The following is a 144,179-nucleotide window of genomic DNA, read 5'->3' on the forward strand; positions in this document are numbered from 1 at the left end:
GTAGTTGATATCCCTCTCCAAGCGACTCGTACCCTACGTAGGCCAAGAGCAATTACGAAACTCTCCATTCAGGTTAGTTTACTTTATTCGCAACCGTCTGTCACAATGTTATGTGCGGATTAGTCAAACGTAAGATTATAATGACATCTGTTGTTCTATGATGCTTACGCTCGCTCCGCTTATGAAATGAAATGTCGCTGTTCGAAAACTGGCCACATTCTCCCTCGACATTCGCAAGCGTAAGAAAAAGTTTTCTCTTCATTTACGTCCAAGCGGCTGCATCAATTTTAGCGCAACGTCATCACAGTCAACTGAAACTAATAACATCTGACCTTAAATTCAGCTGAAGGACCCGGCATTGATGAAAAGGCACTGAACCAATGAGTCAGCATGGTCGACCTTGGCATAAAGGAATTCATACGTATGAAACTGAAAGAATAATCACCGAGGAAAAGAAAAAACATGGAGGAAAACAATGTATTTCCCTCCCCACTGGGGTGAGAGGCGAGGGGCGGGGGGAAAAAAATGACAGGAACGGGTCTGGCGTGTGTGGTATGTGGTAATAGACACACGGAACTTGTCGAGGAACATTGTGGTGCGGAGTGAGGCGCAGGACGGGTGGTGCAATGGTGCCAGGAGGACAGTTAAAGGGGGTCGTATCGTGGACAGGTATGGCAGGAGGTCGTATGTCAGCGGGGTCTGCCCAGTGACAATGTTGCCATGGTGGTCGTATGTCAGACGGGTCTATACAGTGGCAGTGTTGCCATGCTGGTCGTATGTCAAAGGGGTCTGCACAGTGAGAGTGTTCTCATACTGGGAAAATGAATTCGGTAGGCGTGTGGGTAGTGTGGTGGAGCTATGTCTTATGGTGGATCGACCAGCCAGCCATCTTGTGGTGGATCGTCCACTGGTGGAGCAAACTTGTGGTGGATCGTCCACTGTTGTAAGAGTGGTGGCTGTTTGGGGGTATCGTAAGGTGTGTGTGTGTGTGTGTGTGTGTGTGTGTGTGTGTGTGTGTGTGTTATACGATAGGACTCCTCGATAGGTGGGTGGCTGACTTGCTGGTTACGGTGTTATAGCAAGGTCGTCCAGTCAGGTTTAAAGGAGGGGCAGGAGGGGAGGAGGGGCGTAGTGAATATCTTTCAGCTGTGGGACGCGCAGTGAGGGTCGTCTATCAGGAGAGAGAGAGAGAGAGAGAGAGAGAGAGAGAGAGAGAGAGAGAGAGAGAGAGAGAGAGAGAGAGAGAGAGTTGGTTACCTAAAGAAAGGGAGGTACTGTGAGGGTCGTTCACCTTCATGAGGGTATTGCAAAGGTCGTTCACCCAGGTGCGGCACTGTAAGGGTCGTTCACCCTGGTGAGGCATTGTGAGGGTCGTTCACCCCGGGGAGGCATTGTGAGGGTCGTTCACCCCGGGGAGGCACTCTAATTGTCGTTCACCCTAGGGAGGCACTGTGAAGATAGTTCACCTTGAAGTCACACTGCGAGGGGTCGTTCACCCTCAGGTGGTACTGTGAGGGTCGTTCAACACGCGAAAGCACTGTGAGGGGCCATTCAACTAGCGGAGGCATTGCAAGAGTCGTTCACCTTGAGGAGGCTCTGTAGGGGGTCGTTCACCCTAAGGTGGCGCTGCGATGGTCGTTCATCCTAGGGGAGACAATGTGGGGGGGTCGTTCATCGATGGGTTCCACTGAGGGTATGGCGTATTGAGAGGGTCGTCCACTAAAGGGGATGGCGTACTGTAAGAATCGTTCACTTAAAAAGGTAATAGTGCTAGTAGGTGACCCCCAGGTGACGACCCCTGGGTAACATATGGAGGGGGAGTCATTAAGGACGACTGAAAGAGAGGGGAAGAGTCGTCCACCGGAAGATGGGAAAGGAAGGTGAAATAACATTTACTCTGTAGGAAGGTCGTTAGTGCTGTGAGGGTCGTCTAATACAGGGACAATCTGCTAGGGTTGTTCACCTGCGGGAGTCAGACTTATGCGGGTCGTACAGTGGGGAATGGAGTACAAGGGTCGTATATCGGTGACGGACAGTGAGGGTCGTTTTGTAGGGGGGGGGAACGAACTGTTATAGAGTCGTACGGTGGGGAAAACGGACTGGACGCGTCGTGCAGAGGAAAGGACTGTTGGGGTTGGTCGTTCAGTGCGAAGACATATTAGGAGGGTCATTCAGTGGGGAGGGAGGGGGGGGGGGGGGAAAGCATACTATGATGGGTCGTTCAGTCAAGTGACATATAGTAAGAGTCGTTTAGCATAATCACAAACTTCAAGGGTCGTCCCACATCGGGAGGACCAAGTGTGGGAGTCGTCTAAAGGGGGGAGGGAGGAGACTACGAGGGGTCGTCCACTGTGAGAACAGATTACGACGTCAGAATCATATCGACGACGGTACGACCCTTGAGAACGACCATTGGGTATCATGGAGTGACCTTCGACCTGACCATAAGGGCCAGGTTAAAGGCCAGGCATGATATACAAAAGGCCGTAACGTCTTGAACTTAGGGTAGTGCTGTCGTGCGCGATGGACGACTGACCATGGCACGACACCAACTGACCAACCAAACCACTGTAATCAACATATATAAATTTTCCGATCATATCGAACAACATTTCGAAAAATAAAGTAAAAAAAAACAAGTTGATTTCATTCACAAATCGTCTCCAAGTCCGTATCCAATCCTAGCACTCTAATGCCCACAGCTTTTCAAAACATCGATAGGTCTTTCAATTCTTTCCCGAAGCAGACATTAAAGACAGGAGTGCAGTCAGCCGGGTTTAGGCTGACACATTCCAACATCTCAGACCACTCACTCACGCTGCCACTCACTCGCACACAAGCACTACTCTCGGTACAAAGACTTTCAAAAGATTTCGACTTTTCTTTCCATCCCTGTGCACCATAGGGTGTCAAAACTATCCCACAGTTCTTTGCAATTATCTTCATCTTATGCGCCTTCTGAATCCGTAAATGATGCTTACATTTTCCCCTTATTCTCTATTACTTCCCCCATGACTTACATATGAGGAACAAGACCTGTTCCATATGCCTTCTCCTCATCCGATACTCACCCTGTTCTTCGCCTTCAGAGGGGTTCATGAATTCCATCAACACGATCACTGATAGAGCTACCCACATCAACCAAAGTGTCCCATTTGACGAAGTCTTCTGTACTTCTTACGGGCCATTCCAGCTGCCTTTACTTTCACACACCGGAACAGTATCACTGGCTTCGTTCCAGTCATCAAGCACCCGATCACTTTCCCATGTTTTCTCCGACACACTCCAGATACTATTTATGAACCGCTTCACTTCCATTCTTCATCTCACCGAACACTCCCGCGGGTTCCCCTAGAATTTATCCACTCCTCCGTTGCCTTTTATCGCTTGGTCTCACCTCCTTCTTTATCATGTCTTATTCTCCCCCCGTGCGAACCTTAACTCTCCTGACCTCCAGATGGCATTGCGCCACTGTCCACATCTTTGATTTCACCTAAGAAAATGATCTTCAACAACAAACCACAAACATGAAGCAACATCATTGTTTTCTGCTAATTGTACAAACTTGTCATTTGCAACAGTTGTAGACGATGATCTAACAAATCAGTATATATATATATATATATATATATATATATATATATATATATATATATATATATATATATATATATGCTTTGGCATTTATCATTATTTTTTTTATAGGAGGGGCGGGGGGGGTGTCACTGTGCCAAATCAGCACACCAAGAACTTTGAAAGAACAAGAAAAATGCTGGAAAAGTTATCATATTATCATATGTTCCTTCCCTGCTCGGTGCTCGACATCATAACCTGATAATAGCTTTTCACGAGCAAGTAAGACCAACTTATATATATATATATATATATATATATATATATATATATATATATATATATATATATATATATATATATACATACACAAGAGCTAGGAAATTCTGAAGCCTTAGTATTGTTGAACATCGAGATAAATCCTGTCTCAGTGTTTTAAAAATTCAACCAAAAATGAGGAAAACCAACCAAACCCTATTATTGTAAAATCAATTATTATCCTTAAAAGAAAGACAAAATAGGGTAAAAGAACGACTGAAAAGATCAGGCAACAAAGAAAACCAAGCAAGCCATGATAGGAACGTGAGCAAATTCTCTATCTTCATTTTTCTAATAAGTCTTAAAATGTGAAAAAGAAAAAGGGAAGAAGTGAAGCGGAGAGAAAAAAAAATTATCTGTAGAGTGTAAATTAGTAAGGTGTAGATTTATCGGTGTGTAAATGTGTAAGGTGTAAAATTCACAGGTGTGTGTAAATGAGTGGTTTACTGGTTTACTTCATCAGCCTCCCTCCTGCAGGTGCAACACTCGGGAGCACGCCCCCAGGTAATACTGGAGAGAGAAAAAAAAGAAATAACTCGGACACACCGTGGTGTTTATACTACTCTCTCGACGATTGTAATTCCTGCTTCGTCATGAGGCGCGTCAGGCCCGAGCACTCTAACACGTGTGACTCCGTGTGTGAGTCAGTGTGTATGTGTGTGTGTGTGTGAGTCAGTGTGTGTGTGTGTGTGTGTGTGTGTGTGTGTGTGTGTGTGTGTGTGTGTATCTGTCTGTAGTTATCTTTTAGTACAGTTACTCTTGTACAATACGAGTACCTCTTAATAGCTTTCAATCTTTTCTAACTAGTTTAGTTTTTTGTATTGGCCTTTGGTTGTTCTGTCTTGACATCCCACGAAAACTGTTCATTGTCATCACCGTCAAACTGGTTGTGTGATCAGGTCCCCCCCCCCTCGCCAGACTCTTTTCCATGGAAGGCAAATCCATGACCTCTAACCTCTCACTTGAACTCACCTCTCGTATTCCAGATGTCAACTTTCTTGCTTTCCTTTGGACTTTCTCTATTAGTTCTTTGTTCATCTTTAAGCGTCGTATAGCCAAACCCAAGAAGTGAATTCTGGATGCTGTGAATTAATTCTTATGCTGTGAATTATCTAGTGAACGTCTCTTGATCCACATACTTCAACAAAGTTTGAATATTTTCCATCGGAGTTTGTCTCGTTTACAGTTTCTCCTTAGGTGTTGCCCTGGTGACAGGTTAAGAAAATATCGACCTCCAAGTTCCTCTTACGCACGTAATCCTGTCACTTACTTCATGCTAGACTGTATTCACAGTAAAGCCCCCCCTTTTTTTTTGCTGAATAAGAACATAACAGAACAACTTTAGAGCTTGTCTAAGTTCCTTTATAAATAAAAGCATTCCTCATTATTTTCTAATAATTTCACGACCTAGGCATCACCTGCAAACATTCAGGTACGAGTCCCGTCCCTCATTTACGAAGATTAAGAACGGGAAAGGTTCCATGAGCGAGCCTTGGGGCACGACACTGGTGATCCCAACCCATGTCGAGAAAGCCGCTTCTCTTCTTACCTGCCTCCTCTACTCCTTTCCCTAATGATGAATTTCTCTCCATCGAAAACAAGAGTCTTCCCCTTACATGCAAGGCTGAAACCTCAGCTTCTTTACTGGCCCTTGATGTGGTTTCAGTGTTTAACATCTTCTGACGGTCTAGGATCATACGATCCACTCTTCCATCTCTTTCGTCTCTATAACGGTACTCGCTTTCTTCGTAGAGATCTGTTCCGCTTGATCTTCTCTCCCTGAACCTTTATTGTCTCTCACTAGGGCAGTTTCTCCTTTGCAAGTGATCATTTACTAACTTTCTCATATCATCTTTTCCAGAGAGTATGTTTGCACTTGTCAGTTGGACTGATCCATAGTTCAGTCTCATGACCAATCGCGTGTCTCAAAAAAAAGTGAGCGATATTTGCTCTTTACCACTCCCGTTACACCACACTCTCTTCTAACGATATCCTAAAACACTTTTCAAGCCACTTGTCAATTATTTCTGCACGCTTCTTTAGCACATAAGAAAAAATGGACCATTTGCCTTGTATGGATGAAGCCCTTTTAGAAGTCTAATTGTTTTTTTTCCCTGTGTCAATACTTTTCGAGTCATCTTCCTCATCCCACCTTTGTTGGTATTGAGGCTATAGTGTCCCACGTAGCGTACAGACTTCTGAACTTGTCATTCCGTTCCTTGTATATTTTCGCCTTACGTTGTGGTATTGATTCCTCGCTCTCGTGTATATGCCATACGCTAGCTAGCTGGAGTGTCTTTTATATCTCCTCCACAGCACGTCCCTGGGCTTCTTCGCTTTATCACATTTCCCGCTGAACTATATATATATTTCTCTCTCGGACACAGACACACACACACACACACACACACTTTCTCAAGCAAGATCATAGCCAGGCCACTCTCATGGTCACATCCAAGGACTAGTTCGAAGAGAGGCACTTAAGAAAGACAGACTTTCACACAAACAGTAAGATAGATAGATAGATGAGAGAGAGAAAGAGAGAGAGAGAGAGAGAGAGAGAGAGAGAGAGAGAGAGAGAGAGAGAGAGAGAGAGAGAGAGAGAGAGAGAGAGAGAGAGAGGGAGAAGAAGAAGAAGAAAAAGAAGAAGAAGAAGAAGAAGAAGAAGAAGAAGAAGAAGAAGAAGAAGAAGAAGAAGAAGAAGAAGAAGATGATGATGAAGCAGAAGAAGAAACAGACAGCCAAAAATACATCCCTCAATCCTTCTCGACCAAGGCCCCTCTCGAGGCACCGTAACAGGCCGACAGGTGACGCCTAACAACCTCGTTATACTTCCCCACCACTCCCAGCACCAACAACTTAACCCCCCCTCCCACCTCCCCTTATCCCAAGGTGTCCAAGACCTTATACCGCCTTGGACGATGACTGGTGTCCGGGAGGCGAAGCGGATCACCGTGGTGACGGTCAGCGATGAAAGGACGATGGTGTGAGGCTGGAGGGACGGAGAGGGTATGGCTAGGGCTAGGTGTGGGGGGAGATAGATAGATAGATAGATAGATAGATAGATAGATATAGATAGAGAGAGAGAGAGAGAGAGAGAGAGAGAGAGAGAGAGAGAGAGAGAGAGAGAGAGAGAGAGAGAGAGAATGACAGGTGGAGGACTAATGCAAGACTAGGGGCAGCTGGATGATCTGAAAGGATGGTAGGACAGATGAATGGATGATCTACGAAGTGGATAATAGGAAAAAGAAAGGGTTATGGCGAGTGAATGATAATGGATAGATTGATGTAAGAATAGATGGATAGATGAAAAGAAAATGATAAGACGAGTGGAAAATAGTGGACAGATTAAGGAACAGATCGATAGATAAAAATCATTGACTGGAACAAAAAGGGAAATACAGAGAATTATGAAGTGTGTGTAAGAAAAAAAAAGAATAAATGAAGGAAGAGAAGAAGTCAAGAAGGAAAGAGGTAATCAAAGAGAAAGAGAATAACGAAAGACAGAAGAGAATGAAAACTCATCTCCAATCCTAATCATGCGACAAGATGATCTTCCAATCTCGGCACACCAGGGAGTAATGTGGTTAGCATTATCTCCAATCACTGCCTTGGACTTCACCAATCATATTGAGTCGGTACCCACCTGACTTATGTCTCATCGGTGTCCTCCCAGCTCATGCTATGTTGGTGCCCTCCCAACTCATGCTATGTTGGTGCTCTCCTAACTCATGCTATGTTGGTGCCTCTCCAACTCATGCTATGTTGGTGCTCTCCTAACTCATGCTATGTTGGTGCTCTCCCAACTCATGCTATGTTGGTGCTCTCCTAGCTCATGCTATGTTGGTGCCCTCCCAACTCATGCTATGTTGGTGCCTTCCCAACTCATGCTATGTTGGTGCCCCTCCCAACTCATGCTATGTTGGTGCCTTCTCAACTCATGCTATGTTGGTGCCCTTCCAACTCATGCTAAGTCGGTGCCCAGCGAACGTATGCTATGTCGATGTCCATTCTCGGTTGAGAAGTGGAGGGTTAGGATTGGGTTAGGAAGGAGATTACATGATAAATCTCAGTAGGTGGGTTCGAACCGGGAACCACACAACTCGACCGCCACCGCCAGCAACTCCCCCATGTACAAGAGAGGGTGATGTAGAGACAATGAGTTGCTGACGAGTATACGGGATGGAAAGGGGTGGCAGCTGTGTAAACACACCTCAGCAGGGAATCTGCAACATTGTGATGCCTCCAGAGAATCACGAGACATTCACAGACACAAAGACAGAGAGTACAAAGAAATCCAAACACCAACAGACCAAATTGGTCCCTTTGAGGCTGTGTGTGTGGTAGTGGACGAGATATGAACACCATAAATCAATGTGGCAAGAGGAGAAATGCGGACATATTAAAGACACAAAAATATCACCAACTTGTCATGTAGCTCAGGAGGCGCAAATAATGTTAGTCGTAAAGCTACAGCGAAATAGAACGTCCACTTCTGCACGTACCAGCAGCTGTAAATAGATTTTTAGTACGGATAAGCGTAAAGTCTGCGCATCGACAGTGAAAAGAAAAAAAAGAATACACGACGAACTTTGTTAAGCTACGTAAAGTAACTAAGGAAAAGGACTCGGATGTGATAATAAGAGATGACGGAAAGCCAAACAGAAACAGTAAAAAAGACGAATTTGGGGGACATTCGAGTTAGAGTCTAAGAAACTAATCCCCATCCTGTACAATTCACTGATGCGCCCTAACCTCAGATACTGTGTTTGGCTTGTGTTGCTCAGCTTGAGCACATGCGACACAGAGCAGACCGAGGGTATACAGGCACAGCGATAACCTGCCTGGTCTGAAAAGCAAATCCTGTGAAAGGCGTCAAGACAACTGTCGTCTGTCTACCTTATTAAAGAGCCATTTGAGAGGTGATTTAACACAGGCAGTCAAAATTATCAGAGAGTTCTACACTGTTGACCTAAGCAGTTGCTGTATCCAAGATTAGGTCAGTGTGATTTCCCTCGCAGTAATGGATGCAAACTCGAATGAGTCTTAGATACTTATATCTTCAGTTAAAAGCAACGTCACAACTATGATCCATGATAAGAACACTTCGCTTCAGGCCTACGACTGACGTTATCCGCATCTTCGTAGTATGTAAAGAAAAAGTTTACAGACGTTTCTCCTTAAGTCATCTATTTTTGCTTTTCTACGATCCCTAGACTAGGCTCTGTCTCTCTCATCTCTTATGCAATCGCGAACACAGTCTCGAACGGATCCAGTATTCTGTTGCTGCTTACATTCCTGTGTTTACGTAAGTGATATGTGTGAGGTACTCCGTGTACAGATAAATAACATTCATGTCTGTAACTGAGGTATCAGCACGTGCATGATGTAATACACACACACACACACACACACATACACACACACACACACACACACACACACACACACACACACTCAGCAACACCTCTGACCGACAGAGGCCACGGCACGCAACGCAAATTACCAACTTTCACACCAACAAACATGCAGCAGCCAAGTTGCTCACGATTACACGGGATGGGAAGGATGGCAGGTGTGTGTGCACACGTGTAAACACACACCCCAGGCAGGGAATCTGCAAGAGTGTAGTGCCTCTAAAGAGATGGTTACCAGATAGATCCTCTGGGCAAGTCCTGTTCACACATCAGAGCCAAAGACTTCATACGTCGAGATGTTCTTTAAGCACCACAATGACATCAGTCCAGAGCCAAAGACTTCATACGTCGAGATGTTCTTTAAGCATCACAATGACATCAGTTGACGAGTCACAAGACTTCATACGTCGAGATGTTCTTTAAGCACCAAAATGACATCAGTCCAGAGCCAAAGATTTCATACGTCGAGATGTTCTTTAAGCACCACAATGACATCAGTTGACGAGTTACAAGACTTCATACGTCGAGATGTTCTTTAAGCACCACAACATCAGTTGAAGAGTTACAAACCGAAAAAATGAAAAAGACTTTGGCTTTAAGAGAAAGATATGTTGGCTATTAACAGGGAAAAGTGCTGCTCATTACTAAGAAAAGGTACCAGACCAATACCACGGAAAATATATTGGCCATTGACATTAAAAGAGAGTTGATTAACGCAAAGAAAAATGTATTGACCATTACCTAGGGTAATACGCTGGTCCCTGCCGAAAAAAAAAGAAAGTATTGGTAGTAATGGAAAACGTGAATCAAACTGCAACCAAGAAAACTGTCTTGATCAGTGGCAAGTAATATGCATAGTGGCCATTAGAAAGAATGCATATATAAATACATATCAAACAATTTCAGGTGGGACTTATCGGCCAGTTCCGTGGCAATAATACTAAGCTAACATCAACTAGAATTAATAATATATTGCACGATTAAAGACGAGCAAAACAAATCTATCAACCATTTCCCCCTCCCCAGAAAAAAGTCATATGCCAGCAATGAAATATCATATTGTATTACCAAGTAACAAAGGCAACACATACGAGAACATGTATGATGAACGGCACTGAACGACGGACTGGCAGAAACCAACAAAAGCATATCTATTGATCAGAAGCAAAAGACAAATACACTCGTAAATAACGCATGCGTAGTGGCCACGATCTAAGAAAATATTCCGCCATTTACTACAAGCTAACTGTAACTCGCTGGTACGAAAAAAAAAAAAAACCACGAAAAATCCGCCCAATCAATATACACTGGCCAGGTCTAAGGTGTTAGCAGTTGAACATCAAGGTTACTATACAATCTAACATGTAAGAAACAATATATACAGACCCAAAGGAAGAAAATGTATTACTTAGTTTTAAGGGTAAACTCTACTGGTCACATTCAAGAGCAGAAAAATGTATTTCACCTATATCAAGGAGTATATGGGTTAGTAAAGGGAAGAAATAATTGTAGTTACCAGGGCAAAAATCAAAGAGAAAAAAGAAATTGCTATGGTCAGATAACGTATTGGTGAATAGCTACAAATATATATCAGATTGTACCGAGAAAGAACGTATTGGTTGGAAGTGATGTAAAACAGTCAAAATGCACACACACAGAGGGTGTAGAATAGCTCAACGTCTGTCACATGCTTGTCACACTACTATGGAATTAGGAGCCGTTACCGTAACACAGTAACGACTCATATACCAGCAGGCAGAAGAAAGAGGAATAATCACATAAAGACGTGGCAAGTAATATGCAAATGAACATAAGATTCTTATTACTCTGGACCCCTACTGTCATGATGACCCTTCCTGCAGAGGCTGAGACGAAGACACTTTGATTTTTTTTTATCTTTCTATATTAGATAGAGAGAGAGAGAGAGAGAGAGAGAGAGAGAGAGAGAGAGAGAGAGAGAGAGAGAGAGAGAGAGAGAGAGAGAGAGAGAGAGAGAGATTCTTCAACCACTTCATGGGGGGGTCAAAGGTCAGGTCCGTCATACCTACGAGTCATCCCGTCGCGTCCAACGGTCGTAACCTCTTGCTCAAGGGTCGTAACCTCTTGCTCAAGGGTCGTACTATCGCGCTCAAGGGTCGTACCCTCTTGCTCATGGCTCGTACCGTATTGCTCAAGACAATTAACCTCCATATGACAACTTACCGTGGTATCCTGATAACGTCAGAGTTCCAGCTTTCGTAAAATGGTTCGTATTTTGTGCAATGCAGCCGAAGACTCCACACTAGCGTGTGTGTGTCAAGTGTTTATACACAGATCTGAGTAACGAAGGTGTAGACCCACGTCACTGCTTGGTGTAAGGTACTATAATCTCTTCCTACACTGAAAACGATTACTGTGTGGCCGTCAGCAACTCAAGGGTGGGGCCGTTTTGATAACTGTTTCTTTCCCTACCCGTCAACGCTTTGGAACTCGCTACCTTCTCATGTTTTTCCCAGTAACTATGACGTGGCACGTTTCAAAAGACATTTTTTTCACTTTCTCAACAATTCGTAAATACTTACCCTTGCCTGTTCTTTTTCCGTCTAGTACGTCTCTCCATATTTCAATTAAGGCCCGGCCTTGACGTCGAATTTTGTCTGTGACAAGAGCCTTCAACATAAAAAGAGCTCCAGAAGCACTTAAAAAGAGGTCCCCCTAAGCCCACTCGAGAGTCGCGGGTCCTCGAAGTGTGTATGTGTGAACAATAGTGACAACGTGTGGATCCCTCCAACACCACCTAACCCACAACCCCAGCTCATCTCTCGGCCCACTTGTGTGACTGATGTGCTTGATTCCACAATCACTCCTATCGAACCCTGGGATACGTTGGTAGTCTTGGTCCCACGGGGCTGTCTTCTCCACGCTGGTAGAACCTAAAGGCCCTATTTTTACTCCTTAACTATGGCATATGTGAGACGTAGAAGCCACGGTGAATGGAACTTGATCCTGTCAGATAGATGGTTCTGCTGAATGGTGTCGTCCACAAATAACGTCAGCTTTTTATGATTACATCCTATCTTGTCACCTTACACACACACACACACACACACACACACATATATATATATATATATATATATATATATATTTTCTTTTCTTTCAAACTATTTGCCATTTCCCGCATTAGCGAGGTAGCGTTAAGAACAGAGGACTGGGCCTTTGAGGGAACACCCTCACCTGGCCCAATTCTCTGTTCCTTCTTTTGGAAAATTAAAAAAAAAAAAAAAAACGAGAGGGGAGGATTTCCAGCCCCCCCGCTCCCTCCCCTTTTAGTCGCCTTCTACGACACGCAGGGAATACGTGGGAAGTATTCTTTCTCCCCTATCCCCAGGGAAAATATATATATATATATATATATATATATATATATATATATATATATATATATATATATATATATGTGTGTGTGTGTGTGTGTGTGTGTGTGTGTGTGTGTGTGTGTGCGTGTGTGTGTGTGTGTGTGTGTGTGTGTGTGTGTGTGTGTGTGAACTGAAGCTGCATACGGACCTCAGGTACTTTGAAATAGACACCCAGTGACAGGAGCTTAGATCCTATACAATGAAAAGGCCTCTTGAAGCAATGGTGCAATTACAGTGCTCGGCTGTATCGCAGCGGGAGTCAGACATCAGTTGATTAGTACACTGAGGAATACAAGGGAATTCAAACAGCAACAGGCCAATGCGTTCCTTTGAGGCTATTTGCGACAGTAGAAGCGATCAAACACTCACAAATTAGTGTGGTAAAAGTTGGATACTAAATAAATCCTTGAGCACGACGGCATAACCCAATGATCACAACGATACGATGCTGAAGCAGGACGGCACGAGCCTTTAAGCAAGATGGTACGAGCCTTGAGCACGAAGGTACGATCCTTGGGTACGCTTTAGGGTCTGTCAGGTAAGAGGTCACGGCACTGAACTTAAGAGTCGTACTATCGTGGTCAGGAGTCGTACTGCCGTACCCGGTGGCCTAAGACGACCGAAGACACTCAACAGATATAGCCATCAATCCGCTGTTGTTACCCATCGTTCCACAGATCCTTATCTGTGCAACATCTGAACTTTATTCCCTTCTGTATGACGGTACGTGACGCTACGACCCTTAGGTGTGACGGAACGACCCATGCGCATGACGGTACGACCCTTCAGCAGGATATGAAGACTATTGAATATATCGTCTAGGCTTCCGATCTAATCACTAAGGGTCGTTCCCTCTTGCTGCTGGTAGGGTCGTCCTACGCACCACGGACGGACGGACGGACGGACGGACGTGCTGGCACGCTGCTGCTCACGTCAGCCACGACCCGCATGGATGGCCGGCCTGCCTACACCACCACCATCACCACCAATCACCCCTGAAGGACCACTCACGACCGTTCATAATCCAGATGAGGGGCAGTGGCTGCTGAGCCATGTAACTGCCTCGCTACCTCATAGGGGCTGCACCACAATGACCTCTAGAACACCTCTGGGACACCTCTGGGACACCTCTGGGACTGTCTGAATTATCTTGACGAATCACTGTAGCTTGTTGAGGTGGGGTGAGTGACTGGCTACAGGGACAGGGTCTTTTGCCCAGGTGAGAGCATCCATACAGGGCGTTGGCTCTGTGTCATCAGTACCTTCAGTGTGATGACCCTCTGCATATCTCAGCCCAGCAGGCATGTGCCATACGAGGCCTCACGTTAGAGATGGCATTGACAGCATGATCTCCCTGCTCTGAGAAGGAGACATCAATTTGTATAGATGTATATATATTAGTAACCCATAGCCTAGGGCAGGTACCAAAATTATCAACCAACCTCCAGGTGAAGATGAAGACCTGGGTTGACTCTGGATCGACTGCCGCGATTTAGGATTCGAACCTAAGCGGGTTCGACCCCAATGATAAACTCTTTCGCAATCTAATCAATCCGTTTTGATATATTTACCTACTTTCATTACTTCCATAAGTTCTCCATATTGGCTCAAATCATTTTAACTTTGTTTCGTTTTTAATCTTTTCCCCGTTCTTTTTCCTTTGTCATTTCCCGTGTGTCTCGCTGTATCTGTAAGCACCATCAGTTCAACTATATCTACTCATTCACTACCTTTCTTCAACGAACCTAAACCCTGCTTCCTGTATTCTTACGCACCATAGGTCTCTCTCTCTCTCTCTCTCTCTCTCTCTCTCTCTCTCTCTCTCTCTCTCTCTCTCTCTCTGCCTGGCTCTGTTTTTGCCCTGTGAGGCCGATGCAGGGAGGTCGTGTGTGTGTGTGTGTGTGTGTGTGTGTGTGTGTGTGTGTGTGTGTGTGTGTGTGTGTGGCAACATGTGGTGGATGTGGCCAGGGTCAGCTAACACTACCTTACTACATTTATAATACACATAATACGTTACTGACTGAAAATCTATGTAGTTCAGGGTCTGAAGAGCAATATGGTACCGAGAATAATCACCTCGAAGAAAAACTTATCTTTTTAAAAGTCTCGTCTTGTGGACGGATCCGACTTACATAACTTCATCGTCCCTCTTCGGTTATACTCACCCTCCTTAGAGAAACTACGAGAAAACAGAACAGAAGGCCTTACATCAGCGCTAAACTACTAATATCACTCCAGGTCTAAGAAATAACACTTATAGAAAGCCGTGTCGATGAAGTTAAACTTAGAAAAGATAAGGTTAAGAGGGCAATATGATAAAGGTATTGGGAAATCAAATAAGGCTTCGATAACCTCCATCTAAGCAGCGACTTGAGACCAGATCAGTCAGATTTCACTCGTAGTAATGGACGCAAACCCTCGCCGGTCACAGCGTCTTTTTACTTCGGATGACGCAAAATGTTTCACCAACATTACGGTCGTCGAGAGCAACACTATGAATGCATTTAAAAATAGACTACACGAATACCTACTTGGCTTCAAGTCCATGACTGGCGTTATTTGTGCCTCTGTAAAGTTTAAAGGCTTCTCTATTCATCTACATTCTTTTTTTTTTTTCAACTGCACACCAAGCTTCATACTTTCTCCCTCAGAGTGACCCAGTGGTCTGTTGCTATTCGCATTGCTTTGTATGCGTGAAGCTCTTATTGCCATACAGCTCCATATTCGTGTTCTGATAAACAACACAACTAAACACAGTAATCAACGTTTCTGTTGTAAACATGAGCTGTTTACTTGGAGGCCGGATAAACATTCCTCGAATTGTCTTGCTAATTATGTCGTCTTGTCTGTGTGTGTGTGTGTGTGTGTGTGTGTGTGTGTGTGTGTGTGTGTGTGTGTGTGTGTCAGCAGACAGTTTGTCTCCACTGGCGATAGGATTAGGGACGACATAAACTCCGAAGACCCAATCACAACATAGATTCCTTGACCAGATTTCCATTTTGATAGAATACATATATTGAATCCTTCTTCTTCTTTCTCTGTATCCTATTCTCATTCCTCTACATTTACCTGGGTTGAGTTTCAACAACAGTGCATCACTGTAATTAGTTAACTGGTAGTTATCATGGCCTTTAGTTCTGTAATATCTGTAATACCTCATCTGTGTAATTTCAGCCAAACGACTGCCTACATCAGATAAACCGTTATCTATTTATCTATCTTTTATCTAATTATATAAGACAGCTTGGGGCCATAACGAGAGGAATCAAGAGGCTTGACAGACGAAATGTACGGAAGTATTTCTTTAGAGAGGAGTGGAGTGGATGGACGGAATAAACTGACTTATGAGAGAGTAGATGTGTGGAACGGCATACATGAGTTCACAAAGCTGTATGATAGTAGAGAAAGTTGACGAGATGTTGGGGCCGCCCCCACGACTGTAGAACTCCCTCCCAGTACGGTGGCAATAGGTAATTGCAAATAGGTCATGATAGGACTGAGAGACCAACAAGGGAACTGGGGGCAAAATGAGGACATAGAGGGACATGGACCCGATGGAAGACAAGACGGACCAACTCTTATGATGGCATTTGATAACATTATCAGAAACCTTATGGTAAGCAATGGTAGGGAGGCTAGTGACATACACACAGTGGTAAGGATAAGTTATCTAAAAAAAGAAAAGAGAGGTGTAGCTGCGGGAAAGGTTTGCGGAACATGATCATGAGGACGGATGTTACTGGTTGACACTGAGCTTGCCAGGAGAAAATGCCTCTCACAGTGTCAGGAAAGAAGAAGAAAAAATAAACAAGGAAGGAAGTCTAAATGTCCCTATAAAAGATTAAGATTACAGGATATGATTATACTCAGAGACACACAATTTACATCAGAAGAAAAAAATATGTAACCTAGAAAGTATTCATAATTGTTCCATTAGCATATAATCGCCTACGAAATGTCTAACGAACCTAAAAGGGTCTTTAACGAGAATAATGAGGGTAATAATTAAAACACTCGGGGAAAGTTCGAGATGAGCCATGAAGGTGATAGAAAAAGTTTTATCACCGGGACTTAAAAGCTTCAGACTTGGGAAGCTGTGGTCCGCATGATGGCAAAGGTTAGTGTGACACAAGCTCCTACTGTGTGTGTGTGTGTGTGTGTGTGTGTGTGTGTGTGTGTGTGTGTGTGTGTGTGTGTGTGTGTGTGTGTGTGCGCAAGACAACTTAACCCATGAGGGCGAGGGTACGACCCTTGGGTATGATGAACCTGGCACGAACAGGGCCATTAGGGAGGTCAGGTCAATGCTAGGTCATTATACCCAAGGGTCGTACCTTCGCGCACAAGGAGCTAACGAACCAATATATCATTTGATATGCATTCGTGTTTAGCCTCCGCCTGCTCTTCTCCTACTTGAAATTACTTCTGTTGGCGCCTACACTCGTAGGGCAACGATACTACAGACTGCGAAAGGGATCGAGCCGTGGTCCTTATTTCCAGATCCCATCACCAGAGACTCACATCAGAGAGGGATGACGAGATAAGGTTGATTTGTGCCGGTAATCCCGACAAGTTTAGTGTGCACCCCCTGCTCATCCTGTGAACTGTAGCGCAAAAGGATTACAGGGGTCACAAATGGTCTTAGTCAAACCCCAGTGGGTTGATATTACAGAGGATGTTACAGTTCATATTTCAGTACACACACACACAGCCTACCATATATCACGGTCAGCGTCTTAACCGCCTTCAGGTAAGACGACAAAGAAATAACCTTATAGTCCTCCCCCACACCCCTCACATCTTACAACACACCAAGACCGTTGTTTATGCTTGAGACATTCATTCTCATAACGCATGTTCCTCCTACCACTGCCCCAGAGGTGAGGGAGCCAAGTCATCCACCAATGTCCTTTGTCAGACTACTACACTGTAGCTGAAGCACTATACTGCCTACGAAAGATCCCGAGGACACGATTCACAAGGGAACTAAAGAACTAGACATGGATGACATTACTCATAATACATCTTAACCCAGTTGTAAGACACGCACAGAGTCGAGTGCACCTCCTTGAAAACAGATCCTGGCAAATGCACTCACACAAACAGCAAAGTCTGCAGGTCATCTCTGAACAAAGACACCTAACATGAAACCTTTCTCCAGTAGCTGGCGACCCTAATTGCTGTGAAAGTTGAGTTACAGATCCGCTGAGATTCACGGTCAACAGAGAACAATGGCAGGCAAGTGCCCGTGTTATGATGAGAGCCTCAAGCACATTTTTCGCCGTGTTTGCCGTGAACTTTTAGCGCGGAACACATCCTTAAGGGCATTAACACTCACTATCTGCCGCAGGTACGGGCGTGTGTGTGTGTGTATGTGTACTTTCAGTATACATACAACACAGACGAAGCTGAGACGCTAACATAAACAATGCCACGTCCTGGTTTGGGGTTAAGTGTCGCAGTAGTTAGGATACATTGTTGTAGTTCCGGTAGGCCATAGCCTAGCACGGGCCATTGAATTTGGACAACCTCCCCATACACACACACACACACACACACACACACACCGTCGCAACTAGGACTCGAACTTACACGCTCGACCCTGAATGCGTCACGGTCAGGAACGCTAATCGCTACACCACGGGTGTCCATATCCATAGTCAGGGCGGCAAGTATACAGGACGGTTTACAGAGTAAATACCATAGTTTGGACATTATGCACTAAGTGATCATCAGTTCAATATCAAGTGTGTGTGTGTGTGTGTGTGTGTGTGTGTGTGTGTGTGTGTGTGCGGAAGAACATCAGAATAAATCATATACGTGGTTAACCCGTTTGCTTGCAGCACGAAGCCATTTCCCACTTCCCTCTCTTGTGGTTGTACGAACACATCCTCAAATACGCTTTGACTCGTTATCAATACGACCTGAACTCATCTAGACTGATATGGTAGGTAATCCATAAAGGTAGAAGTTAGTACGAAAATAACACACACAAAAAAAGAGAAAATACTAAACTTGTTTTCAGTAACGGGAGGTCCAGGGAGGTACGTGGGTCCGACGAGTGACTGGTGAAGGAGGGGTGACCCCAGAGCGATGAGGTCACTGCTACCGTTCAGGTGGGCTGGAGGATGAAGGGTGGATGGGTCATGCCTCACTCCTGTGGCTGGCTGGGGTCGAGTCAAGCTCCTCCTTCTGGGAACTCTATGCCACGCACCCTAACCCAACCCTGGGGGAGGATAGAAGTGGGAGGTGTTGAGGATAAGGATGGGGAGGGGTCGTACGGGATGACCTGGGATGGGGAAGGTGGTGATAGGAGGAGGATAGAAGAGGAGAGGAAGAAGAGGAAGCATAGGGGAAAAAAAGAGGGGGAGGGGGAGGAGGAGGGAAGAGGAAGACACTGTGCGGAAGGGGAGAACGCGGAAGGGGAAGAAGAGACATCGAGAAAGGAAGCAAGACACAGCATGAGGCATGAACGTTCCTGGTGAGGGAGGAGGAGATCACAACAAGCGCCAGCCGTACGTGCGACCGTGCCAACACAGGATAGTGACTTGCTGCACAAACTACTTCATGCCATCCACGTTAACTCGGAGCAAGAGAGGAGGCGTTATGATTTAGGTTACATATCTGATTATACATATATCTAGGGTTGTGAGGGTGGTGTGAAGCATTTAAGTTTACATATGTGTTGCACGTTAACCCAGGGTAATGAGGGCGACGTCATTGTTTAGTTTACATTCATACTTAAGGGTTAACACAGGACAATGAGGGAGACGTCATCATCAAGTTTACATTTCATACTTAACATCAGTATTATTTAGTTTACATATATACTTACAAATTAACACAGGATAACGAAGGTAAAGTGTTAGCTTTGGTGTACAACGACTTTGTTTACACGTTCGGACAATCCGTTCTTTCCCTCCTGTGACACACACACACACGCACACACACTCACACACACACACACACACACACGATAATCACCCAGCCCATAATGCATGCCACAGGAAGAGAAGTCTTCCGTAGAAAACCCGTCCGCCAGGGAGGGAGGGAGGGAGGTTTTCCACCTGTTTTTCTGACCCTTTGTTCTACCTTCACGAGGCTCCCTCGCTGCCCTCCTTTACCTCCCGCAGGTCACCACCACAACCGAGCACTGCCTGTACATGGCACGGAAGTGACGGTAGGTGGCGAAACATGCGTGTGATTATATACCTGTAAGTACCTATTTGCTCAGCACGGGTGAGGGAGATTTACACCCGTGGCGTCCCATCTCTTGAACCTTGTTTACTGTCGTGTAACCCTTTTAAACTTCCCTTATTTAAATTTCTATATGCTGTCCACATTTATCATCTCATGACTAAGTTTATTCTCGGTGTCCACATTCATATAAGTTTATTCTTGGTGTCCATTTATTCTTGGTGTCCACATTTATCATCTCATGACTAAGTTTATCCTTGCTGTCCACATTTATCATCTGATGACTAAGTTTATTCTTGGTGTCCACATTTATCATCTCATGACTAAGTTTAACTCCATTAATTCATTCCTCTTATATCATACAAAGGGGTTTCATTACATCCCTTCGAACAAAATTCTCTTTTAATCTCATATCATGATCTGTTGTTGTTCGATCCCTGCATCTTTCTAAGAACTGTTCTCCGTTAGATCAGATCACCCCTAGCTCTTCTCTCTTCCATAGAGGGCAAATCTAAGGACCCTTGCCTTTTCCTGCAATTCAGCACTATCAGTTGTTCTCTGTTGCCCTCCTCTGGACCTTCTCTATCAAATTTTTTTGCTTCTTGAAGTGCGGTGACCAAACCCGAGAAGGATATTCTAGTTTTGGCCTAATGTAGGATTTGAACAGCTTGGTGAATGTTTCCTTATCCATATACTTGAATGCTGTGTGTGTGTGTGTGTGTGTGTGTGTGTGTGTGTGTGTGTGTGTGTGTGTGTGTGTGTGTGTGTGTGTGTGTGTCTGTGTACGATTACTATCTGTGTGGTGTGTTACGGGAAGACCTACACTCGTCTTGCTCCGTCTCATAACCTTGTACATCAGTACCATGTCTTTACGCTTTTATGTGTGTGTACACACACAAACACATCCCAGCATAAGCCAGCTGCTACCCATTCATTTACCATTCCCGAGTGGAAGATGAACACCTGGGTCGGGTGTAGGCCTTCTACCGCGCACAGGATTCAGATCCATGCGGGCTCTTCCCACGGCGCTCCCTTGGTGATTCGTAATCACTAACACTAACCATTGCACCGCTGAGTGGCGTGTGTGTGTGTGTGTGTGTGTGTGTGTGTGTGTGTGTGTGTTGAAACAGACAACATGGAAACAAAGGGACAATTAATCTTCTAACGCCCCTCTGTCCTCACCATTGCTACGGCCTTTTTTTTTTTTAATCAAGTGGTCGATGTTATTTTCCTGGTAATCTAATGGTTTGTTCTACCTCTCGTGTAACATTCTCAAAGATATTAATAATGAAACTCAGGTGCTGAAGTAGAATACACTGAGCGAGAGTTCAGTTTAAGAAGAAAAATCGTTAATGTCTTCAGTAACCCCATGAGTACGACTGAAACGATCGTTAAGGATGACGGAACGAGCCTCGGATACGATGGGCTGGTGTCAAGTCAAAGATCATGCCATTCTTTAGCAAAGTTTCGCCGCGCCGTGACCAAAGCGTCGGGCCTTCGTTCGCAAGGGGTTTGAGGAGCTCACCTAAATTCAGGAAAACTAGTCAGCAATGATTTTTCCAGCGAACACACTAAATATCGGCGTTCCTGTGTCAGCGTTGAGGATTAGAGGCACACACCTGGCCTACTGACCGTATCACATGACTGAAGTCATCACACGACTCAAGTCATCACACGACTTAAGCCATCACACGACTCAAGTCATCACACGACTTAAGTCATTATATGACTCTCAAGTTGCTCATAGTACAGTATGTCAGGATGCAACAATTCGTGATTAGCATCCGTTAATTCATCTATCATGTTCAACGTAGACTGTGAAATAGTGAGGGAAATATGATGTACACTAACATTGGAATGTTAGTGTGTTGTCTGTGGGGGTGGGGTAGATATCGGACGGCTGCAGGAAGACTTAAAACACTGACACTGACAGTGTAATCCTGGCACTTACGATCTTCACATACTGACACCATCCTCTTCCCAACACCCAGTACTACCCTGCCTTCTACACTGTCCATATATACTGACATCACCCCTCCCAGTACCAAGTACTCCCCGAATCTTTCCACTTCGACTCTGACAGTCTCCTCCCTAACCAGTACCACCCTATCCTCCACACTGCTTACACACTGACCCTATCCTAGCCTGTACACTGCTCGACTAACATCATCCCGCCATCTAGTGCTACCCTGCTCTCTATACTCCACACTCACGCCCGTATGACCCTCTACCTCTATATAGATACAATGGGGCCATCCTTCATCCAGCCAGTAATAGCCTGACTGCTACACTGACACCATCCCTCCGCCCGGTACAATTCTGACCTGTACACTGTTACGTGAAAGCTCAGAGCGCTAGCCTCTCCTCCTCCCCTAGCTAACTGCAGGATATGAACCATTACCACAGTGACCCCCCCCCCCAACACTACCGTAATACTAAGGGGATCACGGTGGTACTATAGGGGATCGAGTAGTGTTTCTTCTCGTATTATCCTTGACCTTCTCACCTCTATAATATAGCCCCCAGCTCCCTCATCACATTAAAGGCTGATCATTAACAATATGCTAGCCTCTACATGATCACCTCCAGGTACGCTCTGACACTCTACTTCCACCAAGACCTCCAAGTATGTTCCAGCAAAGCCCCTACACAGCTATAAGAGAAGTAGCCTGCAATATTCTTCATGTCTGGCTCTCGCGGTGCTACAAGCTCGCCCTCAGCCAGGTGTAGTGGGGCATGGAAGAGAGAGAGAGGGAGGGAGGTCAGTTCGACAGAGGGGAGTGATCCGTCTACCGAAGGTGAATACCATGAACCCACCTACCAAGACATTACCCGTCACCATCACACTGGCTGGACTCACTGTTAGTATTTCATCACAGTGATTTCCTGTATGTGACTTATGCAGGGTTAAATCACCTGTGATTCACCGCTGACCAGTGACTTGCTGTATCTGAACTATGCACGGGAACGGATGTATCATTCATTGCTCATCTATGTGACATATGTACAGTAACACACGCCGCCATTCGCGGTTGACGCCATACTGATAATCTGTTTTTCACAGATGGAACGTTGGATGTCATAGGCCACTTGAGCACGACGGTACGACCCTCTAGCACGACCACGAAACCCTTGGGTATGATGGCCATAAAGGTCAGGTCAATCCCAAGCCATCATACCCGAGAAAGAGTCGTTCAAAAGGGGTCGTAACGTCGTACTCATAGGTCGCCTGATCATGAATGAAACAAATTAGAAAAATTAAAAAAAGAAATATCGTTCTTGATGCTACGTGATGTTCCAGTGCACTCGAGACGTGTTGCCTGGACGGGATGTTCCTTCCTGCTTTTGAAAGGAGCTTATGTCATTCGCATTTCCCTTAACTGACACTGCTACATTCCCAGGACTTTGTCCTACGTGAATTCATTGACTGTTCGCATCCCTAGTGATTCCATATTGGTTACGTACGGCTTGGTCTGTCATCCAACGATTCATTTAATCAGCTCTCTGTAGGCGTACCCTGCTTTTTGTTCACTTCCCAATACGTCTGTTTTCCTCCTCACTGGTGATTAAACGCCGTAACGGTCGTTTAATCTGAACCTTGCGTGGTAAACTGTCCATGACTTTATAATCTAGTTCACTCTCACACTGGTCGTGAGGGGGAGAGGCGCGAGTGAGAAAGTTGCTCAGCTCCGATCGAGTCAGTACCTGGGTGTTGACCTGATTAAGTCTCCCCTGCAACGGAACCTTACCCATCTTCGTGACTGTGTCGTTTTCTTCTTCCTCCACTCCATTCTTTTCATTCTTCGGGCGTTAAACTCTTGAGCACGACCATACAACCCTTGTGCACGACGGTACGACCCTTCAGCACGATGGTACGACCCTTCAGCATGACAGTACGACCCTTCAGCACGAAGCTACGACCCTTCAGCACAATGGTACGACCCTTCAGTACGACGGTACGACCCTTTAGTACGACGGTACGACCCTTCAGTACGACGGTTCGACCCTTCAGTACGATGGTACGACCTTTCAGCACGGTGTGACCCTTTAGTACGACGGTACGACCCTTCAGTACGACGGTACGACCCTTCAGCACGATGGTACGACCCTGCAGCTACGATGGTACGACCCTTCAGTACGGCCCTTCAGTACAACGGTACGACCCTTCAGCACGACGGTACGACCCTTCAGTACGATGGTACAACCTTTCAGCACGACGGTACGACCCTTCAGTACGATGGTACGACCCTTCAGTACGACGGTACGACCCTTCAGTACGATGGTACGACCCTTCAGCACGACGGTAAGACCCTTGAGCATGACAGTATACCCAAGGGTCATCTACCTTGGACAGCGAGGATGTGTTTACACCAAACGCGTTGGGTCGACTCATTATACAACCTAGAAAATACCAGTAATTTATCTATTTTACCTCATCAAATTCTAGTTATTATCTCTGTAATTACCCACTAATACCGTACGGGGAGGGAGTTTTACACTCGTGGGGGCCTTCATCTCCTGAACATTCTCAATCATACATCTTACATCCATGTATGCTGTCAGTGTGTGTGTGTGTGTGTGTGTGTGTGTGTGTGTGTGTGTGTGTGTGTGTGGCAAGGTGAGGACATTGAGAAAGAGCGTGTGTAGCGGAATGACTGCAACCACAGGTTGTGTGTGGAATACTGGTACAAGGGGCGTAAGCGCGACCTTCAGTCTCCTCCCCCCCTCACACACACACACACACACACACACACACACACACACACACACACACACACACACACACACACACACACACACACACACTTAGTGAGACGCATCTCTTGTGTTTCTAAATGAATAGTGATAATAACAAATTTTCGAAAGACGCTTAAAAAAAACTACTCGAGTCTGTGATATAATAATAATGATAATAATAATAATAATAATGATAATAATAATAATAATAATAATAATAATAATCATAATAATAATAATAACAATAATAATAATAAAGATAACAATGATCATAACAATTATGATAATCATAATAATAATAATGATAATAATAATGATGATAAATATAATAATGATAATAATAATAATAATAATAATAATAATAATAATAATAATGATAATAATAATAATGATAATAATAATAATAATAATAATAATAATAATAATAATAATAATAATAATAATAATAATAATACCCCTAACCCTTAATCGATAAGTTCTAGATAACACAAATGCAGTTCCATCACACAGTGCATTATAGTGCCAAGGAATCTCCACAAGATCTGCTGTGGCCAGAGTACAACACACCCTCACTGGCTTACTCCCCTGCAGCTGCTGACGGAGTCAAGGGTACGGCCGGAGGTTCCCTGTCAAGATTCCCTACATGAGCACCACCCTGCGAAGCCCTACCTGGCTCCCGGCCGCTGCCAGGGTTACCGTAGTATCAGCTGACTGGTCCAATGAGGAGGGGAAAGGTCATTGTCTCCCATTACATTTGTGGATGGTTTTTGATGTATCGCAAGGGAGGAGGTGCCCTCCCGTGCATCATCTAATGACAGTGAGTTCCTCTTGTCACCTTACACACCGTGTACAACTTGAACCACCTCACTCAGACCTAACCTTGACCTAACCACATGAACGAGACCTCACCACGTAACTACTCCCTTCACGATACCGCAAAAAAAAAAGAGCCAGCCTCGGCCCTTCGAAGTTTATCACTGAATCCGACTCATTATCAAGATGTATAACAATATACTTCTTTATATATCTTGGGTGGAATGTACGTATTAAAACCAAAGAGGGCGTTGCCATCTCTACTTACTTGGGCGATGACGAACCGTATGAGTGAGAAGGGTATGACCCTACATCACGACGGCATAACCTTACCAGAGCACGAAGGTTACGATTCCAAGGTATGGATGGATGACCTAACCTTCCATACCCAAAGTGTCGTACCGTCGTGCTTAAGGCTCCACGTACCGTACCGCCCTGCGCAAGATGTTATCAGATGCTTGAAATATACTGTAACCTTGACGCCACAAAGAAAAATCCCCATGTAACTGTCTTGGGGAAGATCTGGACAATTGGCAATCATGTGCTTGTCCATCACCATCACATGCACGATGAAGAAAGAAGGGACGCCCCTGACCTGTCCACTTTGGGAATATTAAAGAGGAGATATGATATCTAAATATGAACTCCTAGGCAGCCATGACGACGTGAACGTAGAACAGTTCCTAGAGGGTATAACAGAATCCAGAACAAAGGGTAGAACTAGATGGGGCAATAAAAGTGTAAGGAAGGGACTGCAAGAAGCATGTCTACAGCAACATAATTGTGGACACATGAAACACACGACTAGGCTTTGAAGTAGTAGATACACTAGGCTTTGAGGCAGTAGATACACTAGGCTTTGGGCTAGTAGATTCACTAGGGACTGCAAGAAGCATGTCCTCAGCAACAGAATTGTGGACACATGAAACACAGGACTAGGCTTTGAGGCAGTAGATACACTAGGCTCTGAGGCAGTAGATACACTAGGCTTTGAGGCAGTAGATACACTAGGCTTTGAGGCAGTAGAAACACTAGGCTTTGAGGCAGTAGAAACACTAGGCTTTGAGGCAATAGATACCAGTGGTGTTTGAGAAATAGAAAACCTATATGATATGTCAATGCAAGACTGAGAGATTACGGACCAACGAGTGTCTCCCTCTCCGTATGATACACTCAGGTGAAGATAACATGAGGTAAAAACCACGTGAAACTACGTCGTCAGATCCTATCCACAGTTAACCTTCACACGGATTTTACTGAACCGCATGCGACAATCAGAGAAGAGTTTGTGCGTCAGAATGACCTGGATGAAATGGACTGATACTGTCCACTTTCATGCATGATGTCACTGTTGTGCAAAATATTACCGTCGGATTTTCCATCTACCTTGTTAGGGTCTCCGGGATTGGTTAGATGGAAGCCTCAGCTGTCTCTCTCCCCCTCACTCACAAGTGAAACATCATCCCAGGGGATTTTTAGCCAATGGAGCACGTTAAGATAACCCATCAGAGCCAAGGGTCGTAACATCGTCCTCAAGGGTCGTGCTCAGGGGTCGCAACTTCCTGTAGTCTCCGACTGTTTCGTAAAGCCTGAAAGCTGTCAGGAGTTCATTTCTCCCCTGTCGTTCATCGTCCTCTTCCCTTGAAAAGTCTGGTGACGGAGGATATATCACGCAAGCCATTTCCCCCATGAGTCTCGTCATGATAAACGTCTGTGTTAACTTCTCCTTCATTGGACAAGTGCTTGCTTGTGGTGTCGTACGCCTCCTACCCACTACCAACCTGGCCACTTCAGGTATCACTGATTTACACCCACTAAAAAGCTAACCCATTTTCGTCATCTTGAGTATCCACTCTAAAAATTTTGGCTGCTTTAGGCGTCTATCATTCCTACAAATACTTACCTTTATGTTGATTTATACGTGCCTTTAACTGCTCTCTTATTTCACCATCATAAACTTTATTACAACCTTTACATGGGATATTATACATGATACCAGTCACACCCTTAAGACTTTGTTGGATGCAATCACATGTAAACGTACTGGTATAGATAAAAGCCCTCAAAAAAGTTTTAGTATCAAGTTACTAAGCTTCCACATACACGTAACACAATTAAAGGCGGTCTGATCGAACATAATCCTCAGGAAGTAACTGGAAAAGTATTCAGCATCTCTCGCAAAGGTGTTGAGCAGACTGGTTCAAAGAAACACGTATTTATCAACATAAATACAGAGTCAGAAGTGGCCAACATAATGGCGTTTTACTCTAATATGACACTTCTTGTGGTCACCATACAGTTTCTTATACTTGATCACCGCTTCCCTCGTTAGCGCGGTAGCGCAAAGGTCAGACTTCTGTTCGATTTTTCAGAAATTGAAATACAAGAAGGGGGAGGGGGGGGTTCCAGCCCCTCCCCTTCATCTCGCCTTCTACACACACAGGAAATACGGAGTAGAATTCTTTTTCCCCTATCCCAGGGACGACCTTTTGCAATATATATATATATATATATATATATATATATAATCCCATACCGTATGCGATCGATCCTGGAACTCATGACAAGACTAGTAACTGACACCACACAAGGCGTATTATCCCAGCTGCTCACGTCGCTATCTGAACGGAACTAACTGCTCGTGTGGTTGCTTTGAATACGGGAGGTGTAGGACACAGCTAGAGCTGCCACAGCGATGACGAACGACGCATGTTTTTTCTTAAACATAGAGAAAACGGGTCACATAACATGATATGCTCAAGGGAAAGAAAAGAAGATATTGATTAATGAAAGAAATTATAAAGGGGGCATGAAAGATAGGAGTGAATGAAACGAAAATGAATGAAAATGAGACAATAGTGAAAACTGGGAAAAGAACGTTTGTGCACGGCACGCACAAAGAAAGGTTTAAGACCTGTTATGTAAACGGGATTAAAAATCATGAAAATCGTCCAGGTGAAACGATGCAAAGACAGAGAGAAAAAACAGGCGACGGACAGACAGACAGACAGACAGACACACACACACACACACACACACACACACACACAGTACACTACAAACGTACTGACGACAAACACAAGATTCTTACAGATATTCAAAGGAAGCAAACAAAAGTGACTATAAAGTAGGTAAGTGACTAACAAACGGAAGATATTCAGGTGATATAGAAAGATAGCTACGTCATAAACGAAAAATATTCTGGTGATATAGAAAGATAGCTACGATTAAAAACGAGAGATATTCAAGTGATATAGAAAGATAGCTACGTCAAAAACGAAAGATTTTCTGGTTATAGCAAGATAGCTAAGATAAAAAACAAAAGATATTCAGGTGATGTAGAGAGATAGCTACGTTAAACACGAAAGATATTCTGAAGATATAGAAAGATAGCTAAGATAAAAAAACGAGATATTCACGTGATATAGAAAGATAAGTACGATAACAAAAAAAAAAAAAAAATGCAAAGATCGAGGAGAAATATAATCAAAGTATAACTTAAATCTCACTAGGAACCTATACACAGGAGGTCCAAAAAGTGTTCTAGTGCAGGTCAGTAACGTGGAGGGAGGTGAAGGGAGCCATCACCCTACAGATCAGCCAAGCCTCGTCAAACGACAATACTCCCAAGCGAACAAGACAGCCTGAGCGCTCCATGGACGCATCAAACTCACACATCTGTGTGACTGTCTCCGTATCCACAAATTGTATGTAGTACATTTATGTGTGTGAGTGTTATCCAAGAGTATCTTCATGCCCTGAATAAATTCTATGAATACTCATTATTCAATCTTACTTCAGGAAGGATATATATATATATATATATATATATATATATATATATATATATATATATATATATATATATATAGTCACATTTGTCAACTGAACTTGACAGACGCTACTTACCTACGCTGCTATTTGACGCCGTATTACTCACACTTACGCCATCACCTAACGCATTGCTTTCCCAGAGCGCATACTTGAAAGTTCCCCTCCCGCCCCACAAACCAATTCACCCCACCTTACGAACTGCTACGCCCAACCACCATCACCAGATGAATGGCCTTTAGACAATAGCTTTGCTACAGTCATGTAACATGTACTGATAGTTTTAAGACAAAATACAAAAAATCAGTCCATTAGCTACTGTAAGATAACACTGCTACAAAATATAACAAGTTTGTTAAGAATGTTACACTCAAACACTGTAAAGAAAATGGTTATAAAATTCGTCAGAAGCAATATTTTTTTTTTTTTAACAAAGAAAACATGGAACAATAGAAAAGAGAGCACAATAAGACCGTAAAAAAAAGAAATAAATATATTGCATTGTATATCACAGCTTTTGGTCAAGCCTCAATATCAAAGAGGTCACCCCATCAGGTTATGACGATGTCGGCTGTCCCCATGAGTTCGAAGCCTCCACACTCTTCAACGAGCCACCGCACTATGTGACAAATTCATCTGACGTCTCCTGTTACCAATTACCAAAGAGATCCAAATCTAAGGTCAAGAAGGGGTCACGGGCTCCACCATCATGACCTCGAGACTCACCCCAAAACCCCAAAATTTGTACATACAAAAACACCCTCCTCCTCCTCCCGCGCGCCCGCCATGAATCACGACGTGTCATAATAACTTTCCATTTTCTTTTTGATTCGGAAGAAAACAATCGTTCAGTTAGGTCAGTCTATCCTCCAGCTGTGTCGTCGTTCACAACATAAACCTCACCGAGCTGTACAATAGGCTCAAGGTGTGTAAATCGTTGTTTTCATGCAAATCAAAATGTGGTTTTTGTAATCAATGAGCTAATCTTAATTTGTTGGTCATTTTTTCTAATGGGAAAAGGCAGCTTTTGGTGTTAGTGGTATACCTTTATCATTACGCACTGCTCATCAAGGTAGTCATTAGTGTATTTATATATAATTTCACCTGCATACGTAAAGTGAATGGTAATAGTGACTATAGCCTGCTGTGGAACGAAGAGTGATGATGAGAAATTCTTACCCGCCATATGAAGAAGTCATAAATCCCCAGGTCGTACATACACAAGAGATCATAAATCCCCAGGTGGTACATACATAAGAGATCATAAATCCCTACGTAGTACAGAAACAAGAGACCATACGTCCTAACGTGGTACAGAGACAAGAGATCATAAATCCTCAAGTGGTACAGAAACAAGAGACCATAATTCCTCAAGTGGTACAGAAACAAGAGACCATAAATCCTCACTTTTGTTACAGCAACAAAAGATCATAAGACCTCATGTGGTACAGAAATAAATCCTCACGTGGTACAGAAATGAGCTCATAAATCCTCACATGGTACAGATGCAAGAGAGCATAACTCCACGCATTTGGTACAGCAACAAAAGATCCTAAATCCTCGCGTTTTGCGGGAGTCCATGGTAACTGTAGAAAACAGGAGGCCTGATAGTAGCAATAAAAACAAGAGTTTAGCAAATCAGGAGGCACCTCCTCAACCACCTCTCCCTCTGGCTAAACAACCAACAGGAAAAAGAAAAAAAAAGTTGCATCATATTGTGAAGATACGGCCATGGATGTTCTATAGGAAAGTGTGAATTGGAAGAAGTTTGCGATCAGTCTGACAATCAGTTTGATTCGGAATCAAGATACTGCCATGGATGTTCTATAGGAAAGTGTGAATTGGAAGAAGTTTGCTATCACTTTGACAATCAATTTGATTCGGAATCAAACAAAAATGGTAATCTGTTTTTCCTACTGATTACTGACGTCAGCGAAGTCTCTGTCTAGCTTCTGTCTGGTGGTATTTATAATCTCTGCACGAGATGTGATAAACAAAAGGTATTCCCATGGCAGAGAAAGAGAGGAGGAAGGGAAGAAATGAGGGAGGGAGGGGAAACAGTGACACTTACACTGGCACAATTGTACGACCTACCGGATGCCTGGCCATAGGAACTTCAGCTCTAAAATGTAATCCAGTCAGGCACGTTACTGGGAGAAGAGCGCTTGTGATGTAATCCTGCCAGAGAACTTGTAATGTAATTATGTCAGGCATGTTACGAGGAGAGGAGTGATTGTAATGTAATTATGCCAGGCACATTACTAGGAGAGAAGAACTTGTGAAGTAATTTTGCCAGGCACGTTACTGGAGGAGGAGTACTTATGATGTAATTATGCCAGGCACGTTGATAGGAGAGAAGTATTTGTTATGTAATCACGCCGGGCATGTTACATACGAAAGGAGTATTTGTAATGTCAGTGTTTGTAGACCTGACTCATAAAGGAAGAAAGGTTAGATGAAGAGGGGAAGACAGAAGAAGGAAGAACATTTCATGGCTTAGCTGTTCTAGGAAAGAAGGAGGCATCATAACAGACAGTCCTCGAGTGGCCGGATTCAACACAGAAACAGTGGGAAGCAGCTGCCAAACGCGTGACACGGGTCCCCAAACCTTGGACGTCATGACAGACGCAGACATCTCACGAGAACAGTGGCCAAAATGATGTCTACAGAACAGAGAGCATCAACATCGAGGCGTGCTGATATGGAAGGTTGAAGAGACGTGATGCCAGGAGAATCTATGAGACGGAAGGCCTTCGATTCCACCCCAGTTAACACAGAGAGGTGAAGGGAGAATGAGCCAACCACAGATGTGTATGAAGTAAATCGGGTCAAAGGGTCGAGGCATCACCCCCACATCAAAAACATACGATCAATACTCTTTAATGACTAAGATTTCCTACGACTTTCCACCTTCGAACTGCGCGATTCATTAGATGAAGAAAAAAGAATAAAAATCGTACTCAGAGACCACTAGGGTCTAGATACTGGGTGTTATATATACAATTACATCTATATTTTCTGAGGAAGTCGTACGGTGGAATAAATTGGGTCTATTTTCCCAGTGGCTGATTAGAAGGGAGGAGAGTAATCTAAATACGTGTCGGACACACAGGGAGGAAGGTACAACCGAGGAGTGATTGTCACCAGCAGAACTACGGGAAGCGCGCGATGAGTTTGGGAGGAAACTGTTTACTCAGTGAGGCATGGGTGGTGGGAGGAGTTGCTACGTGGGGGGTGGGGGGGGTTAGGATGGGTGATGGTGGTGGTAGTGGTATGCTGTGGGGTGACTACCAACCACAACGTCCACCGCCTGACACACTTCCCTGCAGGACACCGGGGGCCAGCCAGTCAGCCTTCCTGCCTGCCTCTCTGGCTGGTGTTGGTGGCGTGTGGACGGACCCACACACCCAGCATGTGGACGGACCCATACATCCAGAATGTGGACGGACCCATACACCCAGCATGAGGAAGGCTCCATACACCCAGCATGTGGACGGACCCATACATCCAGAATGTGGACGGACCCATACACCCAGCATGTGGAAGGCTCCATACACCCAGCATGTGGACGGACCCATACATCCAGAATGTGGACGGACCCATACACCCAGCATGTGGACGGACCCATACATCCAGCGTGTGGACGGACCCATACACCCAGCATGTGGACGGGCCCATACACCCAGCATGTGGACGGAACCATACATTCAGCGTGTGGACGGACCCATAGACCCAGCGTGGGTACGGACCCATACACCCAACGTGTTGAAATGTTGACGATTTCTTATCTGCTGTAAACACACTGTCCCACATTTTGCCACTATCTCTACTGATTGTTTTAAATCACTCACAAAGTCTCATGACCTGATAACATTGTCCCTATCAACCTCGCAACTAAGTTTTGTAATCAGTCATGGGATCATTTTGACATTATTGAGTCCTTATCGTGCGTTGACATGCATGTTACACCAATTAATATACTCATAGTCGTTTCGCTTGTTCCTGGGACATTCCATGATACATTCAGAGCAGCCAGCCCCGTACGTAGCCCTCATATCATTCTGATAAGTGTCAAGACCAGGCAGATAGCTGGGGGAAAAATGCATTGCCCCTAAACCAGTCAGATGGCACAGCGAAGCAGACACGTATCTGTACGACAACATATGTGACCAAAGAATCATTCAGACAGTTTCTACGATGATCTAGTAACCTCCTAAACCATCCGTTTTGCTTCGGAACCTGCTGATTGGCTCCAACGGCGCCAGCCTAATAGTTTGAGGACCAATCACTGAGCTCTGCCATTTAAAAGTACGACAAATAGATAAATAGAAATCTTTTATATTTTGGGAAATGCTGTACAGATGATGTACGTCTGACCCCCAGCTACTGCTACAGTGGCAGTAGAACTAGTGCAAGGACAGACTGCCTCCATATCATCGCTACAGAAGGTTACAGAATTAGAGATAATGAGGTTAAGCTGCCTCTACCTTGTCCGGAACACAAATGGCGTAGAGAGGATGATCTCACCTGCAACGTCTTACAGAGCAATGTGGAATCATCTGGTAACTGTATCAATCAGTCATTTGTTATATCTGAAAACAAATGAGTGTAAATACAGATGAATTCAAACAACAGACCAGTGGGTCCTAACGAGGTTATTGTGTGTTTATTACACCAATACATTCACAAATTCGTGTACGAACTGCTTAAAAATTGGTTCTCTTAAAAAGAAAATCTGACTGCTAAACTGATGCAATATACGAACTGACAATCACCAACAAATTTTACAAGAGCAGGTTATGTAATGGTGACCGAAGGTATTTAGCTGGGTAGGATGACATTAAAAGTTAAGATGCCATGTAATCCAGCAGTCTCTCTGGCAGCACTGATCAGCAACCAAAAATGAATGCTGCCAACTTGACTCACGAATATGATGCTTAAATTGGTAATTAGCCATAGTTTTGAAGATACGGGATGGGTCCCAATATGTACGATTTGCACTGGTTAAGGCAACATCTGGCAACCCCGAGCGCGGGAAGTGGATGTTGCAATCAGCACCAGGTATTGCATCACCCTACTTGCCGGTTATCATTTCTACCAGTAAGTCGCCCAGTGCACACGTGTCGTACTCGTTTCCTAAAGTATTTTTTTTTTTCGTGCCCTGACGTTTCTATTCGTGCTGTTTAATGTCATGCAGTTGTTTCGTATCCCTAAGTCTGTATTCGAGTCGGAGCTGCCTTAAATATTTCAATCAAAGTACAACCCAATTTATTTTTCATAAATACGATAAAATATTTGCTGATTCTTGCAGTACCGTCTGCAGATTTTCTGTCATTCTGCTACAAGTGGCTGACTGAGGAGTAATTTTTTAGCCGTATGTCAACAAAGATACCTCATAAGTGCGTGCGGATTGCAGATAACTTTCCTTTTGTTTGTCGGAAGGTAACTTTTGCATCACGGAAGCGTGCCATAACCCCGATCATAAGAGAGACCTACATTCTTTACTTTTGTTGGGGACCTGGACAAGAGTTGAGCCCCACACATATGCAGCACGACTGTTCACCAAAAAAAAACCCTTCTTGGCTGGTTGAATCGCATAAGGCGATTGACGCCTTTTGCCGTGTTCATGATGTGGAGGGAGCCAACAGATCACGTCAGTGACGGTTACTTCTGAATGGTGGCTCCAGTTCGGCAAGGTGATTCGAAAAAAAGAAAATGAAAAAGTGGACCTTGAGTTCAATGAATATACCAAATGCTATGCGCCCGGTACCCTACGGTGAAGGACTTCCCTTTCTGGAAACCCCAGCCAGACTCATCTTCCCTGGAATCCGAGGACGAACAGGATGAAGAACCTCATGAAACATGTAAGCCATCAACATCACGAGATTCTGATTTCGTACCTAACAAAACATCGGCGGAAGCAAACAAGAGAGATGAAGATCAAGGAGGGCGGGTTCTTCAGAGACGGGCAGTTGAACCACATCCTCAATGGTGACAAGAAGTCAGCATGCAACGCTTTCCGGCTAGTGGCAACCAACTTTTTCGAGGCTAACAACTAAAAGGAAATTACGGGAAGCCTGTATTTATCCTATCAGAAAATGGGCCGCAATACGCCCTCAAAGATACATTTTCTCCACACTCATCTGGGCTTTTTACCAGCTAACTGCGGCACTGAGCGATAAGCATGACGAACATTTCCATCAAAACATCTCGACAGAGATACGGTAGCAGGGTAAATGGAGTTCAGCTACGTTAGCAAACTGTTGCTGGATGGCAACAAGAGATGCTCAGGACTCGTATGTAAGCGACAGACGAAGAGACATCGCCTAATCATGGTAAGCCAGTGACTGTATGTACCCTGTGTTACCAATATAGTGTGTAATACATGTACAACGTAAGATAGAGAATTGTTCTTGGACATCGTAACCAATCGAGCGTTTTTATGATCATTTGCGTGTTCAGCGTCCCAAAATCCTCAAAGGGAAACACACATTTCATCTCCGAAACATAAAATTTGTCAAAATTTGTTGATCAGTGTAGTCGTCTTTCTTGATCAGGTTGACATACCACATCTAAAAGTAAAAACACTAAAAGAATTGCATTCATACGTGAAAGAGAAAGTATATCCAGTACAATATTCGATTCTTTTATGAGAGTGCCACAGAAACGTTGTATCGCAAACTGAAGACGAAACATGAACGCCTTTACAAAAAAAAAAAAAAGAAAGATCACTCCAGTGCGAACTACTATTGCCTCGAGTGAAGGAAACCGCTAACACCAAGGGCGCTTTCTCCATTCACAATCCAGTGTCGTTCAAGTTCTTACCACCGCTGAGGTAGGCCACCGTAAGTCTCAGCAGCAGAGTCCAACAGTCTGACTATAAGTGTCAAGATAACCAGACGAGATAACCGGTATGATTACCTTTTGGGACATCTTGCGAACTTTGTCACGTTAAGATGGGTTAACTTAGGTTAGGTTAGGTTAAAATAGGTTAGGTTTGTTTGGTTTAGATTGTTTTTCCGATGGTTCCAGTGTCTTTTGCACGAATCTGACCTTCATTTCTGTCGTAAATCACTATTTTGTGATTTCCCCACCCAACACCCTGGTTACCACTGGGGTTCCCTCATTATCGTTGGATAACGGGGTAATATCTCAAAAGATAGTGATTTGCGGTAGAAATGAAGGTCACAATCGTGCAAAACACGTCATAAACCATCGGAAAAACTTGACTTCAACTTCTAAACAGTTGGATGTCCGAAACGGTAAGTTTATCAGGTAACCAAATTCACTCATGACAACACGGAGGTCCATTATCGATAAATGTTAGCAAATGGACATGGTGGTGGATAGAAAACGGCCGAAAGGCTTTACGGGGTACTTCAAGGAAAAGTTTTTCTATAGTCTCGTTCACAACGCTGGAGTAAGGGAGAAACCATCACAGAACATCCAGACGGATTGAACGCTAACAATGTACCCATCTTAGCCACGGACCCCCTTGTGAGTCACCGGCAACAAATCATACAACGCAAACAAAATTATGAAACTCTGGCTGACAGCATATCGATCAAGTAAAAATATCACACACAGGATCAAGGAAGACTGTAAATGGCGTAGGACCCAATAACGTCCCTTGAAGGACATCAAGGCAGGAACAGTCAGACATCGAAGTTTTCTAACAATAAGATTTCAAGAAGTTGATAAATGAACCATTATTTGCCAATGACATGACTTATACCTTCCTTGAGTAGACATTATAAAGCTACTGTTCAGTGCTGGACAACATCAAATGCCTCTGAGGCCTCAATAAGTCATAAAGAAAGACCGAAGGAATAAATGATAGGTTCCTATGACAGAGAAGGATCACAGCAGTGTTACAGTAGAAGCCACAGTTTAACGTCAAGTGACAAGCATGCGTTTTTATTTCACCCGAGAGGAAGTCAGCTAATGTGTAAGTCATCAATCATCAGCTTATCTAATAAAGAACTGAGTGCTGCTGCTCTATAACTGTCAGGTGATAGGATGAACTCTCATAGTTCATTAGCCAGCCAGGTACAAGCATGACGAAACTAGTAATATCATGATCAGTCGATTAATCCGAGAATGAGCTATTATTAGCACTGGCCAGGCAACCTAAGGACCAACCAGATGGTCCAGGATAAGCAAGATAGCCCTAGAAGCGATCAAGAAGTTCCTATCAGTAACTTAAATAGCTTCAAGGACCTTTCCGCAGGTCGAAGACGAGCTAGGCATTTGAACTGGTCCAAGACCAGGACCAATCAGGTGGGCTCTGGAGCTGCCGTTTATCTCTCCCTGGATCACACAAATGACCCCAAAAAATAATATAGGTAAATAATGTACATATTCAACATGTGACTCACCCAGAAATGGTCCTTGAAGGAGGGCAAAATGATGGAGCTCATGGTGGTGTGTTATGGCTTCGTCGTTGGGACTCAAAAGGCGGAAAACAAGATCACTCACTCCGCCGCCTCAAGCACAGATCATCATCTTCCCTTCGATTAAAATTACCACACGAAGTTCTATTCACCAAAAAAAATCCTGTCACTGTCTGAAGTTATTTTTGTTATTTATATTTCCACGTTTTATGCAGATTCATTGACACCTAATTACCATGCAGAAGTTCAAATGCTTCACCGAGTGACAGCGCAGCGCGTACTCCAACGACACCTACACACAGACAGACACACACACGTCCGGACGGCAAAACGCTCGTACCAACACTGAGTAACGAGAGCTTTGCTGCTGCTGCTGCTGCTGCGTCCAGTCACGCCCAGCGGAGCGCTCGGGGTTGGAGGCCACTTGGAGGAGGGGTAGGGAGGGCGGGGAGTCGGGGGAAAGCCTGGGCGAGTGGGTGGGAGGTGAGAAGGATGAGAGAGCGGGGGACGAGGAGGTCGGTGGAAGTGGAGGTAATGTTGACAAGTGGAGGTAATGATACAGCGAGGCAAATGAGACGTCGTCAGATAAAAAAAGAGAATAAGTGGAAGAAAACGGGGTAATTGCAATTGAGGGGTGTGTCGCGTCGTTTGTATGGTTACGCGTGTATGAGTTTCCAGGTCTAGCCACAAGGGCGGAGGGAGAATTCAGAATACCACATGAAGGGAACATTAACCTGGAAACCTATGTCCATGAAGGATTGGACTTGGGCATTAAGATATAAAGGCTGGGGACGAAGGACGTGGGGCGTTATGGATAATTCCGGAGTACGAAGACTATTCATTCCAGACTTAATCATTCAAGATAAAAGTAATTTGGATATACAAAAAAAGAAAAAAAACTGCATGTAATGTCTTATAGGAGATACAAGAGATGGCCACAGAAATCTCTCCTAATTGGTGATGGGCTGGAAAGGTTTTGGAAACTGGAGTGCGGTGAGGAGGAAGAGAAAGCTGGAACAAGGAACTGGGAAGGGTAACAGGTCTTGGGGCTCAAAATGTTTGTGATTAGAATATTTGTCCGGTGGGCAAAATGGAATGTAATTTAACCTGAAAGATCAAAATGAGAAACAGATAACAAAATAGAAAGTAGAGGGGCTGTCCAGCCGACGAAGATATTAATCCATTTTCCATTTTTGTCAGATTCAAACGTAACGCTGAAAAACAGCAATTCTGAGACAAAAAAGAGTTAAGAAAACAGTGTCTTGAAAGATTATGTGAACTAATAATGTAAAGAAGACGAAAAAGAAAGCTACTCTAATTTTAAAAGTAATAAAATTGAACAGATTACAAGGTCAATGAACAGAAACTATGGAGGATTACTGGTAATTGGTGTCGGCTAAGATAAAAATTCAGATTTCAAAAATTATTCTCAAGGGTTAAGGATCTCCTCCCACAATAAGGTGAGGTGCCAACATTGTCGGCTCAGAGCGACATGCGCCAAAGCAGAAAGGTACAGGCAATAACCAAGGTACTTACTGTGTGTAGAGAGAGGGAGAAGCGGGTGGGCAGCTGAATGGTAAGCCCCGCTCCTAGCCCTCTTGCCAGGAAAATCATTCGCTCATTAACTATACTAAAATTTCCTTCCTTATCACTTCTAACGCTCCCTTCTTTTCTTCCTTCTGATCAGCGGAAGTAACTTGTGTATAATGACAATAGCAACAGCAATGATCGGAAGGGCACGAGGGATTGACACTACTATTGATGAAGTTGAATGTGGAAGTGCTAAGTCTACGTTGACAGCAGTAGCAACAGGCTGGTTATGACAGCTGGTAAATGGAGGACACGGGGACCTTGAGGCTAGCCTGCGTCTGGTGAAGTTGGTCATAGCGAAACGTTCGCTACCTCACCACTTGTAAACAGACTGCATCAGGTAGTATTGTGACTGCCTTTGATAACTAAATTGAGGCTGAAAATGTATCTTCGTTTGAAATGCATGTCATCGGACATAAAAAGGAAGAGGAATACACTGTGTAGCATACCTTTTGTTTGACAATTACGCTTCTCTATGATGTGGCTACAGGTAGCCATACTGACTTAAAAAGCGGACGATCACTGTTGTTAAATGATTGGTGCTGGTGTTATCAGCTTGTCCACGGCACAGGACTATTGTTTTTTTTGTCACTTCATGAGACAGTGTATAATGTAGAGGAAGTTATGTAATCATTAAAGCATAGTTATCTACTACAACAAAAGTGCTATGTGGTGACATCGACTGACCATGTAATGCTTGTTATACCAAGTCTGACGACGAGGTTCCAATGCCATACAAAGCAAGAGTTTCTGTTATAGAATCGCAGATAATGCCATCGCATGGTTACCATGACACACACGGGGTTTCTTCCTCATTCTGCCTGTACTTATGATTCCACTTTCTGGCAGTGAATATAAAAAGGCTCTACGGTAATACACTATTTGTTCACTTCAGTCAACAATTTATTGTTCCAACTGTTGATATTGTATCTATATTGTTGGATGTAATTATTATCAACAACTTTTTATCACTAACCTAGGAACTGTAACATACGTCAAACATATGATGATGTTGAATTATTTTAATCATTATCATGATTAAAATCACAGCAAACATGCATAAACATCTTGAAATGTAACGTGAACTTTTTCAAAATTATCCACACCAATACATAAGAAAAATAAGCCTGTCAGCATTTAGAGTAAATGGGTAAACCTGTTTGAAAATAACTGACAATTGATTAATAGGTACTGAGCGTCTCTAGCCTAGGATGGTCTACATACAGTCCTGCAGCGGGGGGGAACCGAAGTCACTTTCGTACAATATGATATGTAAAGCTGGACTTCTTCACTTATGTGGGCCACACGAAATTGCTGAGGGTGAAAGAGATGATTATGATGATGATATCAAAAAACAAGAAAAGCAGTTCAAACCCTTTGACTAGGAAATTTACTTTCGCGGTCTGATCTCACAATTTGTTTATGATTAAACAATCATCACCCTTTATAGAGTAATGGTCTACGTTAAATAAACAGGGCCTGCATACTTAAGCTTCATTAGAAAGTCTCCAAGACATGATTACTGACAGTAAGGCTAGCATCATCTCCGCTTTCTTGGTTGTGTAATTACGTATTTCTAATGTACGTTCGTGGGGCCCAAGCCCTTGTATGCGCGTTGTGCGTGATTACTATTTATGTGATATGGGAAGAAAGTTTTAAGCTCGTGTTGTTCAGTCTCTTAACTTTGCATATACCTATCGTGTATTTCCTCCTAGGTACACACACAGACACACATACACTAGCGTAAGCCAGGTACCTATTCATCGACCAGCCTTGAGGGGAGGACATACAACTGTGTTTTTGTGTGGGCCGACAGCCTCGCTAAGGGTTCGAACCCCATGGGAAAATGAGATTCGGAGGAAGGAAACTTTTTCAAAGCCTGATATATTTGATCCCTTGTGTGAATGGCCTCAGAACAAGAAAGGTTGAGCCATGGATGAGGAAATATATGCTTTCAGTCTCGTCACAATAACCTCTGCTAAGCGTTTGACGGAGATCCACTACAGGAGAGACAGTAATCTATCCAAGGAAAGTCAAATATTTTTTTCAAGTTATTCCAGTTAACGTTACTGAGGTTCCAAGAGATGTCTGCTAAAGGAGGAGGTGCCGTTACAATAGACACATTTATGGGTGGTTGGTCAGAAGAAACAATTAGAGGCAAGATTGAGTGTGTGTGTGTGTGTGTGTGTGTGTGTGTGATTTTTATGGGATTTTATCAGTACAGCGTGTGCAATCACTATTTGTATGTTACAGGGAAAGAGCTATACACTCATGTATGTATGTGTGTGTGTGTGTGTGTGTGTGTGTGTGTGTCTTTACTTGTTTGTACATAGGGAAAGTAGCAATTTATGCGGAAGAACTTATACACACAAAGTAGATCATGTTCCAGAGACGGGGCCCTACAAAACTCCCTTGCCATACAGTAAAGATAGCTAATGCAAATAGGCTATGACATTAGATCTTTAAGATCTGATTCATCGATAACGTAAATGTGATTCCTTCAGACCTGATAAGACTTCCAGTTTTAGATGACAAAGGAATACCGCAGTCATATCTGACCTGGTGAGATAACACCACAGCCAACCAGAACCTTGAGATTTATTTAGCTTCATTCGTATCTTTGCCATTGATGTAGTGATAAGTGCCATTGGCTTATATCCATTTTCGTTACATTTACATTCGTTGTATATAAGGAAGTTTTAACATTCCTTATAATCTTAATTCATCATCTAATTAAGTAAACATGTGCATAATATTTGGACGAGTCCCCGGACAAAGTAACACCTCCCCTGATGCACAGGGAGCGGACACTTCCTGCCTTATGTCCTAGGCTTCCCTGTCATGGGTGACGCCCGGATATGACCATTGTTCCTGCATGACAGTGTATCCTCCCCCTCACCCACCCAATTGTCACGTCGTCCCTCACCTCTCCTGTTAGACAAGTCGTCCCTTACCTGCCCCCATTGGACATGTCGTCCCTCACCTAAACCCATAAGATCAGTCATCCCTTACCTTCCCCATTAGACACATCGCTCCTTAACTGCCCTACAAGACACGTCGTACCTCACCTGCCCCACGAGACGTCGTCCCTCGCCTGCCCCACTAGACACGTCGCCCCTTTAACTGCCCCACTAGACACGTCGCCCCTTTAACTGCCCCACTAGACACGTCGCCCTTTTAACTGCCCCACGAGACACGTCGCCCTTCACCTACCCGTCCCTCAACTGCCCCACCAAACACGTTTCCTCTTACCTACCCCACAAGACATTTCGCATCTCACCTACTCCACGAGACACGTCACTCTTCACCTAACCCACCAGATATGTCGCCCCCAACAGGTGTGTCACCTTTCACATACCCTATTAATGGTATGTTTGTCAAAATCTCCAGCAAATTGCTTTTTTTTTCATAAAAACTTTGTTTATTTTGGCATTGTTTTCAGGGTCTGTATTCTGCTATCATCATCAATCTGGTTGTCGTAATATTGTCTTAGTCTTATTCATGTATTTGTAATAGAGAATATTATTTGAACAGACATCAGTTTTATGTAACCTGGTTACATTCTTTCTATGTTAGCTGGGCATAGGCAACTATATTGCTATTTGAGGCCATCTCATTAAGGCTTTGGAAGTTTGAATCGTACTCATGCAGTATTTGGGGACTGTCACCCCACCACAAACTACATTGGACATGCAACCTGCACCCTGAGCTGCCGCCTCTCGCTGACTGTCACCCCACCACAAACTACACTGGACATACAACCTGCATCCTGACTGCCGCCTCTCGCTCCACTTACAAAGTGGAATAAAACATCATGAACAAAAGCATGGAACAAGACAAACGAGGGAGATTATAGTGAATAACACCAAAATCATTACTAGTTGCAGTGATTGGAAAAGACTACAGATATTAGAAGCCATTTACATTAGAGAAAAAGCACCTGTTAACATCCAGACAAATATGACCACTGCCGTACAGCTCTCATTGGGCTTGCCAATATGACGTAGACATAATGCCGTTTGAGGACAGATGGGACAAGTCACCGGCCTGCCACAAGTTACCGAGTGCGCCATTACTGGACGGGAGGAACGCGTCACTGACCAACCTGGTCCTGGGTTACTTAGTTTGAGAGAATCAGATGAACCCAACCTGACCTCTACTCCACATTCAGGCAGTAGCGGTTCTCGCTTTGCCCAAAACAGTGTGTTTAATGATGGGCATTCTATATTCTTACCTCGATTAATATTGTTCTTCTATGTTTCCTAAATTATTTCTGATGATGCCTCAGTAAAGAAAAAGCTTGATTGAAATAAAATGGATAACTTTAGACAATTGGTGTTTGAGCACCCACCTAATGGTAGAATAATACCAAAGTCAGAGAAAATGACAAATATCAATAACTATAAATATACTCTTATTCAATTCTATGTGCATTAGAGAAAACCTGCTCCCAGCTTACAACCTTTCTGTGGCTATCTTTAAGCTTCCTAATGAGAGCACTATTCTTTTTATGGTGGAGGTTCCAGTCACTGACATAAGTCTAAATCACGGCCATCACTTCATTGAAATATGTAGAGAGGTTAGTGAAAGGGAGAAAGAAGAGACAAGGGAAAGTATTTATGAACTCCAGAGGGTGTGAAATGCATGTCTTTTCAAAAATGTCACATCACAGTTATTGGGAAACACATGAAACGGTAGAAAGTTCCAAGGTTTTGAGGCGTTAGGAAAGAAACTTATCAAAATGGCTCACCCTTAGGTTATCAATGATCACTAAGCTATCATGTAATGCAGCTGCATGCTGAGTATTGCATGGTCTAGCTAGTGGTAGGATCACACATGCAGCTAGCTCTCAGGAGCAAAAGCCAAAGTAGTACCTATAAAAGAGAGAAAGTGTACCAACATCGTGGCATATGGCAAGCGGGTTGAGTTTTGAAGTTAGCATGGGTAAGCCGAGAAGTCAAAGTGCTTTTGAGTCAACTCTGTCAAGTAAGGTTGCAGAGCTAGAATCACCCTAGATATGAGACCAGTACTCCATGCAAAGATGGATAAATTCTTTGTATAAAGAGAGCAACTTCGGAAAAAAAGAAGTTTTTACGTCTAAACAGGACTCCTCAGTTTCTTAGCAGCAGACTTAGCTATTTCAGCAAGTGGGATTTCCATGAAAGACTGAATGTTACAGTAATACCAAGTATGTTCATTGAGTTAAGAGATGGAATTATAGAACCATTAACAGAGTGGGTTAAGTTGCGAGGAAGTTTTGATAGAGAGATGGGCAGAAACTGGATCTTGGAGGCATTAAACTTAACCAGATTTCATCAGCCCTACTGAGATATCTTGTCCAAGTCTTGAGTTTACTGAGGAAGTTGCATTGATGTAGGATACAGATTGAAAGAAAGTAAAAATAAAAGAGCAGAATTGAGGAATGTGGAGGAATGCAGTGTTGAATCGGCAACAAATGACTGCATTTGGTTATTTGTGGAAGAAAGGAAATCATTGATAAAGAGGCAAAAAAGTGTAGAAGATAGGACAGAACCTTGAGGAACACCACTGTTGATGAATAAAGGGGGATAGGTTGATCCATCAAAAACCACAGAGACAGCTCGGCCAGAGAGGAATCTAGATATGTGGGAGAAAAGTGAGGAAGACAAAAGAGGGGAGCTGAGAGATGAGGCCCTGATGCCACACCCTGTCAAAGGCTTTGAGTATATCAAGGGCAACTACAGAGGATTCCATAAAATTTTTTAGGGATGATGACCAGACATTGTAAAATAGGAAAGAATATCACTGATGGATCACTCCTCACAAAAGCTGTATGTGATCATAGAGAAGACTGTAAAATTTAAGATGTCTCAGGATATGGGAGTTTAGGAGGAATTCATAAATGCTTAATGGGAGTCAGAGGAAGGAGTTTTTCCAAGCCCAATGTGCCTGATCTTTGCATCAGTTGCCTCAGAACAGGAATGGTTGAATCGTGAATTGAAAGAAGAGGTTGTCAAGAAGGAAGAGAGGATAAATGCTTCCATTCCCACAACAATAATCTCTTTGGCAGAGACAAAAGCATCACCACATAAGAGACTATAATTCAACCAAGGAAGGTAAAAAAAGAATTTTTGTGTTATTCCAGTCAACTCTGTTAAGGTGCCAATATCTATGTTTAGAAGGTGCTGCTAAAGGGGTAGGCACCATTAAAATAGAAACAAGTATGAGAGAAATCATATGAACCAATTGGGGGGAAAGATTGTGTATCTTCAGCATGAAGGATTAGAGATGAAAAACGGATCCAGAATATTAAGAGAGTGGTCACAAAGGTCAGGAAAATGGGTGGGGGATAATATAGTCTAGATCATTAAGAATGGAGAATGTGAGGGCTTCAATCACCCCACTATCCATATGGAAGGAATTCAACAATTCCCTAGGGTAAATATTGAAATCCCCTAGGTAAAGCATCTTGGCTTGCAGGTGGGAGGATACCACAGCCTCAAAGCAGGAGTTTAGGTAGTAGAAGAATACAAAATTTGTAGAATTAGGGGAGGAGTATGTGAAACAAAGGAAAACGGTGATAGTAGGGAGACAAACTTTGAGATGCACAATATCAAATTTGGGGGCCTTAAGATCCTTGAGGCATGTAACAGGGATGTTGATGCTGGAGTAGGCACAGACATCACCTTGGAATTGGAATCAAGAGTGGATATTATAGTTGGATATGAAAAAGGGGCTAGCAAGAACATTAGACAAATGAGTCTTGGAGAGAAATAAGATATTAGGAGAAATACTTGACAGATGGTGTTCAACAAAAGAGTGGTTACTAAAGACCACCAATGTTGGTATATTGAACAGAAAAAAAGGTAGGTCTGTCAGAAAGGGAAAGGTCATGGGAGGGGCTTGTACTACTACTGTCCGAGCCCTCCCTCTCATTGGCAGTAGAGTCAAGTGGAAACCCGAGGATTCTTAGCACTCCCTGATAATGAAGACTTGAGGTCATAGGTTTGTTGGATTGTAACATGATTACCTTTAAAAACAACTAAGCAGCCATAAAATGGCAGGAGAATTTATGCAAAGAAAATGTGTGAAGTTTGAGTGGGTGTATAGTGCATATATGGAGAAGATGACAGGACTAGTTCAGTTGTCCTGTTTTGAGGAACAGAAAGCAAGACCAGCAATCCTAACATGGAGGGTGTAAAATGGTTCTGGGCACTATTTTAATGCTCCCAAGTCCAGATAATAGTACCACCCTAGGTAGCTACTGTCAGCATACTGTCACCTAAGGGATTGCTGCAAGGGTAGGGGATGGGATATTCCTTGAGTTAGCTTGGGTACTGGGAGGGGTTAGTACACTACCAACTGAGCCCCCATCTCCTGGCAGCAGAGTCACACAACAAAGTATGGCCATAGGAGTATAACTGGAACCTACTGTTAGTCACTTCCAGTAATATCTTTGTTGTTTGCTGGTAGGACTTTTCTAGAAGATTTATGGTTCTTTTCAAGTTGTGTGACTAAACTAGTGATAAATACTTTAAATCTGATCTAACATCCAATGTAAACATTCACCTGAAACCTTCTTATTCATTTGATTTTAGGTAATTGTGTAAAAAACAAACAAAAACAGCAAAATTTCTACCTCTTTTACTATTTCAGTGGGGTATTTGAGTAACTGGCTGGATTCTTTGTCAGTTCCAAATCTCTTTCACATGTACAGTCACAAACATATCTGAAGTCCTGATATGCTCACTGTAATAATGGAAGTAGACAGTTACAAAATTGGTGAGAGTCATCTATGAGCCAGTCTTAACACTCTTGAACAGGAAACTTTCAATCCAATCTGTAATAGAAATGCTCAAGGTATGATGATTAAAGACCCTCTAGGATATCAAAGCTTAACACAGGATAATGAAACTAAGACATACTTCACAGAGTCAGAGTTTTAAAGATAAAAACTCTTTATTGTATGTATAACTTTAACAGCACAATATATGAAAACATCATAGAAGTATTTCAAATTGGTTGACAGCCATGCTACAAATGCATAACACATTAGTTCTTACAGCACTGTTACTTCCAAAGTAACTGATTTCAAGTAATCACTTGCAGTTACAACTAACTGAAGTTTAAATAAGTATCATAAATATCTTACAAAGAATGAGGTCAACACTTAAGAATAAATCTCAGAGTTGTTAATTAATTCCTACATTCAGTCACATTTCATCACAGATTTTGTCAAAATGCAACATAAAAAAATTTGGGTTTTACAAGTCAATACATGATAAATAATAAGAGAAGATGGATAACCAGTTCATGCATAGAGACTAATATGAATGAGACTAATTTATCGTGCATGTCTCATTGCATTAGCTCTGTTGTACATATGGTAAAATTTTTGTTACATACATGCTTGCATTTTCTTGCCTTGGCAAGGTAGCATCAGGAACAGATAACTTAGCCTTTGAGGAAAAAATCCTCACTTACCTCCCTCTGTTCCCCCTTTTAGAAAGGTAACAAAGGGGGTAGGACCTCCAACCCCCTGCTAAGACATAGAGATATAAGGGCAATATTTTTCTCCCCTGTTTCCAGAGAAAATTGATATAACAACAATGGATAAATCTATGTAACTGCATTAAAGGCAATTTCTTACTATTTACTGTATGCATGCAATACCATGTTTTCCACGGCCAATAAACAATCCTATAACCAAATCATCTACACATGCACATCTATGCTTCGTTAATTCCATCACTACAGTTCTTTTTGGATTTAATCTAATACAGAGTAAAAGGGTGTCTATATGGTTTATTACTGCAGTAAAGTCATATAATAACGGATGTCAAAATTTCCTCCCATCACATTAATATAGCAATATAGAGAATGCATAGCAGAGATTATTCTTGCAGGAATGGAAGCATGTAGGCAAGGGATCAGTAGTAATGAGCTTGGAAAAACTCTCCTCCCTCTGACTCCCATTCAGCTTTTATCACTGCCTGTAATCATTACAATTATGTTATCCATGACGCAAAGCATTGCTTTATTCAAAGGAATTGTGATAACCTCTCCTTGTCATCCAATGATAAGTTTTTCTGGTCGTTAGCTTAGGCCATTGCTAACATTGGAGTCTCATCTCTAAGCTCCCCTTCCTTTCCTTCCCCATCCTGTATGCTTGATCTATGTCTGTCATGATTGATGGATCAGCCTCCCCTCTTTCTCCACCTACAGTGGAGTCCCTCAAGGTTCTGTCCTGTCCCCTTTCAATCTTTTTTTATTTTATCAACGATTTCCTCTCTTCCACAAATAACCAAGTGCACTCATATGCTAACAACTTCAATTCTGTTCCTTCTTCTCACTTGGTCTGCATCTCATTTCAACACAACTTCCTCAAGCGACTCAGACTTGGACAGGGTATCTCAAAGAGGTAGATGAAATCTAATTAAGTTTAATGCCTCCAAGGCCCAGTTGCTACCCATCTCTTTATCAAAATTCCTCACAACTCTCGTCTCTTCTTTCATCTTTCTGTAATTCCACCTTTTGACTCAATGACCATAATTGGTATCTCTGTCATATCCACTCTTTCTAGGAAACACCATATTACAGAAACAGCTATATCTACCTCTAAAGAAACAAGAAGTCCTATTTAGATGCTGAAATTTCTTTTCCTCTGAACAGTTGTCCAGTTTATACAAAGGACTGATTCATTCTTGAAGGGGGTACTGTTCTCACATCTAGGGTGGTTCTAGCTTTACATCCTTACTTAACAGAGCCGAGTTGAAAGTGGTCCAACTCACAAACTCTCCCAGGCAAAATTCAAAACTTGACCCACTTGCCCTGTGCCACAATGTTGGTTCACACTCCCTCTTCTCAAGGAGTATTTGGTGTTTGCTCCCAAAAGCTGGCTACCTTTATGCTACCACCACGAGCTCGACCATGCAATACTTGGCAGGCTGGTGCATCATATGATTACTGTGTGGCTATTGGCAACTCAAGGGTAAGTCATTTTGATAATTGCTTCTTTCCCTATACCATGAAGCTTTGGAACTCTTTTCCTTCTTATGTCTCGTCCAGAAAATATGACCTTGCACATTATAGACATTTTCCACTTCCTCCAAAATTCCTAAATACTTTCCCTTATCTCTTTTTTTTCCCTTTTTTTAATCCTCTCTATAATTCAATCAAGGCCCGGCCTTGATGTGGATTCTTGTACGTGACTGGAACCTTCAACGTAAAAAAAAAAGACAAAGAAAAAACTCTTCCAATTGTTAAAATCTACTATAAACCAATTTCTTATGAATAAAAAAAAATCTTTAAAACAGGTTTTTTGATGCAGAAGAAACCTGATTCATATGCTACTTTAGATGAAACCTCTTGCAAAGACTGCCATTTGAAGCCTTCTGAAAACCTTAAGCCTGAACTTAATGTGGATGCTTGCAAAAACTGAGAGCTAAGATTAATTTGCATGTCATGGAGGGGCACAGACAAAGTCTGTTGAACACAAATATTAAACAGATAGCAAATTGTGACTTTCCACTTTGTGGGTTTGACGAAATAGATAAATCACATTTTATTGTTATTTCACACAACAACCATTACAGAAGTGAGGAAAAAAATGTGTGTTCATATACTGCAGATGTGGATAAAGGCACATTTCAAATCAGATAGAGAAGAGAATTGGGGAGAAATAACTAAAAGGATTAGTCAGTCTAACTGACTTTGTCTGGCTTATACACAGATGTATGAATAATGCAGTTGATTGATTCTGGTTTCTGTGCCAAAATACTGTCAACTGCAACAAACAAGAGTGAATAGTGAAGCAAAGCATTATGTAGTAAAAAATCCTACCAGAAAAGGAATAATAAATAAATTCTTTTGTCTCTTTCCTTGCGCTACCTCACTAATGCGGGAGACAGCGACAAAGTAAAACAATAAAAAAAAAGTTCCTTTACCTGATTTTCAAATAAAAAACAGGACCAAACAGTTAGCGACTGTTATGACAATCTTTCTGAAAGGGGGAACCAGTAGGTGACCTGAACGCCATGCTCAGTGTCATGCCAGACCATAGAGTTACTTTCTATAGTCTATCAACAATACCTGTATTATGAAAATATATCTATATATAAATACGTGTATATAAAATCTAACTCCATAACAAGCTCTATAATTTAAAACATGATGCAAAGTGATCAAGATCAGTCCTATAAAGCATAGCTGATTACAAAGCACTTACAAAGTTTGCAAATTTATTCATAAAGATGGCAAATAATTGAACCACATAATTTCTAACTGAAAAATTTCCTGATTATTCATAAAACTTGTGGCATGATTATATTGACTGGCAACTTCATTCTGGCAACTATGCATCAGCAACATTATAATCTACTGACGTAAATAAAATAAAGCAAATTTTCATATTCAATCATCTAAAACAGAATCAAGCCAATCTTCCAAGTCTTCAGCTTCTGTTTTACTTATTAGTAAAACAGGTTTACTTTGCTGCACTGGTGCATCTAAATCTATAGTTGGGCCATCTGGTATTTCCTCAGTTTTTTCTGGTGCTTTCAGAGGATTTACAATGTCTATATCGTCTTTCATATTCTTAATTTGGCTAGCTTTAAGGTTTGCTGAAACATCTACTTTAGGAAGACCAAAGTTGAATTCCTTTGGAGGGTTACTGTCAATACCAACCTTCTTTGGAAGTCCAAAATCTAAACTTGCAGGACTTTTTTCTTTTGATTTTTCTCTGGGAGCTTTTGGTTTTTCTTCAGGCACTGGGGTAGGTTGCTTAATTTCTTTAGCATTGACACCTGCTTGATGTTTTCTTTTATTTCTTTCTCTTTGACCTTTTGATTTCCCTTGAGGCACTGTATCAGGTTCTTTAACTTCCTTAACATCTGTAGCTTTAACAAGTTCATCTGGCACTTCTTTACCAGGATTAGGCTCAATAACAGGAGTGGGCTCCCTAACTGGTTTGGGTTGCCTGACAGGACTGGGCTCCCTAACTGGTTCGGGCTGCCTAACAGGACTAGGCTCCCTAACAGGTTTAGGCTGCCTAACAGGACTAGGCTCCCTAATTGGTTTGGGCTGCCTAACAGGACTGGGCTCCCTAACTGGTTTGGGCTGCCTAACAGGACTGGGCTCCCTAATTGGTTTAGGCTCCCTAACTGGTTTGGGCTCCCTAACTGGTTTAGGCTCCCTAACTGGTTTGGGCTCCCTAACTGGTTTGGGCTCCCTGACTGGTTTGGGCTCTCTAACTGGTTTGGGCTGCCTAACAGGACTGGGCTCTCTAACTGGTGTGGGCTGCCTAACAGGACTGGGCTCCCTAACTGGTGTGGGCTGCCTAACAGGACTGGGCTCCCTAACTGGTGTGGGCTGCTTAACAGGACTGGGTTCCCTGAAAGGTGTGGGCTGCTTAAAGGGACTGGGCTCCCTAAATGGTGTGGGCTGACTTACAAGACTGGGCTCCCAAACTGGCGTGGGTTGCTTCACAGGACTGGGTATCCTTACCGGACTGGGCTGCTTTACTGGACTAGGTTGCCTAATAGGGCTGGGCTCGCGTATAAGTGTATCAAGGTCAACATCCTCAGGCTCTGGAGCAAAGGCACTACTTAGAGATAAGGCAACATCCACAGCATTCTTTGTGCTTAGATTGGTCTCTGGTTCTTCACTAGCTAGGTCTAAGGGCTCACTGTCATCACTGATTTTCAGACTCTGGATGATCTTTTCATTAACATCAAGACATTCATTGCTGCAATTACTGGGTTGGTACAACTTCCTGTTATCTTCAGCCAACTGTGTGTAAAACTCAATCACTGATGCCTGAAAGGGAAAATATTAACAGGCTTTCTTAAATGAACTATATAAATATCTACTACTTTGTTAAAAACCTGGCAACTATAAATTACTTCAGCCTCTTCAGAATCATAGTCATATCTACTACTTTGTTAAAAACCTGGCAACTATGAATTATTTCAGCCTTTACAGAATCATAGTCAGACTTAAAAAACCTTGAGGGTATGTTGTCTAAAACATAATCACTGTATTTGAAGAAATTTTGTAAGGTAGCACCCAGACTTTCTTAAAACCTGGACTTTCTTAAATTCTGATCTGTTCTGACCTACAAATCAAGATCTTGGAGTGAATTTTGGGAAATCAGCAAGGAAACAATAAAAATACCTATAGCCTGCTCAGATGAAGCAAAATGGTTGCAAAATTAAGACAGTTATTTAGAAAATCCAACAATATTCTATATACAATATTGGTATGAGACTCTTACCTTTCCATTTTATGACTTCTTGTTTGGACACTGAAAAGTCTAGTTTACTATGCTAAAATGAAATCTGATCCTATAACTTATTTGGATTCTAAAAGACTGGTCAGCACCTAGGGCTAAAACATCAGTATTCAAAAATCTTTATTCAAATCTTATTCAGAAAAAGCAATGCATGAAAAATTTCATACAACACTGATTATAGTAGCTCCATTACATTTAATGGCCAAATGAAATATAAGTGGAGCTCTCCCATGTTTTCGAAGCCAATCAATAAATGCTATCTATTTCAGGCATGCTGCCCAGTGCCCAATAAGTGATACAGAGCATTTGCCCAAGAAAAACTGAAGTAACTGATGGCTGAAAATGTAAGTTTGTCATGCACTTCATGTAATCCTTGTAATAGACTCTCAATATAAATACCAATTCTTTGGGCTTAATAGCAAGCCAAATATACTCGTGTTCATCATGAAAAGAGAATTATGGTAATACTTACCGGAAGGGATTCTTCTGGAATATTAAGTTGTGTGTAGAGTGGAACAGTATTGATGGCAGCTACTAAGTCTGCCACACGCAATGCTCCTAGGCCATGAGTGGTCAGAATTCCAATCTCTGCTTCATCCCAAAGAGACTCTCCCTTTAATCGCAAGTGTCCTCCTCCACAATGGGCTAAAGAAGATATGGTTAATTTACACAAAATTTTTCTTCATAAAAATAATCAAACCTATAATGATGCACCAATATATAAAATGAAAAATATTGTCTGTGCTTTTCCTTAATGGACTTCTACTGAAAGTCTTCTTCAGTTTTATGTATAATGCTTCACATGAAGTTCTCTTTCCAAACACTCCTATTATCTGGTACTTTGAATACTTTTTTCTGTCAGTTCATTTTCTCTCAGCTTCCTTTTGCGCATGTTGAGATTCATCTCAAACGACTTTCTTCTGTTTATGTTGAGAGAGTAAAAAAGGATGTGTTGAAATGGTTTGGACATATGGAGAGAAAGAGTGAGAAATGGTTGACAAAGAGGATATATATGTCAGAGGTGGAGGTAATAAGGAGAAACGGGAAACCCAACTGGAGGGGGAAGGATGGAGTGAAAAAGATTTTGAGCGATCAAGGCCTGAACATACAAGAGGGTGAGAGGTGTGCAAGGAATAGAGTAAATTGAAACGATGTGGTATACTAGGGTTGGCATGCTGTCAATGGACTGAACCAGGGCATGTGAACTGTCTGGGGTAAACCATGGAAAGGTCTGTGGGGTGTGGATGTGGATAGGGAGCTGTGGTTCGGTGTATTACACATGACAGCTAGAGACTGAGTGTGAATGAACAGGATCTTTTTTGTCTGTTTTCCTGGTGCTACCTAACTGAAGCAGGGGGTAGTGATGCTGGTTCCTATGGGGTGGGATGGTGCCAGGAATGGATGAAGGCAAGCAAGTACGAATATGTACATGGATATATGTGTATATATTTTTTTCATACTATTCGCCATTTCCCGTATTAGCGAGGTAGTGTTAAGAACAGAGGACTGAGCCTTTGAGGGAATATCCTCACTAAGCCCCTTCTCTGTTCCTTCTTTTGGAAAATTAAAAACGAGAGGGGGGGGTTGCAGCCCCCCGCTCCCTCCCCTTTTAGTCGCCTTCTACGACATGCAGGAAATACATGGGAAGTATTCTTTCTCCCCTATCCCCAGGGAGAAGTGGGAGACCAAATTGGAGGTGGAAAGATGGAGTGAAAAAGATTTTGAGCGATCGGGGCCTGAACATGCTGGAGGGTGAAAGGCGTGCAAGGAATAGAGTGAATTGGAACGATGTGGTATACCGGGGTCGAAATGCTGTCAATGGATTGAACCAGGGCATGTGAAGTGTCTGGGGTAAACCATGGAAAGTTTTGTGGGGCCTGGATGTGGAAAGGGAGCTGTGGTTTCGGTGCATTATACATGACAGCTAGAGACTGAGTGTGAACGAATGCGGCCTTTGTTGTCTTTTCCTAGCGCTACCTCGCGCACATGCAGGGGGAGGAGGTTGTCATTTCATGTGTGGCGGGGTGGCGATAGGAATGAATAAGGGCAGACAGAATGAATTATGTATGTGTGTATATATGTATATGTCTGTGTGTGTATATATATGTATACGTTGAGATGTATAGGTATGTACATGTACATGTGTGGACGTGTGTGTATATACATGTGTATGTGGGTGGGTTGGGCCATTCTTTCATCTGTTTCCTTGCGCTATCTTGCTAACGCAGGAGACAGCGACAAAGTATAATAAATATAAATAATATATATATCATACATATATACATTCCTGTTGCCAACCCACCACACATGAAATAGCAACCCCCCCAATCCATCGAGGTAGCGCCAGGAAATGACTAAAAAGGCCAAATTCATTCACACTCAGTCTCTAGGGAGATAGTGCATTGTAGCACCATCAAATTATACAAAGTTACTGCTTCTCCATTCTGAAATGCTACAAAGGTCTGAAATGATCAATAAGAGAGATAGAATGAAGAGTAAATGGAGGACTTGAGGAAAAATGAGATGATTTACATAAAGTGGAATCATCAGCATAAGAATGAATAAGGTTAGAAGTAGAAGCAAGATCTTTTAATGCAAGGACAAAGACAGCAGGCAATAGAACAGAATCCTGAAGAACAACATCGTTGATAGGACAGGAGATGGAAGTCACTCCACCAACACTCCACTGACAACCTAGTGAACACCCGGATAGGAAGCTATGTCAAACACTTTGGACATGTTGGTGGCTATGAAAAAAATTTCACTAAAATACCTGAGAGAAAAAGACCAAAGACAAATCATATAGGACTGCAGATCACCAGCAGACCTAGCTCTGCAAAATCCATACAGTTGATCTGAAAAAAGACAGCAAGATTCTAAGTGTCTGATAAAGTTTAGAAGAAAATTAAAGGCTTTGAAGATAACAAAAGTGAGAAGTACGAGGTGAATGTAGGAGCAGAAGGGAAAGTCCGAGTTTTTACATGGGTAAAATAGGCCAGAAAGGATTGGCTCTAGCTCTGGAGTACACTCCCTTAGAGCCTTTAGAAGTATGCCAACTGAGCCAGACACCTTTTCCGCCTGCAGCTGGGAGACTATCTGGAAGACCTTCTGTAAGGATAATACAGGAGATGGCATAAGTTCAGTTGGAGGAGATCGGGGCAGAGGATTAGGAACTGAGTTAGAAGAAAACATGGTACAAAAGAGAGTGGCTTTATCAGTTGCAGAGCTAGCAAAAGGTTCATCGGGTTGAAAAGCATAGGAAAGGTTGAATCACAAAAGTTGTTGGGGCTGCTTTTGGTTAAGGACTAGAGAGATTTGTCATGTCAGCACAAGTCTTTATATGAAAATATGTTTGGCTCTTTGAACTGCTTTGTAATAATTCCAAGCAGAATGAATGTACAATGGATTTCAGGGAAAAGGAAGCGTTTCAAAGTCTGGTATGCACGATCCCTGATGCAACAGGCATCATAGCAAGAGCAATTAAACCATGATGGAGAGAAAAAGATTATGTTTATTGATACTTGACTCTGCTCCAATTCAATCGATTCAGTGCATACCTTTCACCCTCCTGCATGTTCATGCCACAAGCACTCAAAATCTTTTTAATTCTATCCTTTCCTCTCGAATTTGGTCTCCCCTTTCTCCTTATCCCCTCCTCTCCTGACAAAGGTATCTTTTTTTGTCAACCTCTCCTCACTCATCATTATTAACATTCTGAAATTATGTACTCATTATCTCATTTTAACAGAAAAAACACTTTGCTGAAAATGCAGATAAATAAAAATGAAAGACAGCAATATACACAAGTAAATAAAAAGTCAGGCTGTTCAACATGACAAAATTGGCATACTCACAAATATAACCACAAAAGATGAAAATCAACATTTCAATAAACATATTAGATAAAAGTCATCATCCTCACTCTGCTGTTCCAAGATTTGGGAGAAGTCATCACCAATGAGGTAGTCTTCCCCTTCTTCAGGTTCATCTGGTCTTTCCTCGTATCGAGACCAATTACTCAAGACTTCTCGCCGTTGATATTTTTGAGGTTCAGCCACTTCCTTGTCTGGCATGATTGTTACTGTAAAAAAGCAGGCAATGTTTCAAAATCTTTAACAAGCTCATGTCTGTCAATTCTTTTTACGAATGATGTTGGGAATACTTTAGCTGAGAAAATTAATCTCATTAATTACAAACTTTTTCCTGAAAATATTAATTTGGTTTAGCTACTAATATCATATCTACAGCAGTCTTTTCTAACTTATCATATCAACAATACTACAAAAAATAGAGGAAAGTCATATATGTGGATGGTGGAGGCCATCATTCATCCTCACATAAGTTACTGATTCTTTGAGAAATTACAAAACAACTAAAAAGTATAAAGGGTACCAAACATATAGATTTTATTAATACAAAACCCATAATAATTGACAAGGGTATGACACAAAAGCTGAGGACTTACAAATATGTTCCAGCCACTCTAATGTTAAAATGGCTTTGTTTGTACAAGCCAAAATATGTCACAAATATGTCACAAAATGGATGTGATCATACACATTTTGATCAAAATCAACATCAAAAGATCCATCAAGATATGAAAATTTTAGAATCATAGCTACAGACAAAATACTTTCCAAAATCCTAAAATACATCATACATGGGTTGAGTGTATTTTCAACAGGATGAATCATCAGTTCCATTTGCCTGTAGCACATCAACTTTTAAAATATGTGAGGTTGCTGATTCTACATGATTCTTGGATACAGAGACAGATTTTATTTGATTACTAGGAAACTGTCCAGCTGGGCAAGGCAGATCTACGATCCAAAGTGTTTCCATAATCTTCATACCCTAGCAAAGAGGAAGTAAAAGGAGAAATTATAAGTGCTGAAAGCTCAGAAAAATCAATGACAGCAGCAGCTTGAAGCTATTCCAGCTATGCAACAAGGATCAGAAAGGGCTTTACTTGTATTTCCTGCTGAAAAACAGCCAGGCCCACTAAAACATGTCTAGCAACTCAAGCTAAAGGATAGGTAGGCAGAGGATTTCTGCTACAGCCTGTGCCAATACTGATAGGTTTCACTGCTTCATGCTCATTGCTGTGAGTAAAAGCAAGATACCTCAAATCCTCAAGGATCTCACCCTCCATCTACCTATGCTACCCTATGACATATTCTCAGACTGATAAAACAATTTTGTTCCTGCTGTAAGGACCATCAGGAGTCTGTCATCAAAAAGCAGCTTCATATGAAGTGAGAACCCTGCTTCTACTTTACAATGTTCCAGTTCACCCAAGATCCAGTGAATTGTCCTGTCTTCCAAAATCAACCCCTAATCCAGCCTATGGATCAGGGAATCATCATATCTGCTAAGAGTTTCAACAAGAGGCAGCATCTGGATCAGTGTTATGTGGTTAATGTTGGCCTTGACCAGGAAAAAGGCAGAATCAAATAGAACCTGCAAAACCTGAAATAAAAAAAAATAGCACCAAGGATACAGTTTTCAACTGGGCTAATGGATGGGATTCTGTTCTTGTGGATAATCTTCGATATGACTCGAACAAGGTGATGTCGAAAATTGAAGAGAAGCCAGACTTTGCTCGAGTCCTCAATTGTGCTGAGGAGTTGAAGAAGTCATGCAGTGGTTGAGGGATGATGCTGACCTGCCTGGATACTACCATTTCATCTAAGAAGTGTCCTGATTTCTCTGATCAGTTAGAGGAAGAGCTGGAAGAGGATGATGTTTCTAAAACCATCAGAAGGAAAGTTCATTGACAATAAAAACACAAAAACACCAGGGCAGTCAATACTTGTCATGAATCTCTGACGAGGATTAGGTTCACTCTGGTTACAATGTAGTAAGACTTGCTGAAGCAGCCAAGGAAGACACTTTCAAGCCTCAGCAACCTGCCATGAAGATAAGAAGTGAACACTCGAAACTGCAGCTTCTACTTCCAATGAAGACTCCCCATCCAACTTCAGGATCACCATCAGGGAGGGATTTAGCTAACTCTAGATCTACTTCCAAAGCTATTTCCTTCAGAACTGTAGTAGTCACTCTATCTTCAGGGGAGTGATCTACAAAACATCATGGCATCACTGAACAAAGTTAAGCTTACAATACACACATTAAACTGAGAATTCATAGAGTCCCAAGAAAAAACTCAAGATGCCATGAAATTTGGCTTCCATAGGATTGCCTTTTCCTGTAATCAGTTCAATATAATGGGGTTTCACAGTGTATGTATGTATTTTTTTCATACATTTTCATCCTTTCCCAGATGATTAAGGTAGTGCCAGGAACAGATGAAAAAATGGCCTCATTACTCACATCCACACTGTAGCTGTCATGCACTGAAACTAAAGCCCTCTACCCACAACCAGGCACCAAGGACCTTTCTTTGGCTTTCCCCAATCACTTCATATGTCCTAGTTCAGTCCAATGACGGCACATTTTACCCTGTGCACCAGATAGCATGTTCAGCCCCAATCCATCAAAGCATCTTCCACTTCACCCTTACACCCCCTCTATGGTTCCTCATTTACTTTGTGTTCTGACATGTATACCCTCTTAGTCATCCATTCCCCATTCATCCTCTCCATATGTCCAAACCATTTCAGTATGCCTTCTTCAACTCTCTCACACATACACCCCTTACTACCATATCTTTCTCGTACCTTACCATTTCTTATTCAATTAACCCTCCTCACAACACATATAATCCCCTAAGGTTTCATGTCCAACATATCCTCTCTCTTCTTTACACTTCTCCTGAGACCCCTACCTTGCATTCATACCCCACTGACAAGATTACCATAAAATCAAACAAGCCCATTTCTGCCCTCGCAGAAAATGACCTCTCATTCTAAACATTCCTCAATGTACCCAAGGCTTTTGCCCTGTAACTAACCCACTGTGGCTCCTATGGTTCTAATCACTGCCATATCCATTCCAAGGCATCTAAAACACTCCACTTCCTCCAAGTTCTCTCCATTCAAACTCATACTCCAAATAACCTCTCTCTCAATTCACTGCTAAACCTAATAACCTTGCTTTTCTTCACATTCACTCTCAACACCACACTCCATCCCTGTATCCCTTTCATTTAGTTTTGCTTTCATCTCTCATCATTACAACCATATATCTCAAATCCACAATTATACCTAAAATTCACTCATATCTCCATCCATTCTTACACATGCCTTTGCTACTCCATAGAAGGCTTCACACCATCCAACAGCTATTCCCCTACACTACTTATCCTTAACACATCCCATAAAGCATTCCTCTCAACTGTCATATGTCAAATATAATAGAGTATTTTCTTAAAATTTTTTTCATTTTGCTTTGTCGCTGTCTCCCGCGTTAGCGAAGTAGCGCAAGGAAACAGACGAAAGAATGGCCCAACCCACCCACATACACATGTATATACATACACGTCCACACACGCAAATATACATACCTATATATCTCAATGTACACATATATATACACACACAGACATATACATATTTACACATGTACATAATTCATACTGTCTGCCTTTATTCAGTCCCATCGCCACCCCGCCACACATGGAATAACAACCCCCTCCTCCCTCATGTGTGCGAGGTAGCGCTAGGAAAAGACAACAAAGGCCCCATTCGTTCACACTCAGTCTCTAGCTGTCATGTAATAATGCACCGAAACCACAGCTCCCTTTCCACATCCAGGCCCCACAGAACTTTCCATGGTTTACCCCAGACGCTTCACATGCCCTGGTTCAATCCACTGACAGCACATCGACCCCGTATTTGTATTTGTATATGGGAAAATATCTATTATTTGATTTGCACTTCAGTATTAGAAAAAAAAAAAACAGCAATTACAAATATGGAATCCTGTGTGACTGTGTGATGCCACTTCTAAACTTACCTGACTCATACTCCTTTGGCTCAGCATATGCTACACCACCACCAGCTTGTCTCTGAGCTCTAGCAGGTGGGGTATTCTCTTTTTCTGGCTCTGGCTCCCTATTACTGGCACCCACAGGGTTGGGAATACCTAAAAGTAGAAGATGAATAGGTATTTTGTGATGATGTTGCTTAAGTGCAGTATTGTGTTGAAAATCAGAGGATTGGAAAATAAAATCAAAAGTAAAGTTAGAGTTTAGGTGTGCCATATATGTGACTTTGTTTTGCAAAGGCATTATATTCCATGGAAATCACTGTTTTGCAATGGTAGTACACTGCATGGAAACTACAGTAAGACCTTCAAAGCATTATTGGTATCATTTTCTTTTATGCAACAATAATAAATAGTTTGATGGTGGGGAGCGTCATCAAGATCTGGGAAAATATAGGGTTAATTCATATAAAAGTATATGAAACAGTCATAGAAATCAACAGAACCTGTGAAAACAGACTTAACTCTCACTATGGGCTCTACCTTACTTTCACTATATCAAAAATATATGATTATCAAGCTTTGTTTATGCCCACTTGTTGCAAAACTGTCTGTTTCAAATGAGGATCATTTTGAAAATTTCTCATTTGAAAGTTTATGAAAATAATTTTTTGAAATATAAATATATTTTTTGTAATTCCAAAGCGTCTTATCAAAAGATACATGTACACAATTATATATCAGCCTTCTGCTAAAAATGCAAAAAATATTCTTTTTGAACATTTAAAGTCTACAATGAAAGAGATGCAGATGATAATACTGTACTGGTATAATTTGACCATAACACTGAAATTCAAGGCATCTCTCTACCCAAGGGCCAATTTTTCAGAAGTCTAATTTGTTTCTATAAGTGGTGCACCTGCTTTTACATTAATCAACCTCATCATTTCTCATCTCCATTGTCCTTCCTACTATCGAGTCACAGGTAGTCCCTACTTAGCTCTGTTACTAGTCCCAGAAAAACCCTGTTTTAAGCAAAACAACACTAAGAGGGGACTATTCTCCCATAAGGAAGGATGTAGACTGACTTAACCAGCAGGCAAGGACTCTTTGTGTTGATACAAAAATATACAATATGATATAATGCAAGAAGTTACATTGAACATTGTTTACAGCTAATATGCTATAAAACCATTGTGAGCACTATTTAAACAACTTACACCATGACTGGTTACATAGATGAGACAGATGCAACTTTGCATTTCTTCTTATCACTAGGCAGCTGCTGAAACAGTTGACATCACTGTTAAAAGCTCTAGCAACTGCAGAATTTTGATGCAGGTTTGGATCACTTTCACTGAAGTAGGTAAGCAAAGTTTCCAGTCATTTAAATCCTTGAGCCATGCTTTTGCTGGTTTTGGCCTTTGCTGGTTAAGGCTCATGCTGGTTTAATATATTCAGCATCATTCTCCTCCTGAAATGCTCTATCTTGCTCCATTTCAAAGTTGTCATTGCTACCATTTTAACAGTCAGTTCCAAAAAAAGGGTCGACCATTCTTTAAATAAATCATGTTGTCAGTAGGAGGTGGTTGAAATATTTTGTGACTCCAGACAACTGCTGTAAGTACAGTATATCAAAATCTTTGTTGTAACCAAAACATCAAAAAAGAATTATTCTATGTAAAAAAAATTTTCATACTTGTTTGCTTTTTCCTGTATTAACAAGGTAGCATCAGGATGCAATGAGGAAAAGGCTTCATTTGCTCATATCCATGTTCTATCTGTTATGGTAATGTACAGAAAACATAGCCCCCTATCCACAACCAAGCCCCATGGAGCTTTCTGTTGTTTCCCCCAGCTGCTTCATATGCTCTGGTTAAGTTCACAGACAGCATGTTGCCCTCTGTATACCACAATGCTCCAATTCAATCTATCCCAGTAATGCCTTTCATCCTCCTACATTTTCAGGCCCTGATCAATCAAAACATTTTCTACTCCATCCTTCCATCTCCAGTTTGATCTTTCTCTTCAACTTTTCCCCTTCACATCTGACCCATATATCCTCTTTATTAACCTCTTCTCACATATTTTTCATATATCTAAACCAGTGATTCAGTATCTTTGAAAATTGTATGGCTTAAACCAATACCAGAGACACTACACCCTGGATTCCTATTGCAGCATCTACTTCTGCACCCATGGATAAGTCTTTCTTAGACACCTACTTCCTGCCTTTATTTCTATTGCTATAATGTTCCTTGTACTCCACAATTTTCAATATCAATTCAGGAATTTTGAAAGAATGGTATTATACATCAAAAATATATAGCAAATAGAAATTGAAACAAAATTATCCTACAGTAAAGTACTCTTTATCAAGCCAATGCTGAGATATTCAAAAGTACTAAAAGAAATAAGGAAAAAATGGATATACAAAGATACAAAAAGTAATTCACACAATAACTATCGCATAGTACAGTGTATCTAAAATAAATAAATTCGAAGTGCAATCAAAACTTTGTGGGCAATACATCATTAAACAAATAGATTATATAAAAATTCTTTTAACATATAAGAGATTTTCAGTTGTCATAAATACTGGAAAAATTGATAACTTACCACCAACATCATGACGAACCCGCTGTTGGCGCTGACGTCTACGATCTGGCATATTTCTTGAAAGAGACAAGTACAGAATTAAAAATTTGAACACTATACGGTATACTTATTATATGTTATTCTTATATATAGTTATTTCTTAAACCTGCAAACAAAATCATTTACTTCATAATTTTACAGTTCACATAAAAAGGAACATGGGACATATATGTTGTGCAACTGCATGCCTTATTAATGAATGCCAAACTCTTAAGTGCACCAGTGAGAATTCATGGTTGTGTGGTATTTTCAGTTGGTTCAAATCATACATCTAAGAGAGAGAGGTTGAGCAGTCACACCAGCTTTCCCCTTAATCACTACAAGTCTTATTGAGTGAGTGACAACTTGCTGCAAACTGACCTTACATAAGTCTTTTGACAACATTTGAATCATGACCACAATGGTACCTCTGCTAAGGAAATTTGTCAAGATTTTCATGGAAGAAAATTTACTAGCACAGTAGTTCAAACAGAAAAAAATCAACAGAACCTATCATACTTCACCTAACTTTCCGAAGCAATCACAAGTTATTTAAACTTTAAAGAACCTAGTAGAAATAGGCTAGACACACCCAGGAATGATCATCGTGTTAACTACCAACAAAAGAACATACATATAACAGACCAAGCAAATGAATGTGCTAGTGACCAAGCTCCTATAAACAGCTATTACACATGGGCCTCACCAGCAGACCATATCAATGATGGTGGATTACTTTTATGAATCACTGCTATTAGGAGAGACTGGGTGAAATTTTCAAGTGTTTAATTATCTTTTTAAACATATTTCAACCATTTTAGATTAATCAAACCTAAATTTTTCCTGTTCACCATAACTCTCGCCATCACCTAATCTCTTAACGCAGCAAAAAAATTTAAAGCTTCTACTCAAAATTAACACACTTATTCTATTATCTTAATATTACACCATCACTGCAACACAGAATCACAAATATCCAAAACTTTTAATGGGGCAGAACAAAATTACTCAGTATTCGTAAAGTGATGGAACCAATAAGAATTTACGGTTTGTTTTCACTGAGGTCCTCTTTGTTGTATACATTCACTATATCATTGAATATCAAGGTAAATCTCAGCCTAAACATGACGTTAGTAGGCATCCCTATTTTCTGTAGACTTCTAAAGTGTCTCCATTACTTTAACATTACCCAAATTTTCCCTGATCTTCATAGCCCTCCTCACTATCACTTATTATCACAAAATAGAATATATTATGCAAATAAATATACACAAATCAGAATAACTTCCACCTCGTATTAAGAGTTCAGCGATATACTTTTCTTCTTACTTCCTTAAGTTACTTCACCGGTGCACTTATACTTCACATGTACCCATCTTTCATTACAATATGCGTATCAATAAAATACAACAGAAAATGTACTGTTGCCTTGCAGGGTTAGTTTCAACTTGTTCGCAATGGGCAGAGTAATTAAACAGACATAAATAGTACTTTTATATGCAAGACTGGATAATGGGTTGAACTGGGGTTAAAGAAATATGGTAGCTTTTGGTAGAATTTTGAGAATTCTTGGGTTAATTGTTCTGCTGTACCATTAGAGTTGAAGGTGTGTTATCAGAGGTTTGATTTCTTTAGTTTCTTGGTAATTTTTTGGACATAATTTGTTGTTATATTTACCCCAAGTGACAGTCGTCGTCCTAAGGCAACGAACATCTGCAGCAGGCAAGAATGTCAGCGATTAACATGGGGAGAGTTGCCAGCGTACAAAATTTTCAGCGAACTTTCGTATTAAACTAAATGTTATTCTTTACATATGGAGTTTTTCTTTACATATGGAGTTTACGATGATTCATATCTACCTCTTGATTTAACATCTACCATTTCCAAAGTCTTTGAATCCCTCCTCAACTCACATATCCTTAGATCTTGAATTTCACAGTCACCTCTATGATCACCAGTATGTCCTCTGTAAGGCGAGATCTATTGGTGATATTCTTTCCTACCTTACTAATGTCTGGTCATCATCTTTGAAAGACTCTGGGGAATTCTAAGTAGTTGCCCTTGCTATATCCAACACTTTCAACAAGGTGTGGCATCGAGGCCTCATCTCTAAGCCCCCCCCCTTTTTTTTCTTCCTTCCCTCACTTTGCTCTCTCAAATCTAGCTTCCTCTTAAGCCGATCTATCTCTGTGACTGTTGATGGATCAGCTTCTTCCCCTTCCTCCATCAACATAGGTGTCCCTTAAGTTCTGTCTTGTCTCCTATATTTTTCTCCTTTTAATCAACATTTCTCTTTCTTCTGCAAATAACCAAATGCATCCATAGGCTGACGACTCGACACTAAATTCCAACACATCCTTCAATTCTCCTCTCACTCGATCTGTTTCTCGTCTCGACATAACTTCCTCACTCAGTCCAAACTTAAACAAAATGTCTCAGTTGGGTGGACATGGAGGAAGGCGAAAGGCGTGCACGGGTTAGAAAGAACTGGAACAATGTGGTATATAGGGGTCTATGTACCGTCTGTGGATTGAACCAGGGCATGTGAAGCAGCAGGGGTAAACCATGGAAAGGTTCTGTGGATAGGAAGCTGTTGTTTTGGTGCATTACACATGACAGCTAGACAATGGATGTGAACGGCTTCCGCCTATCATCGTCTGTTCCTGGTGCTACCATATCTCTGTTCCTTTTTTGGAAAGGTAAAACAGAAGGGAAGGATTTCCAATCCCCCGTTCCCACCCCCTTTATTCGCCTTCTATGACACGTTAAAATTCTGCTTCATAGCCTCATCCGCTTTGTCAGATAACTTTGATTACATGGTATTAACGGCTTGTATTTATTCTACTGCGATGACATTGTTAAGCTTGCGACTAATGAAGACCTGTTTCAAAAAAACGTTGGTCCAAAGCAGAAAATTAAGATGGCGAAAGGGAAAGAACTTTATTGTTTACCTAAAGATATGTCTTTGTTTCTTTTCTTTCATACGCATTCTCTTCTCGCATGAGCGAGGTAGCGTCCAAGAACAGATGTTTGAGTCTTGGGGGGGAAAAAATCCTCATTTGGCTCCTTGCTCGATTCCGTCTTTTGGAAAGTAAATACAGGAGGGGAGGATTTTCAACCCTTCCCCTCTTGTTCCTCTTAGTCTCCTTCTACGACACGCAGTAGATAAAGGGCAGCATTATTTTTCTCCTATCCCAGAAATTTAGTTATCTGTCTGCTGACTGGACGGATCAAGATATATCTAAGGAAAATGTAAAGAGTACAGGATGAAATTTTAAAGATACCAATCTAAAAATCATCAATACGTCTCTTCCTAAAACCTAAGCAAAATAGAAGAAGCAGAAGGTTCTGCTGTGGTCAACAAATTTCCGTAAAGCATTTAGTGAGAAAAAAGGGAGACAGAGGACATTTTATGGTAAAGAAACACCACATGAGGATTTTACTGCACACAAACACGTAAGGATTCAAGCAAGAGACCCAAAAAGGAAAGTACACTAAGAAAGAACTCTGGCAGAGCTATTCCCGCAGGTTTGGTTCACATTTGATAAAATAAATGAGGATTGTAAAACTAAAGAAGACCCTGGTTACGTTATTGCTAACCAGACAAAAAATGCAATCCAGTATCAGTGGCCGAGTTTCTCGAACGTTGCCAGCTCACCCAGCTATAACGAACGCTTCCTCCATCGCTGGCAGGTGGCTGGGCAATATTCATTTTCCTTAAATCCCAGTGAGGCACAAACCCTAGCCAGATCACATACCAGATTAAAGAAAACTTATACCAACAAGATTTCAACATTGTATTGCAATTATATAACAGACAATGATCAACTCATCATTTCCCTAAATCTCAGTTATTTGCTCATGCAATTCTCATAAAAAAACTCATCAAAAACTCCTCACAAATCCAGAGTACTTTCTGCCTTTTAGTTGATAAGTCACTTATGGAAAGTGACAAAAAGACAATATGGCTCTTGCAAATACTGAAGTTCCATGGGTCGTTTGATAAATGAATATATAAGACCTGTGTTGATACTGAAAGGGTCAACGACTTTAACTTTGCGATATGGACTGATAATGAGACTTCATCCCGTGAGTTTAAGAACTGTACAACAGCATCTTGGTTCGTCTTCTGTATCTTTTTATCAAAAATATCTAAACTGACATCTTTTTGCCGTCAAGCTCCCGCCGTATGATATAACTTCCCGTATATATTCAGAAGAGAATGGAGAACCGAAAGGTCGTGTGCTCAACTCTGCCTTATGACAATGAAATACACTCACCAGCCTCCACCATCCCTAGAAACCTTATTTCGTGTCTCAAAACCTAGTACACCATTTCCTCCAAATCTTTCCAAAAATGAAGTTTAAAAAAGTGCTTTTAGATTTTCATTTGGTAAGAACATCGCATGAGTCTTCGCATTAAAAAAATGGTCAAAGTTCCAAATCTAAAAAATTTCTTTGGACAGTAACCCGACAAGAAACCAAAAATCATCCAAAAATTCTGTTTCTATTCTGACTAGAAAGAACATATTAAAGATTCTGAAGATAATAGTTCGAAGTCAGTTTAAAGTCTTTTAAGCATTTATCAAACTGCTACGGAGGCGCTGAATCACTGGTATGCAAGTCCCTAATCCAGTTCGAATTAGACTTCAGCTAACACACTTATCCTTTGACAAAGCGTTACACCTTGAGGAGAGGACTGAGCCTAAGAGAAAAAATCCCCACTTGGCCCCCTTCTCTGTTCCTTCTTTTGGAAAAGTAAAAACTGGAGGGGAGGATATCCAGACCTCCCGCTCCATATATATATATATATATATATATATATATATATATATATATATATATATATATATATATATATTTTTTTTTTTTTTTTTTTTCTTTTTTTTAACTATTCGCCATTTCCCGCATTAGCGAGGTAGCGCTAAGAACAGAGGACTGGGCCTTTTTTGGAATATCCTCACCTGGCCCCCCTCTGTTCCTTCTTTTGGAAAAATTAAAAAAAAAACGAGAGGGGAGGAATTCCAGCCTCCCGCTCCCTCCCCTTTTAGTCGCCTTCTACGACACGCAGGGAATACGTGGGAAGTATTCTTAAACCCCTATCCCCAGGGATAATATATATATATATATATATATATATATATATATATATATATATATATATATATATATATATATATATATATTTGCGGTTGTATGCTGGAACCCTAACAAACACGATCATCGCTGAAATGGACGCTGAAGCATGTACATACCGTCTCTCCACCTCGTACGGTATTAAGACGGAAAAAACGAGTATAAGTCAACCTGTCTGACGTTAAGCATATAAATATGAACAGTTTCTAAGAGGTGAGCGGGTCGTGATTATGACGTTATCGGCGCCACCGATAACCTCCTTGTGGTTCGAGGAACCGCCCTCCCAGCCAACAGACGCCACATCCCATGAGCGCGGGAGAATAAGGACGTAGCTGTGAGGGAAACTAACCTGCAGGTGACGAGAGAGATAGCGGCCATTTGAACCACTGATCTCCAACAGCGACTTGGGGAAAATGAACGTAAATACATTGATGCTTTCAGTACGGATCCCTGTGTGGGTGCAAGTGTATGCATGACTAGTTTGCCCTCAGGCTCCGTTTACCCAATGATATATGTGTGTGTTTTATCCACAGCACTTTGCTACTGACAATAGCGTAGTGCGTAAAATCAAATCACGATAAACTGGTCTCATTTTCTAGACTTAATGTTGGCTCTTAAAGTTAACAGTTCTGGCACAAGAGATACAAATCGAGTTGCAGGGCTGTATCATTTTAGTGAAATACACGTATGTCCTAATTTGATGATTTTTTGATCAGTGTGCCTGGTCACTGCACCACTTACGGCAGTGAAGACTCAGAAAAACAAGCAAAGTGGACAACAGATCCCTAAAATTGACACATTACTCTTCGGAAGCTGTGGTTTTATCTTTCTCTTGAGCAAGAATCACAGTGTCTTCTGTGGTAAAGTCTATGGTCCAACCTGGATAATCATAATAACTCTGACTAAGAATATTGGTTGACCGTCTCCTGTACTAGCAGGAGGGAGTTCGTGCTCACTCGCCTGCGAGGTAATGCCATGCACCTCCAGCCTTACATCAACAACTCATTCCCTTCCACGCTACCAGATGTAATAGCACTCTAACATGTAGAACAAATTATCATCGTCTCGAAATTACGATTTTTACAGAACGATACTGATTGGCGTCTGTAATACAAACAGAACTTTCGATATAAAACTACCAAATGTGTCGTATTCTTATTCTAATTAAACATGCAATAATTTTACTGAGACGCAATTATTTTAAGTGATTTATTTCAGTTTCATAGTACAAAATACTCTTATACCAGTAATGAACAATCATGGGGCGGTTGCTAATATTCAACAATATATAATTTTTTTTCTCATTTAGTTACACTTATAAGATTATGTAATGAATTTGGTATGAAAATGTTTAGGTGGTGTATATATATACCCCAGAGCACCTTCGTAATGTTAGACGACGATCTTAATCAGCGTCCCCCATCAACACCGAGGATTATTTTCATCATCATCATTATTAGTATTATTATCTTTATGCTTAAGAAATTCGTGTAAGCATTAAGACAGCTTACGTCGACTGTGGTTGTTTTTCCAGTGAGCGTGGCAGCTCCACCCTTCCACCCACGAACCCTGAGTAACGGGAAGCGGTCACTTGGGGGCTGTTTACGCAAATGGACATAAACAAAGATCAGCAGACAACAGGAGCAGAGAGGATCTCTACAGCTAAGGCAAGAGACATGAGGCTGTTGTAAACGAACACAAGACGAATGAAATGTGCAGAAAGATACAGAACCTGGACGCTCATATACATCATTATGCGGTCATCCTTACTCACCACAATGGTAAGGGTTCCCACTTATGTTCTGTAATGACAACAGATTTGCTTTATACAACAAATGCATAATTTAACGAAATATAGTCAGCATTCGCAGGACACTTCCCAATACGTCTGAAAAACATATATTACATCTGAATATATATATATATATATATATATATATATATATATATATATATATATATATATATATATATATATATATATATATATATATATGGTGTATTAAGAATATATGGTGTGGGAGGCAAGTTGTTAGAAGCAGTGAAAAGTTTTTATCGAGGATGTAAGGCATGTGTACGTGTAGGAAGAGAGGAAAGTGATTGGTTCTCAGTGAATGTAGGTTTGCGGCAGGGGTGTGTGATGTCTCCATGGTTGTTTAATTTGTTTATGGATGGGGTTGTTAGGGAGGTGAATGCAAGAGTTTTGGAAAGAGGGGCAAGTATGAAGTCTGTTGGGGATGAGAGAGCTTGGGAAGTGAGTCAGTAGTTGTTCGCTGATGATACAGCGCTGGTGGCTGATTCATGTGAGAAACTGCAGAAGCTGGTGACTGAGTTTGGTAAAGTGTGTGAAAGAAGAAAGTTAAGAGTAAATGTGAATAAGAGCAAGGTTATTAGGTACAGTAGGGTTGAGGGTCAAGTCAATTGGGAGGTGAGTTTGAATGGAGAAAAACTGGAGGAAGTGAAGTGTTTTAGATATCTGGGAGTGGATCTGGCAGCGGATGGAACCATGGAAGCGGAAGTGGATCATAGGGTGGGGGAGGGGGCGAAAATTCTGGGAGCCTTGAAGAATGTGTGGAAGTCGAGAACATTATCTCGGAAAGCAAAAATGGGTATGTTTGAAGGAATAGTGGTTCCAACAATGTTGTATGGTTGCGAGGCGTGGGCTATGGATAGAGTGGTGCGCAGGAGGATGGATGTGCTGGAAATGAGATGTTTGAGGACAATGTGTGGTGTGAGGTGGTTTGATCGAGTAAGTAACGTAAGGGTAAGAGAGATGTGTGGAAATAAAAAGAGCGTGGTTGAGAGAGCAGAAGAGGGTGTTTTGAAATGGTTTGGGCACATGGAGAGAATGAGTGAGGAAAGATTGACCAAGAGGATATATGTGTCGGAGGTGGAGGGAACGAGGAGAAGAGTGAGACCAAATTGGAGATGGAAAGATGGAGTGAAGAAGATTTTGTGTGATCGGGGCCTGAACATGCAGGAGGGTGAAAGGAGGGCAAGGAATAGAGTGAATTGGAGCGATGTGGTATACCGGGGTTGACGTGCTGTCGGTGGATTGAATCAGGGCATGTGAAGCGTCTGGGGTAAACCATGGAAAGCTGTGTAGGTATGTATATTTGCGTGTGTGGACGTATGTATATACATGTGTATGGGGGTGGGTTGGGCCATTTCTTTCGTCTGTTTCCTTGCGCTACCTCGCAAACGCGGGAGACAGCGGCAAAAAAAAAAAAGAAAAAAAAGATTATATATATATATATATATATATATATATATATATATATATATATATATATATATATATATATATATATATGGAAGACTGAAAATCTACATGCAAGTTACGACGAATCTAGCAATGGATGGGTCAGGTCTAGCTAAAATTGTTTGATTGGCCTTAAGCGTCTGAATGTTGCTTGCCCTTTGAAGATAAAGGTTTGAACGTTAGCTCTGGGTCAGATATTGAATGGGGTTTAAATGTCAAATTGGGTGGAGGGTTTATTGTCTCAGCTTTCAATTTTAGTTTAGATTTAAATCTTAGGTCAGGTCTAAATACTTGCTAGGGTTTGGTACAGACCCTAAGTCTGAAAAAATGCATATTAACAAATTCCAGTATACGTATGTCTAAACCTACCTCGTCGATAGTCATGTTAGCAGAGGCGTGATGATTAACAGAACTTGGGAATTACTGGACTGTTAGTGTATGATGATGTGTTTATTTATTTCAGAGGAAATCTTGAGTCACCAGGAAAGGTGGAGGAACTACCAAATAAACGCCATTTACTGGAAATTATCCAAAGTCGTCGAAGAAATGATGTTATGTTCAGGCCTGCCTCCAGGACTCGGGAACCATACACCCTTTATCAGCAGGTCAATCACATCCTCAATTATCACACTAATCTCTGTGTTTATCACGACTCACAATAAAGAAAAATGGATAGAGAAACTTCTTTGTTCATTTCGTAAGCAGTGTAGAGTTGGTGGTGTTTTTATCAACTTATTTGATCATAGCATCCGTGCTATGGTGACTGCTTCGTCTCACAGGGTATGCAAGTGAGGTAGGGACCTGCGTCTAGGTGAAAGTGACCATCCTAACCCCCTGGCAGGTGCGCCTCCCTCCCTCGCTCCTGCCACCCTTCCTACGTCCGCATGCTAACCCCCATCTTACATACTTATCCCTACCTCCCTCCACCATGACCCACCACCTTTCCCCTTAAGCACCAGTGACCTGACCTCTATAACCTAACCAGGAAGTTTGATACGTCACTGCGTGCAGTCACCGAGTTCAAGATGTTATGACCATCAAACTGGTAAACATCGTTACTGACCTGTTGCGATGGTTAGGAAACGAAGTTCTTAGATTGCTTTCAAAGGGGAAATTTGCCTCCTGGACCACCACTACTTACCAAACAGCTTCCCAGTGGACAATTCATCTTATGATGACTTCCTGTATCACATAGCTCCTCAATGAACGACCTCCCACGACATCTCGCCGAAGAGCTCGCCATACGAAAACTTCCGATTGAACGAATACATAGATATATACGTATTGTAACTATTCATGTTCATAAAGTTTTCTAAAAAGCAAGCAGCTACTTTGATGACACCCATAAGAGTGTGAGCGACCATTTTTGAGAAACTGTTAAGCAAGGCAACACTGGTCTCTAATCTCTCGCCTCCGAATTCGTTAGACTATGTTAGATGCACAAACCAGTACAAAAACATCTAGAATTGATCTATCAACTTGTCTGCCACCATTATTCCATTTCCAATTCCGTAGGGTATATTTTCATTTACTTGGTTTAGCTTATGCGAATTCGAATGAAGCAGTATCCATTATTGTGAGACCGAAGCAAACAGTCTAGTAGATTGGACATGATACAGCTTTATATCACCATTTACAGTATCAGTCGGGGGAAATAAGAGTCGTCAACGTTTCATTGTACCATCGATGATAATCAGGCAAGAAATATATCCACGGCCACAAGATGACCTCCAAAACAACTACAACAGAAAACCAGACTAGTTTAGGTGAGGCGGTACGTGTGGCATTCTCGAAGCTTCGGACCGTCATCTCGAATATGTACATACGACACATTATCTTTTTTTCACGATCAGACGTCATGATGATGAATAAATTGTGCTGATCCTGTTCCTTGACGTAACCTCTCCCCTTCAGATGAAGCAGAATACTAGCATGTTCCTTGAGAATGTTCTCGTTAGATTTACCTTGTATCGTTTGTTTCGCTACTTTCCTCAACGATAAGCCTTATCTTGCAACATACGAGATAGGTAGATAGATAGATAGATAGATAGAGAGAGAGAGAGAGAGAGAGTCAATTACAAATGCCACCAAACCTACTCTAGCGTCATCCACACACACACACACACACACACACACACCAGGAAGTGGTTCACGCCACTGGTCACTCGACCTTGTTTACCCGCACCACCGGAGAGAGGTCAGCTTATCCTCAGGTCATGTTAGAAGCGGCTCCCTGGCTCATACAGACCAGCGAAGATTTCCCAACATTCCATTATATGATGGAACTCATACGTTGTGAAGATAACTCTGATCATGTTTACGTATATCTTTTTTTTTAGTTAAAAGACAAGTAACTCTATCCAGTGTTATATAAGCTGTTCTACCAATAAGTGAAACTTGAGGTCTAGAAGCAATAACGTCAGTGATCGGTAGCCGTCGGCAACCGCGGCGGGAGCGCCCTCCTCCTTACCTACCCCCCTCCAAGCTATGGGCGTACTGGGAACCGTCTACAAAAGCGAGGCAGGACTCACTCCAGCCCCACACTCCCCCGCTCAGTGGTCAAGGGCAAGGTAGGTCAGAGGTCAGGACCAAGCCAGATAGGTCAGAGGCCAGGATCAAGGCAGCACAAGGTAGGTCTCCTGTCGGAGAAGAGGTTGAAGGGTAGCCACAGCAGTCATATAGACCCTCTGAGTACGAAGGTATCATATACGACTCTTGAGCATTGCGGTATGTCTCTCGAGTATGATGGCGTGGCTATTATACCCAAGGGTCGTACCGCTGTGCTTAAGGGTCGTATCGTCGTGTTCAGGGGTGGAAACTTCGTGTCGAAGATGTTAATTAGTTCAGAGTTTGTTTACTGCCTCAGTATCACTGTGTGCAGCTACGCTTGACGACATAGTACCTCATGTATATAATGCAGTAACTTACCAGGAACTAATCTTCAGAGAGTCTGAAATGTCTCAATTACTTAGGAAACCAAGATTGTTCTATTCATATTCAGAAATGCATCTACAGATTCACCTACCTTGCTGCTGGTTGTAAATCGTGTATTAGAAAGCAAAATTCTAATGGTTTTTCACGGTCGGTGAAACGAGTATTCATGGTGGCTTCTATATTATATAATCAGAGAAAAGTTTCCCATTTTACTGGTTTTCAAGAAAGGCAACACAAACCTAACTACACAAATGTTTCTTAGTGCAGTGTGTATAGAAATTTTCATGCAGGGGGGGAAGGTTTTATAGCAATGGTGGGGTCATGTATATGTTGAGATTATGATCAATGACGCATCCACGGGCCGTCCAGGGCCGAGCGCATGGGTTCGAGTCCTGGTTGCGGCAGTCGGTCCACAATCAACATAGCTGTTCATCCATCCCTAGAGGTTGGTGGGTCGATATAATGGGATCCTGGCTCAGGCTAGAGCATATGTATATGTAGCGTTAATTAGACCCTCAATTACCCGAACTGTCTCAGCTAACATGAAAGAAGAATCATAACGGAAAATTTACACAAGAATAGCCTAACTCCTGCAGGGTTCTCTCTTACTCGTGACGATAACGTTTTCTATGATTTATACGGCATTAGTATGGTAATGACATAATATATAGATCTGGTATACTGTACATAACCTTCACGTAAGGTTCTTCATTCTATCGTTCTATATCCAGGCTTTAGCTACTTTGTGGGTACATAACTATATATATATCACTTACTGTCATCAGCTTACTTATGTTATGTCAGGAATGCTAACAGATGACTTTTGTTCATTTCCATAGGTCAGTAATGTAACACTTCTAATCTGGAACATTACTGACGAAAGTCTACGAATTCTCTCTCAAGGTCTCTCTTTCTTTCCCTTTCTTTCTGCTCGGTGTATGATCTTCATCCAGTCCAAAAAATGCATTAAATATTCTCGTCTGCCGACCTCCTCTTTTATCAGTCTTTCTAACTTTGGCGACAGCCACCTTACGGGTAAATCCAGTATTTATGTTTAATCAACGTGTGTGTCTCTGTGTGTGTTTGATTACACTTAATTACCTTTAATTACTTATTGCCTATTTGTACAGTACGGCGAGGGAGTTCTACTACACTCGAACTTACTCAAATGCCATACAGCTTTTGTAACTTCTAGAAATCGTCTGTATCTATGATTTCATCACAAAACACTCCACTTATCTACTTCTCTGATACTATTAAAGTACTTCTTTACATCTTTTCTGACAAGTTTTTTTGTTAATTTCTTTTTATAACGTCTGGTTGTTGTCTTTGTATATCAAGAATAACTGCTCACTGTCGACCTTGTCAAAGTGGCTTAGAAACTTGGACGTAATGTTCAAGACCCGTTATTTTCCGTTATTTTTCTCTTGACGCATGACCTCTGGCTGACATATCCTGTAACTCAGCTTTCTCATAGTTCAGGCCCAAATATATATATTGCCCTCCCACACTTGGACCTTCTCTGTCAGTTCTTTGAGTTTTTTTTTTTTGAGTGCCGTGGTCACATCTGATTTGATCTGATATCTGTTGTCAGTAACCTGGTGAACACCTTATCAACGTATGAAAATGCAACTTGACCACTGACAAGGAGATAGCTTGTCTTCTTGACAGTTTTTCTAAGGTGGTGTTCTAGCGACAGTCTAGGTATACCGTCATCTCCAAGTCCGTTTCACACATTTGTATAGCTCTTTATCTGTAAAGTTATACTCATACCAGGGCTTTCTCTCACTGGGAACCTGTTCTCATTCCTTTGTAATAGGGCTGAACTTCATCAACAATGGAGCAGCGTAGAGAAGCTTTCCAAAGTCCATTTGTGAGTTGGTAGAATCCTTGTTATTTTTCACTTTGCTTCTCTCATGACCTTAGCATCAATCCTAACACATATTCAGGCACGAGATCAGTCCCTCTGAGAGGTCCTTCTCACATATTTGAAACAGCAGTGGTCCCAACACCGGGTCCTACGGTATGCCACTGGCGACTCCAACCCATTTCGAAGAGGCTTTTCTGATATGATTCGTTTGTAAACTTCCTGTGTGATACACATGCAAAAGGCCTTTGGCAGATATATATATATATATATATATATATATATATATATATAAGGAAGACTGAAAATCTACATGCAAGTTACGACGAATCTAACAATAGATGGGTCAGGTCTAGCTAAAATTGTTTGATTGACCTTAAACGTCTGAGTGTTGCTTGCCCTTTGAAGATAAAGGTTTGAACGTTAGCTCTGGGTCAGATATTGAATGGGGTTTAAATGTTAAATTGGGTGGAGGGTTTATTGTCTCAGCTTTCAATTTTAGTTTAGATTTAAATCTTAGGTCAGGTCTAAATACTTGTTAGGGTTTGGTACAGACCCTAAGTCTGAAAAAATGCATATTAACAAATTCCAGTATACGTATGTCTAAACCTACCTCGTCGACAGTCATGTTAGCAGAGGCGTGATGATTAACAGAACTTGGGAATTACTGGACTGTTAGTGTATGATGATGTGTTTATTTATTTCAGAGGAAATCTTGAGTCACCAGGAAAGGTGGAGGAACTACCAAATAAACGCCATTTACTGGAAATTATCCAAAGTCGGCGAAGAAATGATGTTATGTTCAGGCCTGCCTCCAGGACTCGGGAACCATACACCCTTTATCAGCAGGTCAATCACATCCTCAATTATCACACTAATCTGTGTTTATCACGACTCACAATAAAGAAAAATGGATAGAGAAACTTCTTTGTTCATTTCGTAAGCAGTGTAGAGTTGGTGGTGTTTTTATCAACTTATTTGATCACAGCATCCGTGCTATGGTGACTGCTTCGTCTCGCAGGGTATGAAAGTGAGGTAGGGACCTGCGTCTAGGTGAAAGTGACCATCCTAACCCCCTGGCAGGTGCGCCTCCCTCCCTCGCTCCTGCCACCCTTCCTACGTCCGCATGCTAACCCCCATCTTACATACTTATCCCTACCTCCCTCCACCATGACCCACCACCTTTCCCCTTAAGCACCCGTGACCTGACCTCTATAACCCAACCAGGAAGCTTGATACGTCACTGCGTGCAGTCACCGAGTTCATGATGTTATGACCATCAAACTGGTAAACATCGTTACTGACCTGCTGCGATAGTTAGGAAACGAAGTTCTTAGATTGCTTTCAAAGGGGAAATTTGCCTCCTGGACCACCACTACTTACCAAACAGCTTCCCAGTGGACAATTCATCTTATGATGACTTCCTGTATCACATAGCTCCTCATTGAACGACCTCTCGCGACATCTCGCCGAAGAGCTCGCCGTACGAAAACTTCCGATTGAACGAATACATAGATATATACGTATTGTAACTATTCATGTTCATAAAGTTTTCTAAAAAGCAAGCAGCTACTTTGATGACACCCATAAGAGTGAGCGACCATTTTTGAGAAACTGTTAAGCAAGGCAACACTGGTCTCTAATCTCTCGCCTCCGAATTCGTTAGACTATGTCAGATGCACAAACCAGTACAAAAACATCTAGAATTGATCTATCAACTTGTCTGCCACCATTATTCCATTTCCAGTTCCGTACGGTATATTTTCATTTACTTGGTTTAGCTTATGCGAATTCGAATGAAGCAGTATCCATTATTGTGAGACCGAAGCAAACAGTCTCGTAGATTGGACATGATACAGCTTTATATCACCATTTACAGTATCAGTCGGGGGAAGTAAGAGTCGTCAACGTTTCATTGTACCATCGATGATAATCAGGCAAGAAATATATCCACGGCCACAAGATGACCTCCAAAACAACTACAACAGAAAACCAGACTAGTTTAGGTGAAGCGGTACGTGTGGCATTCTCGAAGCTTCGGACCGTCATCTCCAATATGTACATACGACACATTATCTTGTTTTCACGATCAGACGTCATGATGATGAATAAATTGTGCTAATCCTGTTCCTTGACGTAACCTCTCACCTTCAGATGAAGCAGAATACTAGCATGTTCCTTGAGAATGTTCTCGTTAGATTTACCTTGTATCGTTTGTTTCGCTACTTTCCTCAACGATAAGCCTTATCTTGCAACATACGAGATAGGTAGGTAGGTAGATAGATAGATAGATAGATAGATAGATAGAGAGAGAGAGAGAGAGTCAATTACAAATGCCACCAAACCTACTCTAGCGTCATCCTCACACACACACACACACACACCAGGAAGTGGTTCACGCCACTGGTCACTCGACCTTGTTTACCCGCACCACCGGAGAGAGGTCAGCTTATCCTCAGGTCATGTTAGAAGCGGCTCCCTGGCTCATACAGACCAGCGAAGATTTCCCAACACTCCATTATATGATGGAACTCATACGTTGTGAAGATAATTCTGATCATGTTTACGTATATCTTTTTTTTTCGTTAAGAGACAAGTAACTCTATCCAGTGTTATATCAACTGTTCTACCAATAAGTGAAACTTGAGGTCTAGAAGCAATAACGTCAGTGATCGGTAGCCGTCGGCAACCGCGGCGGGAGCGCCCTCCTCCTTACCTACCCCCCTCCAAGCTATGGGCGTACTGGGAACCGTCTACAAAAGCGAGGCAGGACTCACTCCAGCCCCACACTCCGCCGCTCAGTGGTCAAGGGCAAGGTAGGTCAGAGGTCAGGACCAAGCCAGATAGGTCAGAGGCCAGGATCAAGGCAGCACAAGGTAGGTCTCCTGTCGGAGAAGAGGTTGAAGGGTAGCCACAGCAGTCATATAGACCCTCTGAGTACGAAGGTATCATATACGACTCTTGAGCACTGCGGTATGTCTCTCGAGTATGATGGCGTGGCTATTATACCCAAGGGTCGTACCGCTGTGCTCAAGGGTCGTATCGTCGTGTTCAGGGGTGGAAACTTCGTGTCGAAGATGTTAATTAGTTCAGAGTTTGTTTACTGCCTCAGTATCACTGTGTGCAGCTACGCTTGACGACATAGTACCTCATGTATATAATGTAGTAACTTACCAGGAACTATTCTTGAGAAAGTACGCTTCCTGGGTGATAAGAAAGAAATAACTGAAATGTCTCAGTTACTTAGGAAACCAAGATTGTTCTATTCATATTCAGAAATGCATCTACAGATTCACCTACCTTGCTGGTGGTTGTAAATCGTGTATTAGAAAGCAAAATTCTAATTGTTTTTCACGGTCGGTGAAACGAGTATTCATGGTGGCTTCTTCTATATTATATAATCAGAGAAAAGTTTCCCATTTTACTGGCATTCAAGAAAGGCAACACAAACCTAACTACACAAATGTTTCTTAGTGCAGTGTGTATAGAAATTTTCATGCAGGGGGGGAAGGTTTTATAACAATGGTGGGGTCATGTATATGTTGAGATTATGATCAATGACGCATCCACGGGCCGTCCAGGGCCGAGCGCATGGGTTCGAGTCCTGGTTGCGGCAGTCGGTCCACAATCAACATAGCTGTTCATCCATCCCTAGAGGTTGGTTGGTCGATATAATGGGATCCTGGCTCAGGCTAGAGCATATGTATATATAGCGTTGATTAGACCCTCAATTACCCGAATTGTCTCAGCTAACATGAAAGAAGAATCATAACGGAAAATTTACACAAGAATAGCCTAACTCCTGGCAGGGTTCTCTCTTACTCGTGACGATAACGTTTTCTATGATTTATACGGCATTAGTATGGTAATGACATAATATATAGATCTGGTATACTGTACATAACCTTCACGTAAGGTTCTTCATTCTATCGTTCTATTTCCAGGCTTTAGCTACTTTGTGGGTACATAACTATATATATATATCACTTACTGTCATCAGCTCACTTATGTTATCTGTCAGGAATGCTAACAGATGACTTTTGTTCATTTCCATAGGTCAGTAATGTAACACTTCTCATCTGGAACATTACTGACGAAAGTCTACGAATTCTCTCTCAAGGTCTCTCTTTCTTTCCCTTTCTTTCTGCTCGGTGTATGATCTTCATCCAGTCCAAAAAATGCATTAAATATTCTCGTCTGCCGACCTCCTCTTTTATCAGTCTTTCTAACTTTGGCGACAGCCACCTTACGGGTAAATCCAGTATTTATGTTTAATCAACGTGTGTGTCTGTGTGTGTTTGATTACACTTAATTACCTTTAATTACTTATTGCCTATTTGTACAGTACGGCGAGGGAGTTCCACTACACTCGAACTTACTCAAATGCCATACAGCTTTTGTAACTTCTAGAAATCGTCTGTATCTATGATTTCATCACAAAACACTCCACTTATCTACTTCTCTGAAACTAGTAAAGTACTTCTTTACATCTTTTCTGACAAGTTTTTTTGTTACTTAATTTCTTTTTATGACGTCTGGTTGTTGTCTTTGCATATCAAGAATAACTGCTCACTGTCGACCTTGTCAAAGTGGCTTAGAAACTTGGACGTAAGGTTCAAGACCCGTTATTTTTCTCTTGACGCATGACCTCTGGCTGACATATCCTGTAACTCAGCTTTCTCATAGTTGAGGCCCAAATATATATATTGCCCTCCCACACTTGGACCTTCTCTGTCAGTTCTTTGAGGTTTTTTTTTTTTTTTTTTGAAGTGCCATGGTCACATCTGATTTGATCTGATATCTGTTGTCAGTAACCTGGTGAACACCTTATCAACGTATGAAAATGCAACTTGACCACTGACAAGGAGATAGCTTGTCTTCTTGACAGTTTTTCTAAGGTGGTGTTCTAGCGACAGTCTAGGTATACTGTCATCTCCAAGTCCGTTTCACACATTTGTATAGCTCTTTATCTGTAAAGTTATACTCATACCAGGGCTTTCTCTCACTGGGAACCTGTTCTCATTCCTTTGTGATAGGGCTGAACTTTATCAACAATGGAGCAGCGTAGAGAAGCTTTCCAAAGTCCATTTGTGAGTTGGTAGAATCCTTGTTATTTTTCACTTTGCTTCTCTCATGACCTAAGCATCAATCCTAACACATTCAGGCACGAGATCAGTCCCTCTGAGAGGTCCTTCTCACATATTAGAAACAGCAGTGGTTCCCAACACCGGGTCCTACGGTATGCCACTGACGACTCCAACCTATTTCGAAGAGGCTTTTCTGATATGATTCGTTTATCAACTTCCTGTGTGATACACATGCAAAAGGCCTTTGACAATTCAGACTCTCTCAGTCCATAGAAGCCTTATATATATATATATATATATATATATATATATATATATATATATATATATATACACGAGCTCCCTGCAGATCACACTCATCAAAGGTACTGGTCTGTAGTTCAGTACGAATTCGTTTATAAAAGAATGGAACTACATGGGCGTCTTTCTCTTTTCTACTCACCCAGCACTCCGCCCTCTACCAGCGATCTCGTGAACAATATTTCAGGCAGTCTGCCAAGTGTTTCTGCACACTGCTTTAGCATAGACGGATAGGTTTCATGAGGATCATGTGTCTTACATGGATCAAAACCCCTTTGTAGTCTAAATATGCCACTTCCATCATTTCATTGCTTTGCTTTTCCAATTGCTCCTCTTCATCCCGACTCGTTTGTGTTGGGATATAGCTTCCACTGTGGATACACTTTTGAAAACACCATTCAGTTCCTTACATATTTTCTCGTCGTCTTCTGCAGTTCTTCTCATTGGATACATTAGCTGCTGTATAGCCGACTGTCTATTCTTGATGAATAATGACACATGGAATAATTATGTATGGTTCCCCGTCTTGTTCTCAAAATACAGATTTCTTCTGATATATAAATGTGTGTGCGTGTGTGCGTGTATGTGTGTTTGTGTGTGTGTGTGTTACTCACTAATCTGTGTGAGATCGACCATTTCAGATGCGTGTGCAGCAGGTACTGCTCGTGACAGCGGTGGCGGCGATGTTGGTGTGCCCCTCCGCCGCCCTCCTCGACCTCTTGATAAAGAAGAAGCTGGCCCAGTCCTACGGCACGAGAGGCTCCCACAGTAAGCCCGGGTACGGGAACCACAACACCTACCACAACGCTGGCATGTACCACAGCAGCTCGACCACCTCCGGCGGCGGAGGCGCGGCTGGAGGTGGACACGGCGGTGCCGGAGGCGGTGTCCACGGAAGCAGCGGGGGTGGATTTAATATCGGCAGTGGAGGTAGTGGAGCTGGCGTTGCCGGGAGTGGAAGTGGTGGGTTCGTCATCCGAACGGGGAATGGGAGTGGAGCTGGGAACATCAACAGTGGAGGGAGCGGTGGATTTAGTATCGTCACCACGAGTGGAGGCGGATACAATACCGTCGGAAGTGGAAGCGCGGGGTCTGGTGGGACTAACAACGGTGGAGGTGGCTCGCTTTTCGATGCCGGGATTGGAGGTGGATCTGGAGCGAGCTCCGGTGTTACCACGGGAAGTGGAAGTGGTTTTGGAATCAGCACTGCAGGTGGATCTGGCGTTCATACCGGAGGTGGAAGTGGCGTGGGCGTCACTGATGGAGGCGGAAGTGGATTCAATTTAACTACCGGGAATGGAAGTGGATTCGGCGGAAATGTCGGAAGTGGATTGGGTGGCATCACCGGAAGTGGCATTATATTGGGCGACAGCACCGGAAGTGGAAGTGGATTCGGAGGCAATGTCGGAAGTGGAGTGGGAGTGAGTCCCGGAAGTGGAAGCGGATTGGGCAGCAGCACCGGAAGTGGAGGTGGATTGGGTGGTAGTACTGGAAGTGGAGGAGGGGTGGCGACGACAGGCCCCGGGGGACCAGCCAACACGGGTGGTAGCGGCAGCAGCAGCGGTGGCGGTGGCGGTGGTGCAATCCTTTCGGACTGTCACGCCGTGACGCGGCCGGTGTTCACGGAGGTGACGCAGACGCAGTTCACCACCGAGTACGTCACAGTCCCTCAGCCGTTTACCAATCTGGTCGTGAGCACCATCACCCGCCACAAGACCCTGCTGGTGAGCTCCATCGTCCACACCACCCACGTCCATCCCGTCCAGACTGGCTACTGCCCCAGCACCAGGGTCGTGTACACCACCGGCACCGTGACGCAGGGCAAGCTGGTGACGGTCACGCGACCCGTGACGGAGACCAGCGTCGTGCTGGACACCACAACGGTCACCAGGACCCTCACACAGACCAAGCTGTCCACTGTGGTCCACACCATCACCAGGCAGAAGAAAGAGACCGTCACCAGCACGTACTTCACCACGCTGGTCTCCACCGCTCGCCGATACCACACCAGGACCGTCACCACCAATTATGACGTCCTGACCCATACTGTGAGTACCGTGCCTTACCTATACATAACAAGGCACGAATAGAGTAACACGGTATGCATGATGACCGCTTGCTGGTGGCCGAAAGGAACTGCTCCTACGTAAGGGGAATCTCTGGTAATCTAGTTTCACACAAGCGTTTTGCCTTCCTCTAACATTGCTTCTCCGAGATGGCTGAGTGGGTATCATCTTCTACCTACTGGAATAATGACTCCTATCCCATCTTCAGCATGTGTTAGCTGATGTCCGCACACACCCTCCTGGTTTCTCGCTTTACACTACTAACCCCAGCCTTTGTTAGCTTGTGCTTGAGAACCATCGCTACCCTTCCATAATGTAGTAGCCATCCGTGTCCGTGGCATATGGTAACTTTTGTGCCACTTAGTTCCTTGACCTGCCACTTAAACTCTTGTCTGCTCCTTCAAGTGGGTCTTGTCGACGCGTTCGTGATCGATGACCTCCCCTACATCTCTCCGTCAGGTGGTGTCCCTTCCGCATACCACAGTGGTGACGACGACCGAGTTGGTCTGGAACCCCGTTATCGTCTCCTACACCAAGACCAAGACGGCCTACAGGACGGTGTGGAAGTCGTGTGGCGGATACTGAAGAAGGTGTCGACGACGGTGGCACCGCCCAGCACTTCCTGCAGGCGGGGGAAGCCGGTGAGTCTTGTCACTCTGATGTCTTTTTCTTTTTGATATTCACCAGACGAGGCAGTGAAGTCTGAGTCCTTATTCACTTTGCATTATTCTGATCCTCATTTCTACATATTCATGATGCTAAATTCTCACCTTGCCAGTGTCCCTTCAGTCGGGATAGCTAGCGAAGCGGAAAACAGAGGATAGACTGTACCTATAATATCAATTGTAAAGATATAATCAATTGTGGAAATATTCTATCCAAGTGAATATTGGACAGAATATTCTACCTATCTCCAAGCTGCTGTGGGCGACTTACGGATCGTAGGAATCATGAATGTGAACCCAAGTAAAACAGTAAGACTTAAAAAAGTAAAATTACAACAGATGCGTCTTCTAGGGACCATGAAAATACTATGGTTAAGAGAACGTATATGAAGTAACGATTTACGTTCACGATTAGGAAGACGGAGGATGTTACAAATGCCTTGCTGGGTAAACTCTCTTCACCGGTGGTAACAAACTAAGAGGAAAATAAAGGTTATGAGATAAAGGTACAGAATCTAGTGATCTTGAATATCTCGTATCTTCTCCACAGGCATGACTCAAGGCTTGGCGGCTCCGTCGCTCGTGTCTGTTCCTCCCGACGCCTCAGGACATCGTCTGGTATCCCCTCAGTCCTCTCCAGACACTCCTAAACGAACTGTCTCTCACTCACTCCAGCAGACATACAGGAGGAGGAGGTGGGCGTGGCCAGTCCCTTTAGCTCTGACCTCCGTTTTCTTTAGTATGATATTTCTCGCACGCTGATCAATCCTAGGTGCTCTGAAAATATAATTTCCTCTCTCTATTTGTTATGCTTTGGTACCTTATGTCATATTCTATGTTCATTTCGTGTCGTGTCATCTATGTGTCACGTCATATATCAGGTGTTCTATATCACGAAGTGCTTCATCATATTTTGCTGTATTATGCTGTGTCATGTGTTCCAATTCTTATGCCATACTGTGATCTGTATCCTGTCATGCTGTATCATGTTACATATTTCAAATAACGTGTTACGCGTATATTGTCATGTTATGTCATGAGTTACTTGTGGCACATCATATGTTTTGGGACGTGTCATGTATTATGTCATGTGTTGCCTCCTTCCAGCGACCAAACTTGTGAGGCATCATCTAATTTTGGCCTAACATGTGACTGTATTTGAATGCGAGTCTAATATTGACAATTTGCCTCCATTTTCAACTCTCCTAAGGTGTGTGTGTGTGTGTGTGTGTGTGTGTGTGTGTGTGTGTGTGTGTGAGGACCTACAGCAGAGTGTTGATCCTCCTCCTACTGTAGAAGTTGGGGTTGACATCATCGATCTCCGTGTGGCGCTTCCTGCAGAACCTGATCATATCTGTCGATATTCGTATGTCTACTGGTAAACGCTGTCCTAGTGTCTATTTCTTTTTTTTTTATATACTATAATCCTGTGCAACTTGTGAATACTGTAGAATAAAAAATAAGTGGTCAAAAAGTGAGGACAGTTTATGAATGAGGAGATGAATCATTTTCATACCCTATTTACATATCTGTAAGCGGATACTATATATCGTCATCAGCTGTGTTTACACACGCAGTGAAGCTTTTAAACACAAATCATGAACAAGAATTTACAGTTGGTCGTGGTCTGACCTTCCCACATCCGACCTGCGGTGGTTTTAACTTGTCATCCTGCCAGGCATATGTACACAGGAGTAATAGTTTATATGGGAAAGGTGATATTCAGTTAACTGCGACAGAAAACACTGGCTACAGCAGTAACTGAAGGATATACCGTAGTTGGATGTGGGTAGGAAGAGGGCGTGGCGATTGCATTGCCTAGACCAATCAGGACATCAGGGGATTTCAGGGTCATATGAAAAAAAATAAGTTTCTAGTGTCAATCAAAATACGAACAAAAAAAACCAATGATAAATGAAAATTAAGAAAAGAATTTCTCAATTGTTTTACATAACCGTTTTTCCCCTGATTTTACTGCTCAAATGTAACACACTGAGAAATATAGGCATGGCTAGTTCTAAAGATGCTGAATTCTGATTCATAGTCACACAAGAACTGTCTCGTATTTCACAGTTATGGACAGTTAAGAGGTTCTGTTGTGTATCCTCGGAGACTCTTCATCAAAAACGAGAGAAACAGAAAACGCGAATGTCTGCAAGGAAAATATATCACACAAGAAAGATGGTGGTGGCCTTTGTGTGGGAGAAGGTGAAAGTAAAGTTGGCGTCTAGGGTATGGCTGAAGGCTACCTGCAGATAAGCCAGACTTATTAGTCATATTTTGAAGCTCTTGAGCACGTTGGTCCGACCCTTGAGCACAACGGTGCAGCCCTTGAGCACAACGGTACGACCCTTGAGCACAACGGTACGACCCTTGAGCACAACGGTACGACCCCTGAGCATGACGGTGCGACCCTTGAGCACAACGGTACGACCCTTGAGCACAACGGTACGACCCTTGAGCATGAAGGCGCGACCCTTGAGCACAACGGTACGACCCTTGAGCATGACGGTACGACCGTTGAGCATAACGGTCCAAAAACTTGAGCACGACAGGCGCGACCCTTGAACCCGACGGTATGATAGCCAAGCCTATGACCTGACCCTCTAAGATCAGGTCTAAGGTCACCCAATGATACCCAAGGGTCGTACCGCCGTCCTCTACGGTCGTGTCATCTTTGGCAGTGTTGTCAGAATGATATAAATCCCCTGACCTCACTAGAACACCATAAAGGGGTGAAAAATCACCACAGAAAACTCTTAAAAGGTTGGGCTTAAAGGCTTCAACTTGTCCACCCCTCTGCTGCATTCCAGTTATCAGTCATAATCAAATATTGCTCACCAGAGTTCCAAACACCAATGTATTATCTACTGAGCAAAAATCTTGGTGTAGTGTCTCGATAAAATGTGTTCCAAAGGCTCATAAATGAGTTAGACGATTTCAAGAAACAATAAAAATGGTCGTTTATGAGGAAGGAAACTTGGCTTCAGTGATACTGTAGGGTTTGTGGCACAACACAAGGAATTGAGTAAACTTGAGGAGATGTAGAAGACCTCTCACGTGCTACAAGGCTTCGATTAGATGAATCCCTGAAGCCCCTCTTTGAATCACTAAGGGTTCGAATCATTGCTCACCTGAGACTTACCTGGAGCACACCTGAAACTTAACCGAGGCTCGAATGAAACTTGGCTGAGGCTCACCTGAGACATTAACTCCGAATTTCCTCCTGTCATGCACACATTCCCAAACTCAGAACCCAGCTTCTGCAGTTTCTTCATCGAATCTGCTACCAGAGCCGTGTCATCAGCAAACAGCAACTGATTTCTCTCACAGGATCCTCTCCTACCTGAAACAGACTACAGACCAATATGAGACACTCGTCCTTACCTCTCTCATCACCACATTCATAAACAAATGAAACAGCTAGGATGACACTACACACACCCCTGCCGCACATCCGCTTTTACTTGGAACCTCTTACCCTTCTCTCTTTCTACTTGCACACACACCTTACTCTGTCAATAAAAGCTCCTCACTGCTACTAATAGCGTAGCTCCCATACCATATATTGGTATCTCTTTCCGCAAAGCACCTCTGTCAACCTTATCATACGCTCTCTCCAAATCTAGATATGCCACATAAAAATCCATCCGTTTCTTTTACTATTTCTCAAACAGTTTCTTGAGAAGCAACACCTGATTCGCACATCTTATACCGTTACTGAAGCCACAGTGTTCTTCCTCAGTCTGATGCCTTATGCATCCCCCTCAGCTTTCCCTTATATCTCGCCAGGTAACACTCAACAGCTCTAAACCTTTCTGGTTCGAACGTTCACTGTCGTGAATTCGCATTAATGATTATTCGAACGCAACAAATTCTAATGATCCGTCTCAAAGGATAATCTCATTGTGGAACTCACGCATCCGCGAAAAGAGGAAATAGAAGAATTATCATTCTCTGGACAGAACACTCGCTACTAGCCACTAGCAGCCAATGTGGAAAAGGGAGATCCCATTTTCTCCCCCTTTCGATCGTACATCATGCTAATGGGAGCCAAATGAGTTCCTCACGGTCGTAAACACTGAAAGTGGAGGAGAACTCAACATCTTAGAGGATTTACGACGTCATCCGTAGGACCATCATGGGTTTATTGAAGTTCGGGAGATGATGTTGGGGGGGTACGAAAGGTGTGGCCAGGTAATGTTAGTGCGGGAGACCAAGCGGGGTCTTATATGGTGATGAGGTCGGGGGATGGGAGAGGGGATGCTCTTGTGTTGGCTACACTTCGTGGAGAGAGAGAGAGAGAGAGAGAGAGAGAGAGAGAGAGAGAGAGAGAGAGAGAGAGAGAGAGCATTCACTGGGGTACGTGGGAAAGACATAACAAAGGGCCTGTTAGAGCATGTCTAGATTATCTACGTTATCTATTCTAGAAACTAAATCTCTGTCTTCCTATATCAAATGGCGGCTGATGTAAAGATAGAAAATAGAGAAAGCTCCGTTCACTCCCTCTGGCAACAACAGCCAATAGGGGAAAGAATGAAAGAAACACCATGCACGGATGAAGTAAGCCTGCCTGGAATTTAAGACGATAGAATGAAAGGGAAATCCTACTGTAAATCCCTAATGCATTGTCCCACACTCTGCTGCATCTCAATATGTTCTTAGGATCTGGAATGCGGTGAAGAAAAAGAATTAATGTGAATGTTTAATTTTGCTGTCTTCATCCATTTGTCCGACTGGTTTTGGAAGGCTATATAGACGTAAATTTACATTTGTAACATCTGACGGTAACTTATTCTTGTGTTCAATGCATCTTATTGCAAATAAACTTTTCCCCACTTCAGTATTACATCTTTAAGCTTTAAGTTTCAGTCTATTTCCGGTTACTGTATCATATTTCAAACAGATTTTTGAGATCTACATTGTCGAATTCATTCAAAATTTCGAAAACTTGTATTTGGTAACCGCGAAGTCTTCGCTTCTTGAAAGTGATTTTTAGCTTTATAGTCTCACTTTATACGCGAAGGGTTTTCAGAGATGGAATCAGCTTTGCCGCTATTCTATGTACTTGTTTTAGTTCTCACTCATCTTTCCTGCAGCTGAGTGACCAAGTGTTTCTTTGTGTCTTGTTGTCGATGTTCCTAGGCATGGCGCCTGACATCCTGTATTCTTTTTCACTTCCTCCTAGACACTGCATGAGAAAGTCTGGCCAGGTGCTACAGACAGGCGCAGTACGAGAGTGCCAGGCCCGGTGCTAGCCAATAGCACTGCCCGATGGAGACTGGCTGAGTGTTTGGACTTAGCACTGCACGAACGAGAGAGGCTGGACAGGTGCTAGTAATTAGCACTGGACGACAGGGGCCAGCCAGGTGTCAGGGATCAGCACTGTACGAGAGGGTCTGGCCAGGTGCTAGTAATAAGCACTGGACGGAGAGAGGCTGGACAGGTGCTGGTAATTAGCGCTGTACGAGAGAGCCAAGCCATATGCTAATAATTAGCACTGTGCGTGAGAGAGCCTAGCCATATGCTAGTAATTAGCACTATGAAAGAGCCTGGGTAGGTGCTGGTAATTAGCACTTGCTTGTGCATCTCCTGCAACCCAGACAATTTTCAGGATACGTGAAAAAATATGATATAAGAATCTAAGCTCAAGAAGGGATGGGAAAACTTCTCTCATTATGAAATATTAATAGCCTTCACCCGAGATCTCATTTTCTTTCTAAAATAAGCGAGCGCGCGCGCGCGCACACACACACACACACACACCAGTGGGAGACAGGTTGGGTAGAGATGTCTGAAAATGTTGAGAGGTAAGGATGGACAGGCTCCTATACATACAAACGTATACCCTCAGTACCCTATAAGTATAGGGATTATATTCGAACTCAAGATATAACAGGTAGCATTTTTTCTCTCCTCGGGTATGAGCACACACTGACATCATGAAGTAGAAACTCATTATAACTGGATATTGAACGAGGTGAGGGGCCCTGGGTCAGAAAGGAAGCCAGTATGCAGATGAAAACCACACGGTCGATTGTTGTAACCTCTCGATGTCGTGGAGAGAGAGAGAGAGAGAGAGAGAGAGAGAGAGAGAGAGAGAGAGAGAGACTCAGAGCGAGTCAACTATGGGGCGTGAGGTTGTTTTCCATCTGAGATACCCGAAGAGAGATTGTTCGTCCTCTTCTCCCAGACATCGAGACCGTCTGACTCCTGCAGGTACATACACGTCGTCCCTTGATCTGTTTCACTCCTTCTTATTACCGTTGGGTCAAACCTCGACTCGAACGATCGAGTCGAAACGTATCATTCAGTAAGATTACGGCAAGGAAGCCCACCAGCGGTTGGGGTCGGTTGGTGCTCCTGCGGCTATATCATTGGCTGAAGAGATGTATTGGGGGGGTTCTAATTTTCATATCCGACCCTTGACTCTTAAAAGAGATATTGGAGGAGGCGTAGACCATTATCTACGGTGGGAGGTTCCCAATGTTATGATCAAAGCTGCCTCGGATGAAAGGGGGAGTTGATGGGTGTTGTTGAAGGCTGTTGGGAGACCTGGGAAGACGTAGGGAAAAGACCTTGGGAGACGTTGGAAGGAGACCTGGTGAGGCGTAGAAAGAAGACCTGGGGAGACGTAGGGAGATGACCTGGGGAGACGTATGGAGAAGACCTGAGGAAATGTGGGGAGGAGGCCTGGGAAGACGTAGAGAGAAGACCTAGGGAGACAGAGAGTAGACCTGGGGAGACGAAGGGAGATGACCTGGGGGGACGTATGGAGAAGACCTGAGGAAATGTGGGGAGGAGGCCTGGGGAGACGTAGAGAGAAGACCTGGGGAGACATAGGGAGAAGACCTAGGGAGACGTAGGGAGAAGACCTAGGGAGACGTTGGGAGGAGACCTGGGGAGACATAGGGAGAAGACCTAGGGAGACATAGGGAGAAGACCTAGGGAGACATAGGGAGAAGACCTGGGGAGACGTAGGGAGGAGACCTGGGTATTTTTGAGGGTTTATAAGGAACTTTTTATGGTGTTGCAGATTGCAGAGACGTACACGAAACTGATAAATGTTGTTAGGGTTTTAAGGAACTGGTCCAAGGTTTGTGGAGACTGTGAGGGTCAGGTTATGGTTGCGAGTGAATGGTGGTCGTCGTTACTGCTGCGAACTCTTTAGCGGATGGAAGGCACGAACGACTACTGGTAAATGGAAGAAGGAAAAGGTTGGATTCAAAGAGATGAAAAATAATTAAGATAAGGGCAGAGGAGGAAGGAAGGAGGAGGTGAAGTATGAGGAAAGAAGGGGAAGGTAGGTGGGGAGAAGAAAACTGATGGGCAATCGAGTGGAAAGCAAGCACAGGGAAGAGAGAGAGAGAGAGAGAGAGAGAGAGAGAGAGAGAGAGAGAGAGAGAGAGAGAGAGAGAGAGAGAGAGAGACCATCCAGCATCATGGAATATAATCTGGCGAGAGGTTAGCTTACGAGGGCCGCCCTTAGAGGCTGGATACAGACCTTGTTAGGAAGATATTCCAGGTAAGCCTCCTGCCTTCCTTATATAAGAAGCTGTGAGACTTATGGAGAAAACAATGGTATATTGTTATACTAATACTCTCTCTCTCTCTCTCTCTCATATATATATATATATATATATATATATATATATATATATATATATATATATATATATATATATATATATTTCTTTCTTTCATACTATTCGACATTTCCCGCGTTAGCGAGGTAGCGTCAAGAACAGAGGACTGGACCTTTGAGGGAACATCCTCACCTGGCCCCCTTCTCTGTTCCTTCTTTTGGAAAATTAAAAAAAAAAAAAAAACCAAGAGGGGAGGATTTCCAGCCCCCCCCGCTCCCTCCCCTTTTACTCGCCCTCTACGACACGCAGGGAACACGTGGGAAGTATTCTTTCTCCCCTTTCCCCAGGGATAATATATATATATATATATATATATATATATATATATATATATATATATATATAAAGGTGAGATCGCAATTCAGGAGTAGTCGAGATAATTCTGTTTAACATGTATAGAAAAATTACATGTGAAAATGAAATGATCAGAGCTGCTTAAATGCGATTTCACTTTGAAAACTATCATCACGGACTAGTGTGATCAACATAAGTTTCGGTTAAAGCCAAAAGGAAATATATATCATATATATATATATATGTATATATATATATATATATATATATATATATATATATATATATATATATATATATATATATACACACACACACACACGCGTAGAGTTAGCGAGTCTCATGTATGAGATTTCAGGTGTTCCCCTCCTCCCTTGCCGATACCTTCATTAGCATAGTAATACAAGCTATTTACTTCACTGATGGGAACACATGACCGAGGGACAGAGGTGAGAAGCATGTACAAGGAAATATGCATAAGTTAACCAAAATATGAATTTACAAAAATTTGGATTCCTGAAACTTTTTTACGTCGACTTTAACTGCCAAAATAGACGTGGTGGCTTCCTACACGTGTCTCTCGCTCTGATGCCGGCTGGCTACAGTGTTGTTTGTACACATCTTGCACTGTACACATCTCCGAATTAATGCAAAGGAATACAGAGGAATTCAAATAGCAACAGACCACTCGAGGGTGTGGGTGATAGTGGAAGATATCAGAAACTCACAGATTAGTGAGGTAAAATCTACAAGGTATACAGATAACTCAAGAGACTGTGACTGTGAATACTTTCTGGTATCATGTATTGAGCCATTCCTATTTTCCACTTCATTCTGCTTCCTCTTTCAGCGTCCCATGGTACCCATGTCATAGCTAATTCCTTCGTAGCAGATTTCACAAGACTATCTATACTCCTGTTGTAGAAAGTTACGATGCCGCCTCCTTTTCTCGAACAGATAGGCTGTGGAATTCTCCTCCGTCTCTCATCTCTCCCTCTTCATATAATCTTTCTTCCCCTAAGAGTCAGGTCTACAAACACTGGCGGAGCCCTGTTTGTTTTCGACTTTTTTTTCCTCATTTACTTTTTCCTTTCACCCATGATGTCCATGTCCTCGACTGTGGCATGTTATTTGCCCGTGTCAAGTCGGTTAATATATAAAAACAACTCAATCCTCTATGTAGAGCTGCATCGATTGTATTCATTGTAGTACCTTCTACTCCCTTTGACCCTCTCCTCTCGCTTCCTATCCCACCACAATCAAAATCAAGCACTATATGATCACTTTTACCTAAAGATGTTTCACAGTTGGTGTGCTCTATTTGCCATGCTGTGTCGTGTAAAACGAGGTAAAGCATTGATGTGTGTGTGTGTGTACATATTTTTTGGGTATGAGAAGGGAGGTTTATATTCGTAGGGCCTCATCACGTGAACAAACACTATTTGAAGGTTGATCCTTTCTTCCTCGCTATCTATTTCTCCCATGACCTTGGCCACATCCGTAAATATACTAAGGTACGAGTCCAAATACAAAGAAAATCAATGGGCCAAGGAAAGGACCTTAAGGCATGCCACTGGTGACCCAATCCTATTTCGAGAAAGCTCTTTTGACGTGGATCCTTTGTGTCTACTATGATTACCTATCCACTCAAGGACTCTTTTAAGAACCTCTTATGTAGTACTGATATTTCTCCCGTAAAAGCCTGAGAGACTCGGTGTCTGTTCTCCTTTCCCCGAATCCATGTTATCTCTCACATTATCTCTCAGGTGGGTAGCATATCCTTCGCCAGTAATAATCCATAAGCTTTCCGATTCTCTTTCTCGGTATTTCAGAGACTACGCTCGTCAAAAGAGACCAGTCTATAATCTAGCGTATTTTTCCTCGCCTCCTTTCTTAAAGATGAGCATATTTGCACTTTCCCGTTCGTTCACTTTGGTACTTTATCTTCCCCAGCAACATCATGGACAACATTTCAAGTAGCATGTCAATCACATCTGCACATTTCTTTAACTGATCTGGAGATATTTCATCAGAATCATGTGTCTTACATGACTCATGACCCTGTACATCTTTTTTTGTCTGTCATTTTCATGCTTTGCAAGAACTCATCTCCATTTCATTATCAATAGCGCTGGGGCTGCACTTGTCTTTTCCTTCATGATCACACTTTAGAACTTGTCATTTTGTTCTTCGCGAATCTTTACTTAATCCTCTAGGCTCTATAACTCCACACTTCGAATCCCTCAATGTGTTTAGCTGCTCTTTAACTGTTACTTTATTTCTGTTTGAATTTAGGGAAAAGTCTTGGATGATCTCTTTGCCTTGACCATGATATCCTTTTCAAAGTTCTTCTGTTTTTATCCTTTTTTATCCTACTCTTCCCATTTCTTGCTCGTTCTTTTTTAACTTTCAAATGTTGGCTGACGAGTGGCGCCTGCATCTTCTTTACAGCAGGTCCCCAAGTTCTTTTGATTTTTGACCTCTTTTATTGAAACACTCTCTCTCTCTCTCTCTCTCTCTCTCTCTCTCTCTCTCTCTCTCTCTCTCTACCTCTGACCTATATTCCAGGCTAAAGTTAACCATATCCCCACTGCACTGTAACACAGTCACTGAGCCTTCCCCTTGATGAAACCATGATCATGATTCTTGAACTTCATTGACCAGTTTGCGCCATCGTAGATATTGTCTGTGTTGTCTCCACGATCACATCTCGTCATGCCTGGTCTCCCGTCTGTTGTTGTGCGAGACTTCATTTGCCACATAATAGAGGGATGACACGATCACTTATTCCAGTTGGTATGTCCCACATAACCCAACTTCAACGCTATTATGTGTACAGATAAGCTCTAACAATGATGGTCTGATCTTGTGTTCAGAAACATGCCAGTGCAGCAGTGCTTGTGTGCGTGTGTGTTGAGAGAGAGAGAGAGAGAGAGAGAGAGAGAGAGAGAGAGAGAGAGAGAGAGAGAGAGAGAGAGAGAGAGAGGAACGGAACAAGGGGGAGGGATTCCACTGTTGTAGGAAGAATCGATTAGTCATCAAGGAAATTAGGAGAAAGAGGATGGGAAATAGGTTGATACAAAAGACCAGTGATCATGTGGTGGAAGTTATGTATACACAGGTATAACCACCCGTCATTGCTCTGGATGACGGAGGAGCTGTGGTGGTGTACATTACCAGAATAACTCGCCTCGGCACTTCCCATCCCTTCGCCCAAATACATGTACTAACCGCATTACTCCCATATGATACAGGTAGCAGTAGCAGTACTACCCCATACAGAGCGAAAACCTTTATCAGCATTAAGCAGACAATGGCGTATCTCTCTTAATCAATGTAACAGCATTAAACAGACAATGGCGTATATCTCTTAATTAATGCAACAGCATTAAGCAGACAATGGCGTACATCTCTTAATCAATGTAACAGCATTAAACATACAATGGCGTACATCTCTTAATCAATGTAACAGCATTAAACAGACAATGGCGTATATCTCTTAATCAATGGAACAGCATTAAACAGACAATGGCGTATATCTCTTAATCAATGTAACAGCATTAAGCAGACAATGGCGTACATCTCTTAATCAATGTAACATCATTAAGCAGACAATGACGTATATCTCCAGCATTGATTAATGGAAATAAATGAAGACGATATATGAGAGAGGATGTTGCAGAGGGGAGAGAAATGAAGGGAAGGTGTTGGATAGTAAATAACAGATGACAGGGTATTTGCTGGGGGGGCAAGCTGGGAGGGTGGTAGGTCAGAGTGCGTCTGTAGGGATAATAATCTTTACTAATAACACATGTTTATACCTTTTTGTTTCTAGTGGGTAATTATGGCGGTAGCATCACAGCTCTGACAGCTTCTAACAGATTGAGCCATCGGAGGTATCTGTGGCATTTTGTTTTCGGTCAGGAGATCCCGTGTGTATTCAAGGCCTAGCATCGTCATTACAAAGAGCATTCACACACACAACTCTGTGTGTGGGTACTAAACCGCTTGGGAATGAAGATCATTCTACGCGAAGTTCAAGATCCAGTGAAATATATTACTTATGGTGATGTTTCCCCTTGAAGGGCGGGATCTGAAAGGTGGATTTATCATCTCGAGTCGAGGTGAGAGATAAAAGACCTTGCATCCTCCAAGATTACAATAGCTTAATGGAGAAGGCTTCTGGTTACTCCATGAATGATATCCAGTTAAAGTAGGTCTTCTAGGTTTCTCTAACGCTAACGCTGATGGGATAGACCTACAGGGAGGCAGCAGGTGGTTTTCTCGTACTGACGTGACAGAGGCAAGGCATCGGGTCAAGATGATCTCAAGGGTGAACAGGAAAACGGTGGGTCGATTCCATGACCTCCCTCCAACACCTTCCCTCCCCCTTCTTCCTACATTCCCCCACAACCCCACCCCTTCCCTTGGTGATCTATCAAGAGGCTGGTGATCAACCCAGGCCAGACGTGAGTCTCTGTCAGTGGCTATGGATTATATAGTAACCCACCAGACAATATGGGGTGTGGGTGGTGAAGGGTTAGTTATCTTACGTGTCGTGTCAACGGAAGTTTAATGAAATAATCTTCCCTTCCCTTCCTCCTCCTCCTCCCTCCCTGGGCCCACCATTCACTGTGATGGGGGCTGGGCAATGACGTGGCCAGCGGTGTCACATATCATATCACTCTATCTCAAGGTCGGTGTTTTGGGGAGGTGAAGTGGTCTGCCCTTCATGTAGATAATTACGTATCTTCCCCAGCAACAAATGTGTAGCATCGAGGATATATGTATATATTTACTTATCATTTATTAATTATACTTGACCTTCGTTTCCCGCGTCAGCGAGGTAGTGCCAGAAAACAGAAGAATAACCCATCCTTTCATACACACACACATACACCTTTTCATGGTTTACTCTAGACGTTTTACACGCCCTTGTTCAGTCCATTGAGAGCACGTCGACTCCGGTATACCACATCTTTCCAATTCATTCCATTCCTTGCACGCCTCTCACCCTCCTGCATGTTCAGGCCCCGATCGCTCAAAATCTTTCACGTCATCCTTCCACCTTCAATTTGGTATCCCGCTTCTTCTTGTTCCCTTCACCTCTGATACGTATATCCTCTTTGTCTCACTCATTCTCTCCATATGTCCAAACCATTTCAACACACCCTCTTCTGCTCTCTCACCCACAATATATATATATATATATATATATATATATATATATATATATATATATATATATATATATATACATATATATATATCCCTGGGGATAGGGGAGAAAGAATGCTTCTCACGTATTCCCTGCGTGTCGTGGAAGGCGACTAAAAGGGGAGGGAGCGGGGGGGGGACACCCCCCTCTCGTTTTTAATTTTCCAAAAGAGGGAACAGAGAAGGGGGCCAAGTGAAGATTTCCCTCAAAGGCTCAATCCTTTGTTCTTCACGCTATCTTGGTGCGTGAAATGGTGAATAGTATGAAAAAAATTACACACACATATATATATATATATATATATATATATATATATATATATATATATATATATATATTCCTATGAGTCCACGGGGAAAATGAAACACGAAAAGTTCCCAAGTGCACTTTCGTGTGATAATCACATCATCAGGGGAGACACCAGAGAGGAATATAACAGTCAGTTAATATACATCGAAGAGACGAAGCTGGGACGCCATTTGGTAAACATGTGATGACAATCACATGTATATATATATATATATATATATATATATATATATATATATATATATATATATATATTGTGTACGTGTAACAATAATAGAACTATTAGTTTAGTCTGTTACAATCCCAAGATTTGATTCAGGCAATAACATAAGCTTTAGTATGGCTCTCTCGTCGACTGTGAAAGCCTAACTCCATTTACGCATGCTTAAAAAAGATTTCCCATGATATGCACACGAAGGCATCATCTTGAACGCGACGGCAAGACCACTGTGTGCAAAGATTAATTCTAACGTCGAGCATGACGACGAGTAAGCCAGATCCTGTGCAGACCCGTCATGCTCCAAGAATCTGCTCTGCTGCACAATGCGCCTGGCTGCTCACCGCACCGAATGATCCTGTCGAGTTACCACACCATAGACCAGCACTCGAGCCTCTCTCTCTCTCTCTCTCTCTCTCTCTCTCTCTCTCTCTCTAAGGGAAAAATATACGTTCATCATTAAGCGTGAAGTTACCATAGTAGAGTTGAATGAAGGGTGTATAAGTATCCTATCTTACCGGGCCCTTCCCCTCCGAAAAAAGGAAAGAAAAAGCTGATAGAAATCGGGGAAAAACAGAACTGAAATGACTAATTTCAACAGCCTCTTGGACTGCGCTGGAGGGTAATGAGACCAAAGTTTGCGGGGATTTGTGCGTCAAGAAGGGATCGTCATGAGGCGAAGTCTTTGTTTAATACCTGAGCATTAATATGGCATCTTGATCATGAGGAGACACGTGAACGCTCATTCTTTTGGACTTATTTGCCGTCAGGCAGTAAACAATTCGTCATCCTGCCCGAGACCCATACGAGAACCTTCTCGCTCACTTTTACATGGAATGTCATCTTGATCTCTTGTAACCCGTAACTTTGGTGTCACAATAAAAGATGCTGCTGCTTTCCCTTAGCGTAAGATATCTATTTGAACCTCACCCTCACTCCAATCACGTTCAGAGTTGCGTTTTATCCTATATCATTAGATTCTCTGCGATGAAAATACCATAGGGGAAGAGACGATGGGACAATTTAGTATTACAGAATTGCGATTTGGTTGAAGCTTGAGGGGGGGGGGGATATCAGCTGTCCTCTCCTTACCAGGTGTTGGTGGTGACTGACACTGAGCTCTGATATCCCCCGTTATCATCGAAGTTCTTTTCGTTATCTTCGAAATTCTTCCGTTATCCTCGATGTTTTTCTCGTCGTTCTAGAAGTTCTTTCGTTATCCTCGAAGTTCTCTTGTTATCCTTGAAGTTCTAGGTATCCTCGAACTTCTGCTTGTTAACCTCGACGTCTTTCTCGTTATCCTCAAAGTCCTTCTCGTTATCTTCGAAGTACGTTCCCCTATGGATTCAACACACGTTCTCCATTGATCCAGGAACAAGATTACCAGTGGTATGAACCAAGGTTCGCACGAAACAGCGCCAAGTTTCCTAATGGTGCAAATAATGTCGCTAACTCCACGGCAAGTGCTTCTCTGGATCGTTTTTTCTAACTTTCCATCTCTAAGGTGGAATAAGAGCAGTAGTTCTTGTATACAGTAGTTCTTGTATGCAGAAATCGGAGAGAATATGAACTTGATCTGCCTCTCTTGGTCACAGAAATATCCTGATTCTCACAGCTACATGGCTGCGACTGACTCTCGAGTGCGTGGGGCAATTCTTCTGTGGGGGAAAATGAGAGATTCTTTAACAGATCTCACGCCTGAATCCTTGACAGATTCTGCTAGTTGGAGTGCCGGTAAAATTCCATCTTGGACCTTTCCGATACCACCGCGCTCCAGGGAGCTGGTCAGAATAGGGAAGATGAAAAAGGCTGAGGAGGAGATCAAGTGTACCTATAAGCACCAAGGTTCAGAAGACACGTCTCCGAAATCGAATGGTGGAGAGGACTTGGCGGCGATGGGCCTTTGGAAGTCTGTTGGTGATAGCCATCATCCTGCAGCTTCCGTTTTCACAGCTAAGCTTTACGCCACACTAATGGCAGTTAAGATAAACAGTAAAGCTGGAGAGACACACGGCATCCGCAGTGCAATGGAAGCCGTCAACTTTTTGTGCTTCATAATGCCCATGTCTCGACACGAGACATGGGCTCATACTGACATTTCCGGGATATGCAGGCGATGACGGCTGCGACTACCAACTTCGACGTTCACTTTTCTCTCCCACACAGCAAAGTGAAACCCCAGATAAGAGACTGCGCGACAAATGGAGGCAAGAAGGGAGACCAGACTGGCTAGCTAAACAGTAAATATATAAATAGACTCGGGAGAAAATGATTAAGAAAACTAGGAAATGTGGTGCAAACACTAAAACATCAGATATGCTGTATCATGAAATGTGCAGTGAAGCAGGCAGAGAAGATCATGGAAGATGCAGCCCATCATCCTCTATATCTATAATGTGTATTTCCAATATCAGGAAGAAGACGGTCTCTGTCTACACAGCGCACCGATGGATTCAGGAAATCGTTTGTACCAAAAAAACATTCTACTGTTTAACCATCTAAATACACCCTAACTCCTCTGCGTTATAGCTTCTGAATGCGATAGATGATTCTTTGTGTGATATTTTATGTGGTACTTTTATGATGCCTTATAATTTTCATTTTGTAACTTTGTACATTTCAATCTTGAAATGAGCTTCTAGCCATAAACAATTTCATTGTGTATCACGTATGCAATTTGACAATAAAGACATCTTAAAAAGTACTTCAGATCCAGTGGACTTCACAGTGATCGAAGACACTTTATTCGTATAGTTTTCGGTGACCCTGCCCCTCCTTCCTATACGGCAGAGAACACCAGCGTCTCGAACCAAAACACGACAACCACTGTGTAATATACAATCAACACTATCAAGGGGAGAGAAAAAAAAAATATATATAATCTTGTATACTGTACAGGTTTCACCGAGTCACCCACGTTTCATCAGAAGTGCAGCAACCGCACCACTACGTGGCCGGGGTGAACGCTAGCGGACACTTGCTGCGCACCGTCATTCTTGGCGCGCACTCCACCCCGACATGTTGGGAGTAAGGGTGTTCCGTGCGACCCGCTGCGTCCCAGCTGCGGCAGCCGTCCTGCCTAGGGAGGTGGCTCCCACCGTCAGAAAGGTAGCAAGGAAGTAGCTATTATCTAGTAATGTCGTACCTTTGGGTGTGCATAGTGCCAGTAATAGCCGTCTTAGGTTAAGTTCAGAGCGAGTTGCCTCGAAGATCATCGCGACGACACCTGCGTCACTTCGAGTGCTCTAGAAAGCTATTCAACCTAGCTAAAGCTGCTCAGCCTAGCGTGGATTTTCATCGTTTCAGCTGCTCTAGCCTGCGGTGCGTATCATGTTGATTAACCTAGCAATAGTGTGGTTGGTAGTGGTAGTGTGCGAATAAGGGAAGGGCTAGTGATTCCTGGTGAAGATGGGTCTGATATCAAGGATTTAAGACGTTACCATAATTGTTCAATCTGTTTCCTGACGGAGTTGGGGAGGGAAGCGGGCGAGGGAAGTGGTTGTACGGTACACTGCGATTGTGGGAGGAGCTGGAGGGTAATGGGTGAATCTGTTGCTATCTGCAGATGCTACGGCTCTGCGGCACGCCCTACAGAGATACTCCACAACAGGGTGACAAAGCTTAGCAGACTGTGTGAAAAGATATGGCTGAGTGTGAATGTGAACAACATTGAGATCATTGAGGAGCAACAGGGAGACGAGACAGGTTGAGTGTAAGGTTGAATGGAGGAACTTTGATATGGAAGAAGAGCAGCTCTTGAGAGAAACACTGATGGCCACAGTGAGTCATAGAGTGGAAGAGCGAACTAACATCTTGCGTGGATTAAGGAGCATGTAGAAGCGGAGGCCAATGTCCGTTAAGGAGAGAGATGGGAATGTCTGAAGGCACAGCAGTCCCGTCATTGTTATGTGGGTGCGAGTCGAGGACCTTGACGCATAACAAAGGAAGAGGTTAGACGTGTTGAAAAGGAAACGTCAGAGAACGAAGTGCGTTGTGTGGTGTGTTCATCATGCATGTTATAACAGTTCAGGAGTGAGGTGTGGTAGAAAGCGCGGCGTGACAAACCAATAGCAAGAGTAATGTGAAATGGTGTGAAAATGTGGGAAACACAAAACACAGAACGAAACAACGCTGACGGAGAAAATCCACGTGTCAAAGGCAAAAGGAGCAAGGATGGGTGGCTTCAGAGTTACTGGCGTGCGAGATAGAATAGACTGGATCAGCGCGACGCATTTTGAGGTAGGGGTGTAGAATATGGTCAGCGTGCGGGACTAGAGTATTGAAAACGGCATAGAAAAATGCTGTTAAACTTTATATGTAACTAAAGTGGTGCAAATAAACGGTACGTATGTTATCTAATACCCTTGAAAAGAAAGAGACAGCGAGTGAGATCAAACAAATCTAGCCATGGAACAACCACTTATATCAAGCTTATCAAAGCCTTTGATGATACTAAACATCAATCAACACTTTTCTAAATGAGTTATGGTTGGGAATCATCTTGCATGCTTACTGTTGTACCCTTTCCATTCTGTCTGTTTCATTTTGTCAAGTGAAGTGGCCTGAACTGAGCAGTATCCCGGATGGGGACGCAATGGTGACTTACTCTGAATTTGTCAGCGTTGAAATCCACTTTGCCACGTTCCTGTCCACTCCACAAGTTTGTCCAGATCTTTCCAGATCTTCGGGCTCTATTTCCTTTTATTTCGCGTCGTCGTCAAATTTCGAGGTTCTAATGACGAGTCCCGTTTCTAGGTAGTTGATGATGTAGACGAAAAGTGTGGGTCTTGGGAACGCACCCTGCGGAACCCTGCTCGAAGCTTCAAGAGGTCGTTGATGATGTAGACGAAAAGTGTGGGTCTTGGGAACGCACCTTGCGGAGCCCCGCTCGAAGCTTCAAGAGGTCGTTGATGATGTAGACGAAAAGTGTGGGTCATGGGAACGAACCCTGAGGAACCCTGCTCGAAGCTTCAAGAGGTCGTTGATGATGTAGACGAAAAGTGTGGGTCATGGGAACGAACCCTGAGGAACCCTGCTCGAAGCTTCAAGGCATCCGGATGCTTTCCCCTTTTGATGCCAACCATCCTTTCCTAACCCTCTGAGAGTCAGTCCGCTACCCATACGCAGATTCGATCTCTTGTGGCGTGAACTTTAACATCACGTAGTCTCTTAGACGGTACTTTAGCAACCAACAGCTTTAGGAAAGTCCAAGTATAAAGCATCGAAGGGTATTTTGCAGTGCTTGAACGAGGTAGCGTCAAGAACAGATAACAGAGCCTTAGAGGGAAAGCTCCTCACTTGGCTACCTGCTCTGTTCCTTCGTTTAGAGAGTAATGCAGGAAGGGAAGATTTCCAGCCATCCGCTCCTGCCTCTCTTAGTCGCCTTCTACGACACGCAGGGAATACGTGGGCAGTGTTCTTTCTCTCCTATCCCCAGGGATAATATATATATATATATATATATATATATATACTTTAGAGTTACTGGCGTTCTAATTCTAATGCTTTAGACATACTGGCGTTCTAACTCCAGTGCTTTAGACTTACTGGCGTTCTAAGTCCAGTGCTTCAGACTTACTGGCGCTCTAACTCGAGAGCTGTTAGACTTACCGGCGTTCAAATTCCAGTAATTACGAAATCACATCATTCATCGGCAAGCGACATGTTTGTGCCGATGACGAAATATCGGCGACCACCAGCAGTAGTACCTGATGTATCGGGAGATTTGACCTGGATACCTCTGGGTGTCACTAACCTCTAGTGATGTTAATCTCCCACACTCGTGATGCTAATCTCTCATGATAATCTCCCCGGTGACACTAACTCCCCTCCCATGCCTCTCCCTGTGGTATTAACCTCCTAGCAATGTTAAATTTTTTTTTTCTTTTGGCGAATTTAACTTCGATAACATTTTGAAAATCAAGAGGTGACTTTGAAAATGAGGTGAACATTCTAAACAGAATTTGAACGTTTTAGATAAGAGATGAACAGTATGTTCATAAAGTAAGGACTTTCAATAAGATGAACATTTCGAACACAACTTAAAGCATTTTAAACCAAAGATGAAAACTTTGAACATAGGGTAAATACATTTGGTTCTACGGTGAACATTCTGATTTGAGAATAATCATTGACTCATGAGGTAAAACATATCAGAACATGATGAACACGGGATGAACATTTTGAACAATAGGAAGTAATGGTCGGGTGGGGGAAATGGGGCGTTTTTTTTCCCCTTACCTGCCCCCACGGATCACCACGTCAAAGGTGATTGCTATATCACTCTACGCGTGTGACGGGGATAGAGTCTTCCTCTAGTGTTGCCCTGTCTCTATGCCAGGTATCGACCAGCCCCAGAGAGGAGGATGAACACCTGGGTAGAGGATTTAGGCAGACTGCCACACTCAAGACTCGAACCTATTGAGGTCAGGAACCACCTCCCCTCCTCAGTGCTGGTCCGGGTTGAGCATTAAGTGGTGACCACCTTATCTTGTGAGCCAAGATAGGATTCTTCACATAACAGCTGACAGTGTCGTCCTTGTCACCTCTCGAAGACACCTCGTATACCACATCACGATCTCTCACACCCTCAGATCCATCCTCGCATCTCCTCGCACACTTCACTCCCTTGATAATTCCTCCACGTCATCCTGCCTTCTTTCCAACCCCAACGTTATCCCACATCCCTCCACATTCTCCACTGCTCCCTCCCGCATCCCCTCCACATCCTTCTACACCTTGACCAACCCCGAGATGACTACACATCCCTCCACATCCCCTTACACTCCCTCCCTCATTCCCTCCTCCACACCTTCCTACACTCTAACCAACCCCAACATCTCTCCAGAGCCTCCTATACTCACTCCCTCCCTCATTCCCTCTACATCCTCCCTCCCTTATTCCCTCCACACATCTCCGTACACTCTAACCCCATACATCACGCCACAGTCTCTCCACCGCCCGTTATCTGGATGACAAGACATACCCAGGTTCAATCTCTCGTCCCCGATAAGTCGATGCGATAATGATATTATCTTCATCTCAGGCAGAGATACGAACTCTTCATTTGTCTCTTTTGTATCTGTTTTTTTTTTTCTATGACTGCGTAAACCTGACACTAAAATGAGCCAGAGAAGACGAGACTTCAGAGATATTTTCACTAAATGTATGATTATCCCTCAACTAAATACATAGTCTCTCATCGTTCAGTACAAATTCGAAAGTTTGCAGAGTTACAAAGCTATCATTCACCTTTTTTTTTTTTTTCCCCCCGTGTTAACTTCGACACGCACTCTGGTAACCAAGCTTTTCTCAGACCTGTTGTAACAACTTTTGGCCTAATTTCATCCAGTTGAACCTCAGGTTCTAACTAGTATGGTTCATAGCGTCGTTGCAGTTGTTCAGGTCATGGGCCAGTGAGCGTATGACAGGTATCGTGGGGGGGGGGAACCTTCAGGTCATCCTGTGTCAGGTTAGGTCGGCCTTTGGTCTACTCCCGTTTGCTGGGGTAACAAGAAGAGCAGAAATATATATACAATCTCTTTGTTTTTTCTTTCTTCTTTTACACTAGTTCGCCATATGTGTTTGAAATGAAAGGTACGAAGAGAGTATGATGGTGTAAGGAGGCGTGAGAGAGAGAGAGAGAGAGAGAGAGAGAGAGAGAGAGAGAGAGAGAGAGAGAGAGAGAGAGAGAGAGAGAGAGAATGTGTAGGTAATAAGAGGAGTGTGGTTTAAGAGAGGTGAAGAGGGTGTGCCGAAATGATGTGGACATATGGAGGCAATGAGTGAGGAGAGGTTGACGAAGACGAGATATGACACTGTCAGAAGTGGATGGGACATGGAAAAGGGAGAGACGAAATTTGAGATAGGATGACGGCATGAATGAGGAGGTTCTTAGGGATCGGGGCATGAACATGCAGGAGGGCGAGAGGATTACACGGAAATGGGTATGATGTAGGAGGGATGATTTGCACCGTGGGAGGCTAGTGGGTATGATGGTAAGACCACGGGAGGAAGGAGGTATGGTGGGAACAGAACTAAAGGTAGGAGATATGATGGCAAGACCTTGGGAGGCAAGAGGTATGATGGGAGGACCACGAGAGGCAGGCACTATGGTGGTAGGACCACGGGAGGTAAGATGTTATTCTGTACCTGGTGAACTTATCCAGCAATATGGGAATAATGAGGTGTTCACCTTAGGTACGTTACATGGTTTCCTACAGATACATCTGGATGATGTCAATAAGCCAATGCCTGCTTACAGCACCCCCTACTGGACACTGGGAGCTTACAATGATGCGCTCTGGACAAAGGCCATCATCGCCCATAATTTTTTTTTGCGAGGCTGATGATAATGAGATTTAGGAGTCGAATAGGACGAACGACTCTACCTTCATGACTATATGATCATTCGTAAGGTTATGCCTATTAATCTGGGACATCAAGAGTAATCCTTGAAGAAGCCACAGTTGGCGAATTGAAAGACTGAGTTGTGAAAAATGTTGATTATCAAGAACGAGTGTAGATTACTCAAGACATGAAGTGGGTGTGGGAGGACTTCCTCCTGATGATGAGAAAAGATTTGGCGCAATTCTCAACGCCTAGGAATGCAGATGAGATTCGAGTGTTTTACTAGGATTACCTGGATTCCACAGATGGTCTGTGTTAAGTGTTTTATTAACGGAGCCTCACCTCTAATAGAATTACTATAGATGGATTTTACTTTCCAGTAAGGGGAAGGCACAGCAACGAGGTATGGACACATTGAGGCAAATGCTAATTTCTTCACCCTATCTCAGTGCTTTCAGATTTTCAGCAACTGCTCTTTATAGGGGATTGGAACAGCCCTTAAGCAGAGAACAGCTGGGCGCTTACATCGCACAAGTCACGTAGTTAAACGCTGAACAAAGAGAAAAACTACATAGTCACAAAACATGAAGCATCAAGCAATATATCTGGGCAATAAACCATTTCAAGGATCTCATCTGCCTACCCACCCACCTGCCTACCGCTACCCACTCCATCTATATTGACCACCAACCCGTAATAGAGTTACTCCGAGATCGCAACCCAACGGGAAGGTTTGCCTCCTGGTATCTGACTATACAGGGTTTCAATCCATGTAATATACAGCTTGAAAGCAGAGCGTCGCGCCAGAAGCTCTGTCGCGGATTGTAACCCCTGATGACTGTGTCATCCTGCCCTGGTTATAGATAAGCTTAAGGAGGAACAAATAGATTGCTCCGGTCTAATCACCGGTGCTATAATACTTACGTAAGGAAACCCCTTAACATGGGGTTGGCAGAAAGGTTGAATCGCAAGGTGTTACAAACACTTTAGAGTACACCTCCGTGGTGTAGCGGGTATCATAGGTGATTGTGAGGCATTCACGGGCCGCCCGGGGTCGAGTTCATAGGTTCGAATCATGGTTGCGGCAGTCGGTCCACAGATAGCCAAGGTGATCATCCTCCCCTAGGAAATGGTCGATAAAATGGGTACCTGGCTTAGGCTATATATATATATATATATATATATATATATATATATATATATATATATATATATATATAGTTAATGACAGGGCCTGGATTAAGGCATTCAGTTGCCCATGCTGTTTCATCTAAAATGAAAAACTATCGATTTTCAGAATAACCAATGGGATAAATGTGTCTCAGATGTACAAAGAACCATCAATGCCTTGTATCATTCCACAATAAGTGATGCCCGATTTAAATTTTTCTATACTTATGACAAAAGATGTCCTTATCTCTCTCTCTCTCTCTCCCACTCTCTGTATAGATATATACGACTTGCGCTCTCACCTGTCATACCCGACAGACATATGTTCACGCAGGTGTTCACTAAGCTGTGGATGATATAAGTCCTATAGTAAGTATCTCTTCCTGTCACTCCTAACACCTGTTCATGCTCTTCCAGGCAGGTGTCTCACTTCCTCTGGCAAGAGTGGTCGCGCCTCTTCGTCCACTGACCACAGCTGCCATCCGCTGTGCTCATGCTCCAAACGCCCAACAGGTGGAGACCGGTTAGTGTCAAGTCCTGGATCTCTGGAAATCACAAACTAAAATGTGATTTCGCATCAGTCTAAGTATGTAGTATATTGGTACTCCATATTACTACTCTATGTAATAATGCTTTCACGTTTCTTGAGGATATAGATCTGATGGGTTTAATCATGTTGAGTGAAAGGCTGGCTAGCACCTCCCGCGGAAGACTGGAGGGCTAGTGTCTTTCTGATGTGTGGAGTGTGGGTGACGGGGAGGTTCACCGATATGAGTAACGGATAGGATGAGAAGAAAACACTGTGGGCGTTCCTGTGTTTCAGTGGGGGAAAAAAAAAGGTATTCCGAGTCTGATTCTTTGTGTTCTCTCGAATCCTGGAGATAGATAGATAGATACACAAAATGAGAGGAGGAGATGATGATAAGTTTAGTGCTATGAGGAAAAATTATCTGGCGAGGAGAACCTACTGTTATACTTGGTCTAATGTCTATGGTGTTACGTGTACAGCAACCTATGGTGTTACGTGTAGAGTATCCTATGATGTGTGTACAGTAACCTATGGTGTGTGTACAGTATCCTATGACGTGCGTACAACCGTATGGTGTGTGTACAACAACCTATGGTGTGTGTACAGCATCCTATGGTGTGTATACAACATCCTATGGTGTGTGTACAGCATCCTATGCATCTGAATACTTCATCTATTGATGATATAGTAAATATATGGGATAATTGGGGTATCATGATTCAAGGTCTATAGATTCTGAACTCCGACCCGGATAATGTTGTACGTCACATATGATAACATACCACTGTACCTCCAAACGTATAACTTGTATATTCCAGAGATTATGACCCTCAGACCACAGTCCTGAATTTGGTTCCATCCTCGCGTTTTGCAGGACCGCTGGAGGTGACGGAGTCATTGGCCAACGAGAGGAAAGTGTCTGTGGTCTTCGGCGACAAGTCTTCGTCCAGCTTCCCGTACGTGTGGCTGCGGGAGAACTGCCAGTGCAGGGCCTGCTTCAACAAAATAGCCATCGCCAGGACCTTTCTCGTGGAGGACCTAGACTTGGACATCAAGCCAAAGGATGTGCAGGTGAAGTAGGGTGGGTTTTGGTCGTGCTGTGAAGGGGGAATGAGGGGGGAATGCACGAAGGTAGAAATAACTCCTGAAGACCCCAGTCTCTATAGGTTCAGCGGATTCTTTTCCTGTTTTTGTGGGTGTTGTCCTCTGCAGTCATAAGATTGCTCGCTTGTAAGAAGTTAGATCTCTCGGTGTACAAAAAGACATCCCTCAATGCGCTACCTAACGGCGCAGGTGGTGTAAGAGTGAAAAGGAAATGGGGGACAATTTTTGGCACATCTATATTACAATTGTGGTAAATGAAGGGGGCGAGTTCCATATCTCTAGCAGGTGTTCGAAATGAAATATAAGTATCCTAAAAGTAAGTTTTGGTCTCTGTTTGTATAGTCTTTCACCGTATAGAGGCAACTGAATAGCCCCCGTGCATAGGAGAGGCTGACGGTAACCACTTAACCCACCCCGACAGGTGACTGATGGAGGGCTGACGGTGGAATGGCCAGACGGGCACGTGAGCAGCTTCGATGGGCCGTGGCTTCACCAGAGGGCCTTCACTCAAGAGGCCCGGGAGAGGCAGCGCTCCAGATACATGCTGGAGAAGGTGAGCTGCACCTGAGATGTACACTCCAACCCCACCCCCCTCTCTCTCTCTCTCCTACAGATATTACTCTTAAGAGTTGTCTATGCATGATGCCTTCTCTAGCTCGGTTACGCAACACCCAACAGGAGAGAGAGAGAGAGAGAAGAGAGAGAGAGAGAGAGAGAGAGAGAGAGAGAGAGAGAGAGAGAGAGAGAGAAAAGTCACTGAATTCTATATCTAAACCAAATAATTCAGAAATCGCTATACTTTTCAACTGTAAAGGAAGTTATCATAAGTGGGCAAAAGGGATGATGATCAGCATGGCTGGCTGTGAGCACCATCTGATGTTTCTGTCCCAGACTATATGACCATTTACACTGACCATACTCATCCCCCTTAACATCTTTCTCGCTCCCCTGCAGAGGACCTATTACTCAAGCAGTCACGATGTTTGTACTCTCGTCACAGAGAGAGATGGTCTTCTCCCTAACCACCTTGCCTGCTACCTTTATACAAACGAAGGTCTTCACCATGACCAACTCTCCTGCTGCCACGTAGAGCAATGGACTTTCCTTATAGCCACCCTTCCTTCCTCCCTTAGAGAGAGCAACGGTCTTGGCTATAACCATCTTTCCAGCTCTCATATTCAGCAGTGGTGGATTTCTATATAGTCGCCCTTCCTGCTCCCTTACAGAGCCATGGTCTTTACTATAACCACCCTTCCTACCATCAAGTTTCCTAAAACCACCTTCTCTGCCTCCGTATAGAGGTACTTCCCTCTAAACACCCTTCCTGCTCCCTGACAAATCCATTTTCTTACTTATAACCACCCTTCCTGCAGCCTTACATAGCCGTGGACATCTTATAAACACCCTTACTACCATAAACTTTCCTATAATCACCCTTTCTGCATCCATGAAGAGGCACTTCCCTATAAACACCCTTCCTGCTCACTTAAAAGCCATAAACCCTCCTGCTCCCTTGATGTTCCTATACAAAGCAGTGGACTTCCCCTCTACCCACCCTTCCTACCACAGACTTCCCTATAAACACCCTTCCTGCTCCATCACACAGAGCCATGGACTCCCCCATGAATTTAATTTCCTCTCGTGGCAGGTGCACTGGGGTCCTGAGTTCCAGGTCCCTCGGGTCGAGTATAGGCCCATCATGGAGGACGACCGAGCTCTGCTGGAGTGGATCCTGCTGCTGGAGCGGTACGGCGTGGTGATGCTCGAGAATTCCTCCACCAAGAAGGGCGCCATCAACGACTTGATCAACCACTTCGCCTTCGTCAAGGGCACACACTATGGGTTGGTTTGAGCGGAGACTCTCCTCCTCCAGGCTCTTACTTACATGTCAGGGCCGTCACGTGCTGACTTGTAAGTAGTAATTGCCATATGGGAATGGGAAGGCAATATCTGCCCATATCTCATATCAAATCTTATCCTCCACCATCAAATTTCAAAATATTGTACGTGGGCCTTGCAGAAGCATAATTACGTTGAGCAGAACCATATCATCCACTCTATACTGGAAACCCCACAAAATATATAAAAAACCCTGCGTCCCTAAATCTGTGGATGTATGGGTCAGTTTCGTTTTTGCGAGCAGCTCTTCCATACTTATAGGTGCGTTGTTCACTCCCTTTATATAGTACTGTTCGTATATCTGGGGCGCTTCTTTCTGCACCTCTCTCTCAGCCAGAGTGGAATTAAAATCTCAGCCAGAGTGGAATTAAAAGCTTTCCGATTCCATAACTTTCGTGCTATTACCTTTCAACAATCATCCTCTTCTATTCAGTGTGATACTGCTGCTCCCTCTCTCTTCTACAATCATTACTTTGGCCACTGTCCTCATGAGCTGTCTGCACGTGTTTTAGCCACTAAGTCTTGGACCCGTGGCACATGACTGTCTTCTGCCTCCTATAATTTCTGTGTAGAGACCAGTCAAACGAGGAATGACTGTTCCAACACCACCTTCTCTCTTCGAATATTCAGCAAAGCTGTTGGATTCTCTTCACATCCTTTCGTCTTTCCATCTTCCTACGAATTCCCTACCTTTAAGAGATAGGTCTACAAACACACAAAATGAAAATGATACTCTAATGTACATATTCTTCTTCATACTCATTTTTCCTAGCATCCCTTATGACCATGATTAGGGCGCACTCTATCCAGCGCCGTGCTGCAAACAGGTAGTTTCCTCTCTCCTCACCTCTCAAACGTCCTACTTCTTCAGGACGGACTACGAGCTCGTGACCAATGGGACGCCAAACAACCTAGCCTACACGGGAGTCAAGCTGGGCCTCCACACCGACCTGCCTTACTACGAGCTCCCGCCCGGGGTGAGTGAGTGAGTACACAGGCCTGCCTGTAGGACCTGACGAAGGTCAGTGTTAGGTTGAGGTCTGCAGCTGGCAACCAGACGTCTGGGAGATGATGATGATGTCTGTATGGCCTTATGCCAGTGTTATAGAACCCTTAGGGATATCAAACGAGACAGACATGAATGAATAAGACGGATGTGGAAACACAGTAAAACTAGTATGATATATTAAAGCAAGAATAATCTTCACTTAAACGAGTAGCACCTTTTCAGATGAAAGCCGGCAAGGCAGCAGGTTTGGATGGTATTGCAGTGGAATTTATTAAAAAAGGGGGTGACTGTGTTGTTGACTGGTTGGTAAGGTTATTTAATGTGTGTATGACTCATGGTGAGGTGCCTGAGGATTGGCGGAATGCGTGCATAGTGCCATTGTACAAAGGCAAAGGGGATAAGAGTGAGTGCTCAAATTACAGAGGTATAAGTTTGTTGAGTATTCCTGGTAAATTATATGGGAGGGTATTGATTGAGAGGGTGAAGGCATGTACAGAGCATCAGATTGGGGAAGAGCAGTGTGGTTTCAGAAGTGGTAGAGGATGTGTGGATCAGGTGTTTGCTTTGAAGAATGTATGTGAGAAATACTTAGAAAAGCAAATGGATTTGTATGTAGCATTTATGGATCTGGAGAAGGCATATGATAGAGTTGATAGAGATGCTCTGTGGAAGGTATTAAGAATATATGGTGTGGGAGCAAGTTGTTAGAAGCAGTGAAAGGTTTTTATCGAGGATGTAAGGCATGTGTACGTGTAGGAAGAGAGGAAAGTGATTGGTTCTCAGTGAATGTAGGTTTGCGGCAGGGGTGTGTGATGTCTCCATGGTTGTTTAATTTGTTTATGGATGGGGTTGTTAGGGAAGTAAATGCAAGAGTCTTGGAAAGAGGGGCAAGTATGAAGTCTGTTGGGGATGAGAGAGCTTGGGAAGTGAGTCAGTTGTTGTTCGCTGATGATACAGCGCTGGTGGCGGATTCATGCGAGAAACTGCAGAAGCTGGTGACGGAGTTTGGTAAAGTGTGTGGAAGAAGAAAGTTAAGAGTAAATGTGAATAAGAGCAAGGTTATTAGGTACAGTAGGGTTGAGGGTCAAGTCAATTGGGAGGTGAGTTTGAATGGAGAAAAACTGGAGGAAGTGAAGTGTTTTAGATATCTAGGAGTGGATCTGTCAGCGGATGGAACCATGGAAGCGGAAGTGGATCATAGGGTGGGGGAGGGGGCGAAAATTTTGGGAGCCTTGAAAAATGTGTGGAAGTCGAGAACATTATCCCGGAAAGCAAAAATGGGTATGTTTGAAGGAATAGTGGTTCCAACAATGTTGTATGGTTGCGAGGCGTGGGCTATGGATAGAGTTGTTCGCAGGAGGATGGATGTGCTGGAAATGAGATGTTTGAGGACAATGTGTGGTGTGAGGTGGTTAGATCGAGTAAGTAACGTAAGGGTAAGAGAGATGTGTGGAAATAAAAAGAGCGTGGTTGAGAGAGCAGAAGAGGGTGTTTTGAAATGGTTTGGGCACATGGAGAGAATGAGTGAGGAAAGATTGACCAAGAGGATATATGTGTCGGAGGTGGAGGGAACGAGGAGAAGAGGGAGACCAAATTGGAGGTGGAAAGATGGAGTGAAAAGGATTTTGTGTGATCGGGGCCTGAACATGCAGGAGGGTGAAAGGAGGGCAAGGAATTGAGTGAATTGGAGCGATGTGGTATACAGGGGTTGACGTGCTGTCAGTGGATTGAATCAAGGCATGTGAAGCGTCCGGGGTAAACCATGGAAAGCTGTGTAGGTATGTATATTTGCGTGTGTGGACGTGTGTATGTACATGTGTATGGGGGGGGGGGGGTTGGGCCATTTCTTTCGTCTGTTTCCTTGCGCTACCTCGCAAACGCGGGAGACAGCGACGAGGTATAAAAAAAAAAAAAAAAAAATATATATATATATATATATATATATATATATACGTCACCGGCCTTGCACTACAAATATCAATAACGGACACCAAGGACGACAGGTCTCAGGGCTTGGCTTCACAAAGTGATACATCCTTTATCTTAGGCTCAGAACCACAGCAGGGAATCCCCTCCTCTCGTCCCTGCCTATGACCCCTATACCATTCCTCCATCTTTCTGGCTACCTATAGTCTAAAGCCTAGAATCTATCTCCTACACTGGCTTATCTACCCTCTCCCTCTTTACTCCATCCCCTTCTCCCAGCACCTCTTCACAGCACCTCTCACAGCCACTTTTAGTAACCCCTATGCATCTTCCGGGCCAAACAGACGACGTGGCTGCACTGCATCCAGCAACACGTGGGAGAGGGAGGCGCGAACGACGTGACGGACGGTCTGAACGCCGCCAAGGTCCTCCGGGAGAGACACCCACACCACTTCGAAACGCTCGTCAACACCAACCTCTACTTCCAGGACCGGGGGTTCGAAATCTACCAGTTCGATAAGATCACCAAGATGAGAACCATAGAGTAAGTTCGGCAGTACCACAGGAGAATCTTCGTGTCTTGTTGAAGCAGTTGCATGAAAGCAGATGATTCAAGCACGTCCATTGTATTGAGTCTTAAAAGAAAACAAGATCTTTAAGGTTAGACATGTCCCAATATTCTATAATTAGGACTTATCGAACGTCTGCAATAACGCTGTAAGTCCCTTTGGAATATTTTTTTTTTCTCCTAGAAAATCTACGAATTGTTCCCACTTCTATATCTGCTCAGAATCCCTGCCATGCTGATCTTCGAAAAGTCAAACCCATCTTCATGATAAATGAGAGTGTGATGATTTGACTTCTTCCTTTACTGACAACATCTTTTACAGCCCTAACCAAAACCATTCACAGTAACATCTGTAATTCAATCCTTTTTCCGTCACCTCCGATCTGATCAAAGTAGTGTAGAATACCACTGGTCAAGTCGTTCGCTGCTCTTTCGATGCTTTAGTCTCCTCTTATTCTACTGCGGATGATTATGTCCCGTTCTCCGCTTCTTCCATCTCCCACTGAATTAACTCCGTCTCAGGTGTCTTTCTACCTCAGGGTCTTCCAAGTACTTACCTTGCTTCGAGCAGGCAAGACGTACTAGTCCAGATGGCATCTCTCATCGAATCCTAAGTAAGCGCACTTCTGAGGTAGCTCCGACCCTCGCTTGCTTGCTTCGCTGTCGAAAAACCAAAACTTCTTGTTCTTTGGATGCATGTTCTAGTGTCGGGCCCACCGAGAGGATAGGGTAACCGGGGCCCAAGGCGAACTTTGTACGGGACCACGGATGAAGGTTCTTAAAATCTAGATACGTTTATCAAGGGATTAAACTACAAGATATAAGCAGTAAAGAAAAAAAAAAATCTAGGGATTATAAATTTTGGTAGGTTTTCATTCACGTGGGACCCACAGCCACCCACCCCCCCTCCGTCTGGGGCGACTGCTAGGGGGCCATATAATGCCAACCCATCCCCAGGACCCACGTCAGCTCTTGGAGGACCTGCTTGATGCAGCCCAACCCTTATAAAAGCGATTGCTTCAACTCGTCCAGCTCTTACCCCATTTGCCTCTCCGCCTCTCCCTGCCGCACCTCACTCCTCACTTCCTGCTAGCCCTCATCATCATCCTCTGCATCCTGCTTCACCTCACCTGACCCTACTCTGCCACCCGTTATTCTTCACCCCTGATGTGGTTGCTAACCCCTTGCATCTCCTCCCCGTCACAGGTTGGACGACCTAGGAAACCCCAACAAGATCCACCTAGCCTCACAGAGCAGGGACTCCATTATGGACCTGGACTCAGATGGTGTGATAGCTTTCTACCACGCCCTCAAGGCCTTCAACCATATCCTCTACGAATTGAGCATCAGAGTCAAGACCACGCCAGGTAGGTGAACGTCTGTCTAACTGTGTAGCTAGCTATTTGCACGCTATGGGGTTGGGAGTTAAGTCATGGGTCTCCTATCTCCCAGGCTTTCTCAACTACCACGTAAGTTGGTGAACTTTTCGCTGTCCGCATATGACAATTTCATTCCGTTACTATGATAAGTTGAAATGCATCATATTGAGTCACTTAAATGCCTTCTGATTTTTACTACGCTAATATGTGAGTATCTTATCTTCCACTGTCACGAGCAGCCTTGAGCGTACCCGATGGTCTGCTCCTGTTCGAATTCCTTTTTTAACTCCTTTGTATTAAAAGCATTTCTATTCCATCATTTATACCATTTCTTCTGGGTGCTCTGTCCCTGCATCTTTCGAAGCACTTTATACTATCTGCGTCATCAAACTGGTTTAAAAGCCTATAAACTGCGATCAGGTCACCCCTAATTCTTCCCTTCTCCATGGTCAATAAACTTCAGCCCTTTAGCCCTTCTTCTGAATTTCAGCCGTCGTTATGCCATACCATCTTTGTCATTCTCCTCTAGATCTTCTCTATCAGTTCTTCATGCTGCTTTAAGTGCAATGACCAAACTTTAGAAACATTCTAATTTTGGCCGAACGTAAGATTTCAACAGCTTGCCGAATATCTCATTTTCCATATACTTGAATGATGCTGATATTCACCAGCAAATCTGTCTTCCTTACTATTATCTACTGTGTGACTCGGCAGACAGGTGAGTGACTGTGTCAACTCTCAAGCCGAAGCCCTTCACACATATACACACACACACACACACACACACCCACACACACACTTGCAGCTTAATTCTCAGTAGATAATGTTCATATTGAGGTCTTCTTTCACTGCATCCCGTCCTCATTACTCGTACATTTGTTTGGGTGTGAATTTTATCAGACATGTACCAGAGACCAACTTGTACCCCTTGTAAGTTGATGCATTCCTCCTCGCTTTCTACTTCCATCGTGACTTTGGCATTACCCGCAACCATGTGCAGGCAGGAGTCCAGTCCTTCTAACAAGCCATTTACATGTGTCACGAAGAACATTGGTCCCAGGACAGTACCTTGCGGCACTCCACTGGTGGTTCCATTTCTGTCCGTCGAAGTGGCATTCCTGCTTATTCCTCCTGCCTGAAAATGCAGCTTCTTTACTAGCCTCCTGTGTTACAGTACGCTGTTAAATGCTTCCTGGCGCTCTAAATACGGACAAACTCACCCTGCCTCTCCTTTGTCTAGAGTGTAAAGCTCGCTATCTGACATATCTATTCAGTGTGGCCAATATGAAATATATTACAGCTTTTACATGGCATTCTGTCATATGCTTACTACTGGTTAAACTGGTAAGGATCTCTCTCTCTCTCTCTCTCTCTCTCTCTCTCTCTCTATATATATATATATATATATATATATATATATATATATAAATATATTTATATATTTATTTTCTTATTTTGCTTTGTCGCTGTCTCCCGCGTTTGCGAGGTAGCGCAAGGAAACAGACGAAAGAAATGGCCCAACCCACCCCCATACACATGTATATACATACACGTCCACACACGCAAATATACATACCTATACATCTCAATGTACACATATATATACACACACAGACACATACATATATACCCATGCACACAATTCACACTGTCGGCCTTTATTCATTCCCATCGCCACCTCGCCACACATGGAATACCATCCCCCTCCCCCATCATGTGTGCGAGGTAGCGCTAGGAAAAGACAACAAAGGCCCCATTCGTTCACACTCAGTCTCTAGCTGTCATGCAATAATGCCCGAAACCACAGCTCCCTTTCCACATCCAGGCCCCACACAGCTTTCCATGGTTTACCCCAGAAGCTTCACATGCCCTGATTCAATCCACTGACAGCACGTCAACCCCGGTATACCACATCGATCCAATTCACTCTATTCCTTGCCCGCCTTTCGCCCTCCTGCATGTTCAGGCCCCGATCACTCAAAATCTTTTTCACTCCATGAAAGATATATATATATATATATATATATATATATATATATATATATATATATATATATATATATATATATATACTGACCGTTTGAGTCTTGTCTCATTGTTGTATTTCCTCTGACGATGTGATCACTGCACGAAAGTGCACTTGTGACTTACCTTGTTTCATTTTTCCTCGTAGTTGTCAGCATATTATATATATCCTCAGTACAGTGACTTCAGTAGCTCCCTTGCATCCCTCCTGCAGGAGATATCCTTGTGATGGACAACACTAGGGTGCTGCACGGACGCACATACTTCAACGACGTCTCATCCAATTCCACCCGTCGTATCCACAACGCCTACGTCGACTGGGACGAACTGAGGTCCACGCGGCGGGTTCTCCAAGACAAGCTGAACGTCAGCATCACTTAGGGAAGATCACAGGATCTAATCTTCAACATGACTTCAAGAACAATGATATCCGATCCCCTTTGAGATCTACCAGTGAGAAATGTATGATAGGAATGTCCTCAAGGTTAAACCTACATTTTGTCCCAAGTTAAGTGGATCTCAAAGCCAAGCTATAGATAACAGAAACGAGGGAAAACCAGACGTGCTAATCACCAATGTACCCATGTTCCTGTTAATGACACTTTTAAACAGATGTTTGCCCTTAGTTACACGATTGCTATGCAAGACATTATTGATAAATCATTCCTGTTAACTATAATCTATAATAAAAGTAGTTTAGTTTCACCTAGTGTTTCTTTGTAAATGCATCAAGCTGTGGCCCACCCAAAAAAAAAGTCAATTTTTTTTTTTCCACTGAAAGATGAGCCGTTTACCGAAGCCATGGGTTTAATCTCACTATACCAGCCACCCACATAAAGGATGTATTTAGAGCCTAAATGGTGAATCAACGGGGATAACTGATGAAAATTCCTTCTAAGAAAAAAAAAAAAGTGAATCCTGCTCCATATTGGCCACACACAACATCACCATTAAAACCTCATACATCATCAAGACCATATACATTAACATTAATACCACACAAGTCATCAAAATTAAGGGTACAAAAATAATCTACTCAGACCTCAAGCATCATCAAAATTAATGCCACAAACGCCATCAAAACAGACAACGTAAATCAGTAAGACAATAAACGCTATAAACATTAAGGCCACAATAAACATTAGCTTGAAAGCCGTACATATCAACAGAACATTTAAGCCTCACACATCAACATTATGCCACAAATAACATCTGAACTATTCAGTTCATCAAAATTAATTCCTCGCACATCATCAAAATTAAGGTCACACATAACATCAACCTTAAGATCACACACACATCATCACGGCCGCATACATCAAAACCCATACACGTCTCCAGCCTTGAAAACATACACACCAACATCAGCGCCACACATATCAACAGAACACAATGGCCACATACATCATCAGCATTAAAGCCACTCACATCATTAATATTAAGGCTGAAGACAACGTCATGAATGTATTTTCCATTAAAGAGACATTTCTTGGGTTTACTTTGAAAACTTGATTATTTCCCAAAACTTTTACATCGTCCAGCGGCCTCACTCTCTTAATATCGAATGACCCGACTAACATTACCAAACTTAGCGTAGCCTAGCCTCATCCAATCTTACTAATCTATCGTAAGCTAATCTCATCTAACCTTACCTAGCCTATCGTAACTCAATCTCATCTGATCTTACTAATCTATAAGAACCCTACCTCATGTAACCTTACCTAACCTAACCTATCGTAACCCAACTGAACTCATCTAACCTTACCTAACCAAAACATACCTAACCAAAATATAACTAGCCTCGTCTAACCTTACCTAACCCATCGTCGCCCAGCGTCATACAACCTTATCTAAAATATCATATCCTAGACTCATCTAACCTTACCTAAACTATCGCAGCTCAGCCTCATCTAACCTTACTCAACCTATCGTTCCCTAACCTCATCTAAACTACGCTAATATAAATGTCTGTTGTATGAAGACCACCACACTGAAGTCCAGCCAGTAGTAAACAAGAGGTTACCTTTTTTTTTTTTTTTAAGTACATTTGCATGTGATTTCTGTTATGTTTGTGGCTACTTTGGTGGCTTTATGTTTACTTTTTGTTGTGTTTGTTATATGTATTGCACGACTTTATTTTTGTACGCGTTTCTTGCTAAATTTCCATATTACTTTGGAGCTTTAATATTTATGATATTTTTTCCTGTATGTTATTAACGTGTTTTAAAGGCGCACCGTGCTTTTTTTTTGTTGGTTTTTGGGCAAACTTTTTCCTGTGTTTTCTCGATAGTTTGCTTGCTTTTATGATTGGTTTACAAAATTTTTTTGTTAATGTCTGTGTAAGTGTTCTCTAAGATTGTATGCATCGTTACTGGCCGATTTTTAATAGTTTTGCTGTTCATGATTTACGGTACAAATGTGGAAGATTTATTCTACAGTAAAGATTTGAAATAAAAGTATTCTTTTTTTCATCATTCTAACCTTCACTCAGACCGACATGAATGTGCGGTAAAGTAAATTCATTGCCAGTTACCCCAGGACCATGAAGGGAGGGGGCTAGCCTAGTAATGTTCATGAAGGCCATCTCCGTCTCATATGTTTTGCTATTTTTGTAAGAATTTACAAAGAGAAGACCCCACAGTAGGACAAGGAAGGAGCTCATAAACAAAGGACAATGGAGGTAGAGTATCATGTAACGTTGAGAAAGATTTCATGCCCACGACTCAACTACCTCAGATGAAGACGCTGAACACTTACTCACGGCTCCTCTGTCACAGAGACATCCACACACACACACACACACACACACACGCACATAATCACCACACTTTACAACCTGTGGTTCCTCTCGGTTGACGTAGACTGCTTCCTGAGCGTTATGGCTGCCCTACAGAAGGTAGAAAGGGACTCCTGCGCCGCAGGAAGGTGTGAGGAAGTGTTGACGAGGGGGTTTTTGCTACACAGTTGAAATAGGATTAAGTAGGATTAAGAAATTGGTAAGAGAGGAGCTCAGGCCCGGCGTCTCGACTGGCCCCTAGGGTAACAGTCCCCCTTGGGGCCAGGCACCCCCAGGGTAGCGTTCTACCCCTCCATCCCTTCCTCCTCAACAGGCTTAGTTCCTCCTCAAACACGTTTTCGGTCAAGTGTCACTCAGGAGCTGGTTCAGTTTTACCCCTAATCGTTCTCTTCACATTCCCCTTTACAAGTTACTAGTGCACTGATATGATGGCGCAAGCGTCAGCTTTTGAAAACCCTTTAGAAATAAAGAGAAAATCTGGGTTAGTTGTACAACCTTGATACATCCATCATCATCATCATCCAACTAGATGCTACTGTCAGTTCCCCGAGTTCACTGGCGTCTTGCGGTTGTGTCTGTGTTTACACAAATGTTTTTAGTCAAAGACTCATTTTTAAGGCAGCGTTGCCTCAGTGTCGCGTTGTGAACATTGTATACATTACATACCATCGAATAGAAGAACAATAGTCTCCAAATATTTTCCCGATTGTCCAACATGAAATTGGTTACAAACTTTACTACTTGTACATTAGCATTCAAATATGACACCATCAAGAGAGCCCTCATCAAAAACAGCTAATCAAATGATACTAGTTTTTATAAAGTCCCATGTAAAGATTGTAACCAATCTATATTGGACAATCGGGAAATATTTGGAGACTAGGATCTCACAAAATAAGTACAGTGTCAGGATAGCCCAAAAGAGCAACGGCTTACTTCAACATAAGGCTACCTTTGGTCACCATGTCGACTGGGAAGGAGCTAAAACCATAGCTAAATCAAATCGTTTCGGCGAAAGAAATGCAATCGAATCATGCTTGATCTCTGGCACATTTGAGCATAATGTAACTATGTCCTTTGACCATTTTAATGTGACCAATGATAATCAAGAAGCATCTATCAGATTAACCCTGTCCACACACAATGTAAGGAGAGGAAGGGCAGATGTCAGGTTACAATTAGTGCCCACCTGCTCTCCGCGTTGATAATTGAAGCCCCACCCCGCTCACCATCAACCCGACTTACCAGTGTATACTTACTCATACATGTCCTTTTTAAACCAATTACTCCCAACCTCCAGTCCATATTTTAGCGCACATATCCAGAAGCTGTTGACCATTGCTATTCACGATGGATACCTTATGATTAACAATTATACTTGCACTCAAATTATAAGCAGAATTGCTTATAAACTCATTCGGGTCCTCCCTGAACATTCGTATCTCTTCCTTACTCCTCTCGCTATCTGGTACATAATCATCATTAATCACCTGGGTCTTGTAATCCACTTGCTACCCACATCAGTTTGAACCAATTTCTTTTATAGTCCTTCACGTATTGCCACAACTCTTCCCTCATCACAGATTCCATCTCGTCCTTTGCTCTCGCCCTAAAACTAAACCCACAAAACTTGACCTCAAGAGACTTTCCCAAACCAACCTTGCACCTTCCCCTTGAGCTCCGTTTACCGAAAGCCAGAATATCAGTGTTCCTATCTCCCTATGTACCACCTATGTCCTCCGTTCTTCTAAACTTGTTACACCAACTCGCATTCAGACACCCCCAACCTGAGCGTTTTGGGGGATTGGATGAGCACTCCTCCTCCTCCTTTAACTACTTTTAGAAGTTGAAATACTGGAATGGGAGGGGTTCCAGCCTCCGCCTCCTGCCCATTTTAGTCGCCTACGACACACAGGGAATACAAAGGTAGAATTCTTTCGTCTACGTCCTCAGAGGGGTATATAGGGATATATCAAGGTGCTATCTCTGGGTTAAAGCAGAAGGGTCCATAGCCTGTGAGGAGAATAAAGGCAAGTCACTCAAGTACTGGATACTCAAGGAGGACGAAAGAATGAAAGTACCATAAATGACAATAGACATTTATTTACATATGACATTTACATATGGCGCACTCGAGGGAAACACACACACACACACACACACACACACACACACACTATAGAGTGACGGGATACTACACAGGATAAAGGTTTATATACAGCGAGACCAATGCTTTAAACCTTAAAGTGAAGAAGAGTCTGAAAACATCAATGGAGTTGTTTTCTAAGAGTTCCTCTTAGTGTATGAAATGGACACAGTGCAAGAGTACCACCATCAATGAGGGATTCCATTAATCTTGATATTTTCGTGAACACCTGAAAGGTATGGCTGAAGTTGTTGTGTAAGCAAGTCTCCTCAGGGTTTCGTCCGTGATCAGCTATATCCCAATCGGGATCTCTGGTGCTGACAGATGTAACGGTTTCCCTGTGTATAAACCACGCTCCTCAGTTCCTTACTCTTTAGTGTACCAAGTTTCCTTCTCGTCTTCACACAGGAACACTTAAAGCACAAGACTCCTTCATACTCTTAGCAAACGAACACAAATATATTATCTACAACCTTACCTGTTCAGTGTACAAAAGATTCAACTCCCGTATATTACAATATTCTTTCCGATCATCATACACAAGCCTCCGAGCTCAGTGCCCTAAAGCCACCTTTTCTAGATTTACATAACTTACCCTCCCTCTTTGTACATTGGATATCCCACACAGTACACGGAAGACTCACACACTATACATCACAAAAAACTACCTAAGGTAATACATAACAAAATATCCCACCTCATTCAACACGCTTTTACCACCTCACCGCTCACATACATCCATTTGTCCCCTTCCTTATGTAAAGTCAATGACTTCTCACCTAAACCTCTCATGCCAGCAGCCTCCCACCGAAATATTCCTTCAGGCTAGAGGCGTCCTCACCAACACAGAAATCTTAACATCATATTGGACACTTCTATCCCTCACTCCCAGATAGATAATGTCGAGCATTATCCTCTCCATTGCTCTCCCACAATAGATTAATTTCTATAAGTGTCCTTGGTTCATTTTCTCCTCAAAACAAAGAGTATATAGAGTCCCTCCATAGAGTTGATCTCCGCTATGTACAACCCAACAGCCTGAGTCATTCAGTGAATGAAACGATTCATACTCTCACTCTCTGCGAGTTTAAGACACAGAATAAAGCGAGGACGTTCGGTCACTCGTTTATCCATCAAGCACAGCTACAAGTTATGGAGAAATAACTGGTAGTGATTAGAAAGTGGCGTTCGATGGCAATGATATCGAACAACAGATGGCGTTGGCAACATGGACGAGACCGTGTCTAACGTCTGCACGAGATTCATGAATGATGTGGATCAGAGATTAGCTCCATTGCTTCACTTATATCGTAACTGCATCTTATATATACTGAGACAGTGTTTTGCAGCAAAGTACAGCAGTAAACTTGAACGGCTACGAAAATGCTTTTATTACCGACATATCCGATTCTTAATGATTAAACCCTTTTACTTTCCATTTTTCAATCTTTATCTGATCAGTATATAAGACAACAGTCATATATAATTTAGATCTAAAGTCTGATAAACAGAATTCACAAGTCTCAAAGTAACGACATTGGATCTGTGTCAGGCGTTTTTTGACAAAACTTTCTCGTTTTCTGATTTAAATTTCTCTATTCCATCCATACAATCGAGGGATGTTTATCATCCATTTTCTGTTGAGCCATGAACTGACTCCGTGTGGCATAGGATGGTTGGTTGGTTGGTTGTTTAGACCTTAAGCCTATCAACTGCCAGGGTCGTTAAAGACGTCAACGTCAAGTTACAACCACTAATAGGAAAATCTTTTATGACCTTCATCAGATACTGGGGATAGTTCTAAGACCACATAAATCCTTACAATGCATATGGATCTTGGTAGCTCACCCTCGGCGAAGGTATCATGATCCAAGACACTAGTGAGCAAGTGACAGTCCTTTACAGTCTGCTTCCACACCATGATTCAAGAAACAACACCGCCATCACCCACACCTCGTCTTCATCTGACCCAACAACGTCCCTCTCCCATCCCTAAACCCATCAACCCCTTGAGGAAGACAGCACTGTGGCCTTCAGCCTAACACCATCATACATATGGGTCATGACGTTGTGCTTAAGGAAATAAACAGCTATGGTGAAATTGCCCAGTCTTAATTTACCCTCATATATATATTCAGACCACTTACTCATACAACACCTATACAACCACTTACATAAACACTCATACAACCACTTACGTATACAGCCACTTACTCTCACACAAGAACTGCTTTCATTATAGATGGCCTTAACAGCATTCACAGACCTTCAGTGCAGACTATTTAGAAGCAGAACTTTTTAGATAATTCTCTCCTTTACATAGTCGATAAATATATGTCTTTTCCAAATCCATATACTTTTTCCTCTGAAATTTCCATCAGTACATGAAATACAAATGTCTGGCTTACAGATACTAATCCCTTCCTAAATCTACTACGCCTTTTTTACCGTGTGTTGACACGTCCTTTCTTTCGTAACACGATCGATCAGTAAGCTACCACGTAACTTTTTTTTTTTTCTGTCGCTCAGAACAGTCTTCGTTAATCCTTACATCTATACTTCCTTTATCTCTACATAATGGAACCAATCTACTACCCTCCCCCCAGCTGTCGGGCACGCGCGCGCGCGCGCGCACACACACACACACACACACACACACACGAACGTTTCTCTTATACTTTCAAAATTCATTCAACCACAGCTTTCACCCCGGCTACTCACCACTCTCTCTATACTATACCAGCTGCTCCAATCTTTACGTTCATTACTGAACGGTACTTCATTTGCAATATTTGTTTCATGTACCTGCTCTCTCTCTCTCTCTCTCTCTCTCTCTCTCTCTCTCTCTCTCTCTCTCTCTCTCTCTCTCTTTAATCCTACATTATTTGTAGTCACTTATCTTTCTCCCATCATGACTCAAATCTCCTCTCGCCATGTTTTGCAAACTTCCTCCTGCGTCACCAGCAGACTCCAAGGCTTGTCGAGCACACGCTCGCTCTCCACACAAACCGCCCTCCTGCATCTGTTTGCCTTCAGAAGTAGCAAGCAAAAAAAAAATTAATTCTCCCTGAAATTTGATCCATTTTAATCTAGAGAATCTCACTTGTTCTTCTTTCTCCTTCTCTATGCTATCTTGTTTTTTTTTTTCTCGTTCGAGACAGATGCTCTTTACTCGTTCTTCCATCACCTCTTTCTCAATGAGGATTCACCTTCTTTCAAACTCTTCTTCACCTCAGCAAAGTACAGTGCACTTTCCTACCATCTTGCTGCTTCTCGCGTTCCATAACATGAACTCGCAGTGCCACACCCACACACACTTCCACGCGCTGATAATAATGTACTCATCACCTGCCTCCACTTTACTGCCTCATACACACACACATATCGAACTGTTTACTCAGTATATCTTAGGTTCCCATTTACGTTCTCTTGGACGTTTGGCGTTACACTTTCAATGATCCCTCAACAACTCTACTTCTCTCCTCTGTTTTTGTCATTTATAGTTGTTCTTTTGCCATTTATGATAAAAGGCTAACTGGCTTATTACCACCATATGGTAAGTCCCCCTCCCAACCTTCTATATCACTCCTCATGACCACTGCTAGTCACATTCTTCTTGCTAGAAACATTTCAACACATTCTAGTCTACTCTGTGTTCTCTGTACTTGTAACGTGTCTTGTCTGAACATATCTTCTCTTAGTCAGGTGCACAAGAGTTTTCAATCCATCCTCGTAACACCCCTTACATTCTTACCCGCTTCAGTCTGGGGCTCACTTCCTTACACTCACACACACTCTGACAACTCCTTCTCTAGCAGAAGTGCTACCCCAGCCTTAGCTCTCACCCTAACACACGCTCCCGACTTTACCCGTAAGTCATTCTTAAACTACTACTCTTGAGTTTTCTTCCACTCAGGGCCAAAACATCGATAAACCATTTCCCGCGTTAGCAAGGTAGCGCTAGGAAACAGACGAAGGCAGGCCACATCCGTTTATATCCATACCTCCTCAAACCTTCGCCACAAACCGAGCCCCCATAGCTTTACCTCTCTGAACCCTCGCCACATAAGGAACCTTACAGCCATACCTCTTTCCTCCTGCCCTAAACTGGGACTCCCACAGCCACACATCAGTCAACAGTCACACATAACACATATGAGCAAACATCTGTAGTTCCTCTTAAAGGCTAAGCAAACATCTGTAGTTCCTCTTAAAGGCTATAACATTTCCTCACAAGGATAGACACACCACTGAGTAATTACACCTGGCTCGTAACTTATCTCTTAAAACTATAATAGTGACACACGAGGTAAACTCACATCCCATAACAGACAACCCTGAAACCTCTGTGTACACCAAGACTTTGACACTTTTCTGGAAGTGGAAGTGACTTATAAGGAACTCAACACTTGAGGTGAACAAGACCTTATCAATATACAGATATAAGAATATCGTCTCCAACTTGATATTCATCACGACTAATTCTTCCGAGAGACAGGTCAATATCAAGAAAAAAAAATCTTAAGCTACGACGAAGATCTAGCAAATAACATTTATATATCTATATATCATTAGATGTCTACTGAGGTATGAGACCTGTGCATCAACAATGAATGCACTATATACATTTGTGCGTGTTTACACACACACACACACACACACACACAGTTGAAAATATTCAAAGAATAAAGTTTACCGAGTTTTCTAACATATACGATCCACTTGGAAACACAGACACTGAGAAGCAAACATCTAATCGGTTCTTCATTTGCACTTGGCTCACTGCCGCCAGAGGGCAGGTCAGGAGAGAAATGACTATCCTCTTGAGGTCGCTCTTGCTGGGCGCTCCGAACCCTGGCCACACAAGACCGATGTATCGACGTAAGAGCAACGTTTCATGTTCAGCTTCCTGGAAAATCTTTCGGTCGTTTCTCCTCCTCCTCCAGTGGTGTGTGTGTGTGTGTGTGTGTGTGTGTGTGTGTGTGTGTGTGTGTGATAATTATTTACGATCAATACTTGGATTTTACCGAGAGTTTGACACTCGTGTTGCCCCGTCTCTTAACCTTGTATAAATATAACGTACACACACACACACACACACACACCAGCCTAAGCCAGGTACCCATACATGAACCAGCCTCAGGAGGAAGACGAATAGCTGGGATTGGCTATGGGCTCAATGCTGCGCAGCAGGACTCGAACCAGGGCAGTCCCGTGCAAGGATCATGGTCAGCAACACAATGCGAACATGTGTGTGTGTATTCAGCTATTATTTTCCTTTGAAAGTATTTGTCGTAAACAAGAAGCAACACATCTTGTGAATGGACATCCACCGTTTTCTTTACCTTTTATCAAATCATATATTTTACCGTTTTCTTTGCCTTTTATCAAATCATATATTTTTTTCACTTGATCTTTGGTCATTTTTGCGAACGCTGCACATCATCTTTATATCCAGCGGGATCATTGCACACTTCCATGGTAGTAGGTCTGAGCATATTGCATATTTTCTTTACATGCAGACTAACAATTGTACATTTCGCTTATGCATGGCTTGAACATTGTACATTATCATCTAGTTACTAGCTGAACGCTGCGTATTTTCTGTACATGGATCTTGAAAACTGCACATCTTTATATGCCTCCCGATCAGGACACGTTTTCTCATTACGCATCCTGAACATTGCATACTTTCTTTGTATGCATCTTGAACATTATGCATTTTCTGTATTCTCATCCTAAACATTACACATTTCTTATATCTGCGTGATGAACATTGTACATATTCTGTAATTGCTGTCTGTACATGGCATATTTTCTTGATGCACCCTGAACATTGCACATCTTTAATATTTGCATTCTGAACATTGTACATTTTCTTTGCAAGCATCCTGAACATTTTCCTTTTTCCATGTTGTCATAATTCTGCTGATCAACATGCAGTGAATAATTTTCCACAATGACTGGGTTCAAACCTGGTTTTTAATAGTTCCTGCCGTATCCTTGAACCTCATCTTCACCCCGACACGCACACACACACACACACACACACTATCACTGGCCTTCATTTCACTGCTGAACATCGGTCAATCATCTTTATCATACTGTTTATGTCTTTTTCACAGTAAGTCCAGTTGCTCTGCTAAGATATGCTAGAGTCATCGTATTCATCGTCATATCACTGTCATTTTCACTTATTTTCACAGTTAGTTTCTCCTCCTTTCCCGGCATCACCTCTGTTCCAGTTGGTGGAAGAGAAGACAAATGAGTCATAGAACACAGATTCTGACAGGGGAGTCGAAACTCATCAGGCGACTCCAAACTTGGATTCGGCTCTTTTTATTTCAGTTTTAACGAGTGAATCACTGATTAAACGAGAGATTCAGTGTTATGTCCAGATGAATCACTCACTCATTAGATGGGGCGTGCGACTCATTTTGTATCGAAGTGTGATGGACTCACACACACACTGTAGCCTCAACGAGTCACTAACTCATCGTTTTCGAAAAGTGACTCTGATTCGTTCTCGAGAAATGACTCGCTACTACTCTGGTGTCGACAGATGAAAACTCGTGAGTTTGGTGTGGCCGGGTTAGGGTGGGTGGTAGAATCACCCACCTCACCTTTCCTTGGGTCTCGATTCACAGTTTGGTGGTCTCTGTTTTCGAGATCTCATCCCTGACCAACGAGACCCTCGAGACCTCCGGCACGAGGGAGTCGTCGACTGTGTGGGAGGCGCCGTTGTGCAGGGTCGGCAGGTCTCGGCCGCCGGCCAGCTTGCAGGTGGTCGTTCTGAAGAAAGAAGATCTCGTGGCCTCCGACTCTGTCGAGGACGAGAGGAGAAAAAGATGGTCAGGAGAGAGAGAGAGAGAGAGAGAGAGAGAGAGAGAGAGAGAGAGAGAGAGAGGTGGGAGAATAGGTTCATGGAAATAATAGATAGAGTTACGAGACGTAAGATAAACTGTCGATAAACAGAGGAAAAGAATAAAGCCGTGAGAATGAGTGAAGCGACTAGTGAAGGAAGAAGGTAGAGACAGATGCAGAGAATGGCCCATGTTGACTCATTTATATAGGAAGAGTGCTGGTATTTACTTTTGTGTATTCACGTCTTTATTCACATAGGTATGATATCAGCTGACACTATGGCTTGCAGTGCGAGCCGAGAAATGGAGAAGGGTCTACATCTTACCTGAATCTCTTCTTGGGCGCCAGCGACACACACCGCGTCCCGTCAGGAAGCGGAGGGCCTGCGAGCGGAACTTGGTGGTGGTGAAGGTGTAGAGGAAGGGGTTGAGGGCCGAGTTGATGGGTAAAAGCACCACCACCACGTAGGCGTACAACTTAGCTGAGGGTAGATACAGATACGATTCACATAACTTGAAAATGTATGACCATTTACTTTATATATATATATATATATATATATATATATATATATATATATATATATATATATATAACCCCAACGTAGGGGTGATGAATTTGTATATGAAGAATATTTTCACCATCGTATTTCAAACCCATCTGTTACTTAGCTCAATGATATTTTGCCAGAAGTGGGTATTGATCCTACAGGGGCTGCATCATTTTGATCATCCGGCTACTAACGTGAGATCTGGAGATCAGCAAGCGCCAGGATGCGAAGGATGATGATGGGCGTCCAACAGAGGCAGTCGGTGAAGACGATGAAGAAGAAGCGCATGGCGAACTCGCGGTCCCCCAGAGAGAGCGGGGTGTTGGCTCGAGTACGCCGAATGCTGCAGAACATCCCAGTGTATGACAAGAGGATCAGCACCACCCTGGCAAGCATGACAAGAACGTGACACTTGGGCGTCATGAACGAGATAAAGAATAGTAAGAAGGCTCTCTCACCACTCAGAGAGAGAGAGAGAGAGAGAGAGAGAGAGAGAGAGAGAGAGAGAGAGAGAGAGAGAGAATGATGCTTTGACCAAAGAAAAGGAGAGCAGAGAGAAATATAAGTAGATACTGAGGCTTGCGAGATAGAGAAAGGCCTGTGAGACAGAGAACTTACTCAATGGGGAGATGACTGCAGAACTTAGAGGAGTGAGGAAGGCACTGTAGGCAGATGATGCCGAGGAATTATATCATTGACTACTCTGTGCAAGTTCCCTAGTCTTCTGAACCAGCTACTTTCGCCCACTGTGTACGTATCATATGCCAGAGGAGCAAAAACATTTCCATTTTGGATATTCACCACCATTTCAGATCTCAATTTTTCCCCATCTGTATTTCTTGGTGCTACGGAAATGCTTACCATCTCTTCCCCTTGTGGCACCGACTCACCCGAGCTGGTTGATGCCGACGAAGACGAGAGCGGAGTAGAGCCAGCCGGGGACCCATGGGTCATCTAGATGCAGCGGGAAACAGAGCCCGTTGATGCCGTAAAACCTCTGCTTACCTCTGTAACACAGCACTGGGGCGGGAGGAGGAGGAGGAGGATACAGTCACAGATCGACGACAAAGATAGTCAACAGAAGTGACAGTTTATCTAGTTGATATTTTACTCATTTTCAAAGTAAAAACATTTAGATGATTGAGAGAATTCAAAGTCTTTGAGTTCAGTTAATGTTTTGATTACATCCAAAGAAAAAAAACAATTATCGCATATATTGCCCACACAGTATTGAGTAATTTGGCAGGAAACTACTATATTTTGACAAAATATATTTCATTGCGTCAGGAAGAGGACATCAGTATGTGTGTGTGTGTGTGTGTGTCAGCACGTTAACTCTATGTCAGCACGTTAACTCTAGGACTCACCTGGGAGGACTGAAAGCAGGAAGCCAGTGGCCCAGATGCAAGCCAGGGCCACCTTAGCTCCCTCCAAGGACAGCTTGGGTGTACCCAAGGGCCAAGTGATGCACACCCACCGCTCCACAGACATAAACGACAGGATCAACACAGACACCTAAACGCACACAGAACGTGTTTATTCAGAGTAATTATGTAATTACTAGTAATTTCATAGCTGTCTGGCTTAATCATAGCTGAAGCAAATATGATAAGCCTCTTTCCATTAACTGTATTTGGCTTTTTTACTTCATACATCCAGGAGAGAGAGAGAGAGAGAGAGAGAGAGAGAGAGAGAGAGAGAGAGAGAGAGAGAGAGAGAGAGAGAGAATTCGTTGCAAGTGCGAATCTCACCAGAGAGAACCTGGTGGAAGTTGGATGTTTTCGACACCTGGAGGTGGCCATGGAAGCATATGGAATTATGGGGGCTGAATTGAATTCATAAGGTGCGTGAGGAGGCAGAGGTCCTGGATGCATTAAGAATGTGTGGTAAGAGAACTCACTGTACATGAGATCAGAGATCCAACATCTAACAGACACTAGCAATTACATAATCTATTTGTATACCCTTGCATCTCAGTAGCTCTGTCACTGGATTAATCCAACTTAGCACGAAAATATACCAGATTAGCTGATGGCACACATCTAAGAATTGATATCGCCGTTGCTCCCTTACGTCTAACCATAACAGACTTCATATGGCTTTTAATAGCCCAGCATAACCCAATATCACCCCATGGTCAACGCCACATCCCTGGTGACCTGGAATGATGTGATTTTTCATCTCTGTTGACGTCATGCTCCCGCTAAGAGACATAACTCCACCTCATGTCTTATATCAACTGATAATCACATTTCCAACAAATAACAAACCTTAACTTGATACTTTACCTCGGTACTGATAAGTGATTTAGCATGACCTAATGTATCAGTTCATGTGACGTCACATTTCTGATCATTTTGACCCCAAGACGATCTCGCATCTCCCGACTTGACGTGACCTGACATCTCACCTCTGCTGACGCCGTCACTTGGCGAGTGACCTTGCTCGACCCGACTGTCTTACCTCGGCTGACATCATGGCCAGGACGCCAGTGACGGTACACTGCCACGAAGTCATCCAGTAGTAGGCGTGCTCGTGGTACTCCGCCCGGAATTGTAGGTCCTTGGTCGCGACCACCACCAGGTACAGCCCCGTCAGGAGATCCGCCACTGTGGGAGAGAGAGAGAGAGAGACACTTCGAATGGTACTGCTTTGCTTCCCGAATGATCCCTTGGCGTTTCACATTACTGCTGTTGCTGGAGAGTCAGGTAATGTTACGTTCGTTACAGTGTTGTTGCTGTTATGACCCACTCAGTGTAGAGATTTACTCTAGAGAGGTAGACAATCCGATTCGATATGATGTATTCGGATTCGATCAGTGTTCAGAGAGGCTCGAACTAACGAACCCCCCTTGTTTGGGAGGCACCGCTTGGCTCAGTGGGCATAAAAGTATAGTAGTTCACTCACTGGCACACAAGGGAATACAATCTTAAATCACTTGCTCACAAGGGAAAACCGCGTCACTCAGTTGGATGTAAGGAAATAATATCTTATACAACGGGGTACAAAAGTTGTATCTCGTCCCTGGTACACAGGAGAAATACAGATGCATTCAGCGAGACAAACATGGTAGAGAATGCATTCAGCGAGACATACGTGTTAACTACTGCATTCACCGAGACATACGTGGTAACCAGTGCATTCAGCGAGACATACGTGGTAAACAATGCGTTCAGCGAGACATACGTGGTAAACAATGCATTCAGCGAGACATACGTGGTAAACAATGCATTCAGCGAGACATACGTGGTAAACAATGCATTCAGCGAGACGTACATGGTAACTAATACTTTCAGTGATATACTTGGCAATCAATGCTTTCAGCGAGACGCATGAGTCATCGTCTAACACACAGAGACGATAAGGTTCCTCTGTGATTAGGACAAATATCACATCATGACACTTCACTCACTGGCAAGGCCTTAAAATTCCCCAGTCAAGGTCATCTCGGTTGAAAGAGAGACATAGACAAGAAATAAGAAATTGACTTATCACAACCAGGGACCTGTAGTTGATCGTAGGGATTTTTCAGCGGGTAAAGAAGCATAATAAATACAGTCGTTGATGACGAAAGTACATAGAACGAGTTCGAAGAGGAATATAGATAGAAAGGGGAAGAGCTAAGACGCAAGAGAACAGTGTAGAGAAGAAAGGAAGATACACGAGAATAAGAGAAAGGAAGTCACTTTATCTTTCCAGAGACGAGCTAGAATTCTCTGTGGCTGTGTGGCTGGTTACTGACCACGTCGATACCACCGCCGCCCAGTTGAGGGTGATTATCGCTAGTCGCTGTTGGCAGAAGGAACTGAGCTTCAAGCGTTACTAACCTGCGAGATTACGTATGAAGAGGGAGAGGATCTTGTTGTCGTCCCTGGAGAGGACGCGACCGCCCAACACGGTGAGGTTCCCCACCAGCGTGGCCAGAGCCACCAGCCACACCGCTACCCGCAGCTCCACACACACCAGCAAGTGCTCGAACGATGACACCCCTGTGGAGAGAGGCTGATGCTGAGTGCTACAGTGGGCAGGGGCGTGGTGAATGGACAATGTCAGAGTGGGTGGGCAGAAGTGGGGGTTTTAAGTGCGCAGATGTAGTAGGGTGGGTGGGCACAGGTGGGGTTGTTGGGGAGAATTTCGATTGTTGATGTTGGCAGGCGTTTCAAGTAGTCGTCTTACATGGGCTAATAAACGTTCAGTTGGCTCGTGAAGATTTGGATTGGGCAATGTCAGGGTGGTTTGTGGAATCCGAGGTTTGGAGTACTGACAAATGGGTCACAAGAGAGTACATATGAAGGTGTATTGGAAGTACAGCTAACAGGGTTTGCAAAGGCAAGATGAGTGGGTTGTGTTAGAGTGCATGGTTACACGAGGGCGAGTGAACGGTGTTAGGGTATATGGACAAAGGCTTGGCACGGCCTCTTGTTAATGACAGTCCGCTCCCGGGTGTGCCATTACTGGCACAGGTCGTGTGTGTGTGTGTGTTCGGTGTGCCATTACTGCCACAGGGCGCACCATATGTATCTGTACTGGGTTCTCTTATGTTAAGGTGTGGGGGAACGCTTATCTGTAAACAAGTTATCCAAATGAATTGGTAGGAAAAGGAGAGCAGAGAATAAGGCATCTCGTCATTCACCTCTTTCTTACTCGGGCTTAAAATGTGTGTCGGGGAAAAAAAAAAATATGGAAGAATTTATACCATGCATTATTAGAGTAACAAGACACTGTCTTAGAAATTATATATGATTATATGATTAAAGAAGCGTTCCATATCAGTTTAAAAGACATTCTAATCAGTGACTGCATCCTGAAGAGATAACAGGTGTCAAGTGAAGCATTTGTGTATTCGCCTCACCTCGATCTGAAGTGTTTGTTGTCATTGTCTGAAGTGCTTTGGGGAGGCAGCCAACCAGCTGATTGGGTAGAGAATGGTGTGATCAGGCAGTGAGTGAGGGAGGGGGAGAGTGGATGGATGATGACTTTTTGCAGTTGTGTAGTGTACTGGTCTTTTAGGTGGGTATGGGTGGCTGGTGGAGAGAATGGTTGTCCGGGAGAAAAAACTCGTCACGTTATCATTGGATGGCTGAGTAACGATTGCGCAACTGGTGGTAGGGATCGTGGACAGGTAGCAGCAAGTGTATGGTTTGGTAGCGGGCGCATGGTTGGGTAGTAGGCTTGTGGTTCGGTAACGAGGCTTTATAGATGGTAGGTAGGCAAGTAGATGGTAGCACAGAGTTGGCGAATTACATAGATGGTAGGGAGGCGAGTAGATGGTAGCACAGAGAGTTGGCGAATTACATAGATGGTAGGGAGGCGAGTAGATGGTAGCACAGAGAGTTGGCGAATTAGATAGATGGTAGGGAGGAGAGTAGATGGTAGCACAGAGTTGGCGAATTACATAGATGGTAGGGAGGCGAGTAGATGGTAGCACAGAGAGTTGGCGAATTAGATAGATGGTAGGGAGGAGAGTAGATGGTAGCACAGAGAGTTGGCGAATTAGATAGATGGTAGGGAGGAGAGTAGATGGTAGCACAGAGAGTTGGCGAATTACATAGATGGTAGGGAGGCGAGTAGATGGTAGCACAGAGAGTTGGCGAATTAAATAGATGGTAGGGAGGCGAGTAGATGGTAGCACAGAGAGTTGGCGAAATAGTAGTTAACTGGTCATTGAGTAATGGTGGGGGAAATGTGAGCAGTAAACGGGTGGCTGGTTAGTGAGAGGGGATAGTTCATTAGAGATTGGATAATGTGGTAGCGAGTAGATGGTTGGGTAGTGGTTGGGTTCTTACGTAACAAGAGGATAGTTCGATAGTGAGTGGATGACTGAGTAGCGTGTGGGTAATTGGGTAGTGAGTAAGTGAACGGTTGAGTAGCGAGTAAGATTATTGGATAGGGGAAGTTTGATGGTTATGAATTGACTTTGGTGGTAGGATAGTCAGTGGATGGTTGGGTTAGTTCTCCAATCTACAAAAGGGGAAAAAAAAAAAAATGTGCATTCCAATCTGAATTAAGTGACGTCCCCCGTATATCATCAACGCAGAATATTCGGCTTCGCCTGACCTGACCTCCCTCTGAATAGGATCCAAAATTAGTGCTCAAGCGTGAGAAAACAGATCAGAAAATGTACGAATGGGAGGACCTCCGTCTCATTCCCTCAGCTTCGTCCTCCTCTCTCTCTCTCTCTCTCTCTCTGGACAGTTGTAAGAAGAGTTGGTTTATGCAGCAACAAGACACCTTCATTCCCACACACGACAGAACCAACTACTAACAACCCGAGTGCTATTCCCAGGATATTACAAGAGCTATACGGGACAGAAATAAACTCCTACTGGCTTAAGAAATCAGAAAATGACCCAATCACGTCAGTGGAATATAACAGAGTTAGGAGAAACGTGAAAATACTTATCAAACAAGCCAAGCGGGAGTACAGACTAAGTATTGCAAGAAATAGTAACGGAGATCCTAAAAATTTTTATTCTTTTCTTTCAAACTATTCGCCATTTCCCGCGTTAGCGAGGTAGCGTTAAGAACAGAGGACTGGGCCTCTGAGGGAATATCCTTACCTGGCCCCCTTCACTGTTCCTTCTTTTGGAAAATTGAAAAAAAAAAAAAAAAGACGAGAGGGGAGGATTTCCAGCCCCCCCGCTCCCTTCCCTTTTAGTCGCCTTCCACGACACGCAGGGAATACGTGGGAAGTATTCTTTCTCCCCTATCCCCAGGGATAAAAAATGTATATATATATATATATATATATATATATATATATATATATATATATATATATATATATATATATATATATATATATATATACCATTAATAAGAAACGTACGAGTAGGATAGGATCATCAGTAAACGAAGATGGGGCACCGGTTGCGGATGATAAAAACATAGCAGGTAACCTGAACAAGATTTTTAGTTCTGTTTTTACACTAGAAAGCAGCGATACGAATTTTGAGACTGATAAGGAGCTCTCACGCGGTGCCAGAACTTACTGTCACGGTTAGGTAGACAAGTTGAAGACTGATAAAAGTCCAGGTCCTGATTGTTTCTATGCACGAGTAATTGAAAACATCAAATATGAAATTACGAAATTATCCTATATTTTCAAGAAATCTCTCCAGGATGGAATGATCCTGCAAAACTGGCAGACGTCACTCCTATAATCAACAAAGGAAGCTTGGCAATTACCGTACTATTAACCTTATGATAATCATATGTAAACTACTGGAGTCAATCTTGAGCCTACCCACTTCAGTAAGGATATTATACTGGAAGCAATACAACGAAGGCAACTAAATCGATTCCTTCCTTGCATTATATATATATATATATATATATATATATATATATATATATATATATATATATATATATATATTTTTTTTTTCTTACGAGTCCATGGGGGAAAATGAAACACGACAAGTTCCCAAGTGCAGTTTCGTGTAATAATCACATCATAGGGGAGATACAAGAAAGAAATATAAGTCAGTATATATATATATATATATATATATATATATATATATATATATATATATATATATATCAACCTGAGTCATGTACGATAATGCCCCAAGACCCAACAATTACCAGAACATTACTTCCAAGTGCGTCTGCACTAGGCTGCACTAGGCTGGGCTTTGGCAATGAGAGAACGGGAGGAACTCACCGTCAGTCTTGGGCCAGCAGTCCGGCACGCGAGGCAGGTACCCGCAGTAACGGAACCTCTTGAAATACCTGTAGAAAGAGAGAGAAAGACAACAGCAGAGTTGGTTGATCAGCTTATACTGTGTAACGCGAAGAAACAGGAGACAGTATTTCTAGTTACTTTATGTAGCTGCAAAGAGGTGAAAATGGGAAATGATTTTGTATTACAAGAATTACATTATGTGGATGTAGAGGGCAAGAGAAGATCTTAGAAGTGGCTGGTATTGTATAGTAGTTACACTGTTTGCAGTGTTGGGCGAGGAAGAGTTAGGTGACAATGGTCACAGAAATGTATTTGTAGTGTGAATGAAGTGACTGAGGATGGTTGAAAAAAAAAAAAAGGCTTGTGTAAGAATCCATGTTTATGACTGAGTAGTAATCATACTTGTGATGATGGATGGTGATGATGATTGTCATTTTCAAGGAAAAAGATAATGATACGTTATGAAATGCAAATACGAATTAAAATAATGATAAACTGAAATATTTCACGTGACGAACAACGTTAAGAAATGTGAGGTATACACAAGGAAGAAAATACAACACATAACGGAGATAACTGATGTTAAAGGACACACAAGTAACCCCTACAGATAAAAGAAAACAAAGATCAAACACAACTCTCAGATCACGTGAATGAAAGATGACTGGGTACACAGACAGTAGACGAAAAACAGAAGCGTTTCAAAGAAGGAATAGTCAAAATATCACCGGGATGAAGGAAAATAGACTCACACGATAGAGATATTGAAACTGAAAGGAGAACAGATAGAAAACTTAATAGAACTCGTGAAGACAAAAAAACAAAAACAAAAATCTGGTTAGAATGCAAAGGATGACACAGAAGGAACAGGAGGGACGTTAAAGACGTTGGCACCTACGCGTGGGAGACGTTGGGCGTGAGGTCGCCGAAGGTGAGGTCGGCCGAGATATTAAGCAGGACGCCGGTGCTCAGCTCTGTCTCCGCCAGCCGCCTGCAGAGGGAGGCAAGACATGTCAACAGCCTCGGGATCATGCGACACCGAGGAACCACTGCCATTTCTTCACACGACATGGGAGTAATGATATATATGTATATATTATGGTATGGGAGAAATAATTCTACCTTCGTATTCCCCGAGGGTCGTAGAAGGCGGGAGCGGGGGGCTGCAAACCTTACATCGCTCTAATGCATATATATATATATATATATATATATATATATATTTTCCATTAGAGTTCCACGAGTGTAAAATTGCCCCTCCCTACACATACCCAAACAGGTAATTTGAAATAAGCAAGAGACACCATCTCTCTCTCTCTCTCTCTCTCTCTCTCTCTCTCTCTCTCTCTCACACACACACACGACAGTGAAACATTTTATTTTATCATTTATATTTTTTTTCCCTCATCAGAGTATATCGTGCCTTGCTTCTACTGCATTAAAAAAGGGTCAAGCTGCCTCTTTCTCCAGGGCGTACTGTCCTGCAGCCTCAGAGCCTTGCAAGACTAGGCAACAACTGGGTTCTAGTGCTCAGGCTTTGACAAGCGACAAAGGCAGGTTCACGGACAAGCTCGGGTCGTAAATACGTTGTTGCTATGGTCACCTCGGCAGAGGAGGATATAGCATGATGGGTCGTGCAACAAAAAGAAATTATACGATAAACTCACCAACTTTGATACATTTTTATCCTCCATTATCCTTTATTGGACAGGGGATTCAACGAAAATCTTCAATGTATTGAAAAGATATCCCATAAATCCTTCAAGAATCCTGAGAAAAAATATCTGGATCCTAAGAACATGATCATATGTAGTATCTGGTGACAAATCCCCAATCAATGGAGTTAGGTAGCAGGTTATATAGCCTTACATCCGTTTATACACCGATGTTCTCAATCATCTGATGCTATGGTGTTTTTCAATGGACTGTTCGTTTAATGTATATCTACGTATAAGTTCAAGATGCGATGATCTTGGAGACACATCCTGCACTTGTTCGACGAATCTTTATGATAAAACCTTGTGGAACTGAGATCAGGACTTCATACCGTCTCACATAACTTGATCAGTCCCACGAACTAGCAAACGAGTGTGTGTGTGTGTGTGTGTGTGTGTGTGTGTGTGTAGGAGGAAGAGCCGTGGCAGGTCTCCTGCATGATCTTGTCCCTGTAATGTGACAGTTGTCGGTAGTGCTAGGATACCCTCTGGCGAGTTCGAGGATAAGACTTGGAATGAAATAACCTATTCCTTGACACGCGAGAAAGTTCCCCTCATATTGGCATCTTGTGGTAGTAAGGCAAGGCGTATTTTGAAGGAGGTAATGTTCACTAAAGATGTTATTTTGATATAGGAAATAGTCAGTATTTTGGAGGGAATGGTTTACACGTTTACGGGCCAACCAGGGTCGAGAGCATAGGTTCGAATCCTGGTTGTGGCAGTCGGTCCACATCTTTTGCACTAATATCTCATAATCCATTTATCGAAAATTCGATATTCAAACCATATGCCCACCTATTTCCTTTTCATATCTAGATATCGCCATTACAAAAATAATTTGGGGTTTTAAATTGCATATCTAATTCTAGTAATTTACGGTTTTTTTTTAAATGACTAACATGGTATGGATAACATTCGCTTCAGTCAAGGCCATTTCGAGTGAAGAAAAAAAAGACATCCATAAAGGCTCTACAATTGTAGAGTTTCTACAACTGACTCTCACAGGCAGAAAGGTCAAAGGAAGAGAGAAAGACGTAGGAAGGAAGAAAATTCCACAGCCTCGTTGTTCGCGGAGGAAGTATCATAACGGTCCATCCTCGAGTTCGCTGTATCTATTCTCTTCATCCAGTGGAGCGCCTCTCCAATCACCTCTTTCAATCCGCGTCTTTCATGTGTAATGTGCTTTCCTTTCGTCTATCAAAGTTATACAAACTTCACATATTCGGTGTCCATATTCCGTCATTATGCGTAGTCTAGAAATACTCTTGAGCGACCAAAACTGAACCATATGATCTGGGCGAGGCCTTGGTAATCCTAGGTATGATTACATCCACAGACCTATTGCTCACACTTCCAGAGAAACGTGTCCATGTTAGCTTGAATGATGCTTCGAAATCATGATGTTCTGGAACAGCTTGGTTATTGCTGCTTCGAAATCACAATGCTCCGGAACAGCTCGCTTAGCCCGTTCGAATTATTATCTGGAAAACAGATGTTCATCAAGGAATTCATAGCATGGCATTACTAAGAGACGTTCACGTCTCACAAATTTGCCTTTGTACTACACACTGACACATTGTCATTTATACTACACACTGACACATTGTCATTTATACTACACACTGACACATTGTCATTTATACTACGCACTGACACATTGTCATTTATACTACACACTGGCACATTGTCATTTATACTACACACTGGCACATTGTCATTTATACTACACACTGGCACATTGTTATTTTGATCTTAAACCCCTACCAACCATGACCTCTAGATACACTTCGCTTTGCTGACGTACCAACCTCAGCGTTACCGAGCATGAATTTGAAGTATCCTCTCTCTCTCTCTCTCTCTCTCTCTCTCTCTCTCTGAACCTCAGAATTTTACACTCCTCGATGTCAAACTACATTTACTTCTTTTTCGTCTACCCTAATAGCGTAGTTGGGTCTTCCTACGGATCTTCCTTCGAATGCCTCATCCGTCCAGGTATATATACATGATCGTCTAAAACACCTGCTAAAGGTACTAATGGTCTCCATATATACATCACTGCTGTAAATGATAAGCAACAGAGGACCGAGGATAGAACCATCCCCCCCTGAGAAACTCTGCTTAACTCCTGAGGAACTCAACCCCTGAGGAACTCTACTCAAGACGGTGTCCTGGGTTAATTTCATCCAATTTATGCTCACCCTCTGCTTTCTATCCATTAACCGAGCCTTGATCTCATCTACGATTTCTCTGCGTACCCAAGGCTATCAAATATTCGTGTGAAAGCTTATAAAAAGTCTTCTTAGGAGTAAAAGAATGAATGACTTTTTCGTTGTCTACTTCCTCAATACGTAGTGGAAATACGAGGGTAAATTTGTGACATGAGCTTCTTTAGTAATGACATGTACATGCCTCCACTGTTACGCTGGAACTCCTCCTCCTAGATGAAAAAAAAAGGAAAGATAATGGCCGATTATTTCCAGTCACCTGATCAGTAACAATGTTGCCCACGCTGAAAATGAGTAAAACCGGATATGATAAGAGATGAATTTCTTAATGAACATATCTGCAAAATCATTTCCTTATGGAAAAAACTTCTTTTGAAAGATTTTTTTTTTTCACACGTCGACAGACAGTAATCATTCAATTTTCAAGACGCTGACGCAGTTGGATGTACACATCTCCTCTGACGATGTTATCACTCGAAAGGGCACTTGGGACTAATCGTGTTTCATTTTTTTTCCTCACTGGTTATCAGGAAATACTTGATAACGCTCATCACTGCAACTACACACACACACACACACACACAACGTACACACACACACACACACCCGACTATGCCTGGTTTTCATTTATTGATCAGCCCCGAGGAGAAGGGGTAGGTGAGCAGCTGGGATTACCTGTGGGCCGACTGCCGTGCCTGGAATTCGAACTCTTGGAGGCCCGACCCTTGGCGTAGGGTTGATAGACTCATGATCAGTAACGCTAACCACTACACCACGGAGGTGCTCAAAGCACGAAGTTAAATAACGGGAAAACGCTAATGTAAAACTCACCCCGTAACACACGCACGCACGCGCACACACACACACACACACAAAGAACAAGGAAACTCTGAAAAGTACATTGTGGACAAGGTAGGAGATCCAAATCACTTCCATAAATCCAACAAGAGTAGATTAACAGTTAGGAGCAGCAGATCAATAAACGGAATTTAGAGAGAATGGTTGTACAAGATAATTCGTAAGGATGTAAGTACGTAAGGATCTACATGCCACTGAATGATGGGTTCAAAAGTGGCCTTACAGTGAGAGAAGTTGTAGCACTTAGGTATTTAGGAAAGATAACCCAGTACTGAAGAGTTTTGACCCACATAAGGCTCATAGTCCCGATGTAATTCCATTCTTCAACGATATATTGATACCTGACGTTTCTAGATGTCTCACGAACCGAGTGAGCCATTACAGACATGGTTCTCCAAGTTCTAGGTCTTGTGAAATGACATAGGAGAACCGAACAGTTGACCAGCAGCTCTCTGCGCGGTAGGTGAAGTCGTCATACTCACACTGGATCATAATCCGATTCTATTATCAATCATACAACTCTATAAAACTTCTTGGAAATCTCTGTCGTTATCACTCATGACCTTAGATTTATCACATGAATATTCTTAAAGATTATTCAGGCTGAATGAACAAATGGATATGTGGGTGCCATCGTATGTGGTCTTATCTTCTCTTCGTTATCTTTCAATGATATCTCGTACTCTTTCTGTTTTTAGTCCTTGAACATGTAATTTTTCCATCAGTGCCTCGCCTAATTTTACTCAATCATCATTCGGTATGAATATGTATCATATTGTATCGGCCCACAAAGAACCGACTCGATTGCAACATTACTCCGCGGGAAAAAGATCATCCAATCACCTCCTCCGTCCGGAAATAGTCCATCCAGATTTCCTTGCAGAATAACGAAACGCAATGCTTCGCAAAGCAATACTTCGTAACGTAATACTTCGTAACGCAATACTTCGCAACGCAGTACTTCGCAACGCAATACTTCGTAACGCAATACTTCGCAACGCAATACTTCGCAACGCAATACTTCGCAACGCAATACTTCGCAACGCAATACTTCGCAACGCAATACTTCGCAACGCAATACTTCGCAACGCAATACTTCGCAACGCAATACTTCGCAACGCAATACTTCGCAACGCAATACTTCGTAACGCAATACTTCGCAACGCAATACTTCGCAACGCAATACTTCGTAACGCAATGATTCGCAACGCAATGATTCGCAACGCAATGATTCGCAACGCAATGATTCGCAACGCAATGCTTTGCTGGTATACGATTTACCGACCTTATTCAACACTGAAGAAATCATTCCCCGCAT

The 144,179-nt window shown here is 42.8% G+C and overlaps 4 protein-coding genes across 9 annotated transcripts in view; 2 read left to right on the plus strand and 2 right to left on the minus strand.

Annotated features, from left to right (window-relative positions):
* Positions 1–47,165: 47,165 nt before the first annotated feature.
* Positions 47,166–64,811, minus strand: LOC139746548 (uncharacterized). 3 transcript variants are annotated; one of them, XM_071657939.1, is made up of 6 exons: positions 64,736–64,811; positions 63,041–63,096; positions 60,452–60,580; positions 56,457–56,615; positions 53,007–53,179; positions 47,166–52,059 (listed from the first exon to the last, which is right to left on the minus strand). In XM_071657939.1, exons 2-6 carry the CDS (start codon positions 63,090–63,092, stop codon positions 50,656–50,658), a joined length of 1,917 nt encoding a protein of 638 aa, XP_071514040.1. In that variant the 5' UTR covers positions 63,093–63,096; positions 64,736–64,811; the 3' UTR covers positions 47,166–50,655. The 3 variants fall into 3 exon arrangements, with proteins under 3 accessions (XP_071514040.1, XP_071514119.1, XP_071514197.1); XM_071658018.1 differs by lacking the exon at positions 64,736–64,811 and adding an exon at positions 64,651–64,710; XM_071658096.1 differs by lacking the exon at positions 64,736–64,811 and adding an exon at positions 64,350–64,408.
* Positions 64,812–73,896: 9,085 nt separating this feature from the next.
* Positions 73,897–85,850, plus strand: LOC139746707 (uncharacterized). Of its 3 annotated transcripts, none has more exons than XM_071658380.1 (4): positions 73,897–74,025; positions 82,285–83,691; positions 84,169–84,350; positions 84,925–85,850. In XM_071658380.1, exons 2-3 carry the CDS (start codon positions 82,285–82,287, stop codon positions 84,292–84,294), a joined length of 1,533 nt encoding a protein of 510 aa, XP_071514481.1. In that variant the 5' UTR covers positions 73,897–74,025; the 3' UTR covers positions 84,295–84,350; positions 84,925–85,850. The 3 variants fall into 3 exon arrangements, with proteins under 3 accessions (XP_071514481.1, XP_071514315.1, XP_071514396.1); XM_071658214.1 differs by lacking the exon at positions 73,897–74,025 and adding an exon at positions 78,920–79,072; XM_071658295.1 differs by lacking the exon at positions 73,897–74,025 and adding an exon at positions 78,936–79,132.
* Positions 85,851–101,003: 15,153 nt separating this feature from the next.
* LOC139746850 (gamma-butyrobetaine dioxygenase-like) lies at positions 101,004–118,721 on the plus strand. The gene is made up of 9 exons (XM_071658506.1): positions 101,004–101,166; positions 107,995–108,100; positions 108,981–109,177; positions 109,632–109,763; positions 110,859–111,052; positions 111,981–112,086; positions 114,389–114,588; positions 115,819–115,979; positions 118,231–118,721. Exons 1-9 carry the CDS (start codon positions 101,077–101,079, stop codon positions 118,395–118,397), a joined length of 1,353 nt encoding a protein of 450 aa, XP_071514607.1. The 5' UTR covers positions 101,004–101,076; the 3' UTR covers positions 118,398–118,721.
* Positions 118,722–125,767: 7,046 nt separating this feature from the next.
* Positions 125,768–144,179, minus strand: part of LOC139746912 (relaxin receptor 2-like) — a 227,995-nt gene continuing 209,583 nt past the window's right edge. For both annotated transcript variants that reach the window (XM_071658693.1, XM_071658625.1), the window contains exons 15-23: positions 138,962–139,054; positions 138,043–138,110; positions 134,201–134,362; positions 132,837–132,982; positions 131,741–131,888; positions 131,264–131,393; positions 130,568–130,758; positions 130,149–130,304; positions 125,768–129,782 (exon numbers count right to left, since the gene is read on the minus strand). In XM_071658693.1, the coding sequence (XP_071514794.1) occupies positions 129,601–129,782; positions 130,149–130,304; positions 130,568–130,758; positions 131,264–131,393; positions 131,741–131,888; positions 132,837–132,982; positions 134,201–134,362; positions 138,043–138,110; positions 138,962–139,054 (1,276 nt within the window). In that variant the 3' untranslated portion in view covers positions 125,768–129,600. The remainder of the gene's footprint in view (positions 129,783–130,148; positions 130,305–130,567; positions 130,759–131,263; positions 131,394–131,740; positions 131,889–132,836; positions 132,983–134,200; positions 134,363–138,042; positions 138,111–138,961; positions 139,055–144,179) is intronic.

The sequence above is a fragment of the Panulirus ornatus genome, chromosome 1, assembly GCF_036320965.1.
Source record: "Panulirus ornatus isolate Po-2019 chromosome 1, ASM3632096v1, whole genome shotgun sequence".
Classification (NCBI taxonomy): domain Eukaryota; kingdom Metazoa; phylum Arthropoda; class Malacostraca; order Decapoda; family Palinuridae; genus Panulirus; species Panulirus ornatus.

Coding starts and splice junctions, on each gene's coding strand:
- LOC139746548 (XM_071657939.1), bottom strand. CDS start 63,092: ATGCCAGATCGTAGACGTCAGCGCCAACAGCGGGTTCGTCATGATGTT. Junction 56,616..60,451: donor GCCAAAGGAGTATGAGTCAG/GTAAGTTTAGAA, acceptor GCTTTTTTACAG/TAACAATCATGCCAGACAAG. Junction 52,060..53,006: donor TTCCAGAAGAATCCCTTCCG/GTAAGTATTACC, acceptor TTTCCCTTTCAG/GCATCAGTGATTGAGTTTTA.
- LOC139746850 (XM_071658506.1), top strand. CDS start 101,077: ATGTTGGGAGTAAGGGTGTTCCGTGCGACCCGCTGCGTCCCAGCTGCG. Junction 101,167..107,994: donor TGGCTCCCACCGTCAGAAAG/GTAGCAAGGAAG, acceptor ATGCTCTTCCAG/GCAGGTGTCTCACTTCCTCT. Junction 109,764..110,858: donor CCAGATACATGCTGGAGAAG/GTGAGCTGCACC, acceptor CTCTCGTGGCAG/GTGCACTGGGGTCCTGAGTT.
- LOC139746707 (XM_071658380.1), top strand. CDS start 82,285: ATGCGTGTGCAGCAGGTACTGCTCGTGACAGCGGTGGCGGCGATGTTG. Junction 83,692..84,168: donor ATGACGTCCTGACCCATACT/GTGAGTACCGTG, acceptor TCTCTCCGTCAG/GTGGTGTCCCTTCCGCATAC.